The following is a 144179-nucleotide window of genomic DNA, read 5'->3' as shown; positions in this document are numbered from 1 at the left end:
GAGGCACTATATGGCAGACCATGCAGATCACCGAGTTGTTGGACCGAGGTTGGAGAGCGTCGTCTCCTAGGTCCCGAGCTTGTGCAGGAGACGTCAGAGGCTATTGATATCATCAGGCAGAGGATGCGCACAGCTCAGAGCCGGCAGAAGAGTTTTGCTGATCGTCGGCGTCGTCCCTTGGAGTTTGATGTAGGGGACCATGTGTATCTCAAGGTCTCGCCTATGAAGGGCGTGGTTCGATTTGGAGCAAAGGGCAAGCTTGCCCCGAGATTCATAGGGCCTTTTGAGATCACTGGGCGCGTTGGCGCCGTGGCCTATCGGCTTGCCTTGCCATCTCAGTTGTCTGGCGTCCACAACGTTTTTCATGTCTCCATGTTGAGGAAGTGTGGGTCAGACATCGTTCCTGTTATCGATTGGCAGCCGTTAGAGGTTCGTGAGGACGCTTCCTATATTGAGCAGCCAGTCCGTATCCTTGATCGGAAGGAACAGGTCCTCCGGACTAAGGTCATTCCGTTGGTGAAGGTTCAGTGGGGTCACCATTCTGTTGAGGAGGCTTCTTGGGAGCGTGAGGCTGAGATTCGAGAGCGTTATCCCCATCTTTTTGATGATTGATTGTGTTGCATGTTGTATGTTATCTCTGATTTTATATAGTGATGTGATGTTTCTTCTCCCTCTTGAGTTCTGCCTAGTTGCGGTGATTGTGTAAATTTCGAGGACGAAATTTCTATTAGGAGGGGAGAGCTGTAAGACCCGTGTCCTAATCCGTACTGTTCCGTTAGCTTCCGCGGTCCTTCCGGTCAAATTCCGGCAACCTTCGCACCGTATTCGGTATTTGCGCACGATCCTAAGCCAGGTCCCGCGCACCGACGTCGGCTTAGTCTGAAAGTTATATCAGAGCGACCGCGTCGTCGCCGCGGTTCCAACGCCGTGACTTGCGCATTGAACCGATACCCAGGCAAGAAGATGCCGATCAGCGTCTATTCCGAAGAAACACCGCGCGTTGCGGATTTCGAGGGAATCTCTACTATTAGTCCCATCAATCAACCATCAAAGCACCCCATACCTCAAGTACATCAACCCATCACCACCTTTTACAAAAGTCCACCATTCTTTCCACCTCACCACTCCTCTTTTCCAAATTTCAACAACAACCATACCTCTTTTTACCATTTTCAACCCAAACCATCCCCCATCACTCCATCACCCATCTCCTTCTCTCTCTCTCTCTCTCCCTTACAAGTCTCTCTCTCATTCAAACTCTCCCATAGCAAGTCCCATACGTATGGTCTTCCCATGGTGAGAAATTTTATTTGTGAGGTCCACCTTTCCCACCCCTTCATCTCTCATCTCAACCATCCATTTCCCATCTTCCACCATCAAAGGGTAGTTCAAGGAGCCAAGGAAGCCTAGGGAGCAAGAAGATCAAGTGGTGGGTGCCTAGATAGGGTAGATTTTCATACTTATAAGATGGGCCAAGTGAGGCCAACCGATCAATGGTTTGGATCTCCCATTGGACCCTAAGGTGTGGCCGATGGCCCACTTGGATCATCATGATCATTCCATGATGGGGCCATTCTCCATGGACCCCATCATGATGTTTATTTCTTTGCATGCTTAGGGTCATCTAGACCATTTAATTTGGTGGAGAAGGGATCTCCACCGTTAGATCTAATTGTATAGACCCATGTGTAATGGGACCCACTTGATGTATGATTTAGTGCAAGGGAGGGCCCATAGTGCCGGGGTCCCTCCATCACACGGTCTCACTCTCTATCTCTCTCCCTTTTCTTTTATTTACCTTTTTTTTTATTATTTATTCTTTTTTTTTTCTTTGTGGTCATGATGGTGAAGCTGTGTGGCCCATCAGGTTGGACCCCACCATGAAGTAGGTATTTATTCGGCCCGTTTATAAGTGGGGCCCACCTTATATGTGTAGCACTCGTGCCATCCATCAGCATCACTTGGTGGCCCACCTAAGCAGGGCCCACCTCTAATGTATTTACAAAGTCCAGCGTCCACTGACGCTGGACGTTTCTGTTGGAAGTGCAAATGGTTCCTTGGTTTCAAGCCAATGAGGTGGTGCACTTGTGTAGACCCCACCTTGATGCATGTATTAAATCCACACCATCCATTCCCTTCCCTAGCTCTTTTTAGCCGTTGACCTGGAAGATGGGATCCATCAGACTTTCAGGCGGGCCATACCATAACAAAAGGTGGTTTTCACCATTGAAACCTCCCCTGATGGGTTGTACACTGGAATATGTCCAATATTGGACTTGTTTTGCTCGTAGTGAGCCATAGAAGAACAATGGACGGAGTGGATTCACTTGATGCGGACCCCACCTGCAAATTTCTTAAGAACCCAAAAAATTAAAAAAAAAAATATAAGGGACGCAGCAGCTGCTGCTGCTGCGTCAGAGCCGCAGCAGGCGCTGCCTGCGCTCGACGGGCGGGCGGACTGGCCGCCGTACAGCCACCCACGGCTGCAGCCGTGGGCCCCACGTTGGCGTTTACATGTCATCTAATCCGTTCAGCAGGTGGCCCACTCTCTGAAGAGGGCCCATCTCAAAAATCAGCCTGCTCCAAGACTCAGGTGGCCCACACCGCGTGAAACAGTAGAATTGAACATTTACCTTTGACATCCTTTTTGGGCCCACAGAAGTTTTGGATCGGGATGAAATTTGTTTTCACCGTTCATCTTGGCTCATGTGACCTTATCAACGGGTTGGATGAAATATAAACCTTACGGTGGGCCCCACACGGAGCCCACATTGATGTATGTGTTTCAATCCCACCGTCCGCCTGGACGGTGGATGTTGACCCACTGTGATGAGTGTGTGGGCCCACTGTGATGAGTGTGTGGGTCCACTGTGATGTGTGTGTGTGTATATATATATATATACATATATATATATATATATATATAAAATATTATATTTCATATAATATTATATGTATATATATATGTTATATACTATATATATATTATATACTATATTATATATATATATATATAAATATTGTACTTATTTAGGTGAGGCCCATTTCAATTACTTAGGGCCCATGGTTTAAGGCCCATTAAGACATATTGGGGCCTATGTGTTAAGGTCCATTTGATGTGCATTTGGGGCCCATTAGTGTGGCCCATTTGATACACATAAGGCCCATAAGATTAGGCCCATTTGATACGTTCTAAAGCCCACAGTTTATAGTCCATTGCAATGCACATAAGGCCCATTGGTGCGGCCCAGTGATGTGACCCACTTGATGAATACAAGGCCCATATGATATGGCCCATTTGACGTATTTAAGGCCCGATGGGACGTGCCTAAGGTCCATTGCAATGTACGATCCCAGCATGATTTATGTAATGATGTTTACGTCGGGGCTATGCCTTGGAAGCAATGGTGGTTTGACGTCCACATTGCAAGTATAGTGTGGTTAAATGTCCGCATTCTGACATTCCCTAAGGCCCATTGTTAGGCTCGTGCGTAGGCCGTCTAGGCCCACCTTCGTTATGTATATCATCCATCCTATATAGCATGTTCAATTTCATAATTCATGATCATATGCATCATACGTATGCTTGATATGAGAAATGACTGATCATAGCATAGCCTTCGGGCAGATTGATTAGGGGCTCCCGTACAGGGGGTGTTGCCCTACATGAGCGCACGATACGCGCAGGATTGCTGTATGACTGGGTAGTGTGATTCATGCATTTGCATTGTGTGATATTGTCACTATACGCCCTAGCGACATCAGGGCCATAGCCTCCACAGACGCATCGTGGTTGGCAGGATTGGATACCGGAAATACTGTTCTACATGGGGTGCGATAGATATCCCTGGGTGAAAGTCCCTAAACCCTTATGGTACCAGGAGGTTGCTCCAACGTCTAGACCGAGTGGATGCATGAGCGCTGATTGCCGATTACCAGACGGTTGCGTTTTCCACTGTGTCGTGGTCGGTTGGAAGGGGGTGCGGCCTTACCCGCCCGAGAGTAGGGGGCAATGCTAGGCTGAGTCTGACCAGCTCGAGGAATGGGTCCGCTATTGACGAGCCGAGCCCGATATTGGCAGGCGGATAGTGAGGTCTTTTCCACTCACCTTATTGCGCGCGATGGGGCGGCAATCTGGCTTGGAGTGTACTAGACCCCGGTGATATTCCAGATTTGAGCCGTATTGACATGTGGACTTAGATGAGGATTTGTATGCTTGACTTGCATTTCACATTGCATGGCCTTGGTATGGCCGACATCATTCTTTGCACCGCATGGCCTTTGAACGGCTAATGGGATTCTTAGCATTCATCAGCATGTTCCGCATTACTCTAATACCGCATGACTACATTATCACCTTGAGCATACACTTTCACCACCCTCTAAGCTTTATAAGCTTATGCACCGTGCGTGCGTGACGTTGGATCGCAGTGAGGCTTGGACGCGTGGTGATCTTCTTTTGGAGTTTTGGTCTATATTCATTGTATTTCCCTTATGCCCATTGTACTTGTAAAGTTTTTGATTATAGTGGAAATGTGATGGAGTTTTGGTTGTTGTTTGTGGGTTATGCCTTTGGTTATGCTTATTACGAATCAAACGGATGTTAAAAAAATCCTCCTTGTAGCATCCCAGGATCGGAACCTGGCGAATGGGCGCTGGGATCAAGATATTCAAGAAGATGGTAAGACATACAAAGATTGGTTAGAGATACTCCCATACGCAGTCTAAGCCTATCGAACGTCTGTATGGTCTACTACTTGAGATACTAATGGAAATGAAAATACCATCTGTTCGAGTGCTACTTAAGAGTGAAGTTGAGGAAGGGGAGTGGCTTAAAGCTAGATAACATCAGTTGCACCTTGCAGATAAAAAGTGCATGGGTGCGCTAAATCATTCCCAATGCTATCAGAAAAGGATTACTTGGGCCTACAACAAGAGAGTCCGAAAGATAAGCTTCAAGCCAGGCGACATGGTTATAAAGCACATTCAACCGTCACATCTCCTAGATCCCAAGAAAAGTTCAAACCCTTATGGGAAGGACCGCTGATCATTAGAGAAATACTTACAAAAGGCACCCTTCAACTTACCAATATAAAGGGAGAGGAACTTCTACCAATCAATGCCGACAATGTGAAAATCCTTCATGGATAAGTCTAATCTCATCTATAGTTACATTCGTAAAGCTAAAATTAACTTACCAAAGCTGGTCAACCTAAAAATTTCTCCTCCTATCCACCAAAAAGTGCTTCGAACAAAGGGTCAAAAAATAGAAAAGAGAAAAAGAAGAATGAAAATATAGAAAAAAAAAAAGTAAGTAAGGGCAAAATAAAGAGCATGCAGTCCAAGATAAAAATAGAAAATTGACCCCAAAGCACAAACAACCACCCATTCACCTTAGGATGAGCCTGGTTAAGGTCAACAACTTTACCATTATAACTCAAGATAAGGTTCGAATAGCTATCAATCAGCTGGCAACGATGGAATTCTAACCCCTTAGCCTCTACGAAAAAGAAAAAGAAAAGAAAAAGAAGAAAAAGAAATGTGTCTAAATAAAAAGGGGGAAGTGAAAATCCAAAAGGGTGCTCCAAGTAAAAACAGTGGGCACAAATCGAACTTAGTGAAAACCCAAAAGGGTGCCAAGGGTAAAAATAACATAACTGTTAAGGGGCAAGTAAGATCAAATACCCGAGATGTGGTGAAAACCCCAAAGGGCGGCATGGACAAAAATGATGGGAAAAGCGGCCTATAGTGAAAACACGAAAGGGCGCTACAGGAAAAAATGGCTCAAGAAAAGATAAGAAAAATAAAACTATGCTCTAGAAGACATGTCCAAGACAACTCGGCAAGTAGCCCCAGTCAAGAACAAGAAGAAATAAAATTGAAGAAGAGGGTTCTACAGCATCTGAAAGATTCTAGAAGGCAAAGGTTTCAATCGAAGAATAGGGTATGTAGTCAAAGGTACCCTAGTCATCTTTTCTTCACCTGATAGGACTTTGTTTGATCCAGGCGTTATGCATTCTTTTATATCTAATGCTTTCATATGTTTGTTGGGATTAATACATGAGACCATAGGGGAAAGGTTAGTAGTAGTTACACCCTTGGGGAAATCTGCCACCTAGACCTAGTGTGTAGGTCCTATCCCATTACCATGGGAGATTTTGTGTTGCATGATGATTTTTTTTATGTTAAAGATGTATGAGTTTGAGGTGATCTTAGAGATGAACTAGATGGTTGCTTAGCATGCCAAGCTTAACTGCTTCGAGAAGATGGTTACCCTCTCCATTCTCGAGTGGCCGCAGTTTCAATATTTAGGGATGTTAAGAGAGGGACCGCTGAAGAGTCTTATAACATGTATGCATGAGGAGAAGTAGGAGTTGAGCATTAACCAATTATCAATCATTTGTGAATTTTTGGACGTATTCCAAGACATTCCTAGTTTACCGCCCAAAAGGGCCATTGAGTTCCATATTGACCTCATGCCAGGAACCACAATAATTTTGATACCCCCATATTGTATGATATCGGCAGAGTTGAGAGAGTAAGACTAGATAAAGGAGCTATGAAAGCAAGGCTTTCATCTGGCCGAGTGTTTCTCCATGGAGAGTGTCAATACTGTTCGTAAAGAAGAAGGATGCATCGTTAAGGTTGTGCATAGATTATCGCTAGCTCAATAAAGTCACTATCAAGAACAAATACCCATTGCCAAGGATAAATTACATGCTCGATCAGCTAAAGGAGGCGTAATTTTTCTCCAAGATTGATCTCAGGATATCACTAACTTCAAGTTAGGGAGGAAGATGTTTTGAAGACATCATTTCAGACTTGCTATATGGGCATTTTGAGTTACTGGTGAAGCCATTTGGTTTGACCAACACACCAGACATGTTTTTGTAGCTAATGAATGAGATTTTTCATGCCTATCTAAACCGATTTGTCGTAGTCTTCATCGATGACATCTTGATCTATTCCAAGATCCAAGAAGAACATGAGCAACACCTCATAATTACATTACAGACTTTGAGAGACCACTAAATGTATATCAAGATAGAGAAGTGTGAATCTTGGAAGGAAGAGTTGAAATTCATTAACCATATGATAACTTGGGAAGGAGTGACAATGGACCCCTTAAAGATAAAAGAAGTGTTGAAGTGGGTACAACCCATGAATGCGACTGAGGTCTAGAGTTTCTTAGGTGTAGTGGGATATACCAGTGATTCATTGAAGGTTTCTCATGGATTGCCACCCCGATAGCCAAGTTGACTCGAAAAGAGGTGAAGTTTACCTAGAATGATGCACATGAGCTAGCGTTTAGTGAGCGGAAGACCCATTTAATGATGGCACCAGTTTTCACCATCCCATATGGGGGCAAAGATTCGTGATTTATAGTAATGCTTCGTTAAAGGGCCTAGGTTGTGTGTTAATGAAGAATGTGAAAGTGCCCTTGTTTGTCAATTAGTATGACGGTTGAGTCGGTAAGTCAAGTGAGCCCCATGTGAAGAAAATACAAGATGCTGCCTTAACCGGATGGGTGATTCAGGAATGTCAAAGGTAAATTAAACCTTACATCCCATATCTAAAACACCTAGGTATATAATTCCCTTTAAAAATCATAGAACAACAAAGGAATTTAATGCTTGAAAACTTGATTCAAATAGGTAATTTTTCTAATTTTTCTACATGTCACTTCGAGTCATCGAACTTGGGTCGATGACACCGAACACACCTGTTCGATGACATCAAACACTTTTTGATGACATCAAAAAGTGACTCTCATATGTCCAACAACTATAAAAATATATAGACAGAAAATTCGATTCATCGAACGTACCTTTGATAACATCAAACATGTATATTTGATGACATTGATGGTGATTCGATGACATTGAAGAACTTAGAGCTTTTGTCTAGCGAACTTCTTAAAAAATCTTTTGAAAAATTCGAGGAATCAAACCAGACTCGATGACATCGAGATTCAAACTTCGATGACATCGAACTAGGTTCGATGACATTGAAAAAGGATAAAAAATGTCCAGTGAGCTTTCAAGGAAAATCTTCTAGAAAGTTCAAGGAATCGAACTAGATTCAATGACATCGAGATTCAAACCTCGAAGACATCGAATAAAGACATGAAATCGTTGAGCAAGCTTTGAAGAAAAATTACGCATAAATTCAAGGAATCAAACTAGATTCGATGACATCGAAATTCAAATTTCGATGACATCGAATCAAATTTGATGACATCGAACGCAGTCAGATTCTGACAATTATATTACCGTTGGACATTTTGCCTTTATAAATAAAAGCTCGGTTCTAGTGCTTGCATTGAGAAAAAGAGAGAGTTCCAAGGGGGTAACTTCTTACCTACCATCATTAATCCTTCTTCTCATGGAAGTTCATTCCCCAACCCTTTCTTATTCATTAAATACTCAATAGATTAGATTGGAGAATGAACTTCACCAATCAAGGATCTTCCAACAACTACTTAATAGCAAATCATTATGCTAGAATCTCTTGAATGCACAAACCCTGGAATCATTGTCTCTTAATGATTCACATTTAATAGAGTAGATTCCACCAAAAACCTTGACCCAAACCCGACTACTTATATTGGAGCATCTTCGTCTTCAAGGGAGATCTTCTTCATCATGTGCTAAACAGGGCTCACCTACTTACAGGTAAGTGTTTAAGAGTCCACAAAATTTAGAAATCCTTTCTTATGTAGGATTGATCTTCAGGTTGTGTTTCGCAAACCTACCAAGACCTTTTACAGGCCTCCGATGGGAGAATACGTAAGGAGTCCTTGTGTAGGACCTATTATGCCTTGTGTAGGCATTAATTATTTTCCTTGTGTAGGCATGTCTGATTGCCTTGTGTAGACATGATTAGTTGTCTTGTGTAGACACATTTAATTGCCTTGTGTAGGCACCAATTACCTTGCGTAGGCATGCGTGGTTGCCTTGTGTAGGCATCCTTAGGAACCTTATGCAGGTCCTAGTGTTAACCTTATGTAGGTTGTAATGGTTTGTGGTAAACCTGATTTAAAACCTCCATTAGTGAAATCTGGTACACTCAAGGGTTAAGTGCGTCCGCCGGGAGTGGAGTAAGCACATAGTTGAACCACTACATATGATTGTGTTTGAGATTGCTATTTGCGTACTCATTTGATCATGCTTATCTTGAATGCTTAAAGTGATGCATGTGAATGGTTAGAACTAATAGAAATCACATCCCACACACTCATACATTCTACATAGACTAATTGCTTAAATTGTTCAACCTAAGTAGTCTATTGTTTGGATCCTCTACTTGGCTTGGAAGCCTATAGAGTTAAGGTTGCTACATCTTGATTAATTGCATATTAGTTCAAGATTAAGGAATTAGGATTTTAAATTTCCATAAATTTTATAAAAGTCCTATTCACCCCCCTTCTAGGACACTTTGACCTATTCCATACTTCTACTATTCAGTATAAACCACAATTTCATAATGGAAAAGTAGTAACCTATGCATCTAGGTTGCTCAAGGTCCACTAGCATAAATACCTCACGCATGATCTAAAGTTAGCAGTAGTCATCTTTACATTAAAAGTGTGAAGCCACTACCTATATGCAGAGAAGTTGGAGTACTTCTCGAACCATAAGAGCCTTAAATATTTGTCTTCCCATAGTGAGTTAAATATGCCACAGCAGAGATGGATGGAATTCCTGAAAGATTATGACTTCACTCTATAGTATCATCTGGGTAAAAATGAACGTAGTGGCAGATGCATTGAGCTACCAGCCATGAGGCATAATTAGCCAGCTTATGATTCAGGAGTGGGGGATGCTTGATACCGTGAAGGATTTTGACATCCTGTTGAGCATACAGTCTTCGATAGAGCACCTCTCAAAATTATTGACTCAATCCACTCTAGTTAGTATGGTGATTGAGGCCCAAAAGGTGGACTAGTGGGCTCGCAAAGTAGAAGCAGTAGAGGTAGGCCTGATTGGCAAATTAGAGCCGACGTTAATTTGTGCTTTTAAGGGAGATTATGTGTTCTAGACGTGCGTGATCTAAAGAGAAAGATCCTAAATGAATCTCACCATCCACCAAGGCAAAACCAAGATGCATCACGATATGCAGAGGTAATACTAGTGGAATAAGATGAAGAGGGAGATCACCAATTACATGTCTAAATGTCTCACATGCCAGCAAATGAAGGCATAGTAATGGAGACCATCAGGACCATTACAGCTACTGCAAATTCCTAAGTGGAAGTGGAAGCACTTCATAATGGAATTTTATCATGGGATTGTCAAGGACCCATTGTAGTCATGATGCCATCTGGGTTGTCATTGATCAACTGACCAAGTCCGTGTGCTTCCTCCCAATGCGAGCTATCTCGCTTCCTCCCAATGCGAGCTATCTCCTCTATGGATGAGTTAGTGAGACTTTATATCGATGAGATAGTGAGACTTTATGGGGTTTCGGTATCCATTATATTCAAGTAAGACTCAAGATTCACATCACAATTCTAGAGAAGCTTTAAGAAGGCTATGGGAGTTTTCTTAAACTTTAGCACTACCTATCACTCGCAGACTATTGAGCAAACTGAGAAAGTCAATCAATTTCTTGAAGATATGCTCCGAGCACGATTTCAAGGACGCAATGACCTAGGATTTTATACGCCTTCATATGCACACATACACGTATACTTGATTTTTTTCAATCATACATGCATAGATGTAACGTCTCGAAAAAATTCATATAAAGACCCAAGTACCACCTCAGGAAGAAATTGCTAAGGACCGAATCCTTTAAAAATTGGACGAGAATTAATTAAGTACTAAACTGAATTAATCGCCGAATTAGCTTGAATCACTTTCTATATGAACTGCAAGACCCAAAACCATTAGAATCGTTAACCCAACATTTCCTAAAAACCTAGGATCAATCCCAAAACCCAGTTGCTCTCGGGAGCATCTTGAAACTCCGTATCAGACCTAGACCGCACGTCGAAAGCCCGATTACCACGAAACTATATGGTTATGATCGCCTTATTAGGCTTGACAACATCTCTGAAATCAAGTCCCAATAGTATCTAGAAACGCACAACTTAAGCCCGAAACGAAGTGTGTGAGAAACGTGAATATCTTTAAAAAACAGACTCAAACTTAAGTGAATTGGGCCATTCGCTTGTAGGCCAAATTTAAGCTTTCAGACCGTCAGATTCTGACCCAACTACACCTTCGAATCAGGAAAATTTCCTAACACAGGTCGGTGCACTTGTGGCCCTGATCGAGTGGCGATGACCGTTGAACTAAAACTGGTCCTTCACAGTCGATCTGTAAATCTGATCAGATCGAAAACTTAACCTGACATAGATCCATTGTCAGGAAACTTTCTCTGGACCGTATGTAGGAAATGGACCTCCAGATGAGCTCTGTTGGCCCGAAACAGCCATCCTTTGGTTATATCCTAAGTATACTATGGCTATAGGGCCATTGACATCAATTCTGGGCCTATATAAGGGCCTTAACCCACCCCTCTCTCATTCTAGACGAATTTACAAAACCCTAGGAGAGAGAAGAGAGAAAAGAGAAGGAGAAAGTGAGGAGAAGTGAGAGAGAGTTGGGGTTTGCTACCGGGATTCGATCCCATCACTCCACGTGCCGAATCATCCCTCCTGTATCGCTACACCGGCGATTTTGATTCCATTTTTAGGTAAGAAATCCAAACCCTAATCTGTTTTAGGTATCTAAGTAGATGAAGCGACGAAATAGCTAACCTATTTCGTGATTCAGGTAGTCGTTGTGCCATAAACGAAGGCATAGTGTTTGAACTGAGTTCGATACGAGTTTACCAATGAAAGGTGTGGACTATAAATGTTTAGGTTATGGTTTTCAAGGCTTTCAATGTCAGTTAATGATTTATGACTGACTTGATTGCTATCACACATGCTTAGATGCGATGTTTTCTACGTATTACGTATATATGTGAACTATGTTGAAGTTAATGCATTCCATGTGTTTGTTGAAATGTTTGCATGAATATGGAATTATGATTTGTACTTGCCATGATTGTTGTTTATGATTACATGATTGTTGTGCATGTGGCAACTCCCTTGTGAAAGGATTTTCTATAATATATGTTATAACTAATCTATTACATGTATGTTGATATGTGTAGTCTAAGTGTTTGATAAAATGCCTAAACGAGAAAATGCTTGTTGAAATGTATTTAATGAGGGTGTTGAGATAGGATTCTTAACCACCTTATCTATAGTTACAGTTTCCTTCATGTAACTTATCTTACTACTACGTGATTTATGGATGAAATGCCTATATATAATAATCTGTGCACTATGTGTCTGTTGAAATGCTCAAATGAGATTTATATTTAGATTTGTTATCACATACTATCTTGGACTATCACATGTGAATGCTATTGTTTTGGAGTGTGATTAGGGCTACGATGTAGTCCAGCCAATCGATAATGATTTTCGAATCAATGGCCGAGGTCGTTTCGCCACACAAGACAAGTTCAATGAATCTGAGTCGTACACTGTTTGTCGATAGTGGTTAGGCCACGCGGAATGCTCACACGCTCCATGTCGATTAAGTCAATGTGCGCTCATACCAGTCGAGCATGTCAGGTAACTCGATTGGCCTAATGTATGTTCACCATGTATGGACGCTACTGCTTGAATCTAAGGTACCAACTTACCAGTGAAAAGCCCGTTTAACCTTGGTACCATGATCTGCCAAGACTCATGAGCCGAGCATGGTGGTATGGGACACTGTGGTCGAGCTATCGGCCTACGCTAGGGTGAAGAGCCTCCCCGTAGTGATCAGTGGGCAACCCAAACTCGTGAGCCGAATACGGTGGTATGGGACACTGTATTCGAGCTGTCGGCCTATGATCAGGTGATGAGCCTCTCATAGTGATCTCGAGTATACACTAAGACTATGCTAAGGTGATGTGCCTTTCCGTAGTAACCTCGAGTATAAAATAGGTCTGCGCTGAGGTGACAAGCCTCTTCGTAGCGACCTGGAACTGCCTATTATATGAGATTAACTAGGATTGACGACCCAGATGGATCATTGTTTGGCTTAATGATATAAAGGGAGGTACCTTAGCTTCCCAAAACTGTTGTATGAATAGGTCTAATTAAGAACTTGGCTAATCACGTACATGCACTACATTGCATGTGCCTTTAACGTTGGAGTTGAGCACAGCGGGAGTGTTACATGCGCGACCGTGAGATGATGTCATAGAGGGAGTGCAGGCGAGGGCATACATCATTAATACATATCATCCTTGCATAAACCAGAGTATTTAGAAATGCTTGATGTATTGCTTTATCATTACTGCTTGACTGAATTGATAACATGTTAACCTTTGCCTTATAGCTCCATTGAGTTGATCACTCACTCCCACTCTGGGACGGTGTTTTAAAATACCAACTAGACTCTGTTGTAGTTTCAGATAATGTCGAGGCTTACGAGGTGAAGCCTGACTTCTATGATGATGAGGAGGAGTTCTCCTACTTGCAACTCTCTAGTGGATCTATATAGACCTAGAGTTGCATCACCGGGGCTACAGGGATATGGATTAAATGACATTACACTTCGTCATTTTGTATATTTTGGAACTAAACATGTAATTATTTAACCTGTTATCATGTTCATACTCTGGGGACCAACAACCACTTATATGCTTTATATACTTATCACAGTCTTCCGCTTGCGTAATCCAATTCTCTAGAGTATAATATACTGATTTGCTATAATCTCATTCATGTTTAATGCACTAATACAGACAACATTTAATCATCATTATCTATATTGCATAAGTGATGCGTTGGAACTCGAAAGTTGGGCATCTGCTCGACCCTCGATTTTTAGGGCGTTACAATAGATCTACCCATTCATCCATAAATTCATACATTTATATATGATTGACTATGCATCCATCAATTTATGCAAGGTGTGACCATTGATATGTGTGATTGGCCTGTTTAGCGTTAATTGCTGATTTATATAATTGGTAGTTTTATAATTTCACATTTATAAATATGTATGAATATTCACAGGTTCACTCTCACCACCCATGTACACAAGATCACTCGTTCATCCTTAGTATAGCCTAAATCTAACCATTGAACTTGCCCTAAACCTACACGATTGTGACCCACAACCTATGTTTCCAAATCACTCGATCATGACCCCTTATTTACACTAAAAACTGGCCCTAGTTAGATTTCCCACTTAAACATCAAATCAGTCCCTTCTAAACCATACAATCTCAAGCTATAATGATCTATAGCCAGCCCGTAAAGTTCGACATCAATTTACCTTCATTTGACCCATGATCACCATTGTAGATTTAGATCACTAATGATCATTAAAGCTATAAGATATATCATCCCATTGAAACATGTGATAATGGACATAAATCATTCGAATTAATTCATTTAATATGGTGGACCAATCTCTTGATTTTTACCCTAAATAAATGCATAAAAATCCTCAAACTCAATTGATTTTAGGTCATTCATTCATCAATCTCTATATATGACCTTACACTTGTCTAATCATCAAACTGGCCATAGAAATATCTAATTGTCCTTAGATTTAGCTATCTAACTGTTCATGTCCTCATCAGACCACTCCATCATTGCGATCTCACCTTAGGATCCTTAGATCCACATGTATCCTTGTCCATTTAAGGATGTGAGCTAGCCACCTTGTTTCCTAGAGGTATATGAACATTTCCCACAATTGCTTTTTTTTTTTTGCAAGATACCCTTAGGTGTAAATTAGAAACCTATAGAATCTAAGGACTTACACACCTACACACTTGGACCATGCTCAAAAGCATATTTATAGGTGTCCAATCATGACAAAAACTTAACCAAGAGTCACTTGATTTATTTAAACTATATACCTTTAATCTTTACACTTATATATTGAAATCCGACCGTTCATCGCAATTTTTCACCATATCTCTCAAATGGCCCACCCGATCATTGAACAAAAGTTACTAGTGTGATCCTCTCACCTATCGAATAAATCATACCGGTTTACTTCTTGAAATAGATCTTGTTTGGACATGTTTACAGGACCATCAAACCTTTGAAAATTTTTAAGAAAAACCCATGAGTTCCGTAAATTTCTAAATGTGTTAATTTTTTGGTACATTCATCCGCATGCTCATCCTATCTTTGTCACGCAACATCATCCAATGTGGTAATTCATCCTCAGAACAAACTCCACACTTTTATACCTACCCAACAAGGCATCATGTGGACCATTCATTTTTCATTTTCAAGATCATCCAATCACACATAAATGCACCCAATTCACACAAGCCATTTGTTTAGAAATAACCGCATATAATTACTCTTTTCATGATCTAAACTGCTCATTGGCGAGGCCCTAGACCACATGTAATGTGTATGTTGGGGGACCGCAGAAGCACACAAAGATGAATCAAGCAAAGTATTCCAATCGCATAATCAAGTCACAAACACTCTGAATTTAACGTGGAAAATCCCTTTCAGGAAAAAACCATAGCACAAAGCAACATATATGCACTATGAAAGCAAAAAATTACAAGAGATAGAGATTACCCGATTCGAACAATCGTCAAATCATCCAAGCTTCACCATTAAAACCATATGAAAGAATTAGAATATATATAACCTCTAGGTGAATCACAATCGAAATAGGAAACAAATCCCGCGCTTATGCAACTCTGCATAATTTCTGTACGATTGTTCGAGTGGCATTGAACAGCCTTCGATGGCATCGAAGAGCTGCGATATCATCGAACAAAATACCATAATGTTTTAGGGACTAAACATGTATTTTCTGAATTTTCTCAATGGGACTTCGATAACATCGACGACTTGTCGATGGCATCAAGCAGGACGCCAAAAGTGTCTAGCAACCAATTGTGAATTCCTGGATTTTTCTAATGGCATTGAGTAGCCTTCGATGGCATTAAAGTCTGCTTGATGGCATCAAACTATCATTGACAAGCCTATTGATTTATAGATTTAAGACATCAATCAGCAATCTCCACCATATCTTCAATCACCATTCTTCATAGCTCATTTTCCTTCATATCTAATTTCGACTAGCATCATAGCTCACCATTACTTCTTGTGCATCCTCTGTCTTCCTTTTATGCCTTCGCCAAGCCCAGAGAAGTTGCACATAACTTGAACTTCTTTGAGGAAACTGAAATTACGGTTTACACTGTTGATACTGAAGAATGAGTATGAGACAATGTCCTAGAGGGGGGTAAATAGGACTTTTTAAATATTTTGCCTATTTAGAAACTCCTAATTGCCTACTTAAACAATCATTCAGTTTAAATTAAGGCAATATAACTTTAAAAGCTTCCAAGCCAATAGAGGATCCAATTAAAAAGGCTACTTAAGATATACAAATAAAGCAACTAGCCTATAGTATTGTGGGCTTGTATGTGGAATGTACTACCTATCAATCTTTAGCATTTATTTAATCATGCATAAACAATTAAGCATTCAAACTTAAATAATTATGATTAACTAGATGCACAAATGACTTCAAACACAAGTATGTGTAGTGGTTCAGCTACTTGCCTACTCCACTCCCGACAACCGCACTCTCTTCTAGAGTGTGTCGGATTTCACTATGAATGGTTTTAAATTAGGTTTACCATTAACCTTTACAGCCCTACACAAAGGACTCAACAATTTATACTCTTCACATGAGCAAATGTCTTACACTAAGAACCTACGTTTAGGCCCCACAGTTAAGGTCCCACATTAGGCACCTACGTTTAGGCCCACCGGCCAAGGTCCCACACAAGGCACATCTGTTTAGGCCCACCGGCCAAGGTCCCATACAAGGCACCTACATTTAGGCCCACCGGCCAAGGTCTCACACAAGGCACCTACACGAGTTTGTTGAGAACAAACTCTTAGCTTCAATCCTACACGAGGATAGAGACTAAACTTTTGGACTCTTAATAATGACACTTACTTGTCAGAATAAGTCCTCTCTTGTAACTTGTCTTAGGTTGCTTGATCTTCGCTCTTCCGTGATTGAATCAGCTCCCCGATGCTCCCCCAATCGTTATGTTGTGGTTTACCTGTTGTTTCAGCTTCACGATTAAGAACCTTACATATGATGTTCCTATAAAGGTAACCAAGGTAATGAGAGTTGGTTGAATCTCTAACAAAGGTTATGAATGGATTTCCTAAGAGATTCAATTAATGGGTGCTTTAGAGTATCATAGAGACTAAGGTTTTACCTATAGGTTCGGTCTCTATACTCTAAAGGAGACTTGAGATCATGTTCTTCATTAATAGGAGCTTTGAATGCTCATGAGTGAAGAATCACAATGAAGAGAACATGAATCTCATGTGGATAGAGTCTAAGATGAGTGATTTAAGCTTATGACAACCTAGGGACTCTGAAATGCCTAAATCCACACATTTTACAAAGTTCTAGGTCCTATATTTATAGAGAAAAGGGCCCAGCGGATCTATAACGGCTAGTTACTGGTGCTACCGAGTGAACCTTCGATAGTACCGAAACATAGTCGGTGGTACCGAAATATAACTAGGTGGTACCAAATTAGATTCTGAAGTTGCTGGATGAATTTTGACACTTTCGGTGGTCCCGAAAGTTATTCATCGGTAGGAGTCGGTGGTACCGAAATTTTAGTCGGTGGTATTGAATTTTCTTTGAAAGCTACTAGAACATTTTGGGCACTTTTGGTAATACCGAAGGTACCGTTCGGTAGTAATTTTACCTACCGATTGTGGACAGATTTTCCTGTTTTAACTTATTGTTCATTACATCATTCAACAACTTGGAACTTCCTAAAGTCAAGACTAAAATGATAGAAAATATGAACTTGGAATTGGCTTAAATAGATGACCTAGGAGGATTTTCCTATTTGGGTTAGAGTCATCTATAGACAAGATCCTGATCGTAGAAGCTTCTTTGGATTCTGACTTTGTAGCTCGGGCTTCTGCTCCAGTTGCATCATCGGTCTTCATTTGCAAAGGACCCATCCGACTACTTGACACAACTAGTCACGTGATTGATAAACATGTGTGCAAATAAGTGTATTAAAAGAAACCACCTTAGTGAGCATGTTCGACGGATTCCCGCTCGCGTGAATCTTTTCCAGAGTTATGCCTCCTTCCTCAAGCACATGTCAGATAAAATGGTGACGAACATCAATGTGTTTAGTACGTGGGTGATAAACAAAATTTTTAGCTAAATTGATTATGCTTTCTCTATCACAATTAACCAGCACGGTCTCCTGTTGAAGTCCCAACTGATTTATCTTCCCCCTCAACTTAACGCCTTCCTTGAATGCCTCTGTCACTGCCATATACTCAGCTTCGGTCGTGGAAAAAGCTACCATAGATTAAAGCTTCGACATCCAACCAATCTCTCCACTCACTAGCACAAATGAGTAACTGAAAGTCGACCTTCTATTGTCCGCACTCCTATGTAATTAAAATCCACTTACCCTATTAACTTGGTCCCTGATTTCTCAAAAGATAAGATGCAGTCTTGTGTACCTCATATGTATTGAAGTATCCATTTCACTGCTTCCCAGTGTTGGTTTCGGGGGTTAGACATATATTTACTAACGACACCAACCGCATGTGAAATATCTAGTCTCATATAAACTATGATATACATCAAACTGTCAACTGCATTCGAATAAGGCATACGAGACATAACATGCTTTTCTTCATCTATTTAGGACATTGTTTTGAGAAAAATTTGAAGTGAGCCACGTGGAGAACGCTGACCCGCTTTGCCTTATCTATCCCATACTTCACTAATACCTTCTCAAGTTATTCCTTCTGAGATAACCAAAGCTTACTCATCTTCCTGTCTCTGTGTATATCAATGTCAAAAACACTCCTTGCAGCTCCCAGATCTTTCATCTCAAATGTCCCTGATTAATGAGTCTTCAGTAAGTTGATCTCAGACATGCTATGATTGGCGATCAACATGTCATTAATATATAATACCAGAATGATGAATTTTTCATCACTCAGTGTCTTGTAATAAACACAATGATCATATTCACTCCTGGTAAACCACTGACTCATCATGAAAGAATCAAACTTTTATACAATTGCCTAGATGGCTATTTCAAGCCATACAATGACCTCTTCAAACGACAAACCTTTTTCTCTGCTCCTTTTATTTTGAAGTGTTCTGGTTGCTTCATGTAGGTCTACTCTTCTAATTCCTCATGCAGGAAGGCAGTCTTCACATCCATCTGCACCAGCTTGAGATTGTATTGGGCAACTAGTGCCACCATGAATCTGATAGATACTTACTTCATCACAGGTGCAAATATCTCGGTGAAGTCGACACCTTCTCTCTAAGCATATCCCTTCGCTACCAACATTACCTTGTACCTATCCTATTTCCTCTTGAATATCTACTTGCACCCAATCACTTTTTAGCTAACGAGAAGCTCAACCAGCACCCACGTCTCATTCTTATATAATGAGTCCATCGCTGCTTTCCACTTTTCTACATCGGGCTTATCAAGAGCCTCCTGAATAGTAAACGGATCGTCAATCATCTATAATGAGGGCATATGCGATATTAGAGTCATCCCTGTATCTCGCTAATAACCTATGATCCCACTACGGATTCTTTCTTTCAGGTAACTACTCCACCTGCTCATATACCTTTGTTTGCATATCAGTATCAGCTTGAGTGTCATTTGTTTTTACCTGAACGTCCACAACCAACTTTTCTGGTTCTTTATGCTCATTCTTACAGAACAAAGATCCTTTGTCGAATTTGACGTCATGGCTAATGATGATTTTTCATGTGACCTAGTCATACATCATGTTCCCCTTCACACTACTACTATAACCAACAAAAATGTATTTTTTGGCTCTTTGGTCCAACTTATCTCTCTCAACTGACAGTACATGAGAATAAGCTTCACAATCAAATACATGCAATCCTGAATAGTCTACCTGCTGACCACTTCATAATTCCTCTGAAATTTTACAATCAATGGCCATAGAAGGGGACTGATTCACCAGGCAACAAGTCATATTAATAGCCTCAGTCCACAATTCCTTGCACAACACAGCATTACTAATCATACATCAGGTCCTCTCCAAGAGAGTCTGATTCATCCGCTCAGCCACACCATTTTACTTTGGTGTATGACACAATGTGTTATGCCTCATGATCCCTTCATTCTTACATTATTGATTAAATTCACCCGAAGTAAATTCTCCACTGTTATCTGTCATTAGTACCTTCACTTTTTGTCCTAACTATTTTTCAACATCTTTCATTATTTGAAGTTAATGAAAATATTGGACTTATTTTTCATAAAATAAACTCATACTTTCCTGTAGTAGTCGTCAATGAATGTGACGAACCATGACGGCTCTCCAGTGGAAACCATGAGCGTCGGCTCCCATACATCAGAATGCACATAGTTAAGAACACCCTTATATACATATTTTCCATATTTAAAAGTTAACCTTCATGCCTCGCTCACTCACGTGGCCCAGACGTGCATGTTATATACGTGCAGATGTGAAATCCACTATAGACGCTGCAGATCCACCTGATGAAGTGCTCCTGATCAACCTGTAAAGGTTCCCGCTCATTTGTGCCTTTATGATAATGAGTGCCCCCTTTAAGACTCCAATGACACGATCAAAACTGGTGAATTTGCACCCAAGCGCCTCGAGTACTCCAAGAGATATCAAGCTCTTCCTCATATCAGGAATGTGTCTCACCTCAGTCAAGGTACGCTCCATGCCATCAAGCATCTTAATGCACACCGATCGAATACTCACCACATTATAGGCATTATCATTGCTCATAAATACCTGACCACCATCGCACTCTCTGTAACTGGTGAGCTAACTCCGATGAGGAGTCATGTGATTTGATGCCCCAGTATCCAAAATTTACCACTCATTCCGATCATCGTATAAGTGTCTGACCATGGATATTGATAACACATCACTTCCACTCGTACCTTCATCAAACTTGACAGTATTGGCTTCCCTAAAAGAAGCCTCTCAGTTCTTTTTTCTTATCTTAGAATTTGTACAATCCTTTTTCATGTGCCCGAACATCCCATAGTTCTAGCACTTCAACTTTCCTTTAGCCTTGCCCTTGGAATTAGATCTCGATTGAGAAGATCCATTGTCCCACTCAGAATTTTATCCCCTCGTAACTAATGCATCAGCAGAGGCACCCATGTCATCGTTTTTCTTTCTCATCGTCTTTCCATGAAGGGCTGACATAACGGTATCGACACTAAGGGTCGATCTACCAGTGCACAATGAGTCCTTGAATGACTCATATGAAGCTGGGAGAGAATTCAACAAGATGCAAGATTGATCTTCATCTTTCATCGTTTCCTCCACATCCAGCATTTTGTAGATCATCTTGTTAAAGTTACTTATGTGGGGCTCAACATCACCTCCATCTGTCATCTTCATATTGAACAACTAAAGCTTCAAGTACAGGTGATTCTCAAGAGATTTCTTCGCATAGATGTCCTTTAATTTCACCCATGTATTTGCTGTAATTTTTTCTCTCATGACATTGTAGAGGACTCATCCGTTAGCCATAATTGGATATAGGTTCTCACTTTCTTATTCATCTTGTTCCATTCATCATCTGTCATATATTCCGATCATTTCTCAAGGAGTGCATCATCCAATCATTGTTGAACTAAGAGACCGGTCATCTTGACCTTCCATAATTTAAAGTTAGTTTTAACGAAATATTTCTCAATATCGAACTTAAGATTAGAAGCCATTGATATTGTGCCTTCATATTCAATATACGCCCTAATGTTAAGCTCTAATACCACTTATTGAGAGACCGTGGAAGTACACATAATGAATCAAGAAAAGTATTCCAATTGCACAATCAAGTCCAATCACAAACATTCCGAATTTAATATGCAAAAACTCTTTCGGAAAAAAAAAAAACCATGTTACAAAGTGACAGATGTGCACTGTGAAAGCAGAAAATTACAAAAGATAAAGATTACCCGATTCGAACAAACCTCAAATCACGTAAGCTTCACCCTTGAAGCCTTAGGAACGAATTAGAAAGATCTTAAATACCCCATATTCCCAATTACACCCATATATATATATAACCTCTAGGTGAATCACAATCGAAATAGGAAACAAATCTTGCACTTACGCAACTCTTCATAATTTTTATGCAATCGTTCGATGATACCTTCGATGTCACTTCGATGGCATCGAACAGCTTCAATGTCATCGAACAAAATACCAAAACATTCCAGCAACTTAATATGTATTTTCAAATTTTCTCGATGGCACTTCGATGAGGCTTCGATATCATCAATGGCTCATTGATGGCATCGAACCCATTTCGATGGTATCAAACAGGACACCAAAAGTGTCTGACAACCAATTGTGAAATTTCTGAATTTTTTCGATGGCATCGAGCAGCCTTCAATAACATCAAAGTTTGCTCGATGGCATCAAGCTGTCATCGACAAGACTGTTGATTTACATATTTAAGACATCAATCAACAGTGTATGTCCCGTGCAACCCTGACCCACCTTAAATGTGTGGGGCTCAACCCACACCGCCCGTACAGAAATTTGTTCCTGTCCTCTTTCCAGGCGTGAACAGTCTTCTTGTCTCTGAATTGCAAGGGTAGTTGCTGTTTTTATTTTTACTTTTACTTCTTTTTCAGCATGTGCGTGTGTGCGTATCCCCTGTGGATCCCTTTCCCTCATAGGTGTGCGCACCCACATGTGAGAGAAATGGCAGTGTTCTCGGCCGATGTTAGAAGAAAAAAAAAAAAAAGGAAGCGGAAGGAAAAGATAGAACAGAAAGATGGATACATGGTTGATCACAAACCGTTCATCATCAACCCAACTACCTCTTCAAGTACAGCCTTTCAAACCAGTAAATCCAAACAGCCCAACCGTTAGGATCGTCCATCCAGCCAGCCATGCATCAAACTAAACCGTCCAGCAAGCGTGTACCATCTAACCACCCAGATCAACGCTTTTTCAGTCGTCTAGCCATTCATTTTTACTCCGTTTCACTTAAATCGTTCGTTCAAAACATTCCATCAAGACTAACCCAATCATCAATCTAAATTGTCCATCAACAAGACCTCTTTGGCATGCACTATATGTACATTGTACTAGTTCAGAACCAAAATCCTCGCACATGTGCTAAGGGTCTAATGGTATAGTTATTAACGTTATAGCTACCAGTGGTACATTTTTTAAAAACCCAATAAGCATCGTGTAGCATAGGAAGGGCAGCAACGTTGGTTGTTGATTCTCTTCTTTTAGAAAGTGGGAAGATACTATGCTTCACATGTGTGCTACACACATTTGAACAAGGGAGAGACCGGTGGGACCCATGTTAATATATGGGTGATTGTTCAGTGCTAACTTGTACTCTGGTGTGAGTAGATGATTACTTTAGATTTTTATTTTTTTAATTAGAAGGTGACGCGATTATATATATATATATATATATATATAGAGAGAGAGAGAGAGAGAGAGAGAGAGAGAGAGAGAGAGAGAGAGAGAGAGGAGAATACTAATACTCGTGTGTCTTTGTCAAAATAGAAATGGAAATTGTCTCTCACAAGCGTGCACGCACACATGTTTGAAGAGTCGGTGGAGGCCTTGCATTATATGAATATGGGATGTGAGTGCTACCAAGGGTATCAACGTAACGTGAGGTGCTTGGAGTAGCGTGTGGAAAAGTGAGTGGTTGTGAGGGTGCAATGTGAGTTCATGTGAAGGGGGTGTAACGTGAGGATGCTTTGGGTATGGGCGTGACGAGGGTTTTGGGTTTGCAACGTGTGCTGTGAGTTGGGTTTTAGCGTAAGGGAGAGAGAAGGGGGAGTACAAGAAGAAGAGTAAATAAAATAAGATTAAAAAGAGGAAATATTATTTTCGGAACTTATTTTCAAGGTGAGGGTTCTTGCCAGCTTTCAAATATTTGCTTATATATTTTATTTTACTTTATGTTGTGCAAATGTCTTACATTCTATAGGGCACAGTCGACCGTGTGAGAATCCATGGTCGACTGTGACTCACTGTGATGTTCACGGTCGATCGTAGAATTCGACGGTCGACTGTGACTCGTTGTGATGTTCGCGATTAATCGTGAATCAACCGTGGTGCGACCATCAAATTTCGCGATTTGCACAAAACAGGGTATTTGAGTCCTTTTTTTTTTCATTAAGGGTTAAGAAAATACAAGTATTTTCTCTCGAGGGTCTAGGTTTTTTCAGGGGAGATGATTTTCTACACTTATAAAGGACTTGGGAAGGATTTCTTAAGATATTTAGGGGTTTCTTATAAATGCAAATCGCAAGGGGAGATTGGATACATCTGTAAGTGAAGAAGGTGAGTATGTAAAACTTTAAGGTTTTTATTATAGTGGATCTTGGTTGCTTTGTGCCATGGTTTTTTCCCACGAGGATTTTTCCATGTAAAATATCATGTGTTTATGAATTCTTTGTTTTGATTTGTTATCCTACATTATTATATTGTTCTATCTTCGTTTATCGCACTTCCACAAAATGCACGGATCGACAATAGTGTTGGATCCGAATTTCTAGCACCTAGGGTTGATCCGGGTTTATTGTTAGCTCGAGTTTACATCATTATGATATGATATAGAGTGGGTTCACTCACAACAAATTGGTATCAGAGCATCAAGTTAGACATTTGGGTTTGAACGAAGATGTCATGATCAAAATTCAAAATACAGAAGTTTGATGGGAAGAACAATGTCAGTTATGGCAGTGGAAGGTCAAGGGTATTCTACTTTCACAAGGGTTGAGTAAGACATTATTGGAAACAAAACTAGAAAAGATGTCGGATGATGACTGGAGCAATCTCGGGGAGAAATCTATGAGCACTATCTGTTTGTGACTGTCAGATGTGGTTATGTACAACGTCCTAAATGAGGAATCTTCCATGAAAATGCGGAAGAAGCTAGAAGACCTATACATGTCGAAGTCCTCCACAAATAAGTTGTTTGTGAAGAAACAACTTTTTCAGGTTGAAATTTAAGGAATGATCGAATCTCCTGAAACACATGAACTTTTTTACAAAGCTATTTAGCGAGTTGGTAAGGCTCGGAGAGAATGTCAAGAAAGTAGACAAAGCGGTGCTACTTCTAGCATCGCTTCCCTCGTCATACGACCACCTTATCACTACTCTATTATATGGGAATAATATAGTGAAGCTTAAAGAAATCACTGCTGTGCTCATTTCCAACGAGATGAGGAAGAAGTTAAGTGATGAGGACTCTTACGTGGAAGGGCTAGTCACGAAAGAGGGTCAAGGACGTGGGCGATCCATAGAGCGATATTGATCTGATAAGAAGAAAAGGTCCAAATCAAAGTTGAAGGTAAAGGACAAATGCTTCTATTATAGCATTAATGGGCACTTCAAGAGAGACTATCAGAAATGAAATGATGACATAGAAAGCAAAAGAAAAGGAAAAGGGAACACCGATAAATCAATGAATGTAGCAGAAGAGAACTCAGAATGAGACATCCTCTTGTTCTCTTCAGGTACGAGTCATCTCTCAGACACTTAGATTATAGATTTAGGATGTCCATATCACATGTGCCCTGAATAGGACTTAGTTCAATTCGTATAGGTCCTATGATGGTGGAACTGTTCTGATGGGAAATGCTGCAGTATGCGAGGCTAGTGGAATAGGGACCATCAAGGTAAGGATGTTTGACGGAGTCATTCAGGCTCTTTATGATGTCAGGCATATCCTAGAGCTAAAGAAAAATTAATATCCTTGGTGGTTTTAAATACTAACAGTTGCACATTCACCATATTTAACAGTGTATTAAAAGTCATTAGAAGTGCAATAGTGTTGATGAAGAGACACAAGGTTGGAAATTTGTACAAGTTGGTCGGAGCATAGTTATTGGTGAGGCCGCTATCACTTCACATGCAAAATCTATCACAGATGATGCAAATTTGTGGCATATACAGTTAGGGCATATGAGCAAGATAATCATGACTGAACTCTACAAACGGAAACTGTTGAAGGGAATTAAGACATGCAAGGTAGATTTCTGCGAGCATTGCGTTTTAGACAAGTAGTATAGGGTAGTTGAAGAGAGTTAAAGTATGCAATGTAGATTTATGTAAGCATTGCATTCTATGCAAGCAGTGTAGGGTAAGGTTTAAGACTGTTACACACACTAGAAGTGGGTGGCTCAATTATATTCATTCTAAGGACTAGTGACGGTATCGTTTAAGGGAGTGGCACAATACTTCGTGACCTTTTATAGATGACTACTTAAGGAAGGTTTGGGTTTACTTCATGAAGCATAAGTCTGAAGTGTTCACTAGATTCAAGGAATGGAAGACGGAAGTAGAGATGCAAACCGGGAGACAGGTCTAGTGTCTCAGGTCAGACAATGGTACGGAGTACAGAGAAGTAATGATTAAGAATCACAAGGCACTTCTCAACTCTAGGGACCCCATAACAGAATGGGGCGGCAAAGAGGATGAATAGAACTCTATTAGAGAGCATGAGAAGTATGCAGTTGCATATGGAGCTACTTAAAATCTTTTGGACTGAGGTGGTGAATATGGCATATTACATAGTAAATTGATCAGCATCTATAGCAATAGACCCTAAGGTTAAAGAGGAAGTCTTGACAGGTAAGGATGTCAATTACTCAAGATTGAAAATCTTTGGGTGTCTAACATATGTTCACATGCAAAGTGGACAAAGGTCAAAATTTGATCTAAAGTTTAGGTAGTATATCTTTGTCAAATATGCGAAAGGTGTCAAGGGATACAAACTTTGAGATCCAGTTGCTCATAAAGTGATTATTAATAGAAATATTGTACAAGAAAGCTCCAATAGAGAAGTCAAAAAATCATGGTAAGACAGAGAAATTTTCGGTGCAGATGGAGCAAATTGTGTAGGTTAGTGAATGTGAAAATCAATAAAAGTAAGGCACTATGCAAAATAATCAGTAGGATAGTCAAGAAAGTATGACCAGAAATAGGGAGAAAAGAACCATTAGAGTCTTTTGCATTATCTATAGGGAGTGGAGATCCCTCCACCTTTTAAGAAGTAAAATCTGTAAAGGATGAAGATGAGTAATTGTTAGCCATGGCAGAGGAAATGGAATCGCTTCACAGGAATCAAGCATGGGAGTTGGTAAAACTTCCTAAATGTCAAGGGGCTATAGGGTGCAAGAAAGAAGCATTAATAGAAAAGGAAGACAAAAAGTACAAGGCAAGGCTTGTAGTGAAGGGGTACTCGCAGAGGAAAGAAATAGACTATAATGAAGTTTTCTCTTCGATCATGAAACATACCTTAATCAGGGTGTTACTAGCGATGGTAATAGAATCCAATTTGGAATTAGAGCAGCTCGATGTGAAGACGACATTCCTTCATAGAAACTTAGAGAAAGTTATTTACATGAGGTATCCTAAAGGTTTCGAAGAGCTTGGCAAGGAAGGCCACATGTGTAGGCTAAAAAAGTCATTGTATACGCTTAAGAAGTCTCCTATGCAGTGGTACAAGTGGTTCGATTCCTACATGGTTGAGATTAGGTATAACAGCTGCGAGTAAGATTATTGCGTGGACTACAGGGTACTTGAGGATGAGTCATATATTCTACTGATGCTTTATATAGATGATATGTTGATTGTTGCAAAGGACAAGACGGAGATACACTTGCTTAAGTCTCTCTTAAGCAAAGAGTTTGACATAAAGGATCTGGGTGTCACGAAAAAGATCTTAGGCATGAGATAACAAAGAGAGTCTGGGGAAACTATGGCTTTCTTAGAAGGGTTATGTGCAAAAGGTGCCAGAGAGGTTCCACATGGAAAGTACTGACCTTCCAAAGACCTCCATTTAAGCCTACCACCTGTCCCGATAACTACTCTAAGCTTCCTTATTAACTCAATCAGATTCTGCTCGCCTAGCCTTGCTTTATGGATGACGTGGTATCCTTCGATAGACACCAACTGTATTACCGCAAAATCTTTTTTGAATATCTCCGCAGATCTTGTATACACCATACAATTCCTGTAAAATTACACGTGTCTCTTTCCGATTGGATTTCGAAGGAACATGTAAAAATAATGTAGAACAACATTTAGGCACATAAGAAATAGAATGCACATTTGTATTGATTCTTTTTATTTGTTGATTAATGAGATGTTTCCTTTTGCTTACTTATACTTGTAATGTTGTTGTTCGTGTATTTCTTCCAGTGATATTATGCTTACGCATTTTAGAGTGTTCAACGGAAGCTTGATTGAGGTTGTGTTCAAATCTCAAGGGATGAGATTCTTGAGAACTTAGGAGCCCCATGGGTGAGATTTTTTAAACCTTGTTGGTACCAGTGAGTGCTTCATTGTTAGGCCAAATGGAACACGTGAGTCATCGTTGATTTGACTCCCACTGTCGATGTCAGATGGGGAGGAGCTTTGACCATCATAACATGGTTGATTTGTAAAATGGATTCAGGTCTGACCAACCTAATATGGTTGATTTGCAAAAAGATGGGTTCAAGTCCTGCCTGACATGTCAAGATTGCAAAAGGATCTGCTACTGTCAAGCCAAGTGGAGTAAATGTATGTGTCATTGTTGATTCGGCTACCATTGCTGAGGTTAAGCATGCAAGGTCGTGCGCCATGGTTGATTTGGGTATTGGTTGTAATTATTTCTATATGATAATTGCATTGAGATATGTTAGATATGCCTAGATAGTATAACATTCATGATTGCATTGCATTTTGTGTTGGAAATTATACAGATTAATATAATTTTTGTATAATATGGAAATCGAAAAATAAAATTAGCTTGAATAAGGACAGGCTGAAGCATATTTGAAACGCTGTCCTTAAAGCGTTATTTGCCCCTACTCAATTGAATTGAGTATGCTGATAGGTTACAGGCAAACCGCTTCTAGGATACGATGAGTCTGGTGTGGGTCTGCGTTCAGCAAACACGAAGGCCCACCTATTGGAACTTTGTTACACTTAGTCTGGCAGAAATACAATAAAAGGAAAAATCCTAGAAGAAAGAAAGAGAAGAAAAATTATGTGATTTAGACCACTGCACTGGTTAAATCTTCAGCCACTAGTTCAGTCGAACTGTTCTAGACCACATCGTTGGTCTGTCTTCAAGCAAAGGGTTGAACCCTTTCTGTCTTGCTGGAATTACTAGAGTATATGAGAGGAGTGGAGGACTGTCTCAGTTCGTATGGGTCTACTGGAGTGGGTTGAGAGATGGTTTGGAAACCCATCCAGGCCCTCCTTTTATAAGATATGGTGGCTGGGGGTTATGGTCAAGGGAATTAAATCCCATGACCATTTTCTAACTGTTGGAGAAAACTAGCCGTTTTAAGGCCATTTTCTGACTGTTGTGCATGGGCCATTAAGCTGCTGCATGCTGACTGTTGTGAGACAGCAGCTAGCCGTTTTCTAGCTGTCGGGCTAGCCATGCAGCAGTTACTACTGGACCCTGTACTAATGGCACAGCTGTTACAGATCTACTGCAATAGCTCTTTTTCTAGCTCTCTATATATACTGGAGGACTCTCATTCAGTCCTCTAGTCTCCCCTTCATCCAGTCATCCACCTCAGCCACTTAGTCGCACCATGTCTCGCTTCAGTTCGCTCAAGGTAGCGAAGGAGCGACCCTTTGCGACACGATGCGGACATGCGAAGTACAAAGTGCGCCACTAGCACCTCTACAGCCACACTGCCTCACATGCCCACGCCCTCGCACCGAGCCCGTGACCGATACTGATACCGAGACCGAGACCGAGCCCGAGCGCGAGCGCAAGTGCGTACTGGAACACGCAAGGTCCATAGTTCTTGGACTAGGTGAGTAAATATTATAATATTCCACTGTTTTCATTTAAACCATAAAAAGTTCTTATCTTTTTCCAATGTGGGACTATTCCCAAAACCCACAAAAGGTACTTTTTCAAACACTTTTATATATTATATATTATTTTTATTTTATTAAAATATATTTTAAAATCAATATTTTGTAACAATCCCCCACTTGATTTTTAAAAATATTTTTTCTCGATTAAACATTTCTGCCAGAATAATCAGCTTATATATATAAAGAAAGATATCTTTCGATTTTAATATTTCCTTAGTGTAAGTATCTCAAAACTCTCTCAAAATGACTGGTCGCCATAACGTTGAACCAGTTATTCCTAGATAACAGAGTCGGAGAAACCACACACAGATTTGCTATGTGTTTGTTTAGAGTTCCCATAATCTTGCTCAACATAATTAATGGCCATGTGCTTATCCTAATTCGTGAACGATCCTGAGAGAAAACTCCTAACTCTCATGAAAGACGGTACCATCTTTACGTTCATATAGGTGAAATCCTTCCAGTGTCTCCATTATTATAAGACACTTGTCCTATAGACTGGATTTCATTAAGAGTTCTAAGACTCAACCCTCTTTCGTAACGCTCAACACTTTATCTATTATGGATGAAGTTTTATAATTTAGTGCTGAAAACTTTCCACATATCAGTGACTTGTTCTTACCCATTATACCCAAAATTAGAGATTTTCTGACTTTAAGTTGGGTTACCATCACTGGTGGAACTTTGGTTGAAGAGTTTTAACCCCATCCCTCTAGATATAGCCTTTACTACCTCTCTCAGTAGAGGTTTAGTAAAATGGTCTGTAAAGTTATTGCTTGATTTCATATATGAAATAGTAATGATTCCATCTCGAATCAATTGTCTGACATAATCATGTCTAAGACTAATATGTATAGACTTACCATTATAAGTGCCGCTATAAGCTCTAGCTAATGTGGCTTCACTATCACAATGTAGTGACATAGCTGATATAGGTTTTACACAGAAAGAGATTTTTAATAGAAGATCCCTTAGCCACTCAGCCTCTTTACCTATTGCAGCCAGAGCTATGAATTCAGACTCCATAGTCGAGTGCGTTATGCAAGTTTGTTTCTTAGATCCCCAAGATACAGCTGCACCTCCTAGGGTGAATACCCACCCTATAGTAGAATTGTTGTCCCCTGCACTCGATATCTAACTCGCATCGTATGTCCTTCCAATACGGTAGGAAACTCTGAATAAAATAGTCCTAAGTCTTTGGTTGCTTTTAAGTAACCAAGGACTCTACTGATTGCATTCCAATGTTCAGTACTGCGGTTACTAGTAAACCTACTAAGTTTACTCACAGCATATGCGATATCAGGTCTAGTGCATTACAAATCATACATAAAACTCCCTATAGCACTCACATATTCTAATTGTGCAACTGTTTTTCCAGTATTTTCTTTTATTTTGATTCTTGGATCAAATGAGGTTTTTGCTTCCTTTATATCCAGATGGTTAAATTTGTTTAGTATCTTCTCAATATAATGAGATTGACACAAAGCATAACTCCCACAATATTTTTTAACTTTAATACCTAGGATGGTATCAACTTGTCCAAGATCCTTCATTTTAAATACGGAAGATAGAAACCTCTTTGTTTCAGTCACACCTTTCATTTTATTACTTATTATTAACATGTCATTAACATACAGACAAATAATAACGATATCATTTACATCTACTTTAAAATATATGCATTTGTCAGATACATCATGCATGAAACCATGAGATAGTATTTTGGAATCAAACTTCTCATACCATTATTTTGGTGCTTGTTTTAATCTATACAAAGATTTAACTAATCTACATACTTTATTTTCATTTCCTGGTAGAATAAAACCTTCAGGTTGTTTTATGTATACTTCCTCATTGAGGTCACCATTCAGGAATGCAGTCTTTACATCTATTTGGTGAATGTGAAGATGATGAATGGAAGCTAGTGCAAATAATATCCTAATGGATGTTATCCTAGTTATAAGAGAGTATGTGTTAAAATAATTTATCCTTTCTTTTTTGTCTAAAATCCTTAGCTACTAGTCGAGCTTTGAAGGTTTGGATAGTCCTATCAGTGTGATATTTCTTCTTAAATACCCACTTACAACCTACGGGTCTAGAACCTGGAGGTAAGTTTACTAGTTCCAATGTTTGATTTGACTGTATGGATTTCATTTCATCATTTATAGCTTCTTTCCAGAAAGCTGAGTCTCTAGAGGATACAACCTCTTTATATGTTTTAGGATAATCTTTTATAGTCATCACAATAGGTATTTTTCTTATAACATTTTCTCTATCTCCTTCTAAAATATGAAAAATGATATATTGTGAGTCTACGCAGTCATCTCCTAGACTTTTCTCTATTCTTGTCATTTGATTCCTATGAGTTTCAACAGGAGCTTCCACTATCTGTGGAGCTGTGTTATTTGGTTCTCTATTACGAGTTTGGATTTCATTATCCTTTGACTCCAAGGATAGTGAGTTTTCAAAGAACTTAACGTCTCTTGATTCTATTATTGTATTAAACTCTATGTCTAGTAGTCTATAAGCTTTACGATTTTATGCATACCCTACGAAAGCGCACTTAATAGCTCTTAGTCCTAACTTAGTTCTTTTTAGATCAGGGATTCTTCAATATGTAAGACACCCCCACACTTTTAGATATTCTAGGTTAGGTTTTCTACCTCTCCATATTTCATATGAAGATATTTTATATTTTTTAGACAGAATTCTGTTTAGAATATGACATGCTGCAAACAGTGCCCCACCCCATAGACTTAGTGGCAACTTTGCTCTTATCAGCTTGAGTTGACCATTTCTACTAATGTTCTATTCTTCCTTTCAGCTATTCCGTTTTGTTGAGGTGTGTATGGCATTGTACATTGATGTATTAGTCTATGTTCTTCACAGAAGTTATCAAATTCATTTGAGAAGTATTCTCCTCCTCTATCGCTATGGAGAATTTTTATCTTCTTATTTAGTTGATTCTCTACTTCTGCTTTATATATTTTAAACATATTCAATGCTTCATCTTTCCTCTTTAACAGATAAACATACATATATTTAGAGCAATCATCTATAAAGGTTATGAAGTAACGTTTAGCTCCACGAGTAAGAATGCCGTTTAACTCACAGATATCACTGTGCACAAGATGCAATACTGAGACAATCTTTTAACACTTGAAAAAGGTTTCTTTATCATTTTGGATTATATGCACATTTCACATTTATCATTTTTATTATTTGTGTATGAGATTAAGTCATTCTTAGCCATGAACTTCAATGTATTATACTCTATATGGGCTAGTCTATCATGCCACAGTCTAACGGATTCAACCATATATGTAGAAGTGCTACTTTCATTTAGAGAAAATTTGACCATTCTATTATAAGCATATCCCTTTCCGACATAATTTTCATTCTTTGACAGAATCAGTTTACCTGACTCGTACACCACCCTTATACCTGGTTTGCAGAAGATCCCTAGAAACTAAGTTTCACCTCATGTCTGGGACATGTAGTACATTAGTCACAATTACTTTCCTCCCAGAGGTGAATATTAGTTTGACAATTTCTTTGCCGACGACCTTTGATTAGACTTCATTACCCATTTGGACTTGTTGACCATCGGTCAATTCCTCATAGGTTTTGAAGGCTGATTTATCCTAGCACACATATACTGTAGCAACAGTATCATACCACTAACCTGAAACTTTGCCTTGGATGTTATTTCCCTTAGTGATCATAACCACAATATCGCCTTCTTCTACTGCACTTGCCTCTTTTTTAGATTTGCGATATCGGCATACTCGAGCATAGTGCCCAGTTTTCCCACAGATATGGCATGGGCCTTTAAACTTTTCGTTCTTCTTTTGGACGTTTTTCTTGAATTTTCCTTTATTGGGTTTCAGGGAATTGTCCTTCTCGGGATTCTTGTTACTAGTATTCTCTATTGCATGTACCTTGGACGAGGCATTCCCGTTATCATTCTTTCTGTCGTGGTTATGGGATTCTTCCTCAATTCTGAGGTGTTTCTAGATTTGTTCCAGTGTGTAGTCCTCAGTTTTATGCAGCAACTTCTTTCTATAATCTTTCCACATCGGTGACAATTTAGCGATTATAGCCCGACTTGAAATGATTCAGGAAGATCAATTTTGATTGCTTTAATTTTGTTTACTATTAGCTGCAGTTCTTGGATTTGGAGCAGCAACGGTTTGTTATCTACCATGTTGAAGTCAAAATACCTGGCGATGAGGAATTTGTTGGTACCTTCTTCTTTGGCCTTGCATTTGAACTCCAGATCGGCCTAGATCTCCTTTGCTGATGATGTCTTTTAGTACATATCGTACAGTCGGTCGGAGAGCGCGTTCAGAATGTGTCCTCGACACAAGAGTTCATCTTCAGCTCGTTTGGTGCAGGCAGCCACCTGTTCATGTGTGTCTGTGTCGGATGCTTCAAGTAGCACTTGCAAATTTGAATATAATATGTAGTATATCTTTAGCGTCGTCAAAAGAAATTTCAGCTTGTCTTGCCATCTCATAAAATTGGTTCCATCGAACCGATCAAGACGTATCAAGTCCTGATTCATCAACTTGATGGATGAAACACTGTCAGCTTCCATTATAAATAACGCTTTAAGATTGTTGGAACTTATACAGATTAATATAATTTCTATATAATATGAAAACCGAAAAATAAAATTAGCTTGAATAAGAACAGGCTGAAGAACGTTTGAAACGCTGTCCTTAAAGCGTTATTTGCCCCTACTCAATTGAATTGAGTATGCTGATAGGTTACAGGCAAACCGCTTCTAGGATAGGACGAGACTGTGTGGGTCTGCGTTCAGCAAACACGAAGACCCACCTATTGGAACTCTGTTACACTCAGTCTGGTAGAAATACAATAAAAGGAAAAATCCCAGAAGAAAAAAAGAGAAGAAAAATTATGTGATTTAAACCACTGCACTGGTCAAATCTTCAGCCATTAGTTCAGTCAAACTGTTTTAGACCACACCGTTGGTCTGTTCTTCAAGCAAAGGGTTGAACCCTTACTGTCTTGCTGGAATTACTGGAGTATAGGAGAGGAGTGGAGGACTATCTCAGTTTGTATAAGTTTGCTGGAGTGGGTTGAGAGATGGTTTGGAAACCCATCCAGGGCCTCCTTTTATAGGCTATCGTGGCTGGGCGTTATTGTCAAGGGAATTAAATCTCATGACCATTTTCTAGCTGTTGGAAAAAACTAGCCGTTTTATGGCCGTTTTCTGACTGTTGTGCATGAGCCATTAAGCTGCTACATGCTGACTATTGTGAGACAGTATCTAGTCATTTTCTATCTGTTGGGCTAGCCATGCAGCAGTTATTGCTGGACCCTACACTAATGGCACAGTTGTTATAGATCTGCTGCAACAACTCTTTTTCCAGTTCTCTATATATACTGGAGGACTCTCATTCAGTCCTCTAGTCTCCCCACCGTGACTCGCACACGTCTCGCTCCGATTCGCTCAAGGTCGCGAAGGAGCGACCCTCTGTGACACGATGCGGACGTGTGAAGTGCGCCACTAGCGCCTCTATAGCAACACTGCCTCACATGCCCACGCCCTCGCACCGAGCCCGTGCCCAAGCGCGCAGGTATTCCAATGCCACGCACTAGAACACGTAAGGTCTATAGTCCTTGGAATAGGTGAGTAAATATTATAATACTCCACTGTTTTCATTTAAACCACAAAAAGTTCTTCTCTTTTTTCTAATGTGGGACTATTCCCAAAACCCACAAAAAGGTACTTTTTCAAACACTTTTATATATTATATATTATTTTTATTTTATTAAAATATATTTTAAAATCAATATTTTGTAACATTTTGTTGCATTGCGTCCTGTTATATGGCATTATGTTGCATTGTATACAAGTCCCTACGTACTAATATCCGTGTAGATTATAGTATCATATAAGAACATTGTACTTACTGAGCTTTTTCTAAGCTAGTACGTTCTTTTATTATATTATTTTTCAAGTCATGCCAGACGGCATAAGTAGCATGTTATAGACTATATAAGGTGTACTTTAATGTTGTGTTCTTTTGAAATCCTGTGGTGTATTCATGTAATTGCAACTTTTGCATTCAGTATATATGTAATATGATACATACTATATTGCGACTTTTGGTTTACCTTGTGCGGAGATTATAACTTTATTTCTTAAATATAATGGTTTTAAAAAAAAAATCACCCAAAATTTTCCATCGCACGCTTAACCATGAAACCGGAGCAGGTGACTGCGACACATTTGCCGAACGTGGATACAAGGTGTGACACGGACGTCCTATAATGGCAGGGCCACCTTCATCACAAAGCCATGGATATCCCCGGTGGCACCACATGGCCAAATCTCTATGGAGCTGCCATTGTGTATGTGTTTATTCCACACCATCTATCTTTGTTTGTGTTTTATCCGCACCGTCCATATTTTTTGTTTTTCGAGCTCAATTTAAAGCATGAGCTTAGAAAATGAAGCAAATCCATAGTTCAAGTAGATCACACCATTAATCACCCCTCTAGAAAACTACTTGAACGGCACATAAGTTTTAGATCAAGCTTACATTTTTAGTACATGTCACCTTATGAAGAGGCTCGATGGAAATTAAGGGCCGTGAGAAGGTCTCAACGGTGTGCATAGTAATCCCCATTGTTTCCTCCGGTGTGGTTAACTTAGACCTTTGGATATGATTCAGTTTGGGGCTCATGACTTAAAATAAGCGGGCAAAATGCATGGACGGCGTGGATAAAACACGTACATCATGGTGGTCCCCACATAGTACTGCCATCATGAAGGTCAGTGGTGGAAGGGTCACCACGCGTCCATCCGCTTCGCCGCGTCCGGGATAGGTCAAATTGCGCATATATAACCTTTCTTTTATATATATATATATACACGTGTACATTTTCTGCTGCATGATTATGGCACATTACACTCCGCCAGAGTATTTAAAAAAAATGCGAAATGTAGTGTTCCAGACTTCCAGTGCAGTTCGGAAATGCATTTAGACGGGAACAAGTAACTCGTGTAAAATACAGGAACCGCTCATCAGGCGCTAGTTATTTACATAATGTTGTATATCAAAAAGCAGATCGATACGATCATAAAGTGGGTCAGTTTCTATTAACCGTTCGTTTTATTCTGTAACTATTTTTGCAACGGTAATGATCTTATCAGCGTTTAAAAGTTTCTTTCATCTTCTGATGACCGACTGCGATCTTACTCTGGAATTCCTTGGATGCATGCACACGGGGCGATTGCGACTTTCAAAGTTCACTTGAGCGAGTGCACCGAGATTTCTCCTTCCCCATTCCCACGTTAACGGTATCACCGATCTCTGCTTTAAATGCAGGGCACCCTCAAAATCCTCCTCTCTCTTTCCCACCGACGCTCTCTCTCATCTCTCATTCCCACAGATTCTCTCTCTCTCTCTCTCTCTCTCTCTCTCTCCAAACGAACGGACAGAGATCATCTCTCCAATGGCGTCCTCGAGGGTAGATCTGGACGGCCGTACGATCAAGCCAATCACCATCTGCATGATTGGAGCGGGTGGCTTCATAGGCTCGCATCTCTGCGAGAAGCTGCTGGCAGAGACGCCCCACAAGATCCTGGCCGTCGACGTCTACAACGACAAGATCAAGCACCTTCTCGAGCCTAGCCCATCCAATCCGACCCTACCTTGGGCCGATCGCATCCAGTTCCACCGCATCAACATCAAGCACGATTCTCGCCTCGAAGGCCTCATCAAGATGGCAGATCTGGTATGTTTCAATTCCCTCGCATTTTCCTTCTTTGTGATAATTTGGAGATCTTCAGATGCTTGGGCTAGAATCTTTTTCCCTGTTATTAGGGTAATGTAGATCTGTAGATTCTTGCTAATGAGCGGCGCCTGCTCCCTTTTCTTCTTTTCAGACTATCAATCTCGCGGCGATCTGTACTCCGGCCGATTACAACACCCGCCCGCTGGATACTATATACAGCAATTTCATTGATGCGATTCCAGTCGTACGTTTTTTTTCTGTTTTTCTTTCTATGCTTGGTGGTATTCACCTTGGCAGAATGATCTTTCGAAGAGTGGATGTCGGTATTGATGGGCAGATTGGTTGTAATTCAGGTCAAGTATTGCTCAGAAAACAGCAAGCGTCTAATCCATTTCTCTACTTGTGAAATTTATGGGAAGACAATCGGAAGCTTTCTCCCCAAGGATCACCCTCTGCGTCAGGTCTCTCTCTCTCTCACTCTCCTTGATCTATTCTGCACTCTGGAATCTTAGTTTTGTTTCTTCCATAATTCTTGATTTGCGTACTGTTTGGATGTGCAAACCACGCAGCCATTGGATCTGATATCCTCCATGGTGATTGTGATTCTGATAAATATCCTAGTGTTGGCATCTTGAATGAAGGTGTTCCTTCTGACAAGGCCATATTTCTTTCCCCAAATCGACATCTAGATCAACTTCAATTAAGATTTTGTAGTTGTGGATGAAGATTTGCCCGTCTGCTTTTGGTGAATGGGTGGTGGGTTCTCTTTTCTGCTTTGGTACATATGAGTTTCTGTATGCATCCATCCAAGAAGGAATCTCAGATCTTTTGGTTCAATAGGGCTTCCAAAATGCCCCTATATGTTTTTTGCAACCTTATATTGAATTGCCTAAAGTATCACTTGCAATCTGCGAAAGATTGTTGTGATACGTTAACAGCTATTGGGAGTGACGATATTTGTTTTGTTCGTTGCCATTTGAAATTTTTGATATCATTTTCATCATTGTTTATCTTAGGGCCTGTTTGCGTTGCTTCAAGGAAGTGCATAATTAATTAACAGTACATAATTTTCTTAAATTGTTTATTGAGAATTTACTTATGCAAACTCTCTCTCTCTCTCTCTCTCTCTCTCTCTCTCTCTCTATCTATCTATCTATTTCTGCATTTTGGAATCTTAGTTTTGTTTCTTCCATAATTCTTGATTTGCGTACTGTTTGGATGTGCAAACCAAGTGGCCATTGGATCTGATATCTTTCATGGTGATTATGATTCTAATAAATATCCTAGTGGTGGCATCTTGGAGGAAGGTGTTCCTTCTGATAAGGCCATATTTCTTCCCCCAAATCAACATCTGGATCAACTTCAATTGAGATTTTGTAGTCGTGGATGAAGATTTGACCAGATCTTAGTGAACTTACACACCTGCTTTTGATGAATGGGTGGCGGGTTCTCTTTTTTGCTTTGGTACATATGAGTTTCACTATGCATCCATCAAAGAAGGAATCTTGGATCTTTTGTTTCAATAGGGCTTCTAAAATGCCCCTATTTGTTTTTTGCAACATTGTATTGAATTGCCTAAGTATCACTTGCAATCTGTGAAAGATTGTTGTGATATGTCGGCTACTGGGAGTGACGATATATTAATGGTTACTGGGAGTGACGATATTTGTTTTGTTCTTGGCCATTTAAAATTTGTGATTTCATTGTCACCATCGTTTATCTTAAGGCCTGTTTGTGTTGCTTCTAGGAAGTGCATAATTCATTACTAGTACACAATTTTCTTAAATAGTTTATTGAGAATTTACTAATGCAAAATAAACATGGTTGGAAAACATAAATGAAAAAAAAAAAAACCCTTGCCCCATTTTAAAAAGGGTGTCCACAAATCAGCTGTTGGGATTGTTCAACCAATCTTATTTTGGGCTGTGGCTTAGTGACAGTGGGTTCTACAGTTTTGTCAGTTTAATTTCATTTAATATGTACAATGTGTGCAACCTCGTAGATCTAGGCCATTAATTAGGTAGGGTATACCATGAACGCACCATGGACCAAAAATAATGTTTCTGCTGATTAGGCAGGTCAAACTTGTGTAAGAAAAACTAGATATTAGGAAAAATCCAACAATCCATATTCAACATACATGTGTCGCGCTCATTCGATGAGTTTGCTACCCTGATTTTTGGTATGTGGCATGTTCAAAGTGCACCCTCCTCCCTAATGAATGGCTGGATTTCTGATACTCGTGTTGTATGCTCATAGATCTGAGATGTGTTCTGCCCCCTCAAATTATATCTGCCTGTTTAGCACAAAAGCGCTCATGCAAACATCTCCAAGTCACTTCTGAAAATAGTAATTTTTATTAATTGCTTTTTCATAAGCAATTAACGCCGGTCACTAGCCAAGCACACTTAACAATTAATTAAGTGGCATTGGTCATTAGAATCACTCAAAATTGTTTTTTTTTTTTTTTTTTTTTTTTAAACCAATGTCAAACAGGAACTTATTCACTAACAATATTTGTTTTTGTTTTCTTCTTCTTCTTCTTTTTCTTCTTTTTAATCTTTTGATCAAATGATGACTCTCCATGCATTGCATCAATTTAAACCATTGGATGACCAGTGAGCATCAGGCTAGTGAAGAATTTATCCTATTGAACATGTAGGCTGGAGGGTTTTCTTTTTTCATCCACTAGATGCATTCTTCTAACCAAAATTGCAAGGGTAACTATAGAAGCCACAAACTTACAAGGTAAACTGCATAAGGTACAATATGCACATCGCAGCTTCAAATCATAGGAGCTCCAAATCATAGGAACACAAATCTTTTATTTGTACCTCACAATTTCTCCTCCTTGCATCTTTTTATAAGGAAAGGCTTCCATATAGCCACAAAAACATACACCACGAGGGCATAAGGTTCATATCATAGGAATTTCATTCATAAAACCACAAAGCTGGTTTCCTTGTTATCCTCAAATCTTCCTACAAGCAAAGTCCAAGAAACCTTAGCTTCTAATCTCAACCACTATCCATGAGTAAATGTTTTATTTTTTACTTTATCATGGCTATGAGGAGTTCCAACTTACTTTAGTTGGGGCTTATGGTGGTTGACCTTCCTCAAAAGTTATTCTTAGTTGTGGGATTTGTTTTTGAGGGGATCCCTTGCATTCTAATGCATCCTTGGGTTATTGGTTTCTTGTTTTTCACACTTCTTCTGGTAAATGGTAGTTCAATAGTAGTTGTTGGATTCACACGTTTCAGTTGGTTCTTATATTCAAGATTTCTCAGGGTTAGTGTCATGTTATTCTGTTCAAAGTATTACAAAAAGGTTCTTGGCGCAATGGTCTGCTGTATCTTTTGTCCAATATTCTTTGTATGTTTTGTAATGTCTTGTGGGAGAATGCATGGCCTTCTTCTTGATCTCATGGAGTATGTTACCAATCAAATTTCTCCCACTTGTTCATTTTATGGCATTGAGGCCACTGGGTCTACTTTTAGGTGCTCGTTGAGGGTGTGACTTACATGGGGAAATTGTGTTCGATTTTGGTTGGGTTGCTTTCATTCTAAAATACACTTGGAATATTTTCTTTTATGTAAATGTTGGGGCTCCCACAGCCTTTATCACACCATGAGCTCACATCAGCAGTGCTCATTAATCTATCTTCAGAGTTCATAGAAGTCATCACCTGCTGTATCATGGAGGATTTCTAATCGCTACAGACACTTGGGGGATTATTCAGAACTTGTTGTGTAGATGGCTGGAAATAAGAGAGCTATATTCATTTTTATGGGATGTTAGGAGCCTCTCCAGTGTTTTAGAGGGAACTAGAAATATGATTAGACTTTTATGTCGGAATGGGCCTCTTATGTCAAAGCAGCAAAGTCTGCTTATTTTTTTTCCTAGTTCTTGCTTAGCTTGGGTTGTATTCTTTTCCTGTCCTTTGGTGGGCTCTCTAATAACAGTTGAGTTCTCTCTCTCTCTCTCTCTCTCTCTCTCTCTCTCTTTATATATATATATATATATATATATATATATATATATATATATATATATATATAAAAGCCGAGTCATTATACTCTCTCTCTCTCTCTCTCTCTCTCTCTCTCTCTCTCTTTTAAATTTCTTTAAAGAGTTCCTGTTAAATTTTGCACAAACTCTAGAAGTGTCAAATGGAGTTGCTGGCCCTATGATTCCTTAATCAGATAGATTTAGAAGGCAGCATCTGTAGAGTGGTTGAGGCTAAATTTAGTTGGGGGTACAAAAAATATGTATTGGAAGCTGATTTGGTTTTTAGGGTGTTTGTGCTGATGAATAGGGTTAAGCTGTACTGTCCATGCTAGCCATTCATCATTAATGCAATCAAAGCTGAGGTTTCTACATGCAAGTCTCATCAATCTAAGAGGGTTTAGACTTGAGTTTGTTGAGGAGGTCACCACTAGCTTCCTCTAGATTGTGGGAAATTCTCTCAGCACAGTTTTGATTGTGGAAGTCTCTCGTGGTTCCCTATGAAGAGATCTAGCAGATTGTTTGTCATTGTGATCTGTTTTGGTTGCATGATCACTCTGATAAGTTTTTGCCAATTTTGGAGTGGAGTGCCAGTCGGATGAATGATTTGCATTTAAGTCCTAGATTTAAAATGCTATTCGTTGCATATCCAAGGGTACTTTGTAATTTATCCTTATTTTTATTAACATAAACAATGGCGATTAGAAATATACAGGTAGAAATTATGCTAATTTCTGATTGTTGATCAGTTATGTTTTTGTTTATTGTCATAATTGTTATAAGAGATTTACCTGATCCAGCTTGCTGAACCATCTGATATTAGTTCTGATCTTCATGTCATTGGTCTTCTTTCTTTCTTTCTTTCTTTTTTTTTTTTTCTGATGGAATAGGACCCTTCTTTCTATGTCCTCAAAGAAGATGCCTCTCCCTGCATATTTGGTCCTATTGAGAAACAGAGATGGTCTTATGCATGTGCGAAGCAACTAATTGAAAGGCTAATTTATGGTAAAGGTCTTTTACTGACCTGGCTCTGGTTTTGACATGCATTTATGGGCATCCTGCCCTAACTTTTTTTTGGTTTAATGATTGTAGCTGAGGGTGCGGAAAATGGTCTTGAATTCTCCATTGTGAGACCTTTCAACTGGATTGGACCAAGAATGGATTTCATACCTGGCGTTGATGGTCCAAGCGAGGGTGTTCCAAGGGTTCTGGCATGTTTCAGTAACGTAAGTTGTGTTTCTTGTAGAGGTGGCATCCTAAGTTGTCATGCTATTCTTTCCCGAAGATTCTAACTTCTTTCCACTGCAGAATCTCCTGCGTGGTGAGCCACTTAAGCTTGTAGATGGTGGCCAATCACAAAGAACCTTTGTTTATATCAAAGATGCTATTGAAGCTGTTTTATTGATGATTGTATGTGAAACCTCTTCTTCTTCCTCTGCTGCACCACTTCCTGCAACCAATTAATGAAGCCACATGACTAATGCAACCGATTTCCTCAGGAAAATCCAGAAAGAGCCAATGGTCATATTTTCAATGTGGGCAATCCTAACAATGAAGTCACGGTGAAGCAACTTGCAGAAATGATGACAGAGGTATGTGAGCAAGCAGCAGCAAGATTTAGGTGTCGTTTGGTAAACTGAAAAATAATGTCTGAAAATTAATTTAAGTTCTGAAAACTTAAAATGCTGAATTTTAGTTAAGTACTGAAAATTTCATTTGGTAATTTGTCTAAAAAAGTACTGATATCTGAAAATAAGCACTTGTTTCATTAAAAAAAAAAAATTGGTAAAAATAGGTAAAAAAAAGTCTGAAAATTAACAATTTATCATATTTGCCCTTATTATCTCAATTTTTATATTTTGTAGAGTATAAAACGAAGCTGTTATTGTCATGCTACCAAATTTAGCATACCTATGCACCATTTGATCAAAATTTTAATAATCTTCACACCAAATAAAGCTAGTGAATGAATGGTATGGATCTTTTATGCTTGCAACGTCCAGTAACATGAATTATTGTGTAAGGAGGCAAGTAGATATACTCATCCTAGGGATATGCACTATACGTTTAGGTCTCCAGTTTCTACACTGTTTGTTGCCTTTAATTCTATGATCAAAGCGCTTGGTGAAACAGGTCTCAGACCATTGATGGACCATGAACTATTTTCTTCTCGATAGAATAATCATAACCATTTAATTGGTGTCACTATGAGACAAGCACAACAAGTGAGTGATATGAACTATGTGATATTGCCTGTTGAATATGAACCACTCTATAAGTGCGACAAAGATAAAGACCATTACTTATAAATCTCCTTAGATTAGAAGATTGGTGCCCACTGTGATGTTTTTTTTTTTGCCATCCAACCTGTTCATAAGGTCACATGGACTTGGATGAAGGGAAAACACAAATATCGGCTTGATCCAAAACTTCTATGGCCCCCAAGAAGTTTTCCATGGTAGGCATTTGATTCCACTGCTTTCTGTAGTGTGGTCCACTTGAGCTTTAGATTTGCCTCATTTTTTGGCTCATGCCCTAAAATGATGTGGCAAAATGGACGAACTATGTGGATATAACACATACATCATGGTGGGCCTACAGAACCTTGCCACATGATCACACTACTGAACTTGGTGGTGTGTTATACACTATGCAATGTATGCCCAATGCCTTATAAAGTCCTCGTAGGAACTTTGTGCGACGGGAAGCTAGCTAAGGCCAACCATGAAATCTATCCGTTTTGCCACATCATTTTAGGATATGGGCCCAAAAAATGAGGCAGATCCAAAACTCAAGGGTGCCGCATGACAAGAAAAGGTGAGTAGTGAAATGCCTACCATTGAAACTTCCCTAGGGTCCATCATGATGTTTATATGCCATCCATACCATTCATAAGGTCATTCTTATTAGGATGAACTGAAAACACAAAAATATTAGCCTAATCCAAAACTTTTGTGGTCCTAGGAATGTTTCAACAGTGGACTTTCAATCCTCACGTTTTCCTATGGTGTGGTCTACTTGAGATTTGGATATGCTTTAATTTTGGGACCATGCACTAAAATGAGCTAGAAAAACTGATGGAAGGCGTGGATATAAAATATTTATCAAGGTGGGCCCCACGGTCATGACAATACCCACTAATGTGTAACCTGCATAACAGCTAATTGGCTCCTGGCTATTGCAAAAGATGCGGATTGCTTTCCCAGGAAGTTCCTGTGCGGGAATGCTATATGGAGCCTATCGTGATGTTTTGGATAAATCCACCCCCGTCCATCCGTTTTGTGAGTTCATTTTAGGTCACGCGACAAAAAATGAGAGGGATCCAAAACTCAGGTGGGCTACATGAGAGGTAAAATTAGGGAAAGAAATGCCTATCATTGAAACCTTCCTGGACTCCACCTTGATGTTTATGTGCCATCCAAACCATTTATAAGGTTATTCCCACTGGGATGAAGTGAAAAAACTAAAAACTTAGCCTGATACAAAACTTGTGGCCGTACAAATGTTTCAACTGTGATCATTGAATTTCCTCTCGTGTTGCCAACTTGAGTTTGGGGTCGACCTCATTTTTGGACACGTCCTAAAATGAGCTCACAATACGGATTGACGAGGTGGGTTTTCTCACAAACATTACGGTGGGTCCCACCTAACATCCCATCATAGGACTTCCTACAATAGGCTTTTGCATGAAATTTGCATCCGATTGCGGAAGCTATGACATAGCACCTTTTTAGAGCAAGTGGTTAATTGTCCTGCATCAAATTAGTATCAGAGTGGGAGGTCTCGTGTTTGAGACTCCTCACCGGAGGTAATTAATGCGGGGGCATTTTCACACCAGGCTCGAGTGATGTGGCTTGTGGGATGCAGGGGCACACTCGGGGTGGGTGGCCCGCATACCCCATGGATTTGGGGCCCGTGTAGGCGGAGCCCATCGATTTGGGGCCCATGAGGGGGTGGAACCCATAAATTTGGGGTTCACGAGGAGGGTTCGGCCGAGTACCTAACCCATGGATTTGGGGCCTGGGCTATGAGATAAAGGGATTAATTTGCTATGCTCTAACAGTTCGAGCTTTTAGAGCAAGTGGTTAATTGTCCTGCATCACACCTCCTTTGGCAACATGTTGACATGGCAAAGTTCTATGGGCTCACCATGATGCATGTGTTTAGATCCACACTGTTCATCCATTTTGTCATATTATTTTTTGTCATGAGCCTAAAAATGAGACAGATCCAAAGCTCAAATGGACCACCACAGAAACTAGTGGAGATTAAATGCCTACCTACAGTTGAAAACTTCTTGGGGGCCATAGAAGTTTTGGATCAAGCTGATATTTGTGGTTTTCCTTCATCCAGGTCTGTGTGACCTTATGAACGGATTGGATTGCAAATAAACATCATGGTGGGCCTTAGGAAGGTTTCAACGGGAGGTATCATTATCCCCACAACTTTCTGTGGTGTGGTCCACTTGAGCTTTGGGTCTACCTCCCTCAATTTTTAGCTTATGCCCTAAAATGATGTGGCAAAATGGATGGACAGAGTGGAAATAACACATAAATCATGATGGGCCCAATGAACTTTACCACGTTAACAGAGCCTCCACACAATCACTCCTGAAAGCTTTCACCCAAATTAAAATAAGGGTAGTGTTGTCATTAAAAAAAGATATTTTAACTCAAAACGATTTACTGCATTTCATGTTAAGCATTAAGTCAAGAGAAGAAATCTTAAAATTAAACCCACGTTTTTAGTGAAAATTCAAAATAAGCACTTAAACTTTTAGGTTTACCAAACGATCTGAATTTGGAAAAATCACTGAAAAAAACCTTTTTCATGCAGGAATTAAGTTTTACCAAACTGGCCCTTAATCGTGAGCAGTTTGCTTCTAGCCCTTTTTAACCAGTAAGTTCTTATCTCTGGTCAGGTGTACTCGAAGGTAAGTGGAGAACCTGCATTGGAGGTGCCAACTATTGATGTGAGCTCCAAAGAGTTTTATGGTGAAGGATATGATGACAGTGACAAACGAATTCCAGACATGACTATCATCAACAGGCAGCTCGGTAATACTGTGTTCGCCTCTAGCTTGGTTATTTATTTGTTGGATAAAAGAAGCATTGATATTTGGGGGTATGCTGCAACTATGCACGTGCTTCTTGGAGTTCCACGAAGTGCACCAAAATGTCTCTATTGCATACATGGCACGTGGGCAAGGGGATCAGGACTGTCGATTTGATGAGTCATCGCCTTGATGTTCTATATGCAGAAGACTAGTTGATTGGACGTGTAGCCATTATCAATGGTGTGGAAAATGGATATAGTTAATTTGATAAATGAGCTTGCTCACGGCCCTCAGATTTTTTAGCGATGTCCAATTGCTATGATTCTTGCACTGTAGCCCATCTACATGGTGGCCTTCCAGAGATGCATGGTCTTGATCAACATGCATGTTTGCCACGTGCACACTAGGGATGACACGCCATATAACTTTCATGAGAAGCGCATGTCATAACAGCATATCTCAATGCTTATAAACTCGGGTGTTACTCGAGTTAAATTAGTATGGCAGGGAACTGGCACCTGAATTTGATATAATGTAATAACACTGCTTTAAGGGGGGATTTGGAGATCCATTGATTTACTCAGGCTGTTTTTTCTTTAACTTCCCCAAGTTTTAAAAGAGGGAAAAACAGTCTTATCTTTCTGTCACTCCTTGCTGTCTCCCTTTTCTCTCTGCCTCTCTTTTCTCCTCTTTGATTGGGGTGTGTATCAATTTTTAGGAGACAAGGCTGACTAGCATATACTTCCTCCCTGCGCATCCCCTTGACAAACATCCTTTTACGTTTCAAATACTCTAGTCGTTGCTTTATTCTTCTCCTACTCATTTGGTTTCCCTTGCCAGGTTGCCCCACCTTTGTTGGATCTGAATACTAATCATTCTCATCACCATCTTTAATAAAAATTAGTGAACCTGCAAGGTGAATCAGTATTTTGCTTTTTAAGGTCCTTTTATCCAAAACCCTAGAAATTGTTCTTTCAAATCTTAATAAAATTTCCCTTCTAAGAAAACAAACGCCAGTCCGAGATCATGAATGCTGCTACTTTGGACTGTGAATTTCCTGTGAATTCTCTTGGCAATTTGTTTTAACTTCTGTTTTTTCTTCTTCTTTTTTTTATTCCATCTTTTCACGATTTTCTCCATTTCTCAGTGCTTTTTACTTTCACCACCAACATGTCAAAAAGATAAACAAACCCACACCATGGTGGCCCCCATGCACAATCTGGAAGGTTTTTGTTAATGGCAGCATCCCCTCCCAACTGTTCCCTATGGTGTGGCTCACTTGAGTTTTGGATTGACATGATTTTTGGGCTTCAGGACTAATGTGGGAGGGTGTTCATGATGGGTGGGATTTTGGCACCTCATTTTAATTCCTTGTGGATCGAATCTCCCATTTGAGAGAGAAATCGTGGATCAAAAGCTCAATGAGCTTGAACTAATAAGTAAAAAATTATTGCCTTATAATGGTTGTTTTTCTTTAATTTTTTCATGGATTTCACTTTAAATCCATGTCTATGCGTGATTCTTATGCATTGACATGGATTTGAGTTGAAAATCCGAAGATTTTGGATTCAAAACTCGGAAAATTGGGTAAATTTCACATTTTTCCCATTTTTCGCCTTAAGTAATTGATGACCCAAAATTTTTATCTGTTGATGAGAGTTGGCAGATCTATCATCTCATGTAGTTTTTTAGATTTTTCACATTTTTAATTATTTAAAATTTGAAAAATAATTAAAAATAAATGTATAATATCTAAAAAATAATTTCAAGTTATATTTTTAGATATCGGTTTTCTTTAATTTTTTTTCCCCTGTGATTACATGTTCATGATTGATTGGTTCCAATGCATGGATGTATTTTTCCATTTAAAAAGTAAATAAATATTTTAAAATAAATCAATTATAAAAAATTAATTTTCCATTTTCAAAAAATATTTCCATGAATGTGTAAGTATGCATGCATGGATTGATGGATGGATGGATCCTATGTGTGCGCGCATGCGTGTGTGTGTGTGGTGGATTGATGGATGGATGGATCCTATGTGTGCGCACGCGCGTGTGCGTGTGGATTGATGGATGGATGCTGTGCGTGTGTGCTTGCATGGATGGATGTATGTGCTAGTGTATGTATGCATGGATGGACACATGTATGTATGGATGGATGGTTGGATGAATGGATGGATCATGCATGTGTGTATGTATGAACTCATTTTGGTTACGATTGTACTGATTTTGTATGTATGTATGCACTCATTTTGGTTATGATTGTACTGATTTTTTTTTCTAAAGCCAACACATGCTTTTTAGGTTCTTATTTAATGGAAACTTATCATGTGTGATCCTTTTCTGCAATTTTCATTCCTAAATATCCAACTATGTCTTTTAGCGACTCTTGAAGTTTCATTGAAAACTCCATTGTTTTTCCCAATGTTTCCTTGAGTCACCGATACATTTCCTGGTTTCGGCAGATATCTATACATGTTTCTGTATCCCCAGTCAGCAGTATACGTAATGATACCGATACACCAAACACTGGTTACAGTAGTGCCAGCACTATATGATCATTCCTCACACACACAAAAAATGCTCTCATGTAACAAGTTCTCATGGGAACTTTGTGAGAACTTTGACATGTGATGTGGGCACAAAATTCGGACAGCAAACTAGACAAGTCACCTCTTGAAACCCGCTGGGCTAACTTTTAGGCCTCATCGAACAATTTGTTAGGCCATAGTAAAGTGGAAATCCCCAGGCCCTTGATTACCTCTCATTTTGCTATGGCCCACTAGATTTTTGAATCAGGCCAAAAGTTCTCATAAAGTTTCTCTCTCTCTCTCTCTCTCTCTCTCTCTCTCTCTAGAGAGAGGCCAATTACTGAGTTGGTTTAATAATTTGGACAATGAAAATTACAGCAACAAATATTACTTTGCCTTGTGATGATGCAGGTTGGAATCCCAAGACGTCGCTGTGGGACCTGCTGGAATCAACACTGACTTACCAACACAGGACATACGCCGAGGCCATCAAGCAGCTGACTTCGAAGCCGGTTGCATCCAGCTAGAAGCTAAAATGCAGTAGTTTTAAGTAAATGTTGGGAGGCCCGATTTTTTGAAGAAACCATGTGATACTGCTTGCTTATTCATATATGTTTCTGGCATCGGTGGCCATTTGCCAATCACCGCTGATGGCCCAGGTAATGTCTGTATTGCTATAATTTATAAGTATCGAGAAAGCAGGACCTTGGGGATATATCCAATTCTAATGTCGTTTTGTAGTAGCAGCAACGAGGGGCTGGCTGGTTTGGGGCATTAGAAAGAAGCCTCTTGTTATTTGCTGTTTTGCTTTTTCTCTCGTCTTTCATCTGTAGTGAACTCTCGACCAGCCTGTAATTTTTGTTTCATCCATTAAAGGGCACACCTTTATTTATTTACTTCCATTCTAAATTCTGTGCAAAATCCGTAGTCTTGCTGGGAAGCTGACTCTTTTATTTTCTCTATTATTCACAAAATTTCTAGAATGGTTTTGCTCTGAGTTTCTTGGTGAGGAATATAGAAATGATCATGCTATGCTGAGATCCATTTGTTTTTGCTTTGGAATCCTTGTACAGAAATGCAACTTACTCGTAATTGTATGTTGTGCTGAGAGGAGCTCGAGGACTTGAAATGAAAACTTTTTCCTGATTTTGTAGTTATACAGGACAGATGCCTACCTCTATCGGAGGGGATGAAACAATTTTACCTGCATTACATCGATCTGACCCTGTCTATCAGGTACACAACACCCTTTGTTTTGGCCTTGATCTGAAAAAGCAGGCTGATTCAACATTCAGGTGGGCCACCCCACAGGGAACAATATAAAATTATATACATATAGCCTCTAAATACAGCCCGCTTTAGTTTTGGAATAGCGTGATTTTTTAGGAATCCCACGGCAGGCTGTACACAATTCTAATGGATGATGTCCCCGACCCAACTGTTTTTATGGTGTGGCCTGCCCCTTGTTAGCATAATTCCATTTTAAACTCTATAGTTTTTTAAAAGAAACTTGTATTAATTTATCATACTTAAAAAGATTAGAAAAATGGGGGTTTTTACCTCAGGATTCCTCTAAGATTTTGGATTTTGATTTTACCAAATGGTGCCCAAGGATCTGATATTCCTTCTTTGGAGAAGTTATACTAGTGTCTTCCTTTAATTTTTCTTTACAAAGTGGGGAATCAAGAATTGTGGGGCCATGTGGTATGTGTCTATTATCCAATCGGCCGATAGATATGTGCTGATGTGATTATTAGACAAACAAAATATATGACAGATTCAATCTTGGGCCAATTCATAAAAAATATATATACATTACTCAAAATATTCGAATTCATGTAGCCAATTTGATGATTTGATTGGCCTGATTTTATTTTATTTTTTGTTCTTGTTATTAGCATAGTGGGATGCATACGTTGTATACATACCACATAGCCACACAAGTCTCGAGTTTCACTACTTTTTAAAGGAAAAAAGTTGGATGAGTGCATTTTTGTAATTTCATCCATCATAAAGACTTCCAATATAATTTCTAATCATCAAGGCATTACATGGTAAAATATATGTGCATTATTCATGGTAACTATAATTATTTTAGTTATTTTAATTAAAGTTTTGTTTTTTTAAACTTTATTTATATTTAATACACACACACACACACACACACACACACACACACACACACATATATATATATATATATATATGAATGTAGCAGGCTTTTTTTTTTTTTTTTTTTTTTTTTAAATTCCGTTTATAGTCCAAACAATATTAAATCCGAATTTTTGGCATTTATGTTTTTTACGATATTTTTTTACTCTATTTTTATAGTCGAAATTGAATTAACACAAACATTTCCCGTGCCCTTTTTGGCCGTTTGCTGTTTTGCCATGTTTTTTGGGTTGAAAGGTGCACAATGCAGCCTACCTGATCTTATGAAACATCCACGACCAAGTGTGCCAGTGCAAGTTACTGTTGCGTGTCCATCTTTTCCCATTATCCCAATTCCGTCCTTGTTTGGAGATAGCTTTGAGCCTCATCTTCCTAAAATTTTAATCTCAAGATATTTCCAAGAATTAGTAATTTCTCATTATAGCCAACCAAGCGTTAGGTGTTGCGTTGCAAAAAAAGTGTTATTTGGTTTTATCATCTGGCAAATATGAAAATGGAAAAATTAAAGCCACTTCCTTCTTTTAGCCCCTTTGCATGTCATGGTGCAATCTCCGGGGCCTTTGGTCCCTCAGTTGGTAATTAAAATAAATAAATAAATAAAGATTTTTTCTTGACAGTTGACACATCACCACATGGTTATAGGAGTCGGGATGAGTCTGTGTGAATCGACTAAGGACTCAACTGGACCTGAGCGACTTCATTCTAGACTGGCCGAGCCAGTCCGAGTGAGTTGCAGTCCCCTAACCATGGAGGATTCCCCAACTTTGGCTTTGCTTAGGAAATAGGAATAAATAAGAACAGTTCATGGTTGGACCTGGCCGAAAAATCATTGTCATTTTGGAAACTGTCGTAATTCATCTGCATGTTGCACTCATGTATGACTATGCAGCCCAAACATCCAGACTGTGGATGCATTTGAATGGACTATATCTTTCTCTATTATAATGAAATTCTGTGAGCCGAATTGATGAGATGGACCTTACAATGAAAGGCTATATGGAGCCCACCATAATATTTGTTGTGGCACACCTGTTTTATCCATTATATGCCCGTTCATGTTAGGACACTACTTCAAAAACAGGGTAGATTGAAAACTCAGCGGACCACAACGCTGAAAATCGTAGGATTGCACCCTTGGTTGAATTTTGGACATTTCTCCAGTTTCCAATGAGTTGCAACTTTGGGTTCCAATGGGACTCTCTCTCCCTCTCGAGCTTTCTTTCTTTCTTTTATTTTATTTATTTTCTTTCGTTTTTCTGATGCTTCGGGCTAAGTTATGAGTCTCCTCCTCTTCTTCATTTCTTATAATTTTTGGCCTATTGGCTTTTTGGGATTAATAAAATTTATTAAAAAAAAAAAAAAACTTTTACGTTCTACGAGGGATGTGGAAGGAAAATTAGGTGCATTTTTTGAACTTGAGAATATTGCCCCTATTCCTTAAGTCCAACCCTTTTACAATCTGTCCATTAGTTTGTGGAAAGTCTCGTGGACCCACTTGGTACGCTAATTAGCAAGCTTTGCTTTAACCATACTTTTAACCATAAATTCCTTCCTAAGGAATGCATCATCAGATTCATTTAGGAGAACATTAGAGTTAGAATTATCTTTCTCCTGGGTCATAATGTTGCGCTTTGTGCTTCAAGGCCAATTTCATCTGCTTGAGATCTCCCAACCTCTTACTTTCCAGTCCACTAGCCACCTTTCGACTAGACAAGCTTGCTAACTCTCAAGATGGGTGGATACATACTTGCGCTGAAATTAATCCCAGCATAGTTGGATTATTTTACCTCTCTCCCTATAGAGTTATCAAGTGTGCGATTTTTGTGGCAGATGCCCAGGGGCCTAGAGACAAACGCTTGCATCTTTTTTGTTTTGGTCTTGGTTAAGTTCTGCAACTTTGCTATGGGAGAATTTTATGTTCAGGTCCAAGATGAAGAGTCTTTGACTACGGTTATTTGCCCAAATTCATCTTCTTAGCCCATGTGTTTCTTTGTGCGCTCTAGCACCCACTACCTAAGTTTCTATGGTGGGTGGGCGAGCTCGCATTATTACTATACGATGTAAATCCCTTTTTGCTAGGTATAGTTGCCCCACTTGAATTGAGACCAAACTACTCTTCAAACCTTTGGCTATGCTTCGATAAAATTGTCCCTAGGCAATCTCACAACCTTCAGAGACTTGATCGGATGGGAAGGTAGGACCTGTCATGCCTCAAACTTAAGAACCAGGCTCACTAAATTTTCGGCTGCCAATTTTAGTGCCAACAGCTTCTGTAGTACCCCATTCTTGGCTCCCAGCTTTCATAAGTTAGGTTGCATTCATGGAATCCTACAAAGAGGATTTTAAGGGTTTTTTTTTTTTCGGGCTCACTAAATTTCCAGCTGTCAATTTCAGTGCCAACAGCTTTCATAGTATCCCATTCTTAGCTCCCAGCTTTCATACGTCAGGTTACATTCATGGAATCCTACAAAGAGGATTTTAAGGGTGATTTTTTTTTTTTTTTTGTAAAGGAGCATAACCACAAGTGTACCCAAGTTACAAAACAACATCATCAACACATATCCACTAATATAATCTTTGAGTATAGTGCTGAAAAGAAAATACAAGATATAATCAAAACTCAAAAGAATAGACTCATGCTCCAGACCCAATGTTGCTGATACGTCCTAGCATCACTTACAATGTAAACAAACGCGCATAAGCCTCCTGCGAAGCTTTGTAGAGTGTTTGTTTACATGCACAATGCATAAGACAATAATACAGATATCAAAGTATGCGGAAGATGATGGAGGGCTAAGCTGACAAGTCCATGAATGATGTTAGCCATACCAAGGCTATGCAATGTAAGGCCTACATGACCAAATGTCATATGCTAGAGATGCAATGCAAACATGTCAATCCTCAGTTAGTCCACATATCATAACAGTTCATCACTGAAAACGTCAACGGTGTCTAGTGCACTACAACACTGGTTGCCTCCCCATCACGTGCATGACCAAGTGAGTGGAAAAGACCTGATCACTATTACCTCGTCAGTGGTATGCAAATGCTCACTCGGCTCATCGATAGTTGACCCATTTACGAGATGGTCAAACTCAACCTAGCTTACAGTGCCCTACTCCCAGGTGGATAAGGTCACACCCCTTTTCAAACGACCTTGACATAGTAAGAGACACAACCTATTGGTATTTGACACTCGAGCGCTCATGTTATTCACTCGGTCTCGACGTTGAAGCATCCTACTGATACCACAGAGGTTTTGGGACTTCACCTAAGGACATCCATAGCGGAACAAATATTTTTAGTATCGAATCCAACCATCCACAATATGTCTGTAGAGGCTACAACCCTGATGTCGCTAGGGTGTAAAAGTGATCGTGAAATACAGAATGCATGAGTCATATTGTCCAAGTCATGCACCAAACCTATCTCATACTGCGTGATCATGTGGGGTAACCCTATCTCATATGGGGTCCTCTAAGTATCACGAGCGGAAAGGCGTATGCTATGATCAATTGTCCTTCATAACAGGCATACAAATGATGCGTATGGCCATATAAATGGGAATGATATCTATTATACTAGACATGTTATCATTGTGTCTTATTAGGCTAAATACACCAACATGTTATTAGACATATCATGAGATAATCAATCTAATTGGCACATCATATACAGAGAGTGAGAAGCAAACGACCGGCTCCACTAGAAATATAGAAGTCTATGTGGTGTGGCCCACATTAGACTAATATCGACTCCTCATATAGCCTATATATAAAAAATGTAGTAACTGGATGTAAGGCATGGATAAAATACATATGCCAAAGCGGAGTACATTGGGAATGGCCCAAATGGACACCCATATGTGCAATATGTGTGCTACTAGGCTATCAATCTATTGGGCACATAGCCCACTGATGATATCCCAAAATGATCACATTATCATCAACATCACTATAATTAATACAATAGGATGATTTGCACTGTTTGAACATTGCCGATGTAATCGACGGTTATAAACCGTTGGTTAGTCACTAGGATGTGATCCTATGATTATGATCCATCTGAGTCTTGAGATTTCATCATTTTAGGCAAAGTATATGCCTCAGCGGATTTAATACAACCATAGTGTCAACATTACATACACGCATTAATTAGGGATTTTAAATTGATTTAATAATTAATTCAAAATCCTACAAATACACCTCGCTTTTAACTTAGGATTATAGGTATTCCGAATCCAGGGTACCAAACATAACCAAGGGATTCCAGAAATCCAGGAATCGCAAGTCCAAGAGAGCCCCAAATCCAAAGGATCCCACATTCAGGGATTCCCAAGGCCAAGGGATTCCAAATCCAAGGGATTCCCAAATCCAGGGGTTTCCATATCCAGGGGGTTCCACAAAAATTAGGTTTCCACCTCCCGACCATTCCATGTGGTGCAACCCACCTAAGATTTGGATTAGCTTGAACCCTGGGCCCATGGCCTAACATAGCCTTAAAGAAAGGATGGACGGTGTGGATGGCACAAAAACATCAAGGTGGGTCCCATGAGTGAGCCCCATTTGCTGTAAAAAAAAAAAAGGGCAGCACCACCCTGCCATTGTTTCCCTTGGTGTAGTCTGCCTGAGATTTAGTTCGACTTGATTTTTTTGAGCCCATGGCCTAACATGATCTGGCAAAACAGATGAATAGAATAGATAAGACACATACATCATGGGGGTCCCACGAGTGGGCCCTACTCCACGCCTATGTTAGGTGTCAGCCCGCCCAAGGCGTTGGCAGCATTGGTGGGCAAAGTTTCTTTTATATATATATATATATATATATTATATTTGATTTGGTTATGCCATCTAAGCGGGCCTCATAAGGATGATCTATTCTGTCTACCACGTAGGCTAGATCGAACGGGGTCTAATAGGCCTGAGTTGGACTGGTTGGATGAACAGGGACCCCACGGTGGACCTTGGAAGATTTCAAAAGCAGTGGACTATTTCCCTCCGTGCGACCTACTCACAAATCGGATCTGCCTCATTTTGGCCAATGGCCTAAAATTATCTGAAGAATCACGTGGACGGCGTGGATTTAAGGAACACATTAATTTGGGTCTCACGAGTGGAAACCCACCCCAACCTGCATGCGCCTGGTGTCCTTGACACCGTGGCTTTCCAGCCCCCTTGCATCTCACGGTGTGGCCCACTTGGGATATGGATTTCTAAATTTCAGGGCCCAACGACTGAAATGAGTTGGAGATTCAGATGGACAACATGGATGAAACACATACACAGCCCACGAGTGGAGGCCCCATTCTTCCCTGCGTTCCTTGGGCATCTGGACACTGGACAGTTCTAGCATCACTAACGCTATGAACGTCTGACATCTAGAATCTCATTCCTATTTTTTTAAGGCATGTAGGTGGGGGCCACGTGGAAAATCCGATCCATCCATCAAGTCGACCAACTCATGGTGAGCCAAGGAGCTTTGGATCAACTTGATTTTGGTGTCCTTTCCACCATCCAAATCTTCATAAACCTATCAGCATGTAGGATTGGAAATAAACATTAGGGTGGGCCATACAAGATGGTCTGTGCTATGATAGCGTGCAGGGCATGCTCTCCAACAGCGTGACCCACTTATGGTCCCCATAACACCATAACTAAAAGAAAAGGAGGAAAGAAAATAAAGAAAAGATAAGCAAGGAAAGGATTTGGTCATCGGGGTGGGCCCTCACCACCATGGGGTCCACCATACACTCCATACATGATCAAGGTGGGTCCCACCCCTGTGGGCCCACCAAAATGGAAAAATCACAAAGAAAGTGGGGGTTTTGATCCTCACATGCACTCACAACGACAGATGAATGGTTGGATCAACTTAGATCGAAGATCGGATGGTCTGTCACGCCCCGAACTCGGAAACCGGGCTCACAAAATTCCCGATCGCCGAATCCGGCGCCGACAGCCTCCGTAGAACCCCATTTTCGGATCCCAGCACCCATTCACCAGGTTCCGATCCTGGGATACTACAAGGAGGATTTCAAGTCATCAGTCTGATTCATAATGAGCATAACAAAAGCATAACCCACAATCAATAACCACAAGAACACCACCACAAAATCCACTATGATCAAAAACTTTTTTAGTACAATGCGACTGAAAGGGGAAAATACAATGTAATAAAAGAAACAAAACTCCAGAAGCTCGGCTGCACGCTCCAACTACAGCGAGACTATGGCTGCGACTGCGTCCTGGCGTCACCTGCACGCATCAATCGTGCATAAGCTTATGGAAAGCTTAGAGGGTGGTGTAAGTGTGTGCGCAATATAAACGTGCTCAAAATGCAAGGTCAGAGTGATGCGGAATCATGGTGATGAGCACATGAATGCAATCAGCCGTACCAAGGCTATGCGGTGCAAGATATGAATGCTATCGGCCATAACACAGCCATGTGATGCGAGATGCAACTCAAGCATGCCAATCCTCATCATGTATCAGTACAGTTCTCATTCTGGATAATCACCGGGGTTCAATACACTCCAAATGGCACTGTCGCTCTCCTAGCCGCACAGTCCAAGTGAGCATAAGAAACCTCACTATCCGCCTGACCAATAGTCTGCCAATACCTATCCGGCACGTCGATAGCGGACCCATTCGCGAGCTGGTCAAACTCAGCCTAGTATTGCCCCCTACCCTTGGGCGAGTAAGGCCACACTCCTTTCCAACCGACCACGACACAGTGGGAGACGCGGCCTCCTGGTATTCGGCCCTCATGCGCTCGTATATCCACTCGGTCTCGACGTTGGAGTCATCCTCTGGTACCATCGGGTTTAGGAATTTTCACCCAGGGACGTCTATGGCGCCCGTATGCTAGAACCAAATATTTCCGGTATCCAACCCAGCCATCCACGATGTGTCTGTGGAGGCTATGGCCCTGATGTCGCTAGGGCATACAGTAACTACAGTCACACAAATGCAAGTGCATGAGTCACACTATCAGTCATGCAACAGTCCTGTATATACCATGCACTTATATGAGGCAACTCCGCCTATCAGGGAGCCCATAAACAGTCTATCCAAAGGTATATGCTATGATCGGTCACCCTCACATCAGGCATACATATGGTGCGAATGATCATGAATCATGGATCTATACTAAACATGTATAAAGAGATGAGCTCTGTGTATAATGGAGATGGCCCTAGACGGCCTACTTACCATAATTATGGGCCTATCAGTGGGCCTTAGGGAGAGTTATAATGCGGACATTTAACCAACATTATCCATTCAATGTGGACATCAAACCAACATTGCTCTTAAGGAATGGCCTTCCATGAATCACACATTGTAATGGGCCTTTTGTACCTAATTGGGCCTTGACCCAAGGACCCAAATACATCAAATGGGCTACATAACATGAGCCCCATATCTATATCAAGGTGGACCTCAATGGGCCTCATAATATGGGCCTAATACAAATCAAGGTGGGCCTCAACCAGGACCACTAATGCATGAAGATGGGCCTCCATAATGGGCCTTAAGTATCTCCAAAACAGTTGGACAGTGGGATGAAACACATACATTATGATGGAGCCCACACTAATAGAGGGTGTGGTTTACAATACTTACATAAGTGGGGCCCACCAAAATGCTCATTTTTCACCCAGCTTAAGGCCCAATATAATGTTTATTCTCCACCTAACTTAGGGCCCATTATAATGTTTATTTTCCGCCCAACTGTTCATAGGGTTATGTGGACCAAGGTAGAGCCCACGGTAGTTTTTATTTGTCATCCAATCTATTCATAAGGTCACGTGGGCCTGGATAGGGCCCACTGTAATATTTATTTTTCATACAACCTGTTGATGGGGTCGTGTGGAACAAGGGCCCACTGAAATGTTTATTTTTCATACAACCTATCCACAGGGCCACGTGGTGGAGGGGCCCACCGTAATGTTTATTTTCATCTAACCTGTTGAGCAGGTTACGTGGGCAGGGAGCCCACTGCAATGTTTATATAACGTCCAACCCTTTTTTTTAAAAAAAAGGTCATGTGGACGGTGGATGTGGGGCCCACCGAAGTGTGGTTCACGAATCCAGCCCATCCATTATATGGGTCCCATCTAAATGACGGTACAGACCAAGTTTCAGCAATATCCAAAGCTCAGGTAGGCCCCACCAACAATTTTATATGTTTTAGGCAGGTCTTTACATGGTTTTAGATGGTATGGCCCACATGAGTTCCGTATAAGGCCGATTTTTGGAATGGACGGTCAGTCCATGGGGACCCATCAAATGCACGGTTTGGATGGTCGACACCCATCAAAGTGGGGCCTACAGCTGGGGCCGTGACCCCCAGCCTACCCGTCCGTCCGTCAGTGGCAGCGCAGGCACTGCCTGCGCCTGTTGTCAGTGGCAGCGGCTGCTGCTGCTGCTGGCCCTTTTTTTTTTTTTGAAAATTGATTTTTCTATGGTTTTTCCTAGGCGGGGCCCGCTTCAGTAAGATCCACACCAGCCATTAGTCCCTGTGGCTCGATACAAACCCATAGAGTCCAATATTGGGCTGTTTCAAATATAAAGGAGCATCAGGGAGTAAATCAAAGGTAAGAAACTTGTTTCCTGTGGCATGGCCCGCCAAGGAAGGGGATTAACTTCATTTTTTGGCTCAACGCCTAAAATGAGATGGGGAACAAAATGGACGGCTTGGATTTGACTTATGCATCAAGGTGGGGCTTGCATGAGAGGCCCACCACTTCTTTCTCTCTCTCTCTCCCTTTTTTTTTTAAATAAAATAATCACACATGCCAGTTACTCCTCTGTTGCAACGTCCAGCGTCCAGGGACGCTGGACGATTTACAATCTCTCATCATTGTGGTGGGTCCCACGTAGACATGGCCCACCACTATATATGCATATACTTATGATATATCTTATATTATATATATATAAAAATACATATTATATTATATATATTATATATATATTATATAAAATATACTTATATAAATATATACATATACATATATAAAGATGCATTGGGCCCATCCAAACAGTGGATGGTGTGGATCATCACCTGTAATAGAGTGGGCCACACCGTCTGATGTAGATGGACGGGGTAGATATAACACATATTGGTGGGATCCACACCATTACAAAGAAAGAGAGAGAGCTAGAGAGAGAGATATACGGTGAGATAGAGGAACCCCGCCACTATGGGCCCTCTTGATTAAATCACATACATCCAAATGGGTCCCACCAACAAGTGGGCCCTAAAGTTTAAAATAAAGGCAAATCACCCACCTTGTCTTCCTTCTTCTTGGTCCCTTGGACTCCTTAGCTCCTTAGCTTCAACTTTGATGGAGGTTGATGGACTCTTGATGGTGGGGATGAGAGATGGGAGGGTGTAGATGGATGATGGAAGGTGGACCACACTTGAGAGGGAGAGAAAGCTTGGACGTGTGGGGGGTTGAGTTGCTTGGGAGAGATATGAGAAATGAGAGAGAGAGGGGTGATAAGGATGGGTGAGGTGTGATGGGGGATGGTTTAGGTTGAAAAATTTTAAAAGGGGTATGGTTAATGTTGAAAATGGGAAAAGAGGAGTGGTGAGGTGGAAAGATGGTAGACTTTTGAAAAAGGTGGAGATGGGTTGATGTACTTGATGTATGTGATACATTAAAGGTTGATTGATGGGACTACTTGTAGAGATTCTCTCGAAATCCGCAACGCGCGGTGTTTCTTCGGAATAAACGCAGATCGGCATCTTCTTGCCTGGGTATTGGTTTGATGCGCAAGTCACGGCGTTGGAACCGCGGCGACGACGCGGTAGCTATGATACAACTTTCGGATCAAGCCGACGTCGGTGCGCGGAACCTGGCTTAGGATCGTATGCAGACACCGAATACGGTGCAAAGGTTGCCAGAATTTGACCGGAAGGACCGCGGAAGACAACGGAACAGAACGGATTAGGACACGGGTCTTACATGGTCCACCAAGATCCTCTCCACCCCTGGTCTCTTCTAATCTCTCTTTTCTCTTTAGCCACTTGATCTCTCATAATTCTCTCTCAAGCTCTCTCTTCTCCCTTAAACCATCTCTCTAATATTTCTTTCTTAATCTCTCCCTAATTCTCTCTAATCTCTCTCTTTCTCTTGATCTCTCTACTCTTGCTACAACATGTGGTAGAAATGAGAGAGGGTTAGGAAATTTATGGTAGAACTTTTAAGATATAGAGGGAATAAGAAGACGATGGAGGGGTAAAATGGAGAGAGAGAGAAGGAGAGAGGGATGGCTAGGCATGGGTTGCATGATGGGAGACATGTGTTGCTTTGACTAATGAGAAAAGAGAGACATGAGTGATTGATGGATTGATTGGACAAACTTGAGATTTGTGCAAGTGGGGCCTGCATCTGCTGCGTGGTCTACCTTGGATTGTGCTAAAACTGCAACTTCTAATATAGGGATCGCAATGGGGTGTGCCGTGCGACGTTGGAATTGTAATACCCGTGCAGTTGCTAGGGTACAAGTCTCGAAATGTTGCAATATTAAAATAGGGTCGCGATCAAAATTCATCGATCTAGTCTGCTAAGAACACGTTAGTGCCGAAGTTGAAGCATACGAAAGGTCCCACGAGGTTATAGGTCCCACAGGACCCTTGGCATGTCACGAAGATAATGAAATTGCGGTGAACATCGCCAAGCTTAGAAGCTTAGAATTATGGTTAAGTCCTGATAAGAGGTGAATATGACCACTTAAGATTATTTACCAATTAATTCAATTAAGTTATAGATCATAGAATATAAAGATACAACTATATATGCAAAGAGTCCATGATGTGAGATAAGAATTTCAAGTGTGTGTGTACTAAATTAAATACCTACCATACAATCTATTCATGCATCCATAATAAACAAATCGAATACCAGCATAAATAGATTTGCATACACAAACAATCGCAAACGTAATGATGCATAGTGGTTCGGTTAAATCCCTACTCCACTCCCGGATGACGAACTCAAACTCGAGTTTTTCAGATTTCATTATCTCAATTTTTTTTTTCTATAAGTTCACTATTAACCTTTATAATGATTTTTTATATGTTCACCACAAACCTTTACAGTCCTGCACAAGGACCTACATACACTCATGCTAGAGGCTCACATAGAGATTTTTACAAGGTTTTTATAGGCTCACCAATAACCTTTATGTACACACCCGTTGATGGCTCACACAAAGACTTAATCAAGTTTGAATTACAAAATCTATGCTCAAATCTACACAAGACTTGAGTATACAATGGACTCTAAATTATAACTCTTATAAGTTTGGATGAGCCCCATTGATAGCGCATTTCTTAAGATGCTAGATCAATTTTGATGTAGCTTCTCTTCAGCTCCCCCGATCTTTGATGTGAGTTTTCTTCAACTCTAATGGTCGGCTACTCTGCAATGATCTTCCTATTGAGGATACCAAGGTAATGAGAGAAAGGGATATGTGGTAGAATCTCCTATAACTAAGGTATAATTGGTTCTAAATGAGGATTTACTTGAATGGGCATTCTAGAGGGTAATAGATGAAGGATTTACCTATAAGATTAGTGTTTAACGTATAGAGAATGCAAGAGAACACGTACAGTTTCAAATGAAACTTGAGGTGCTCATTAAAGTTATGAATCACAAAAAAGATGAAATAAATATCTTTGGATTAAAGCCTGAAAAAATCGGAAAGAAGTATACATAAAGCCTTTAAAACCATAAAAACCCTCTTTATTTGCCAAGGTCCGAGTGCCAAATTTATATGAAAAAGGCATTAATTAGGAGATGTCCTCTTCTTCGAATACCTCGGAGACTTTTGTTCAACACCAAGGCCCCGACCCAAAACTAGAAGTTAGCCCAGAGAAGGAAACAATCTACTAAAGAAGTTAACAAGGTCAAAGAATAGGGTTAGAATTGGAGATATCTGGCGACTCTTTTTGGACAAAACTGGCAATTATCTCTTCTTTTCTTTCTCACATGAACTCAAATTGCACTCCAACTTCACACGTTTCCCAACCTACCTATAACATTTAACCTACATGTTATTTTCTTTTTCCTATGTTTCTTTACTTTATTGCATTTGCATGCTCGGGTCCTAAACTCGTGAAGTAATGATAGGTTTGCATTTTATTCTTATTTACTAAGCTTTTATTTTATTTTACATAATATGTGCCTACTCGAGGCCATTTGCCTCTGCAAAGTAAGGCTAAGCTTCTTTTTTTTTTTTTTTTTTTGCACCTCCTCCCGTGTGTTATGCAAAGCATGGCAGCCATTGTTAAATCCTTCTAAAAGTCAAAAATCCCGTGGAGTAGAGATGACACACCATAAGGGTAAAAGAACATGCCTAACATTTTCCTCTTCTATCACCGAGACCCGTACCTAAAACTTATCGTCGCAAACAAACTGTAGGAATCACTCGAGTTAGAGAATATCGCAGTTCCCCTACTTGCAAGTAATTTTACGGTTTCTAGTTGACCATAGATTTTTAAGTTTTGTTTAACTCGTAACTACTCTTAAAATTAATTATACTTTTTATATTTGAGATACTTTTACACCCCATTTGTGCAATAAAAAGTAGAAGTGAAAGCGATCGCTCGTCCGGAGGCGCGCGCTCACACTAGGCTAATTGGTCTTCCTTGTAATTGGCTCTCGCGCCTCGTTTCTTTTGTAGAGCTCGCTTCTTCCCTGCCTACAAGCGCCCTTTGCTAGCGCGGGTGAGCTTTGCTCCCTAGTACAAGCTGTTACCTGATACAGGATACAGGATCTTATTCTGCTTGGATTGCAGGTTATTTCCTAACTTGTAAATTTAGGTTTATTATTATTATTATTATTATTATTTCTGTTTATTTTATTCTGTATTTGAGGCTCCTTGTTATTTTGGGAAAATATTTTTGGATTGCTAAAATTGCTATTATCTTTCAAAAATTAAAAACAAGTCCTTGATCTATCTCCCTGCCTCTACTCACGTGCCATATGTCTGTGCTTAAAATAAATCTGTAAAGAAATTCTGACCGCACAGTAATCGTTTGATTAAAATTGTTAGTGGCCCTTTTTCAATTTTTTTTTAAAATTTTAAAAATGAGGGAGGGGATTAGCTACTGACATGTTGAGTAGCTAATCTTGCTAACACCGCCCATTCATTTGGAGAGATCATTTTAAAGCATGAGCCAAAGAATAAATTAGATCTAAAAGCTTGGGTGGACCTACCACAGAAAATAGTGGAGAGAGTAATGCACACCATAAAAAACTTTTGACGGCCACAAGAGTTTCCGATCAGGGTGATATTTATGTGTTCCCTTCTTTAAGGTTCCTGTTAACTTATGAACAAGTTAGATCTCATATAAAGCTTAGGAAGGCCTCAAAGGTGGGTGTTACTCTCCCCGCTGCTTTCTGTGGTGGGGTCCACTCCAGCTTTGAATCTGTCTCATTTTTTTTTATCATGTCTTAAAATGATCTACCTAATTGGATGGGCAGTGTGGATATAACACATACATCATGATGGGCTCCACAGAACTTGGTGACATCACTTCATTAGCGAGTCTCTGTACTCAACCTGTCAGTAGCTAATCCGCGTCCGAAAATCAGATGATTACCATATGCTCTGCTGGATGATTGGTAATGGATGTCCAGATGGTAGTACAACTATGCCCGCAAGGAGACTATCGTTTTTTAAAATGGTGATTAGCTATCATTAATTGAACCCAGATCTAATACCGTCCACTTGTAAAAAGGTCATTGCATATCTTTGTGGGCCCATCCAAATGTCGCCTATTGATGACAATAGGTCCCACCTCGGCACTGAAAAGTTCGGTAGACTTTTAAAAAAAAAAAAACGTGACCTTAGAAAGGAAGAACAAGTGTCAACGCTTGTACGGTACCGTGGTTTGGTGCGATGCGAATTTCCTACCGCCACTGTTATCCTGAATCCGAGTAACCGAAAGCTTCGTAGGACCGACTGTGCTTTCTGTGTGAAATCTACTCCGTCCATCTGTTTCTCCAGATCATGTTAGAGTTAAGTACCAAAACTGAGGAAGATCTAAATATTAAATGGGCCACACCACGGGAAAAAAAAATGGAATCGGCATGCTCACCATTGAAACTTACTTGGGGCTCGCAGAAGTTTTGGATCAAGATGACATTTAAGTTTTCCTTTGATCCTGATGTGAATCATCTCATGAACTGGTTAGATGGCATGTAAACATCAAGTGGACTCAGGAAGGTTTTGAGTGTGGCCCACTCGAGTTTTGGAATAGCTTCATTTTTTGGCCACGTCCTAACATGAGCTGCTGAAACTGATGGACGGATGGATGTTACACGGATACTGCAGTAGCTCAACAGAACTCTTTTTTTTTTTTTTGTTAAAATTACACGGGCTTTCTGTAACAGGGTTTGCTGGTACTTCGCGTGGAGTTTGGCGAGATCTGTCATGGATGCGGATCAGACATTGCTAACCCTCTCATGGTGGTTTTCAAACACACGACAGAACATCCAACTTCAAGGAGAAAGCGGACGATGATGATTGTCTACTTGGTAGCATGGCTTATCTGGTTGTTCAGGGTGATGGGGTTTTTCTTCCGAGAATGAGTTGCGCCCTGCCTTATAGGCTTTGAGCAACTCAAGGGTGAGTACTCAAATTGTCTTGATTTTTGGATCATTTATGTATCATTGTCTAGTGACCAGTTCTCGAAGAATACAGAGTTCATTCTTATAAAACCCGATCTCGAAGAGTGAGAAGTTCGTTCTTCTAGATGAATATTTTTTTAGAGGGGATAAGCTTTGTATTCTATGCATATCCCTTTGTGATTTTCTACTTTGGGAGCTGCATGCTGGAGGGATGACAGGTCACTTTGGTCGAGATAAAATACTTGCCCTTGTGTCTGATCGTTTCTATTGGCCTAATCTTCAGCGAGATGTAGCTAAGATTGTAGGGCAGTGTTGGACATGTCAACTGGCGAAGCAGAGGAAGCAAAATACATGTTTATATACTCATTTGCCGGTTCCACATGTCCTGTGGTAAGATGTCAGTATAGACTTCGTACTTGGGCTTCCCAAGATTATTCATAAGCACGACTCCATACTCGTGGTTGTTGATCGATTTTCTAAGATGGCTTATTTCCTACCCTGTTATAAGACCTCAAATGCCTCTAACGTTGCTAAGTTATTCTTTTAGGAGGTTGTGCGACTCCATGGAGTACCTAGATCCATCGCGTCTGGCAAAGATACTAGGTTCACTAGTTATTTTTTGGAACACTCTCTAGTATCTTTTAGGAGGCTCCAGTTTTCTTCACTATATCATTCCTAATCGGATGGTCAAACAGAGGTAGTGAACCACAGCCTAGGAAATTTATTAAGATGTCTGGTTGGAGACCACCACAAGACCTATGACACTGTTCTTCCCACAACAGAGTTCGTGTATAATTCTTCAGTGAACAGGTACATAAGAATGAGCCCATTTGAAATTGTTTCAGGTCTTAGACCCCGAGCCCCATAGATTTGATCCCTATGACTACCCCATAACGTCCTTCAGAGTTAGGAGAGTCCTTCACCTAGCATATACATGCATTCCATAGTGAGATCAGGAGGAAGATTAATTCAAGTAATGAACATTATAAACTTTCTGCTGATACTCATAAGAAATTTTGGGACTTTCAACCAGGAGATGACGTCATAGTTCATATTAGGTTTGATTGGTTTCTACTTGGATCCATGAAGAAGTTTCATTCCCGTAGCATAGACCCACATAAAATTGTGAAAAAGTTGGGGTCTAATGCTTATGTTGTTGATATCCCTGCTACCATGCGCATCAGTTCCACATTTAATGTAGAAAATCTAGTTCCTTTTTACGAGTTATTACCTCTATCCACTTGTTCCTTTGTTTCTTCCAAGATCCCCCTATATATGGACCTTAGCCACAGCCTGATCTTCTTATACCCATCTTACCTTCTCTTCCACCTGCACCGAGAAGAGATGAGATAGAGAAAATTTTGGACTCCGAGGCGGTTTCCACTCGCTTTAGAGGTTTCCAGAAATTCCTAGTCAAATGGAGGAATATGCCCATTACAGATAACTCTTGGATTACAGAGGTAGAGCTGCAGCGCATCGACCCCGATTTTCTCGAGAGATACAAGAGTTCACTTTTGCTAGTGACGAATTCTTCTTACCTAGGGAGAATTGATGCAGACATTAGTGGTGCATCCTTTAGAGTGTACCAGAGGAGGAGGCATTGCTGATAGAGTACTGGAGTGGAGGAGTTGATGTAAATGGACGTTGGGTCCATCAAACCTATTTTCTTACGTGCTATGAGTGTAGGAGTGGCATGACTGCACCCTGACTATAGATCCATGGGTTGGATTTTAAACCCTACCACATGAATGTTTTAGTATTAGGCATTTTTGTTCTTTTTTCTTATTTTAGGGGCTTTATTACACTTTCTTTATTTTTTCATCTTTTTCATTATTTTTCTTATTTTCAGGGGCTTTAATGCACTTTACCTTTTCCATAGTTTGTATATACGTTGTGAGAAACCCTATTTTCATTATTATTGAATGAATAAAAATTCATCTCTTTTCTTCCTCTTTATTCGAGAGATTAGGGTTTCAGGATTAACCCTTGGGTGTTGAGGATTCCATCCCTATTTCAGGTTTCCTTCTTTCTAAATCTTTGAGGTACAGGAAAAGGTAAGAATCATCCTCATTTTCTTTTGATGACAAAAGGACCAGTAATTTTTTCATCTCGAACTCTTCATTCTTCACCTATTTCGTTCTTCTCTAGATACCCCTTTCTACTTTGAATGGAAAAGAGAGATGTTTAGTCAGTAGAATCAGATCCAAATTTGACCGTGAACTGACTTATGCTAGATCTGGGATATCCTCATATCCTTAGGTACTCCCTTTTTACTGTTTACACGATTTTATGCTAAGGGGCATGATCCTGACAGAATGACCTCATCTGTATGTTAAAATTTACCTAATCCCTTTAATTGGAAACGGCTAGTTGATTCGTGTATTTACTTGAACATTCTTTAACCTAATTATACATGCATATAGGATTAGGTCATCACATGTCCTTGCATTAGATAGTTCCCACTTTTGTCCTAAGTTGTCTTCTAAAAAAGAATATGAAGGTTGCAATACATCACTTTTTGATGACCTGTGGATAGCTAAGGTGTTTTGCTTTAATAGATTGAGACTCTTAAGAGAAAGGAGGTCTTCGGTACTCTTTCTTTGAGTGATGTGTCTAGAAATGAAGAAGTGGAGAAGCTTCTCAGCGGAACTCTTTGGAGAGAAGAAACACATTTGAGACAAAAATCTCGAAACAAATGGATCAAAGATGACAGTAACACGACGTATTTTATAAGATCCCCACTCTTAGAAGGGAAAAATACATTTATGTGATTAGAGACGGTTAGGCAATGCTATTGAATAAAGAGGAAATTTGTAACTGCATTGTAAATTGCTTTTGGTTGGCTTTCTCAGAAGATATCTCCTCTAGAACTCTACTTGGGGGAGTCTGATTTGATGAAATTTCTGTGGAGCAGTCGATGGAGCTTGAAGCTGAATTTTTAGAGGTGAAAGCAGAAGCTGTTATTTTCAACTCTAAGGGAGATTGTGCCCTTGTGCCAGATGGTTTCCCTATGGTATTTTCGTTGAAAGTTCTAGAAGGTTGTTGGGGCTAATCAATGGCGATGTTCAGAGAATTTCACAGCATGGCGGTACTCTGCATCTCGATGGGGGGCTTCTTTCATACCCCTTGGTGATGCAGTTTTCTGGCAAACCCTTTGTAGTTGACCCTCTTGTACCTGCACATGTGTAAAAGAGAAACAAAGGAGACCCTGGCTAGTGCAGGGGACTCTCTGATGCTTAAGTCAGGAACGAGGTCTTTTTTTGTAGGGTAGGGTCTCCAGAAAAGATACACCAGTCGAGTGCTAGGGTTAGAATGTGCGTACCTTTGAAGGTTGAGGATGCCTCTCTCTCTCTCTCTCTCTCTATATATATATATATATATATATATATATATATATATATATATACGAGGATTCGTCTCGATATCTTGAAGATCTGTCCGAATCTGGGATTTGTATAAGATTACTGATTCTCGAGATTACTGATTCTCGAGATTACTGAGATCCGATCTTATCCCTCAAAGATCTAGGGAGAGATCTTCAGGATGATAGGAGATCCATCGAATCTCCAACTCAGATTTGAGTCGGCTCCCATAGGCAGGTGTTGGCTTGGGAATAAGTGACTCAGATCTTCCTGACAGATCAACATTCACCATCTTCAACCAATGGTTGGGTCGTAGGATTCGTGTTCCTTTTAGCTGGGCACTAATGGTCTTTGACCTTGTCATGGGACGTTGCTGACATATAACTGGACTTTGGCCGATCTTCGGCCCTCCAATGGCCGAGCTATGATTGATCTATAATCGGTTAATAGGTGATCTGGGGTTGATTTATGGTCAGCTTTATCCGACCTATGACCATTCTATGGTCGATCTGTAATCGACCTATTAGGTCGAAACATGGCTTCTCCGAATGGGCTCGTAGACATGTTCTTAGAGTGTCCTTATAGTTGCATTGACCTCCTTGAAGGTCAGCCTATTTCTGGACGTAGATGCCTGATAAAGTTTGGGTTTTGCTGGGGTCGTGCTAGTTAAGTAGAGTTGGTCCATTCCATAAGCCGACTTATGGACTTGTCAATTTTTCCCCCAATAGTGAGCCCCCCTTACTTTTTGAGCCGATCTATAGAGGTTTGGAAAGTAAGTTTGGCCGTAGTTAGGTCGGGTTATGCATGGACTAAGTTGACTCAAGTGGTCATTAACACCAACTATGGCAGCTAGCACGACAGTCGAGGCGCTGTCATTCTATAATCATGACATGTCGTTTCGTGGCTCGAGGTCACATGGGGCGTTAACGCGTCTATTCGATGACGGACTAATGAGACCGTGACGCATGGTGTTGTACTCGATATTGGGGTCGAGCAGCGCATGGGGTCGCACCACGTGTCGAGTCGGGGTAGCCGAGGGGACGTCATACGAATGCGCATTGATGGGCATCTTCAACGTATACCACGTGGCACGACTATATAGGGGAAGCCCTAACCCTTTAGGTCTTTCCTCCTGCATTTTTGTTTCCTTCCTCTGGACGATTTTTGACGTCCATTCCTTCTGCAATCAGGCCAGCGACTTACCCATTTCTTCTCTGGTGAGCTCCATCTCTCCCTTCTCTTATCTTTTCTTTTTTTTCAATTTCCGATTAGCTTTACTCACAAACACCATGTCCAACTCATTGAGCTCGTGGGAGGGGGCCTCTAGCGGCGACGGTGGGGCAAGTTCACGCCTTAGGGTAATGTCAAACCCACCATTGCCGCTGGTGATGATGGTTAAGGCCGACTTCCAGTCATTGGCGTCGTGGGTGTTAGAGTAGTCCCCTACCCAGAGGTCGGCACCCGTGGCCAGGGCATTGAATTTGTAGAAGACAGCGCCCGCGCCTAAACCCAGGGACGGACAGCTTCCGTGATGTCCCGAATTCGGCACTCGACTTCCATACACCAAGTCCCGAGTTCGGCGTACCACAAGGAAGATTTTTGACCGAAATTTTTTTTTTATACATAGTAATACCTGAGCATGAAGACCCATGATCAAACTACCAAGCAACTCTCTTCATCATAAGTCCCGATGGTTATAAGTATAATGCTTTACAAAATATACGCAACGTCAACATTGCCAAATCGAAGAATAAATGCAATGCATCGAGAAAGCTAAGTCTTCCAAGCTACTCCAACCCTGAAAAAAATGAGAAATAGGAGGCTTAGGCCAAAAGCCTAGTGAGTACACACGTGTGTGCAGTGTGTCCTACAAGCAAGCAAGATAAATGTACTACAAGGAAATCATACCATAGCCATAACCATATTACATGCATCCGTAATCACGTCATCATCATCATATTGTCATGCCGTAATTATACAATATCGAAAATACTGACAAGTCCATGAGTCATACAATATCAGAGTACGCAATATAAATCAGCATGTAAATGAGGAGTTATAAAGAGTCAAATATCGGATGTCGAGGATGCAACACAATATGTGGTGCGAATGAAATGACTATGCTGGAGTGAAGTCGGGATGGTGGTACGTAGTATCGCAGACTATGGGGTCTGTCACAAGGGACCTCTATCCAAAATAGTCCCATACCTAATTTGGATAGTCAGACTCAATGTGGTAAACTCCTGATCTCAGGTTAGTCGCGCGCCCCAACCGAAATCCTGGCCATTGCGAAGGTACACACAACAAATAGTTGCGCACCACCAGCCCAAGTGGATAGTGAATGAATGAATGAATGAGTATGCAACTCCTGCTCAATAAGTCCACATATCAGTACAGTTCATCTCTGGGATCATCACCGGGGTTTAGTACACTCCAAATGACACTGTCTCTCTCCTAGCAGCACAGTCCAAGTGAGCGTAAGAAACCTCACTATCCGCCTGGCCAATAGTCTGCCAATACCTATCCGGCACGTCGATAGCGGACCCATTCATGAGCTGGTCAAACTCAGCCTAGTAATGCCCCCTACCCTCGGGCGGGTAAGGCCACACCCCCTCCCAACCGACCACGACACAGTGGGAGACGCGGCCTCCTGGTATTCGGCACTCGGGCGCTCATGTATCCACTCGGTCTCGACGTTGGGGCGTCTCCTGGCCTCGGAGGTTTAGGGATTTTCACCCAGGGACATCTATGGCGCCCGTATGCTAGAACCAAACATTTTCGGTGTCCCATCTGGCCATCCACGATATGCCTGTGGAGGCTACGGCCCTGATGTTGCTAGGGCACACAATGCAAGATGCATGAGTCATACAATACAGTCATGCATCAATCCTGCGCATACCGTGCACTCATGTGAGATAACCTCCACCTATCAGGGAGTCTCATAACAATCTGCCCAACGACATATGCAATGGTCAACCACATCTCATAACAAACATGCAGATGATGCGTATGGGCATGTATGATGATGCTATGTTGTCACATACTCATAATCAGTATCAATAACCGGCCTCAACAAACGGCTTCGACAATGTGGACATTTAACCAACATTGCCCCCAAGGAATGACCCATATAAACATCAATACATACATCATGGTGAAATCACACCACATCGGTCCTCAGATACATCACTTCGGGTCTCACACAAGGGCCGCACATTCATCGCATTGGGCCTCACTCATGGGCCATGAATACACCACATCAGGCTGTACGACCCATGGGCTTCAAATACTCAAGAGGTGAGCCCTACACATGGGCCTCAAATACATCACAATGAGCCACAACCCATGGGCCTAAAATATATCTCAATTAGCCACGCCCATGAGTCTCAATTACATCACATTGGGCTTCGCTCATGGGCCTCGAATACATTGCAAGTGGCCTCAAATCTATTTCACAGGTAGACCACATACCTGGGCCTAATACACATCACTATGGGCCGCATCACATGGGCCGAAAATACCTCACAATGAGCTTCATCATATGGACCGGAAATATATCTCAATGGGCCTTACCCATAGGCCACGAATACATGGCTACACCAATTATGATAAGTCCTATACTACAACCACTTCGCACGTCACATAGATAATGATTCATATTCGGTGTCACCTGGTTAAGGGCCGAGAGCCACATTTCATCATACCATTTATAGTTTAAAGATCACATTGTATAAAAATCCAGGATCTTGATAGCATTAGCTTGGGTAATATAACCCTAAATCATATTCGGTTTAATGTACAACTTGGTCATGTGTGATTCAAGTGGTGGTATCTATGTCGATAAGTACAAATCTACATTGTTGAATGGTCATCAATGCCACTTGATTTCATACGGTTAGGTGGCCTTGTACTTATTTCACATTCATACAATTAGATGACTACGTATACTACATGTACTCCACCATTGCCTATGATTAGGTGGCTATACATACATCAAATACCCACATGATCAATGGGCCAAACAGTAATATCACACCCTCACACCACTAGAGTTTATATATTTGTTATAATTAAACATGTTTTTAAGAGTTTAAACACAAGTATCATGATCTTATTACTTGGGGCCGCACTCTAACAAAAGTGCCAAGTGATCAAGGGATGTCCACAATCAGCCCATTTAAAGGATTAATCATCATTACTTCAAAAATTACCATACCAGTTCATCATACATTCCACACATGAAAATTACAAACTCTTATCGAAGAGGCCCAATGGTTAGCCCAAACAAGGCTATCACTGATGGGTCCACATGGCGTTCACTCAAAATGGGCCTTAACATTCTTGGGCTCACATATCAATGAAATTCATAATGGATCCTATGGAGAGTCCATGGGGATTTCCCATGAGGTTGAGTTGTGTGTGACCCACCTACGACTTAGGTCTGCTTTGATTATTTTAGTCCAAATCCTAAAATGATATGAGGAAGTGGATAGTCTGCATGGATTAAATAAATACACCATGGTGGCCTTAGGTTGGATTCAATAGTTAAGTCCTTATTCTCACAACCTTGTATTGTGTGGTCCAATTCAGGTTGGATTGACTGATCTTTGGGACAATGCCCTAAAGGAGACCCGGTACATGGGTCGATATCTAATACATCGTCAGGATGGCTCATAATGAATTTTCAATGATGAGAGTTTAATTTGCATTATTTCAGAACGTACGACTATCTAATCATTGGATGGGCCTAAGTCTTGGTAACATATCTTCAAAAGAGTTGATAAAATAGATAAACGATGAGGATCTTAAACATAAATCATGCCATAACCATGGTGGATTAAGTGGCATAACACCTACATCAAAGTGGGTCATACCACACACAAGTTGAGAGGGTTACCCTCCATTAAATATTCATAATTATTTGTTGGGCCCACAGAGATGTGGTTCATAAATCCAGCCCATCCATTATGTGTGTCCCACTTGGTTGAGGGGTCAGACCAAGTTTCAGATACATCCAAATTTCAGGTGGACCTAACACATGATTTTACATGCTCGAGCTTCGAGTTGTACGAATGGTTCAAGGAGATCAAAGTTACATGTGTGCTACAGGGAGGTATTTATTACATATACACAGTTCATCTATTTTTATTTTTTTTTTTATTTTTTTATTTTTTTTTTTTGAGATCATTTTATAGCCCATCCAAAAATGAATCATATCCGAATATTATCTGGACCTCACCACAAACAGTAGTGGAGATAATGATTTCACCATTAAACAATTTACAGGGCCCACCATACCGCTTATTTTCCATCCAATCTGTTCATAAGGTTACAAAGACCTGAATTAAGGGGAAAAACAAATTTCATACTGCTCCAAAATTTCTGACCCGAAAAGGGTTCCAATGGTTTACGTTCAATCCCTACCACTTTTGTAGTGTGGCCCACTTGATAGTTAGATCTATCTTATTTTTTTCTTCTCAAGCCTTAAGACAAACTTGCCAAATGGATGGACGGTTTGGATATAACACATACCTCATGATCAGATTGATCCAAATCTCTTTTTTTTGTAAGTATTATTATTATATATATATATTTTTATGGTGTGGGCTTCTGTGTACGGTTGAAATTTGGGGGTGACCCATTTATAAATGGGACCCATCAAATGCAGGGTGCTGATGCTCGACATACATCAAGGTGGGGCCTATGGTGGGGCTCACTTCTTTCCAGCGTCAACTGAGACGCTGATTGTTTTTTTTTTTTTTTTTTTTTTTTTTTTTTTTTTTTTGAATTTCATATTTAGGGCCCATAACAAGACGATCTAGCCCGTCTATTACGTGTGTCCCACTAAGTTAAGGGGTCATTCCAAGTTTCGATTACATCAAAATTTCAGGTGGGGCCCAGCAAGTGCTTTTATATGTTTTAGCCATGATTACACATTATTTTAGATGGTGTGGGCCACCTAGGTTCTTTGTATGGTTAATTTTTGGCGTGACCCATTTTCAAGAGGGGACCCATCAAATTCACGGCGCTGATGTTTGACATACATCAAGCTAAGGCCTGTGGTGGGGCCACCTCTTTCCAACGTCAAAAGAGACGCTGCATGCTGCAGCGTCAACGTTGTTTTTTTTTTTTTTTTTTTTGTTTCTCATATATGGGGCCCACAACAGGACGAACTAATCCAACTATTGTGTGTGTCCCCCATGGGGGAGCGTCCAAACCAAGTTTAAAATGCATCCAACTTCCATGTGGGGCCCAGCAAGTGCTTTTATATGCTTTAGCCATGTCTACACATTAGTTTAGATGGTGTGGGCCACCTAAGATTTGGATTGTCTTCATTTTTCAGCTCCATGGCTAAAATGAGCTAAGAAATTAAATGGACAACGTGGATTAAATACATACATCACGTGTGGGGCCCGTTGGGGACCCACAACCCCTGCCCCTTTAAATCAAATGGCTGGAAGTGTCTCTCTCTTCTTTTTTTTTTTATACGTGTAAGTGTGTGTGAGTTTGGCCAGCCCAATGGGCCAATGGATGGGTGATTTGGATGCCATACAAACATTTTGGTGGGGCTCACTATCAATGGGTCCCACATGAACTCTATAATAAATTAATTTTATATGTTTTCTCCTATGCATCCCCACCATTAATAGCATCATCATCATTATTGCAATTATCTTCACCATCAATCATACTATCTTCATCATCCACACCATTAATCACATCATCATTAACATCATCTCTACCATACATAAACACAACAAAATAAAATAAGAATGAGTAGGGTGGGTGTACTCACCTTGATGAATTAGATGGATGGTTGAGATGAAATTAATGGTTGAGATGGATGGAAGGGATGTGATTGATGGCCCACCAAGATCAATCCTCTCTCTCTCTCTCTCTCTAATTGTAGAAAAATGGTGAAAGGCTAAGGGGTGGAAGTGTATTTATAGAGAAATGGATAAACTTTTGGTTAAGTTAGGCTAATGTGATTAATATTAGCTTAGGCTATAATTTTGATAATTAACTCATGATTTGTAATTAATGGTGGATTAAAGAAGCATGGGATGGCATGGTTTGATGATGTCATACATGAGGTGTGGCATGGAGAGATGTTGACTTTGGGGAGCATATGAGAGATGGGAGGTATGGGTATGTGACATCACACACATGGGTAGAGATTCTCTCACCCATGTGTGGCATGTACATGTGTGCTTGACATGTGTTGTGCACATGTGTGGAATAAAATACATGGTGCCATGCGCACATGATACACTTATTATTCTTCACGGCGTATCTCACTAACGGAGTATCATACCGACGCACGGGTGGTACCTCCACGATCGCGGCGATGGGGCGGTCGATATGAGATAGGTTTCAAGGTCTTGGGATTCTGGTCAGTTAGGTGCGTACTTATGAATGATCAATCCATGTCTAGCTTAAGGGCTTCAATCATCATAAGCATGGAAAATAGTACCGAATAGACCAGGTGTTACAATCTACCCCCCTAATAAAAATTTCGTCCTCGAAATTTCTAGTTCTAAGCACAGTATCAAACTCACAACATAGAATACAAACATACATCACCAAATTTATCAAACAATCATCCATCAAACACTAGAGGTATTGCTCACAGCTATTCCCTCATGCCTGGGTGATAGGTATAGCCTCTACATTCTCAAATAGAGGATCCTGTTTTAACTAGGTTCTCAAACCGGGAATCTTAAATTCATGTCTCTAGATTCACACAAATTAGGGGTACTAACAGCATCTAGGTTTTCGATCAACGACACTAGGAGACCTAGTTTAAGTTCCTCTAAGTTTTTCACTTGCAGACCTTGCTTGTAATTGATCCCAAATCTTATGCTCTGATACCATCTTCTGTCACGCTCCAAACCCGGGGACGGACAGCTTCCGTGATGCCCCGAATTCGGCACTCGACTTCCATACACCAAGTCCCGAGTTCGGCGCACCACAAGGAAGATTTTTGACCGAAATTTTTTTTTTTATACATAGTAATACCTGAGCATGAAGACCCATGATCAAACTACCAAGCAACTCTCTTCATCATAAGTCCCGATGGTTATAAGTATAATGCTTTACAAAATATACGCAACGTCAACATTGCCAAATCGAAGAATAAATGCAATGCATCGAGAAAGCTAAGTCTTCCAAGCTACTCCAACCCTGAAAAAAAATGAGAAATAGGAGGCTTAGGCCAAAAAGCCTAGTGAGTACACACGTGTGTGCAGTGTGTCCTACAAGCAGGCAAGATAAATGTACTACAAGGAAATCATACCATAGCCATAACCATATTACATGCATCCGTAATCACGTCATCATCATCCTATTGTCATGCCGTAATTATACAATATCGAAAATACTGACAAGTCCATGAGTCATACAATATCAGAGTACGCAATATAAATCAGCATGTAAATGAGGAGTTACAAAGAGTCAAATATCAGATGTCGAGGATACAACACAATATGTGGTGCGAATGAAATGACTATGCTGGAGTGAAGTCGGGATGGTGGTACGTAGTATCGCAGACTATGGGGTCTGTCACAAGGGACCTCTATCCAAAATAGTCCCATACCTAATTTGGATAGTCAGACTCAATGTGGTAAACTCCTGATCTCAGGTTAGTCGCGCGCCCCAACCGAAATCCTGGCCATTGCGAAGGTACACACAATAATAGTTGCGCACCACCAGCCCGAGTGAATAGTAAATGAATGAATGAATGAGTATGCAACTCCTGCTCAATAAGTCCACATATCAGTACAGTTCATCTCTGGGATCATCACCGGGGTTTAGTACACTCCAAATGACACTGTCTCTCTCCTAGCAGCACAGTCCAAGTGAGCGTAAGAAACCTCACTATCCGCCTGGCCAATAGTCTGCCAATACCTATCCGGCACGTCGATAGCGGACCCATTCACGAGCTAGTCAAACTCAGCCTAGTAATGCCCCCTACCCTCGGGCGGGTAAGGCCACACCCCCTCCCAACCGACCACGACACAGTGGGAGACGCGGCCTCCTGGTATTCGGCACTCGGGCGCTCATGTATCCACTCGGTCTCGACGTTGGGGCGTCTCCTGGCCTCGGAGGTTTAGGGATTTTCACCCAGGGACATCTATGATAGCCTGATGCTAGAACCAAATATTTCGGTATCCCATCTGGCCATCCACGATATGCCTGTGGAGGCTACAACCCCGATGTTGCTAGGGCACACAATTCAAGATGCATAAGTCATACAATCCAGTTATGTATCAATCCTGCGCATACCGTGCACTCATGTAAGATAACCTCCACCTATCATGGAGTCTCATAACAATCTGCCTAATGACATATGCAATGGTCAACCACATCTCATAACAAACATGCAGATGATGCGTATGGGCATGTATCATGATGCTATGCTGTCACATACTCATAATTGGTATCAACAATCGGCCTCGACAATGTGGACATTTAACCAACATTGCCCCCAAGGAATGGCCCACATAAATATCAATACCTACCTCATGGTGACCTCACACCACATCGGTCCTCAAGATACATCACTTCGGGTCTCACACAAGGGCCGCACATTCATCGCATTGGGCCTCACTCATGGGCCATGAATACACCACATCAGGCTGTACGACCCATGGGCTTCAAATACTCAAGAGGTGAGCCCTACACATGGGCCTCAAATACATCACAATGAGCCACAACCCATGGGCCTAAAATATATCTCAATTAGCCACGCCCATGAGTCTCAATTACATCACATTGGGCTTCGCTCATGGGCCTCGAATACATTGCAAGTGGCCTCAAATCTATTTCACAGGTAGACCACATACCTGGGCCTAATACACATCACTATGGGCCGCATCACATGGGCCGAAAATACCTCACAATGAGCTTCATCATATGGACCGGAAATATATCTCAATGGGCCTTACCCATAGGCCACGAATACATGGCTACACCAATTATGATAAGTCCTATACTACAACCACTTCGCACGTCACATAGATAATGATTCATATTCGGTGTCACCTGGTTAAGGGCCGAGAGCCACATTTCATCATACCATTTATAGTTTAAAGATCACATTGTATAAAAATCCAGGATCTTGATAGCATTAGCTTGGGTAATATAACCCTAAATCATATTCGGTTTAATGTACAACTTGGTCATGTGTGATTCAAGTGGTGGTATCTATGTCGATAAGTACAAATCTACATTGTTGAATGGTCATCAATGCCACTTGATTTCATACGGTTAGGTGGCCTTGTACTTATTTCACATTCATACAATTAGATGACTACGTATACTACATGTACTCCACCATTGCCTATGATTAGGTGGCTATACATACATCAAATACCCACATGATCAATGGGCCAAACAGTAATATCACACCCTCACACCACTAGAGTTTATATATTTGTTATAATTAAACATGTTTTTAAGAGTTTAAACACAAGTATCATGATCTTATTACTTGGGGCCGCACTCTAACAAAAGTGCCAAGTGATCAAGGGATGTCCACAATCAGCCCATTTAAAGGATTAATCATCATTACTTCAAAAATTACCATACCAAGTTCATCATACATTCCACACATGAAAATTACAAACTCTTATCGAAGAGGCCCAATGGTTAGCCCAAACAAGGCTATCACTGATGGGTCCACATGGCGTTCACTCAAAATGGGCCTTAACATTCTTGGGCTCACATATCAATGAAATTCATAATGGGTCCTATGCAGTAGAGTCCATGGGGATTTCCCATGAAGTTGAGTTGTGTGTGACCCACCTACGACTTAGGTCTGCTTTGATTATTTTAGTCCAAGTCCTAAAATGATATGAGGAAGTGGATGGTGCATGGATTAAATAGATACACCATGGTGGCCTTAGGTTGGATTCAATAGTTAAGTCCTTATTCTCACAACCTTGTATTGTGTGTCCAATTCAGGTTGGATTGACTGTTCTGTGGGATAATGGCTTAAAGGAAACCCGGTATATGGGTCGATATCTAATACATCGTCAGGATGGCTCATAATGAATTTTCAATGATGAGAGTTTAATTTGCATTATTTCAGAACGTACGACTATCTAATCATTGGATGGGCCTAAGTCTTGGTAACATATCTTCAAAAGAGTTGATAAAATAGATAAACGATGAGGATCTTAAACATAAATCATGCCATAACCATGGTGGATTAAGTGGCATAACACCTACATCAAAGTGGGTCATACCACACACAAGTTGAGAGGGTTACCCTCCATTAAATATTCATAATTATTTGTTGGGCCCACAGAGATGTGGTTCATAAATCCAGCCCATCCATTATGTGTGTCCCACTTGGTTGAGGGGTCAGACCAAGTTTCAGATACATCCAAATTTCAGGTGGACCTAACACGTGATTTTACATGCTCGAGCTTCGAGTTGTACGAATGGTTCAAGGAGATCAAAGTTACATGTGTGCTACAGGGAGGTATTTATTACATATGCACAGTTCATCTATTTTTATTTTTTTGTATTATTTTTATTTCTTTTTTTTTTTTTTTTGAGATCATTTTATAGCCCATCCAAAAATGAATCATATCCGAATATTATCTGGACCTCACCACAAACAGTAGTAGTGGAGATAATGATTTCACCATTAAACAATTTACAGGGCCCACCATACCGCTTATTTTCCATCCAATCTGTTCATAAGGTTACAAAGACCTGAATTAAGGGGAAAAACAAATTTCATACTGCTCCAAAATTTCTGACCCGAAAAGGGTTCCAATGGTTTACGTTCAATCCCTACCACTTTTGTAGTGTGGCCCACTTGATAGTTAGATCTATCTTATTTTTTTCTTCTCAAGCCTTAAGACAAACTTGCCAAATGGATGGACGGTTTGGATATAACACATACCTCATGATCAGATTGATCCAAATCTCTTTTTTTTGTAAGTATTATTATATATATATATATATTTTTATGGTGTGGGCCGCCTGAGTTCTGTGTACGGCTGAAATTTGGGGGTGACCCATTTTTAAATGGGACCCATCAAATGCAGGGTGCTGATGTTCGACATACATCAAGGTGGGGCCTATGGTGGGGCTCACTTCTTTCCAGCGTCAACTGAGACGCTGATTGCTGCAGCAACAGCGTCATTGCTGTTGCAATTTTTTTTTTTTTTTTTTTTTTGAATTTCATATTTAGGGCCCATAACAAGACGATCTAGCCCGTCTATTACGTGTGTCCCACTAAGTTAAGGGGTCATTCCAAGTTTCGATTACATCAAAATTTCAGGTGGGGCCCAGCAAGTGCTTTTATATGTTTTAGCCATGATTACACATTATTTTAGATGGTGTGGGCCACCTAGGTTCTTTGTATGGTTAATTTTTGGCGTGACCCATTTTCAAGAGGGGACCCATCAAATTCACGGCGCTGATGTTTGACATACATCAAGCTAAGGCCTGTGGTGGGGCCACCTCTTTCCAACGTCAAAAGAGACGCTGCATGCTGCAGCGTCAACGTTGTTTTGTTTTGTTTTTTTTTTTTGTTTCTCATATATGGGGCCCACAACAAGACGATCTAGTCCATCTGTTATGTGTGTCCCACATGGTGGAGCGTCCAATCCAAGTTTCAAATGCATCCAAATTTCAGGTGGGGCCCAGCAAGTGCTTTTATATGCTTTAGCCATGTCTACACATTAGTTTAGATGGTGTGGGCCACCTAAGATTTGGATTGTCTTCATTTTTCAGCTCCATGGCTAAAATGAGCTAAGAAATTAAATGGACAACGTGGATTAAATACATACATCACGTGTGGGGCCCGTTGGGGACCCACAACCCCTGCCCCTTTAAATCAAATGGTTGGAAGTGTCTCTCTCTTCTTTTTTTTTTTATACGTGTAAGTGTGTGTGAGTTTGGCCAGCCCAATGGGCCAATGGATGGGTGATTTGGATGCCATACAAACATTTTGGTGGGGCTCACTATCAATGGGTCCCACATGAACTCTATAATAAATTAATTTTATATGTTTTCTCCTATGCATCCCCACCATTAATAGCATCATCATCATTATTGCAATTATCTTCACCATCAATCATACTATCTTCATCATCCACACCATTAATCACATCATCATTAACATCATCTCTACCATACATAAACACAACAAAATAAAATAAGAATGAGTAGGGTGGGTGTACTCACCTTGATGAATTAGATGGATGGTTGAGATGAAATTAATGGTTGAGATGGATGGAAGGGATGTGATTGATGGCCCACCAAGATCAATCCTCTCTCTCTCTCTCTCTAATTGTAGAAAAATGGTGAAAGGCTAAGGGGTGGAAGTGTATTTATAGAGAAATGGATAAACTTTTGGTTAAGTTAGGCTAATGTGATTAATATTAGCTTAGGCTATAATTTTGATAATTAACTCATGATTTGTAATTAATGGTGGATTAAAGAAGCATGGGATGGCATGGTTTGATGATGTCATACATGAGGTGTGGCATGGAGAGATGTTGACTTTGGGGAGCATATGAGAGATGGGAGGTATGGGTATGTGACATCACACACATGGGTAGAGATTCTCTCACCCATGTGTGGCATGTACATGTGTGCTTGACATGTGTTGTGCACATGTGTGGAATGAAATACATGGTGCCATGCGCACATGATACGGTTATTATTCTTCAGGGCGTATCTCACTAACGGAGTATCATACCGACGCACGGGTGGTACCTCCACGATCGCGGCGATGGGGCGGTCGATATGAGATAGGTTTCAAGGTCTTGGGATTCTGGTCAGTTAGGTGCGTACTTATGAATGATCAATCCATGTCTAGCTTAAGGGCTTCAATCATCATAAGCATGGAAAATAGTACCGAATAGACCAGGTGTTACACGCGCCTAGGGTGTCAAGCACATATCTGGCTAAGGGCCCAGTGGGTGTGGCCCGCAAACCTTCAACAGGGGTTGACTCGGAAGAACTCGATGATGAGGAGGGCCCGAGGGGGCCGGTGCCCTTGACCTTGCCAGAGGAAGAGTTGGCCCGGATCAGGCTTGGATATCATGTCCCCGAGTCTGTGATCCTCTAGCTTCCTTTGCCTGACGATCTTCTAGGTTGCACTTCAGTGTGACTTATGGCTTCCTCTGCAGGGAATAGTCAGGCGTCTGCTAGCTCACCTTGGCATAGCCCCGGGACAGATGATCCCGAACGGGTGGAGGTCATTGTTCAGCTGTGTAGTCCTATGGTCCGAGCTAGACTAGCCCGAGTTATCTGTGGACGAGTTTCTCCACCTGTATGAGTTGAAGCCGAACAATCTTCAACCTGACTGGTACTACTTCTTAGCCTGGTGGAACCCTAGTGGGGCCCTTATAATTGACCCTCTGTCCTCCAACAAAAATTGGAGAGACAAATGGTTCTAGGCCTATGGGTGCTGGGAGATAGCCGGGCCAGAATCGATTCCCATTGTCCCTCGAGCTTTCTCCAACCCAGATCAGTATTTCTGCTGTAGTAACTGTTCCTTAGTTAATCGCTTTTTACTGACATCTGAACTTCATTGCATATATTTTTTGTTACAGTCGTACCCAAGCATCCTCCTCTGCTTAACAGCGGATCATTGGCTCGGATCGGTGATTTGCGGGTGATCGAGGAAGGGAAGAGGTCTTGGAGAGTACTCCTTCAGCTCGAGCTACTCCTCAAAACAGGCTTGAACTCCGCTCTTACTAGTAAGAGCTTTGGTAAGATCTTCAGCCGAACTTCATGACTTAGAAATCTTCAAGAATTTTCTTACACGTTGCTCATATGTTGTCACAGAGATGACTGAAGCTTAGCCCTTCATTTGTCCTCCTTCCAAAGTTCGTGCGCCCCCTCGAGATGAAGCGACAACATCGAAGAAGAAGAGGCAAAAGACCTCCTCCAAGGCCAAGGGGAAGGTCGGCCCCTCTTGCCCGGTCGTTTACGAGGTTAAGGGAGAGGGCATGGAGGTGGAGTCCCCTTCTGGAGCCATGAGAACAGTCATTCCTGAAGGCGTAGCCCCCACTAGGATCTAGGGGGCTTCCGAGCTTCCTTTTGAGGCTCGACCTTCGGGAGGGGGGAGGAGGTAGAGAGGCAAGGGACCCTTCACCGGACTGTGGAGGAGATCCTTCCATGGGTAGATTGTCATATGGTTGAAAATGAGTACGCTGGTTTGTTTGGCTCCCCCATGGATACGCTTCTCAGGAACGTGTTGACGACCCTCCTTGGAGTAAGAACCTCTTCCTAAGCTGATTCGAATTCCATTTTTCCTTTTTGTGATTACTCATCTTCCCTCGTTTTCCTTTTCTCTATAGTTCACCTCGTCCGTGTTAAGGGCGGGTGCCAAGTTTGCTCAGATGCAGACTCGGGCGGAGGTGGCTAAGCAATAGTGGCTCACTCTAAAGCCGAACTGCAGGCTGCGAAGACGGTTCTTAAGGCGTCATTTGTTGAGAAGGTCGAGGTGGTCGCATGCCTGGAGGAAGAAAGGGCTTGCATGACGAGTGTCATGCTCGGCTTGTTAAGACCAAGGAGAAGCTGAGGAAGGAGACCAAGGTTGCGATCACCGGCTCAGAAGGAGGCTGTCCAGGAGTTTGAAACGTCTCAGGTATTCCTAGACAAGAGGGATAACCTCTTCCGCTAAGGTTACGCTGAGTGCACGAGGGCAATGAGGCAGACCTTCCCAGAGTTTGATTTCTTTGCTTTTGATGAGGTGGAGTCGAGTTCCGATGGGTCAGCTGACGAAGCGACTCCTGAGGTGGCTTTTAAGGTGACTCCCGAGCAACCTTCAGAGGCCTGATGCTCGGCTTTTATAAAGCAGTATTTCCTTCATCCTGCTCTACCTCTTTATTTTTCAGCTTCAAGCATACCTCGTCCATGCCTTTTTTTAAGCTTCGAGCACTTCAAGCAGTGCTCGTTTGTGCCTTTTTTGGTTTTCAATACTTAGCCATTTGTAGATTGGTGTACATGTATCTTTCTGGGACATTTCTAATGTAATTACGCCCTTTGTGCCTTTATCAATGAAAATACTTCCTTGTCTTGAATTCCAGATTTCTAAGCTAAGTAGGTCGTTTTTTACTTCACATGAGTGTGTCAGACTGAGCTTAAGTTATAACTTGGGCTTCAGTCGGATATTGTGTGGGGAATTTCTTAAGCTTATCTAAACCAGTTAGTTCGGACGTAGTTCAGTCATTGATCGGATCAAGATCGCTTGTTCGTTAAACCTTGGTCGGCTATTGATCAGATAGAGATCGCCCAGTCATTAGATCTTAGTCAGGAATTGATCAGATAATGTGCTGGCGTTTTATTAATGTAACTTAGAATTGAATAATACATAACGAACGTCATACTGACCCAATTTATGGGTAATAGATCTTTAAATACTTGGCGTTCCAAGGGTGCAGGAGCATTTGTCCAGTTAAGTCCTCTAGTCAATATGAACTAGGTTGGCTTGTGCTTGAAACTACATAGGACCCTTCCCAGTTCAGACCTAAGGTTCCTGTGTCACGCCCCAAACCCGGAAATCAGATTCATAGAAATCCCGATTGCCGAATCTGGTGCTGACAGCCTCCGTAGTACCCCATTCTCGGATCCTAGCGTTCACACGCCAGATTCCGATCCTGGGATCCTACAAGGAGGATTTTTTTTTGCCAATGTACATTTATCTCGTAATAAGCATAACCACAAGTATACCCAAATCATAAAGGCAACATCATCATCACATATCCACTAATATAATCATTTGAATACAATGCTGAAAGGGAAATACATAAATCGAAATCAAAGCTCCAGAATACAACTGCACACTCCAAGCTCAACGCTGCTGCAACCTAAAAACACCTGCACGCATCTATCATGCATAAGCTTATAGAAAGCTTAGAGGGTGGTGTAAGTGTGTGCACAAGGTAAGTGCCAAGTATTCGATACAATGCCATTATCATACAAACTGGAAGTACTGGTAATCCATAAACCGTACAATATCGGAATAAGCAAAGATACTAGCAAGATCATGAATTATCTGAGTAAACAGAAATGCTCACAAGATCATAGATCATACGATAACAGAGTAAGCGGAAATATGAACAAGTCCATGAGCCAATCGATATATACGCAATATATAACAGCTACGCAAACGAGGAGTCATAAAGAGCCAAATATCAAATGTAGAGGATGCAATACAATATACATTTCTGATGAGTAACACAAATAGCATCAGTCGTACCTAGACCATATAACCATATAAATGCAATTGGGTATATAATTCCTTATGTGTTCACAAACACGTCAGCCATATCTAAACCATATAAATGTAGAAACACAGTAACCCAAGATGTCGTATGCCGCGGATGTAATGCAATATGCGGTGCGGATGGAATGACCATACTGGAGTGTGAAGTCAGGATGATAGCATGTAGTATCGCAGCTATGGGGTCCATCACAAGAGACTTCTATCCAAACCAGTCCCATACCTAAATTTGGATAGTGAGACTCAATGTGGTAGACTCCTGATCTCAGGTTAGTCGCGCGCCCCAACCGAAATCCTGGCCATTGCGAAGGCACACGTATCAACTAGTTGCTTACCACCAACCCGAGTAGATAGTGAATGAATGAATGCATGAATGAGTATGCAACTCCTGCTCACTAAATCCACATATCAGTACGGTTCATCTCTGGGATCATCACCGGGGTTTAGTACACTCCAAATGGCACCGCCGCTCTCCCAGCCGCACAGTCCAAGTGAGCATAAGAAACCTCACTATCCGCCTTGCCAATAGTCTGCCAATACCTATCCGGCACGTCGATAGCGGACCCATTCACGAGCTGGTCAAACTCAGCCTAGTATTGCCCCCTACCCTCGGGCGAGTAAGGCCACACCCCCTCCCAACCGACCACGACACAGTGGGAGACGCGGCCTCCTGGTATTTGGCACTCGGGCGCTCATGTATCCACTCGGTCTCGACGTTGGGGCGTCTCCTGGCCACGGAGGTTTAGGGATTTTCACCCAGGGACATCTATGGCGCCCGTATGCTAGAACCAAACATTTCCGGTGTCCTATTTGGCCATCCACGATATGCCTGTGGAGGCTACGACCCTGATGTCGCTAGGGCGTATAGTAATCATAATGCGAGATGCATGAGTCATACAATCCAGTCATGCATCAGTCCTGCACATACCATGTGCTCATGTGAGATAACCTCCACCTATCAGGGAGTCTCATAACAACATGCTCAATGACATATGCAATGATCAACCACCTCTCATAACAAACATGCAGATGATGCGTATGGGCATGTATCATGATGCTATGCTGTCACATACTCATAACCGGTATCCACAACCAGCATCGATAATCGACCTCGACCATGTGGACACTTAACCAACATTGCCCCCAAGGAATGGCCTACATAGAGTCAAACATATAATGGGCCCACGGCCTCACACAAGGGCCTAATATACAACACAATGGGTCTTACTCAAAGGCCACATATACACAACAGGTGGACCCTGCTCATGGGTCTAATACATATCACAATGGGCCTTGCCCATAGGCCATGAATACATCACAATGGGCCTTGCCCATAGGCCTCAAACACAGGACATGTGGGCCCTACACATGGGTCTTGAATTCATTAAATGGACCATGCATCATAGGCTTAATACATATCACAATGGCCCTCAACTACGGGTCACATATACATCATGCAGGTCTCGACAATCGGCCATGGCAATCGAATTCGATACTCAGAATCGGCCTCGACAATCGGAACCGGCCAATACAATCGACCTCGACAAATCGACACCGATAATCTACATCGATAATTAGCACCGACCATCTGCTTCGATAATCAACACCGACGACCGGTCACATAGACAAGACTGGGTCCATAGATGAACATCTGATCAATCATAATATAAAGATCAGCCCTCGACCATGGTTATATCAAATCTGGTAGCATGGAGCCATCCGTCCATGGTAAATGGGGCCCACTTATTTGGGTTAACCCACTAAGAGAATGATGAGAATGGGCCTGATAAGGCTTAAGGAAGGGTCACAATGTGGACATCCAACCATCACTGCCCAGCAATGTGGACATTTAACCAACATTGCTCCCAAGAAGTGGTCCACATAGAGTCAAGCATAAGATGGGCCCAAATATCCAACAAGTGGGCCTCAAATAGTCATCACAGGTGGGCCTTACACATACAGCACGTGGACCTACACATCACGGTGGGTCGATACATTGGGCCGCACGCCACACCAATGGGCCTCAATTCAACAAGTGGGCCGCATCAATGAGCCAAAAATACATCTCAATGGGCCTCATCACAAGAGTAGGAATATTTCACAATGGCCTCACTAAATGGGTCGGAAACACATCTCAATGGGCCACGACGTATGGGCCGAGTATATATCACAATGGGCCACGACCCATGGGCCGCAACCCGTGGGCCTCAAATACAAGTGGGCCACATTAATGGGGCCCATATATAAACCTCAGGTGGGCTCTGCTCATGGGCTTCAAATACATAATATGTGGGCCCTACCCATGGGTCTTATACACATCAAATGGGTCACGCGTCATGGGCCTAATACATGTCACAATAGGCCTTGCATCAATGGGCCGCCCTAATGGGCCTCGTACACTTCAAGTTGGTTGTTTCATAGTTTCTGCAACAATGGGCCTCGACCCATGGGCCCTGATATATATATCATAATGGGGTGCCTGCCCTGGATGGCATGGATAAAGATACATCAAAGTGGGCCTGACAAATGGGCCACAACATACATCAAAGTAGGCCTCATAACATGGTCATACATACATCAAATTGGCCACATCAATGGGCCCCATGTATGTTAAATGGGCCACACTCAATATAAGTGGTGATAATGATTTCCACTACTAAAATTTTCAAGGTCCGCCATAACATTTATTTCCCATCTAATCTAATCATAGGGTCTCAAGATTTCAAAGATAGCCGTTCAATCCTCACCGTGCACTATGGTCCACTTAATAAGTAAATCTGACTTATTTTCGTCCCAAACCTAAAAAAAAAGGATCATTTTCCAAAAATGGTTGGACGGTTGGATGAAACACATGCATCATAGTGGGTCCCATAGGGATGGAAGGAATAGATAAGTCACATGTTCCATGATGGAGGTCCACAGTTGTGGACACAACACATACATAAATAAGTCTTAAGTAAGACCCACCAAAATGTTTATTTTCCACCCAACCTAGGGCCCAACATACTGTCCATCCAAAATGAGGCCAACATGATGTTTATCTTCCATCCAAACTAGTCATAGGGTCACATGGGCCTAGGGCCCACTGTAATATTTATTTATCATCCAACTTGGGCCACTATAACATCTATTTGCATCCAACCTATTGATAAGGTCTTACAGACCTGGGGCCCACCAAAATGTTTATTTCCATTCAAACCTGTTGATAAGGTCATACAGACCTGGGGCCCACTACAGTATTTATTTATTTATTTATTTATTTTTATTATTATTATTATTATTATTTTTTTCAACCTTGTGATAGGGTCACATGATCATGGGACCCACTGAAATGTTTACTTGCATCCAATCTGTTGATAAAGTCGCATGGGCCAGGGGCCCACTGCAATGTTTACTTACCATACAACCAGTTCATAAGGTCACGTGCGCCTTTGGCCCACTGTAATATTTATTTGTCCACCAAATTTTTTTTTTTTTTTTTTTTGGGTATGGTTATGTGGTCCTGGGGGTCCACCATGATGTAGTTCACAAATCCAACCCATTCATTATGTGTGTCCCACCAATTTAAGGGTCCAAACCGAGTTTCAGGTGGATCCAAGCTGCATGTGGACCCCAGCAGTTGATTCCATGTGGCTTGGCATACCACCGCATGAAAGGTGATGGTGTGGGCCATTCGAGAACTTTTTGTGACTGATTTTTGGAACCAACGCATCATAAAAGGGGACCTATTAAATGAACGGCATGGATGTAGAACATACATCATGGTAGTGTCCACAACTGGGGCCAAGGGGGGCCTCCCTGTTTAACGTTAGACGTCCAGACTCCTCTGGACGTCAAGTAGCAAATGCATGCCACATACATATATTTATTTATTTATCCTAGGTGGGACCCACATTAATCAGATCTACTCCGTCCATTGTATGTGTCACACAAAATTAGGGGTCCAAAACAAGTTTCATCTGCATCCAAATTTCAGGTAGGCCTCACCAAGTGATTTTATATGTTTTAGGCATATCTTCACATGATTTTATATGGTGTGGCCCACCTGAGTTCCGTATACGGCTGATTTTTGGGGAGACCACCTGGTCCGAGGGGACCCATCAAATGCATGGCGTTGATGTTCGAAAAGCATCACAGTGGGGCCCACAACTAAGGCCGTGAGGCCAGCCCGTTTGTCCGCCAGAAGCACCCACGCACGCTGCTGCTGACAGCAGCGTGTCCTTGTGGTTTTTTTTTTTTTTTTTAATTTATTGTTCTCGAGGTTTTTCATATGTGGGGCCCGTGTCTTGAGAATCCACTCCGTCCATTAGATTCCATGGCCTAAGACGGATCAAACGAGTCCGCTATGCAGTATGTTTTTGGCGGGTAGGGACATCAAGGTGGGTCCTAATGGATCTTAAAGGTAAAAAAAAAGTTGTTTCCCCCGCCAGGGCCCGCCAGAAAATCGGATTGGATTCATTCTTTGGCTCAACGCCTAAAATTGGCTTGGAAATGAAATGGATGGTGTGGATTCGATTTTTTACATCAAGGTGGGGCCTACATAAGTAGCCTGCCCCAAAAGTTCTCCCCCCTCTCCTTTTTTTTTTTTTTTTTGGCAGACGGTGCATTGCTCCTACTTGTGAAAAACGTCCAGCGTCCAGGGACGCTGGACGGACCGTGTGCACGTATTGTTGAAGGTGGGTCCCACGTGTGGGGTCCACATGGACATGGCCCACTTGATTTGGGTCAATCTTATATTTATGTTTTCCAATTGCCGTTAAGTGGGGCCCACATGGCTTGGACGGCCGTAGGGTCCATTTGGTGGACGGCTTGGACATCACATACATCAAGGTGGGGTACATCCAGATGGGCCACACGGCCACATTATCATACCAAATTAATGAGAGAAAAAGAGAGAGAAAGAAGCACCCACCTCGAGATCTCTTCTTCCTTCTTCCGCCAATGCATGATAGAGCCCCAAAGAAACAATTTCAATGGTGGAGATGATCATTGGATGGTGGAGATGGGAGATAGGGAGGTGGGCCACACTAGCTCTCTCATGGGAGCCATGGACGTGGGTTGCTCCATGGAGGGATTGCTTGGAATGGAGAGAAGTGAAAGAGAGAAATGATGTAAGGGAGTGATGGGAGAGAGGGATGGTGAGGTAATGGGAATTAATGAGTTTGACTTATGGGGAAAAGGGAAGGTAAGGTGGTATGGTAGGGTGATGTCACCCCTAGGGTGACATCATAGTAATTAATGTTTCTAGGGAAGTACAGCAATAGGAATAGGTGGGTCCCACAATCAAGCGATCAACGGCCTAGATAATGCACGGGCCGGATCTTATAATCTGAGCATCGTATTGACGCACAAGACGCATCGTCGGAACCGCGGCGACGGCACGGTCAAAATGACATAGGTCTCATTTTGAGTCGGCTCGGGTTTACAGGATGTGACTCAAGAGCATGCGCCAATGCTATCTACTCGTCCCGGGTCGCCGAAACTCGACTAGAGGGAACCGTAGAAGTTTATGGAATGGTACAGGCTAGGTTACGGGTCTTACATCCTGACCCTACCTCCTTAGTATTTTGGAATGTCCTCCAAAGAACTAAGTGTCTGACTCAAAATCTTTTGACCTTCACCCCTGCATTATAAAAGCGTGATACCTGCTGTTGGCAAACGACAATCCAAGTCCGAGCTAATTCCCTTTGCTCTTCGAGGAGGTCGATATTGAGGGCCATAAGCTTGGTATTAGCTTGTTCGTGGAATGAATTTGTTTGGGCTGTATGCAGTTCGATCTCTACGGGAGTGACTGCCTCTGCTCCATATGCTAAGGCAAAAGGGGTCTCTCTGGTAGCTGTTCGGGCAGTATTTCGATATGCCCAAAGGACTTTTGGGAGTTCGTCGGCCCACGCTCCCTTAGCATCATTGAGATTGGTATGGAGATGATGCTTGATGATCTTATTGACTGCTTCGACCTATCCATTCGCTTGTGGATGTCGTGGTGAAGAGTAGACATTGTGAATTCTGTGGTTCTTACACATATCCTGGTATTGTTTGTTATCGAACTGTTTCCCGTTGTCAGAGATGATAGTCTGAGGGATCCCAAACTTGCATATGATATTCTTCCCAATGAAGTTAATGATCTTTTTCTTAGTTATCTTCGCTAACGGTTCTGCTTCTTCCCATTTGGTGAAATAGTCAATGGCCAGGATAATGAACTTGGTCTGACCTTTACCCATGGGGAGTGGACCGATAATATTGATTCCCCACTGAGCAAATGGTCATGGCCCAGTCATTGGGGTGAGATCTTCCGGGGGTTGTCGAGGTATACTAGCAAATCTTTGACATTTGTCGCATCTCTGGACGAGCTTCCGTGCATCATGATGTATGGTCGGCCAGTAGTAACCCTATAGAATGACCTTGTATGCCAACACTCGTCCCCCAGAGTGATTCCCACAGATTCCTTCGTGGATTTCCCTTAGGACTTATTCTGCTTCCTTTGGCCAGACTTATCTCAGGTAAGGAAGGTAGAATCCTTTCTTATAGAGTATACTATTGATTATGGTATATCGGGTGGCTTTTATCTTCATTCATTGTGCTTCTATTCGATCTTCAGCTAGCTCTCCATTCTCGAGGTATCTGGTGATCGGATCCATCCAGGTTAATTTTGAGCTGACTGGAAGCATAGTCGCTAGCTTGGCTTCATTGATGCTAGGTCTAACTAGGAATTCGATCGGGATGGACATCGGGATTTGATCTTCATCTGTCGTAGAGAGCTTTGCCAAATGTTAGCTTTAGTTCTCGGCCCGTGGAATCAGGAGACACTACATTTTCGAAACTTACCGATCAATTCTTTGGCTCTTTGGAAATAAGCTTTCATGCATTCTTTCTTAGCTTGATAAGCGTCTACTATTTGGTTAACGACCAATTGTGAGTCACTAAAAACTTTAAGGTGTTAAGCCCCCATGTTTACTACCAATTTGAGTCCGACGAGCATGGCCTCGTATTCCGCACTATTTTCGGAGGCTTGAAATCCAAATCTCAAGACATAATGTATGCATGTATGGTCAGGAGTCTCCAGGACTATCTCGACCCCACTTGCCTTAGAGTTGATGAGCCATCAATGTACTGTGTCCACTTGTGTGGGTCGCATATCGCTGGGGATTCGGATGGTCCAATGATATTTGGGGCGAGTCCCGGCGTAGGTAGGTTAGTTGTAGCGCGGTCAGTGATCAGATCTTGCTCAGGAGTACAAGTTAACTCGACAATGAAGTTGGCCACTACTTGACCCTTGATCGTGGCCTGTGGCTGGTATTTTATGTCGAACTCGCTTAATTCAATCGCCCACTTAGTCGGCCAACCCGAGGTTTCAGGTTTATGGAGGACTTAACATAGTGGTTGGTCGGTTAGAACGACAATTGTGTGAGCTTGGAAGTACGGCCGTAAGCATCGGGATGAGATCACCAACGCTAGAGCTAGCTTTTCCAATGTGGGGTATCTTATCTCCGCAGAGACCAAGGCTTTGTTGACGTAGTATACTGGGAATTGTTTTCCCTCATGTTCTTTAATCAATGCCGAGCTAACTGCTACATCGGATACGGCTAAGTATAGTAATAGAGTCTCTCCTAGGTCAGGTTTAGAGAGCAAGGGTGACAATCTTAGGTATTGCTTGAGCTACTGGAAGGTCACCTCACCTTCTTCGGTGCAGTTTACCATCTGTCTCCCCTTCAACTGTTTGAAGAAGAGGAGACACTTGTCCGTAGCTCGGGACACGAAGAGGTTGAGGGCCGCCACTCTTCCAGTGAGCCTCTATATGTCATTGATCGTCTTTGGTGACTACATGTCGAGTAGGGCCTTAATTTTCTCTGGATTTTCCTCAATTCCTCGCTGGCTAATAAAAAAATGGAGGAATTTCCCCTAGCTGACGCTAAAAGCGCTCTTGCTCGGATTTAATTTCATTCGGTATTTTCAAAGGATGAGTAACATTTCCTCTAAGTCGCTACATGGTCAGTAGCTACGAAGCTTTTAACAAGCATGTCATCGATATAGACTTCCATAGTTCGCCTTATTTGGCGGGCAAACATCTTGTTGACCAACCGCTGATATGTCACTTCTGCATTTTGTAAACCGAAGGGCATCACATGGTAACAATAAAGACTTTTGTCAGTGACAAAGGTAGTCTTAGATTTATTGTTAGAATACATTATAATTTGATTGTATCCTGAATATGCATCTATAAAACTAAGCAATTCATGACCCTCTGTACTGTCGACCAACTGATCGATTCTAGGAAGGGGGAAGCTATCCTTAAGGTAGGCTTTGTTCAGATCTGTGTAGTCTATACAAACCTGCCAGTTCCCATTAGCTTTCTTGACTAGTACGATGTTGGCCACCCAGTCCGGGTAGTAGAATTCTTTGATGAAATTGGCTCTGAGGAGCTTGCCAACCTCTTCTTCAATCACGTTATACATTCAGGACCAAGGGCACGTCGCTTCTGTCGAATTGGTCAGGAGGACGGATCAGTGTTTAGACGATGCGTGATGATGGCATGATCGATTCTAGGCATATCTTCATGGGACCAGGCGAAAACGTCGGTGTAGTGTCGGAGGAGGGAGACCATCTTATCACGTAGTGGCGATGTCAAGGATGACCCTATTTAGACAGTCTTAGATGGATCAGACTCATCTAATGGGATCAAAATGAGGTCTTCCATGGGTCGGCCTCTCTCTTGAGATTCTTCACGTGGATCCAGAGATTCAATGGTCATTGCTTCACGTGGGGCTTTCAATGGCATCGTGTAGCATTATCGAGCATCATGTTAATTGCCTTTAACGATCCCAACTCCATGCTCGGTTAGGAATTTCATCGCTAAGTGGTAAGTTGATCCCATAGCTCACACGAGGTACAACGATGGTCGTCTGAGGATGGCGTTGTATACAGATGGTTGGTCAACCACGAGCAAATCGACCATCATAGAGGTTTGATTCTATCCCTCCCTGGTCGAGAGGGGGAGCTGGATGGCTCCTTCAGGCACGACCTGTCCACACGAAAAATTGACTAATGGAGTTTTGATAGGTCGGAGTAGAGACTGACTAACTCCCATTTTGTCGAAGGCTTGAATAAAGGGCACATCCGCTGATGATCCTATGTCGACAAGAATCTGAAAAACTTTTCAGTTGGTGATGGTTAAAGTGATTACCAGTGCATCGTCATGGGGGAGGTGGATACCTCGGGTGTCCTCTTCAGTGAAGACTGCTGTATTTCTCCATCTTTTGCTCTTTTAAAGGTTGTCTGAGGAGCAGAACTTCTTCTTCAGGACGCCTAATGCTTCTAACGTGTGCCTTCTGAGCATTATTTGAGTCGCCTCCTCCTCCATTGCCTGCAAAGATAGTGTGGATTTTCCTAGTTGGCTGATTGTTAATCGGCTGTTCCTCAGTGGCCTTGATCCGGTCTTCTCTGTTGTCAATGTAGTCCTCGAGATGACCATTGTGAATGAGTGCCTCAATTTCTTGCTTGAGGTCAAAGAAGTCGCTCGTGTTATGCCCATGATCTCGGTGGAAGAGGCAGTATCTATTTTTGCTTCTTCTATCGGGGTTAGATTTTATCTTATTTGGCCAACGGAGAGGATGCTTATCCTTGATCTCCATCAGGACTTGTTTTGGCGTCTTGATTAGAGGAGTGTAAGTCTTGAACTTATGGTCGGGTCGTTTGTTCAATTTTCGATCGTCCTTTCTTTTCTTATTGGTTGAACTGGGCTCAGCCTTCGTCTGTTTTTTAGCTGGAGGATTTTTGCTTTGGGCAGTATCCTGTAATATCTAGGATTCCTTAGCGTTAACATACTTCTGTGATCTGTTCAGAAATTCAGGTAGAGTGGCAGGAGGGTTCTTATCCAGAGAGAAGAGGAAAGGCTTATCTCTTAGCTTGCTCATGATAGCGTTCAGGGCGGTTTCATCCGAATGTTTTCGAACTTGTAGTGCTTCTAGGTTGAAGCACTTGATGTAGTCCTTTAGGAGTTCGCCTTCTTTCTGGATTATTCGAAGAAGATGAGCAGGTGCTTTAAGTCTCTTCTTTCCTCTGATGAAGTTCATGATAAAAGCTTGACTAAGCTTTGAGAATGAACTAATGGACCTCAGTTTTAATTGTGTAAACCATAGTTGAGTAGTGTTGGCTAGAGTCAAAGAGAATGCTCGGCACATGACCGCATCAGAAGCGTCATGGAGTTCCATGTAGATTCAGAAGGACTCCATGTGCTCTGATGGGTCGGTATTCCTTGTGAAGGGTGTGATCTGAGGCAGTTAAAACCTGTCCGGCAGTCATGCTTGCAGAATCTCAGCAGTGAACGGGGATTCAGTTTCCTCCATTATGATCATCGCTGCATTAACTCGGTATGTTTGCTGCATGTTGCCAATTTGACATTAACTCGGTATTTTGTTGCATGTTGCCAATTTGATCCCTTAGGCTCTTTAGCTCGATTTTCACGGTTCCCCACTCTCAGCAGTGGCCTCGACTGGGGCTCTACTGCTCCTTCTCTGATCTATCTCATGACGTAGCTTGGAGGCAGGCAAAGGCATGATTTCGGACACGTGAAATGGGACAGGTTGAGCCGGAGTATACTACTGGCTCAGCTGAGGGGCGGCTTGCATACTAGTAGGCTGGGAGGGACAATGATCCTGCTACTTTCAGCATGCATGCAGGAAGGCCGGGGAGGACCGTCAGCCCTCGATGTAGGTTGAGGGTGGATTTGTTCCAATAATCGCAACATGCGGCCCAAATCTGATCTTATATCCCCGACCTCTCTTTAGAGATTGTTCATTCGACCATTCCTCACACTAGTCCGTGGACCATGTCTGCTTGATCCAGAGGAGGAACCTTACTCGCCTGTGGCTCAGGCTTCCTGGGTTGCTCTAGCGGTTCCGGGGTGCAACTAGTCGTAGGTAAGGTTGCGATTGGAATTGCCACCGGAGGGGATTGTGCTTTCTTCTTTCCCTTAGCCACTGTAGATGTTGCTAGTAGATCTAAGAATGACTTAGAACATCGTTTCCCATAGACGGCGCCAAACTGTTGATGTAATTTTTCGGTAGACCCTCCGGAGTTGACCTTCTTGTACCTGCATAGGTATAAAAGAGAAACAAAGAAGACCCTGGCCAGTGCAGGGGACTCTCTGATGCCTAAGTCAGGAATGGGGTCTTTTTTTTGTAGGGTAGGGTATTTAAAAAAGAGACACTAGTTGAGTGCTAGGGTTAGAATGTGCATACCTCTGAAGGTTGAGGATACCTATATATATATATATATATAGATAGAGAGAGAGAGAGAGAGAGAGAGAGAGAGAGAAAGAGAGGGAAGAGAGTCCAATTGTATGAGGATTCGTCTCGATATCTTTGAGATCCATTCGGATCTGGGATCTTTATAAGATTACTGATTCTCGATATTACTGGGATATGATTTTATCCCCCGAAGATCTAGGGAGAGATCTTCGAGATGATAGGAGTTCCATCGAATCTCAAGCTCGGATTTTGGTCGGCACCCATAAGCAGGTGTTGGCTCAAGAATAAGCAACTTTGATCTTCCTGACAGATCAACATTCACCATCTTCGACCAATGGTTGGGTCGTAGGATTCGTGTTCCTTTTAGTTGGGCGCTAATGGTCTTTGACCTTGTCATGGGACGTCATCGACTTATAACCAGAATTTGGCCGATCTTCAGCTGTCCAATGGCTGAGCTATGACTGATCTATAACCGAGTAGTAGGCGATTTGGGGTTGATCTATGGTCAAGCTTTATCTGACCTATGACAGTTCTATGGTCGATTTGTAATCAACCTATTAGGTCGGAACATGGCTTCTCCGAATGGGCTCGTAGCCATGTTCTTAAAGTGTCCTTACAGTTGCATCGACCTCCTTGAAGGTCGGCTTGTTTCCGGACATAGGCACCTTATCAAGTTTGGGTTTTACTAAGCCGGTACTGGTTAAGTAGAGTTGGTCCATTGCATAAGCCGACTTATAGACTTGTCAAATTTTCCCCCAACACCCCTCATCCCAAAGAAGGATATTGTTGAAATTGTATTGGACTATAGACCTAATAGCTTAATTAGTAGTGTTTATAAAATCATGGCTAAGTTTTGGTTAGGAAGTTGAGAAGGTGGCAAGTTGTGTTAACTTGCAGTATTAAAGTACTTTTGGGCTGTGCTAAATAGTGCTTGATGGGTCTTTTATTGCGAATGAACTTGTCAATGAATAAACCAAGAAAGCCATATGACTACATCAATTGGAACTTTGTTATTTATCTTGGGTCGCATTGGTTTTGGTAATAAGTGATAGCATTGGATTAAGCCATGCACATTGACTTCTTGCTTTTCTATTCTCATTAATGGGACCCTTGAAGGTTTTTCAAAAGAAATTGTAGCATCAAGCAGTGTGATCCCTCAACCCCCCTCACTTCCATTATTGGCGAATTCTTATTGAAATTACTTCGGAATGTGGTGAATGCCAATCACATTAGAGGATTGTGGGTACGGGGCAGTGTGGTGAGTGCTACACATGTGAAATATGATGACACAATATTGTTCGGGGACTAGTCGATTGACGATGCATGGATGCTCAAGGATATCCTTCTTATGTTTTATTTCGTTTTGTTTTTAAGTTGTTTATGCTGAAGGTGAATATCTCTACGAGTAGTGTATACTGTATCAATATCTACAGTACATCTCTTTGCTTTATCGCAAGGGAAATAAGTGTGGAGTGGTTGAAATCTCTGTTTATCACCTTGGCACCCCTTTGGTGCTAGGAAGATTTGGCATTTAGTGACGTGGACAAGAAACCTGTCATTGTAACACCTCGACTTTTCTGGACCCGAGTATGCGACCCGTTTCCCGAAAACCCGAGTGTTAACTTATAAAGAGTCAAATCCAATATATAATTTTTTTTTTCATCAGAGTTAACAGATAAGCGTAGAATGGATAAGTCAGCATAAAGTAAAATTTGTATTTCATTTAGAATGTACAAGAGGTTACCCATAATGACTTATACAAACAAATGTCCCAAACTTACAATTACAAGTGAAATGATGTTACATGTAATCAAAGCAAAATATAACAAATTTGGAACTGTAAACCATGTAGCAACTCTTGAAAATACAATCATGCATCTTTAACAGTGGTACTCTGCTCCTCATCAATCTAAACCTGATACTCAATTAAGCCACCTGTGCTACCTGTACGGTTATATATTTAATGGATGAGTGGCCAACTCAGTGTGAATTCCCCTCAAGATTACACACTGCCACATTAGGTAAGAAATAGTATAAAACATCCAGGCAATCAAAAAAGAGTAAATGCAATCTTATTATATACATGGATACATGAATGCAATCATTGCCCTGGGGATGCTCATCCGTGTAGAAATTGGGCTCATCACCCAGGCAATCATTGTCCCAGGAAAAACATCCAGTTGGATAAATATGTATATCACGTACGATAACAATAGATGCTGGTCTGTGCCATGTATGCATGATTAGCTAACCTGTTATTAGTCCAATCACAACCAGCCAATTTAAATACTCAAAGGTCAATATGGGGGCTCATCACCAGCGTAGGCGGATAGCTTGGGCATAGGTCCTATACTACCATCCCCGGCTCATGAGACTACCATGTTAGGATGTTTAATGGAACCTCGTCAACTAGTGGCCAATCATATTGCAACATATGGGGGCTTACCATCGCATGGTTGCATAGTATAAAACATCGAACTTATATAGAAAAATACCAAAATAAAGCAACGTAGGGCCAATATCAAAACAAGCCACATAGGGCAAATAGTAAAATAAGCCACATAAGGCGAATATTAAAATCATGCGATAAAAGACCATCCTTGAAAACCACTTAGACACAACAACCCTGGATGGAGGCCCACATCATTGATCAATTTAAACTACTGCTCAATAATAACCACTAAGCCGAAGGTCCATTACAATCACAACCAGTCAAGTTACATCCCAAGTATGGGTGTACATTTATAGGTGGGGGTTTCCCACTGATGTACCAGTTTAAGTTCTATAAGCAATCCACAAATAATCCACAAGCATGAGATAATATGCAGGATAAATATCAGGCATATAATCTAGTAATTCAATTCCAACACTTAGCACATGTGACTATAAGATAAAGATATCAATTATTAACTGAAATGTAAATAAAAACTATCACTTAAGCTAATGGAAAATGGAAAGCTCAAGGGGAAGAAATCATCACTTGACTAGTCGAATTGCCAATGCCAACTAAGGATGCTAGGAAGCGCGCGCACCCTTAGAATCGGATCCTATTATGAATTGTGAAGTTGTGCATGAGATCAATGTCCTACAAAGTGTCCATGGTCAAGATTAAAATAACCTAGGGCTTGGATTATCTAGGTTTCAGGTTCTTATCTTAAAGTTTAATTTGGTGCTTAGATTCTAGGATTTGATTCCGAAGTTATTATTATTATTATTATTATTATTATTGTATAATGGATCCATTAATGTTCATAATAGGAGTGTTAATCCATCAATGTTAATAATGATAGTTCACAGGTGGGTACTTAAATATACCAAACATGTTGATGATCTTATAATAATTAATAATCTATTAGCTAATAAATGTGCTAGAGATAGAATATTTACTAACAATAATGTGATGATGACTAATAATAATAATTATACTAACCCCATAATGAAAGTGATAACGTTTTCTATTAGTACTAATAGTAACTATTAATGCTAAGTCCTTTTCATGATAATACTTAAGGAAAGTAAATGCAATGTAAGCGCCTAATGATCCTAGTTTTGTTTATAATGTTTAATGTTTAATGCTAATGTGAAGAATCAGTTAATGGTTAATCCTGCTTAGTACACTGTTTATGGTCAAAGTCCTAACCTAGGGTTTGAATTACCAAAGTTTAGGGTTTCACCCTAGAGTCTAGGTCTAGGCTTAGACCTTAGGGTTTGGACTCTAGTTGGTGTACAATTAATTAGAATGTTGATTTAATAGTTACAAGGTAATTGTTAACATTGATGATACAATTAATATTAGCTAATATGGTGGTCATAATCATTATGATGGTGATAATTAGTACAGTCTACTATTAATGATAATTATTCAAGGATATCAAATAAAATACTAATGTCTAAGGCCAATTTGAGTTATTAGCTTACGGTTAATCATGCTTAGTAGTCGCAATTCTCATGGTAATACAAATGATAAGAAACCAAAATAATCTACTTTGAGGAGGGAAGTTAACTTACATTAGTTGACTCGGTTTGGCCCATAAGCTAGTTGGTTTGAGTTGAATCAACTCAGTTTGGCACCCGAGTTGGCTCGGCTCAACACATCCACCAACACCTCTCCCTCTCTCTTTCTTTTCCTCTTCTCCTCCTTTTCTTTCTCTCTTCTTTCTACCTTGCTGGAATGTCCAGCAATGAGCCTGGACAAACCAACCCAACTCAAATCGGCTGGACTCGGATCCAGCCGAGTCAACTCAGCCACCAACCTGATCTCCCCCTCCTTCTTCACCCTCTCTTTCTCTTCCCTTCTTCCTATAGGAGGATGTTCAACAAAGGACTCAGAAGAACCCAGTCTGACTCGAGTTTGCGACTCGACAGTGAGTCGAGCTCGACTCGGTTCAGGCCAGTGCAATAGTGCACCTTTTTCCTTCTATTGGATTTTCTTCTCTCTCAAACTTTCTTCCTCTAACTCTCGACTCTCCTTGAAGGCCAGCAACTCTACTAGACTCAACGAGCTCACCCAACCTGTTCGAACTCACCTCAACTCGATGTGATGCAGCTCCTCGTCAATGAGGAAGATAATGGCAGATTTTTAATCTGCATTTATTTCTTTGAAACGAGAGCATGTGACGACTCAGAATGATGTCATGAAGCTTAAGGAAGAAGGAAAATGAAGCTTCTATGGGGTTTTGGTGGTGGGTTCGGAAGGAGAAGCTAGCGGTGGGTTTTCTCCTGCAGCCATAAGGAAACAACAATGCAGCATTTCTTTACCTGCCTTTTAGGATTTTCTGCACTCAAGAGTGCTGGGTGGATGGTTTGGATTTGTTTGGAGGGGTCTTTGGATGCTAATGGACGTTTGAGATCGAGCCAGCGCACCAACGGTTCCTCCCACAGTTGTTCTCTCTCTCTCTCTCTCTCTTTGTAGCAAAAACCTAGCTTTAGGGGGCTAGGATCGGTTTTGGTCGAGCCCATCATATGAATCTGATGGATGGTTCAGATCTTGAAGATGGGACCACATGGTGGGCCGTGATCAAACATTTTTGGATGTCTTTCCATCCGCTGTTGAAAGGCAAAAACAGAGAGAAATCTCTCTATTTTGAGGAATTTCGGGTCAGCGCTAGCTGACCGAGTTCATCAGCTCTGTGCTCATCATGTGCACACGTTAGTGTACACATAAGTGGCTAGGTGGGTTCCACAGGAATTGTTTTGCCTGATCCACACCATCCATTCGCTCCTAGGAGTTCACTTAGGGCCTTTGACTAAATACCAAGTAGATCTAAAGTTTCAGGTGGGCCCCACAGATGGATTCGGGTCCTATTTGCTGATTCCCATCAATCTGATGGCCGGATGATTCCAAAACTAAATGCCAATGGTTAAAAAGGTTCAAGGGATCCTTTGTAAGACCTTTATAATAGATTACTAACCAAATACTAATATTAATATTAATTTTTATACTATTATTCTATCATGAACTATTTATTATTATAATTCCATTTTATTATTATTATTATTATTTTTACTTTGTCATGTTGTGAGTCTCACTATATAGGTTATTAGGATTACCCATCTTATGATTTTATAATACTTAAGTATTAAAATTTATTATTATTGTTGTTGTTATTCATTATATATGTTTTAAGATGTTCTATGCACCATTTGGTTTCATTACCTTAAGATTAGGATTGCCCAGTATACCAGTGGGTCACTCCATGTGATCATCTTATAACCCAGTGGTTGGATTGGGAGAATTAAGTGTCGATCGGGATGCTTCTGTGGTCCACCATGGATGGTCAAATGGCCAAGCGTGCGATTAAATAGGCTTATGATCTAAACCGTTAGATGATCTTGAGATTCAATGGACGGTTTTAAGGTCCTACGGCTAACTTGTTTTAAATCATTGATCAATGGCCTTGGATCAGTTCACGCAACTAATTACTTGATGATATCGGGTGCTAAAAGTAATTACACAAAGTCTAATACTAAACCATTGAGTTGAATGGCCAATCTAACACATTTGAGTGGGGGCTTTGCCTGACCAGTCATCATGGACTACTAGACATTGGATTAGGTGATCCGGATTAGCCTTCAAACATGCTGAAATGTTAGTGGGTGTTCGCTAACGATCACATGATTAACGATCATGACATTCCATGGTCTACAAAGGATGACTAGATGGTTGATCTTCCAGTTGCGTAGGTGTGTAATCTAAACCTCATGTGATTGCTGTTATAATCGTATGGTTGGATTGTTAATGATCATGGCATAAGTCGAACAATTAGTGAGTCGTGTGGTCTAAGGCCTGCGATAACTAATGTAAGATTCAAGTGTCTAGCAAGGTTATTAAAATCCTAATTTGGCTTCCATCCTAACACCCGAGTACTAAAAGTACGGGGTGTTACAATCGTCCCTTGTGGAAGCATAACTCTTATGAAGTTTTTTCTTGTTTACCTTGTATATATGCTATCTATTAGGGCTGAAAGTTGGGCGGGTTCAACCTGACTGACCCATGACCAACCCGACATTCGGTTGGGCTTGGGTAGGATGTATTGGCTTTAGTCTCGGGCTTGGGCCATACAAACACCAACTTGATAAAACTTGGGTTGGGCTCGGGTTGAGGTCTCGGGTTGCCTGACCCAACCCGAACCTGATCAATATATAAGTTCCTTGTAAATTAATTATAATTGAGTGTAGATTGTCTATGTTGAAGGCACATGAAATTCCAATGCCGTCAGGTTTCCTTAATCCACGTCATTTTCGATGACTCAAGATAACAAGATACACCAGATTTCTCTCTCCTAAATAGATTGCTTGGTACACACTATGACTTTTAAATGAGTAGTTGTCTTATATATTAGCTTGTTAATTTAGAAAAAAAATGAACTTTTTTTTATGATAAATAACTACACATATAATTAATAAAATTATAGGTACAAAAAAATAAGATGTGTATTGAAAATATAATAGATTAATGTAATAATGAAAATATTAGCATATATCTACCTGACCAACCTGGCCAACCTGACCGAGCCCGCTTGGGTTGGGCTTGGATTGAGAATTCCCAACCTGGGTTAGGGTTGAGGTATATGAACCTTGGGTTGGGCTAAGGTTGAGCACCAACCCGACCCAACCCGCCCAACTTTCAGCCCTATTATCTATCCTTAGATCTCTCATGAAATGTGCTGTTAATTAGTTTAAATCTATTCGGCGGATTTTTTTGTGGAATGGCTTAGAAGATGTGCACAAGTTCCACCTTGTTGCATGGGTTGATGTATGTGAGACTATTAATATAGAAGGTTTAGGCATTAAAGATGTCCATATATAATATTGTTCTATTGGGAAAATGGCGGCAATGGACGGGTTTAGGTGAACCTATAAAAAAGGGGGATGAATTTTGGTGCACCTTCGCTTTTGAGGTCGATTTTAGTCGAGAAATATGGTGATGCTTGGAATGCTTGGGATGTGGCAGTTGCTTCGAGAACAGCTGGTTCTTAAATTTGGAGAGAAGTGTTGTGGACTCAATCTTTTTGTGATGAATAGTCCAAGATTAGAGTTGGGAAAGGGTCAATGGTTCTATAAAGGTATCTTGTGCATAGATGTTCCTTTGTGTCATGAATTTAAAGAGTTGTACTTATTGTTAATAGATGTCTTAAATTTGGAAAACTCGACTAGCCCTGAGAAAGTTCGGCTCGAAGTCTAGCAACAATGTATTTGGAATCCCTGAGATCTTTGACCAGTCGAAGGACAGGCTCGACTAGTCAAAGGGTCCCTTGACCAGTCGAAGCTCTAGCTCGACTAGTCGAGGGTTATGCAGATTGTAAGGCCCGTATCCTAGCCGTACCATTCCGCAGGCTTCCGCGGTCCTCCCAGTCAATTTTCGGTGATCTGCGATCTGTTATTGGCATTTGCGCATGATCCTAAGCCGAGTCCTGCAAATCAGAGTTGGCTCGACCCGAGACTTATACCCTAGTGACCGTGCCGTCGTCGCGGTTCCGATGCCGCGACTCACGCGCCGGTCCGATACCCAGGCCAGGAGATGTGGGCCCGCATTCAGTTCGAGGAAAACATCGGGCATGCAAATTCTGAGAGAATCTCTACAACATGTCACCTTAATCAATCAATCAATCAATCCCATTAAGGGTCAAGTACACATCACCTCACACCCCATCCCCAAGCAACCCCTTAAATTAACAATTCCTTACACAACCCATACCCTTCTTACACAAACTACCCCAAAAGTCAACAAAGCTCTTACACACCCATCACTCACCTCACCCATCACTCCATCACCCATCCCTCTCTCTCTCCTTACAACCCTCTCACTCTCTCATTTCTCAAACTCAATTCTAAGCAACCAAAAGCTCCAACGTATGAGCTTTCCAAACTCTCATGGAGAAGCTCTAATGTGGCCCACTTCCTACCCTCTCATCTCCCATCTCAACCATCAAAACCTCATCACCTTCCGTTGAAATCAAAGCTAAGGCGATTACCTTTCTAAGGAGCTAAGAAGAAGTGGACGGTGGGATCTTAGACCCACATTCTTCCTTTTTTGTATTTTCCTTTTTGTGATTTAAGGGCGCACATATGGTGGGACCCACCTTAATGAATGCTTATATCCAAGAGGGGCCCATAGTGGTGGGGCCCCTCCGTCATCACCGATCTCTCCCCTTTTCTCTCTCTCTCTCTCTATGATTAATGGCCCACCTATGATGTGTGTATTTTACCCATGATGTCCCAACAAGTAGGCCACCTTGATCCCGGTTGGGGCCTACATGACCGGACGGTCACATAGGCCCAGATGAAAGGGATAAATAAATATCAGCTTGATCCAAATCTCGTGGCCCATTACATGGGACCACCATGATGAATGGGCATCATCCAACACCGTCCAGCTTGTTGGACAGTGGCTGGATGTTGGATGGGTGTTATATATATATATGTTGTACGTTATATATACAGGAGCAGAACTATACGTGTGAGCGCCATGTGGGACCCACCTCTTTGAACAGGAGATTGGCTAGTGTACGTCACCCAGCAATGAGGGACCCGCCTTGATTAATGTGTTGCATATCCCCATCGTCCATATTCAAATGATTATAATAGTGGATATGTGATGATGATGTTGCCTTTGTGATTTGGGTAAACTCATGGTTATGCTTCTTACGAGATAAATGTATGTTAGAAAATCCTCCTTGTAGGATCCCAGGATCGGAATCTGACGTATAAGCGCTGGGAGCCGAGAATGGGGTACTATGGAGGCTGTCGGCACTGGATTTCGGTGATCGGGATTCCTACGAGTCCGATCTCCGAGTTTGGGGCATGACAGTTCTCGGTATAAATATTCATAGAGACAGGAAGATAAGCAGGCTTTGGTTATCACAGACATAATACCTTGAAAGTGTGTTGATCAAGTATGAGATGGATTGCAAAGCCAGTGAGCGTTCCCCACGTGGCTCACTTCAAACTTTTCTCAAAACAATGTCCTAAATCAATTGAGGAAAAACAGGTCATGTCTCATGTGCCTTATTCGAATGTGGTGGCAGTTTAATGTATTACATGGTCTGTACAAGACCAAATATTTCACATGCATTCGGTATTATGAGCAGATACATGTCAAACCCCGACAAGCAATATTGGGAAGCGGTGAAATGACTACTTTGATATATTCGAAGTACAAAAGACTTCGTCTTAACTTTTGGAAAGACAAATAAAGTTAGTAGGCTATGTGGATTCAGATTACGCAGGCAGTGTGGATTCCAGAAAGTCGACTTCATGTTACTCCTTTGTACTAGCGGGTGGAGCAATTAGTTGGATGTCGAAGCTTCAGTCCGTGGTGGCTCTCTTTCCATGATCGAAGCAGAATATATAATAGTGATGAAAGCATTTAAGGAATCTATTTAGTTAAGAGGCATGATAAATCAGTTGAAACTTTAGCGGGAGGCCGTGACAATTAATTGTGATAGTGAGAGCGTTATCAATTTGGCTAAAAATTATGTTTATTACTCGTGTACTAAACACATTAATGTTTGTCACCATTTTATCCAACAGGTGCTTGTGGAAGGAAATGTAACACTAGAGAAGATTCACACCAGTGTGAATTTGACAGAAATGCTCACCAAGGTCGTTCCTATAGAGAAATTCAAGTTCTGTGCAACTTCTTTGGGCTTGACGATGGCGTAAAAGAAGGACGAAGTATGCACGAGAAGCATTGATTGAAGATATGATGTGATGCAGATATAAGAGAAGAGGGTAAGAAGCTACACTTTTGAAGATTGAAGACATGGTGGAGATTGTTGTTAACAGATGTCTTAAATTTGGAAAACTCAACTAGCCCTTAGAAAATTCGGCTCAAAGTCCAACAATAATATATTTAAAATCCCCGATATCTACGACCAGTTGAAGGATAGGCTCTACCATTCAAAGGGTCCTTTAACCAGTCGAAGCTTTAGCTCGACGAGTCGAGGGTTACACAGATTGTACGTGGATTATGCGCGGATTGCGTAAATTTGAGGCGGATTCCAGGGAGGTGCATAAGTGGGAGTTTCCCAACTATAAATAGGAGTCCCTAGGGCCATTATAAGGTATTTTAAGGCTTTCTAAAGTATTCCAAATGATTTCTAAAAGGGTTCTAGGGTTTGCGAAGGGTATAGCAAGGGTGAGATTCAAGGTTGTTTGAATCGGATAAGTCCTCTTTCTTTGTAATTTCTATTTTCATAGTGAAGATCTGTCGCTTTGTGTCGTGGTTTTTTCCGAAAGGATTTTCCACGTTAAATCTTTGTGTTCTTTTGTGTTTGCTTGGCGCTCTTGGATTGCTATCCTAAATCCATCTCTATGTGATTCCGCAGAACAATCCCCAACAGTACTTAGGTGTCATTTGGTAAACTGAAAAATAATGTCTAAAAATTAATTTAGCCACTAAAAGCTTAAACTACTGAACTTATGTACTTATGAGTATTGAAAAATCCGTTTGGTAATTTGTTTGAAAAAAGCCGTGATATCTGAAAATAAGTATTTTATTTTTCACAGAAACCTTTTTGGTAAAAACAAACTACAAATGTATGAAAATTGGCAATTTATCATATTTCCCCCCATTGTCTCAATTTCTATCCTTTTGAGAATATGAGACAAAACATGCTATTGCCTTGCCACCAAATTTGGCACATGTATTCCCCATCCACATACATCTGTCAAACATGACCCCTTAAGTAATGGACCATGTGTTGTACTCTTCTTGATAGAATAATCAGCATTGGGTACTGTTGAATTAAATAAATAAATGAAATAAACAAACATATTCCACTATCTTATAGTAAGCTTTCAATTCCCACTACTTCCTATGGCATGGTCCAATTGAGCATTCAATCGACCTCATTTTGTCACTCATGCCATAAAATTATTTGTCAAAATGGATGGACACCATGGATAAAACATATACTTCACAGTAGGCCTCATGGATCCCTTGACAAAATCGTCTGACTTTAGCTACCCAATCTGCTGATTGCCTGTGAACTAGGCGCAGATATTCTGGTGGTCGGGGCTGTGTGGAGCCCATAGGATTCCCCAAACGTTGGCTAAGCCCTGTTTTATTGTAGTGAGGATTGCTTATGTAAATTTCTTCATTTAGAAAAATATTTTTTTATATCTAATTTGTATAACAGTAAATATCTATAAACTACAACCGTAAGACAATGTGTAAGAATTTACATTTGCCACAGAAATAAAAGATTGTTATAACTTATGAAAAAGTTGTCTACCCGTTCTAGACTTATTTGTCTTGACCCGACCAAGCAAGTACATGTTCCCAACAATGGTTCATGAAACAAATGGACAGGTACAAAAGAATATTTATCTTAGCCAAGATGTTGGTTAGTAAATATTATCCACCTTGGGATTTGATTAATCTGATTTTCTGCCAAGGAATCTTCTTAACGGACAGTCATAAAGCAGGTGGGATTAGGAACCGGCAATTAAAATAATTAATAAGGGTAGGCACATATTATTTTTCCATTAGTTGAAAACATTGATGTGATGTACAAACTGTTCGTGAGGCTGTACAATCCCTTTATTATTATTTTTCCCGAGGGTGACGGGCCAACTGCAGGGCAGCGCCAACTGCCTTAACAAACGCACGTGGTAAGAAGACTTCAGTATCAACACGTTACATCAAAATTTTAACTTGAAAACTCTTGGAAGATGGTTGTATTTCTGTAAGGTTTTAGGGCAGCCTCTCCTTGTACGACCTGGATTCAGGCCGCTGATATATGACCCGCTACAGCATAAACTTGCCGTCTAGAAAGAAAAACACTCCAAGATCCGTATAATGGGTCAACCGAAGTTATTTGACACTATCGAAAGTACGAATCTTGAAACTTAGGCTCTCCGAAATTGAATGCATGCTAGAGAATATCTTAAATTAGGCTACACAATAACTTAACTTGGACAGGTTTCACTAAGTCACTATACTGAAATCAGATTGATTGGACAATCCTAATCTCAAATCCAGGGCACTTGTTGAATTAAGGACAATTGGATGTTTTTCTTCATTTATTTATTTAATCTTTAATGGATGAAATTAATTCTCTATCATCCCCATAATCACACTATCAAATAAGCTTAATCACAGGTCCTTGCTCTTGCTCCCGTGGTAGACTCTCAGGAATTTCAACACCTGGTCAAGGGTTTGATTACCCATAGATGGTGAGATCCCACTATGGCGTGAGTGTGAGGCGGTGTGTGTGCATGTGTTAAATAAAAAAAATAAAATAAAATTGATAGCTTAATTTTTTGTCAGATATGTAACCAATGTAATTTCTATAATTTCTAAGGACATTTGGTCAATTTCTATGTAAATTTTAAGGGCATGTTGAATTTTGTAAGGCATTGTGGGTAACATTCCAGAGTAATTAAGTCAATTATTTAGGATGTGCAACATATTAACAAAAATCCCACAATTATTTAGCAATTTAATTTAATTTAAATGGTCTCCTGAGTTACCTGATAATGGATCTAAAATAAGTTATCCTTTAATATCAAAATTGTAATGGTCCTTAATTAATGGATGAGAATCAATGCGGGACACACCAAATTAATCAGAGGACTGAATGCACGACTTGGACAACCAGAGGACAGAATCAAATTCTACGCATTAACGGTGAAGCGTAATATGCTACAAGAATTCACCATGTCTAGATCAAAGCCACTCACCATGTGTGGCTTCGTGGATATGCCCTAGTCAATAAATCAGGCATGTCTTCACATAAGTGCACCACATTTACTTGAGAAAACGGACAAAGGAAAAAGACTGGTATGGTTTAAATTCCCTATACAAGTTTTGTTAGGAAAAATGGTGGAATTACATAAAAATGAATCTAGGATATATCCAAAAGTATTAAGCAAATACAAAGGAGAACATCGCGATTTAACGTGGAAAACCTTTTTGGGAAAAAACCATAGCACAAAGCGACATAAATTCACTATGAAAGTAGAAATTACAAAGAGAGAAGGCTTACCCGATTTGAACAACCTCAAATCTCACCCTTGCTCTACCCCTTTGAAACCCTAGAACTATTTAGAAACCCTTGGAATACCTCTTAATCCCATTTGCACCCATATTTATAGCCTAAGGGAGAATCCCAAACAAAATTGGAAACAAATATCACAAATCTGGCGGATTAGTAAAATTCTGCACAAAATGTTCTATGTCATCAAACGTCCTTCGATGTCATCGAAACTTATCCTTTGATGGCATCGAAGTCAGGTCGATGACATCGAACTAACACCCAAACTGTCCAGAGACAACCCAATTTTTCGTAAAATCTTGATTGCATCGATCCATGTTTAATGTCATCGAAGGTTCAATCGAACATCGATCGATAGCATCAAAAAAAGTGCCCAGTGACCAACTGGAAAAAATCTAAAAATTTTCACCGAATCGAGCACTGTTCGATGTCATCAAAGATGACATTGAACAGATTGTTGATGGAATCGATAGACCCTGTATTTGACCAGATTTAATACATTAAATACAACAATCTACACCATGTCTTCAATCTTCAAACATGTAACATCTTGTCCTCTTTTCTTACTCTGCCTTGCATCATAGCTTCATCAATGCTTCTCTGCACATTCCATCTTCCTTTTACGACATCACCAATCTCAGAGAAGTTACACAGAACTTGAACTTATTTGTAGGAACAACCTTAATGAGCATGTCCGTTGGATTCACGCTGGTGTGAATCTTCTCTAGAGTCACGCCTTCTTCTTCAAGCACCTATCAGATAAAGTGATGACAAACATCAATCTGTTTAGTACGAGAGTTATAAACAGAATTTTTAGTCAAATTTATAGCGCTTTCACTTTCACAATTAACCGACATGGCTTCCCGTAGAAGCCCCAACTGATTTATCATGCTTCTCAACCAAACACCATCCTTAAACGCTTCTATCACTGCCATATACTCTGCTTCGATCGTGAAAAGAGCCACTACAGATGGAAGCTTCCACATCCAACTAATTGCTTCACCCGCTAGTACAAATGAGTATCTTGAAGTTGACTTTTTGGAATTTATACTGCCTGCGTAGTTTGAATTCACATACCCTACCAATTTTGCCCATGTCTTCTCAAAAGTTAAGACGTAGTCTTTTGTACCTCGAATGTATCGAAGTAGCTATTTCATCGCTTCCCAATGTTGTTTGCTGAGGTTTGACATGTATCTACTCACAACATTGACTGCTTGTGAAATATCTGGTCTCATACAGACCATAGCATACATTAAACTGCCAACTGCATTTGAATAATGCACATGAGACAACCTGTTTTTTCTCATTTTATTTAAGACATTGTTCTGAGGAAAGCTTAAAGTGAGCTGCGTGGGGAACACTAACTGGCTTTGCCTGGTCCATCCTATACTTGATCAGCACATTTTCAAGGTATTCTATATATGATAACTAAAGCCCGTTCTTCTTTCTATCTCTATGAATATTTATGCCGAGAACCCTCTTTGCAACCCCCAGATCTTACATATCTAATGTCCTTGATAACCGAGTCTTTAGTATTCAGACATATCATGACTGACGATCAATATATCATCAATATACAATACTAGGATGATAAATTTGCCATCATTCAGTGTCTTGTAATAGACACAGTAATCGTATTCACTCCGAATAAATTTCTGACTCAACATAAAAGAATCAAATTTTTTATACCACTGCCTAGGCGACTGTTTTGGGTTATACAATGACCTCATTAACCTGCAAATCTTTTTTCTCTGCTCCTTTAACTTTATACTCCTCTGGTTGCTTCATGTAGATCTGCTCTTCCAACTTTTCATGCAGGAATGCAGTCTTGACATCCATGTGTTTCAGCTCGAGATCATATTAGGCAACCGATGCCAACACAAATCTAATAGATACTTGCTTAACCACTGGCGTAAATATCTCTGTGAAGTCGATTTCTTATATCTGAGCATACCACTTTGCTACCAGCTTCTCTTTATATCTATCCTGTTTTCTTTTGAATAACCACTTACATCCGATCACTTTTCAGCTCACTGGAAGCTCCACTACCTCCCATGTGTTGTTTTTGTGCAACGAGTCCATCTTATCATCCATAGCCGCCTTCCACTTTTTTACATTAGGTTCATTAAGAGCCTCCTAAATAGTAAACAGGTCCCCCTCATCTGTAATGAGGGCATATATAATATTAGAGTCGTCCTTGTATCTTGCTGGTGACCTGCGATCACGCGGTGAGTTTCTTCTCACAGGTGGCTCCTCCACCTGCTCCTGTACCTCTGTCTCCGCATCCGTTTCTGCCTGAGTATCATTTATCTTAATCTAGACGTCTACGATCAACATTTCTAGTTCCTCTTGCTCCTCTTGATCATTCTTGTGGAATAAGGAGCTTTCATCAAATTTAACGTCACGGCTAGTGATGACCTTGCGTGTGACCTTGTCATATAACCTGTAACTTTTCACACCAACACCATAACCAACAAATATGTACTTTTTGGCTCTATGGTCTAGCTTATTTCTTTCAACTGATAGTACATGAGAATCAATCTCACAACCAAACATGCGCAAATCTGAGTAGTCCATCTTATGACTACTCCATACTTCCTCTAGGATTTTACATTCACTTACCGTAGAAGGAAACCGGTTCACCCAGTAGCAAGTCATGTTAACGGCCTTAGTTCATGAGTCTCTGCCCAACGCAGCATTACTTAACATGCATCGGGCCCTCCAAGAGAGTCCGATTCATTCGCTTAGCCACACCATTTTGTTTGGGCGTGTGGCACACTATGTTGTGCCTAATGATCACTTCATCCATGCAATATTTATTAAACTCAGTAGAAGTAAATTTTCCACCTTTGTTAGTCCTTAAAATCTTTATTTTTCGCCCTGACTATTTTTCCACCATTGTTTGAATATGGTGAAAACTTTATATTTATATTTTATGAAGTAAATCCAAACTTTTCGGGAGTAGTTGTCAATGAATGAAACAAACCATGACGACCCCCCAACAGAATACGTCAGAATGCACCTAATCAAGCACTTCCTTACATACATATTTTCCATATTTAAAAGATAATCTAGATTGTTTACCATATATACAGTGCTAGTATATATCTAAATTAAAATTCTTAAAAGCTAGAATCAAACAACGATCATATAGTACCTTCATGCCCCGCTCACTCATGTGGTCCAAACGAGCATGCCACATACGTGCAGATGTGGAATCTGCAATAGTCATTGTCGCTCCACCTGCTGAAGTGCTCCCGACCAACCTGTAAAGGTTTTTATACATTTGTGCTCTCATAAGCACGAGTACCCCTTTTGAAACTTTAATGACACCATTAAGATCAGTGAACTTGCACCCTATAGCCTCGAGTGCACCGAGAGAAATCAAACATTTCTTCATATCAGGAACGTGCCTGACATCAGTCAAGGTATGCTCCATCCTATCAAACATCTTGATACTCAACGTACTAATAGCCACAATATTACAGGCATTGTCATTTCCCATAAAGTCCTATCCACGATCGCATTCTCTATAACTGGCGAACCAACTCCGATGAGGAGTTATGTGATATGCCGTTCCTGTGTCAAGGATCCACTCATCTCTATGAGTATCATGCAAGTGCTCGATTATGGACACAGATAAAACATCACCTCCACTTATCTCTTCATCAGATATGACAACATTAGCCTCCCTAGAAGAAGCTTTTGTGTTTTCTTTCTTCGCTTTAAGATTTGTACAATCCTTCTTCACATGTTTAGTCATCTTATAGTTCCAACACTTTAATTTTCCTTTGCCCTTGCCCTTTGATTTGGATCTAAGTCTTGAAGACCCTGTAGGTCGCTCAGTATTCATGCCTCTCGTAAACATTACATTAGAAGATGTCCCTATGCCACCATTTATCTTTCTCATGGCCTTCCCTTGAAGGGCTAAGATAACAGTGTCCACACTCAGGGTTTTATTTTCGGTGCACAATGAGCCTGAATGACTCATACGGTACTGGAAGAGAATTCAATAACATACATGCCTGATCTTCATCTTTGACCACTTCCTCCATATCCAGCAACTTGCAAATTAATTTATTAAAGTTACTGATGTGGGCCTCCACATCTCCGCACTCTGCTGTCTTGAAGGTGTACAACTATAGCTTCAAGTGTAGGCGATTCTTAGTGAATTTTTTACATAAATATCTTCTAACTTTTCCCATAAATCGGCTGCAGTTTTCTCCCTCAAAACATTATAGAGAATCTCATCCGTGAGACACAAACGGATCGAGGATAAGGCCTTCTTATCAAAAGTATTCCAATCATCATCACTCATAGTCGGATTTCGCTCCTCAAGAGCACCATCTTCACCTTGCTTGGTTAAGGAACTGATCATCTTGATTTTTAATAACTCAAAGTTATTTTTTCCTGAATACTTCTCAATGTCATACCTAGTGTTTCCCATTAATGCTAATCCTTCAGATTCAAGCTTGCACCCCAACGATTGCTTTGATACTACTTATTAGGAAAAACGGTAGAATCACACAGAGATAAATCTAGGTTAGCAATCCAAAAGTACCAAGCAAACACAAAGGAGAACACAACGATTTAACGTGGAAAACCCTTTTGGGGAAAAAAACCACGGTATGAAGCGACAGAAATTCACTATGAAAGTAGAAATTACAAAGAGAGAAGGCCTACTCGATTTGAACAACCTTGATTCTCACCCTTACTCCACCCCTTTAAAGCCCTAGAACTATTTAGAAACCCTTGGAATACCTCCCAATCCCGTTTACACCTATATTTATAGCCTATGGGAGAGTCCCAAACAAAATTGGAAACAAATTTCGCAGATCTGGCGCATCCACAAAATTCTGCGCAAAACGTTCGATATCATCGAAGTCGGGTTGATGGCATCGAACTAACACCCAAACTATCCAGAGATGACCCGATATTTTCTGTAAAATCTCGATTGCATCGATCCATGTTCGAGGTCATCGAAGGTTCAATCGAACATCCATCGATGGCATCGAAAAAAGTGCCTGAATAGGTCAGCGACCAACTGGAATAAATCCGAAAATCTCGATGGGATTGAGAACTGTTCGATGTCATCGAAGGTAACATCGAACATACTGTCAATAGAATCAACAGACCCTGTATCTGACTAGATTTAAGACATCAAATACAACAAGCTTCATGCACTTGACGTTATAAGCCTGGTTTTTGGGCCAGGTCCTGTTCAGAGTGGGACCTACTTGATGAATGAACTGAAACTTACACAAATTCCAGGTTAGCACGTGTTCGTTGCAGATGGCTTATTCAATCTTATCGTCGGGGAAATGGACTTACGATTACTCTAAGTTAACTAAAAATGTAGAAGGGACCGCATCTTTCTAGATTGGCACTCGAAGACGAGGAACAGAAAATGGGTATTGGTTGTGGTTGTTGGAGAATGACAGTGGCTTAATCCATAAACTGACTTTTGTGGTCCTCTCTTTTTGAGATCGACATTACAACAAGACCATTTCAAATGTCGTACATTATATGTGGGTAAGAGAGAAGACCATTTCAATGAATTCCCACTATATATATGCATGGCTTGTGTCCTTGTTTCTCACCCTCGAAAGCACTTTGAATCCCATTAGCTCCTATAGCTTTCTTTTTTCCTCGGATTTTATAAGAATGAGGATGGCTGCTCACATCCTTGTACTCGCCCTTCTCGCATTCACTTGTTCTCTCACACATGCCTCTGACCCCAGTCCCTTACAGGACTTCTGTGTTGCGATACTAAAACCACAACCACCAGGTTCATATTCTCTTCTTTGCATTTGGTTTTGACACTTTGTAATGCACTCACTATGTCGTCTCTTGATTTTATACATGCGAGATGCACCCACCAGTGTATTTGAAATCACATGTGACCACATATGAGATCCAACTCACCGATCAGGTGGGCCCAACTTCGTTGATTCCCTGGGCTCAGAAACAGACCAGATCATGCATCTGGTGGGCCGAATTTGCAAAATGTAAATGCTCAATTAACATCTTCCTACCTCAGATGATGTTGTCGTGTCACTTGCCATATGAACTGAGCTAGATGATGTAATAGAGCCCACCTGATAAGTGGCATGGAGCTTTCATGTAAGGCCGGGACTACACTAGTGAGCTCAATTGGCATTTCTCTTTAGAACTCCTTCAATATTTGAAGACGAGTGTTCTGCTTCTATCTTATGGTATCATTTATTTTGCAGTATTTATAAATGGGTTCGTGTGCAAGGACCCAAAGATGGTGCAAGCTGGTGATTTCTTCTTCAGTGGGCTAGACATGCCGGGCAACACTGCAAATAAGGTTGGGTCCAATGTTACAGCAGTCAATGTGAATCAGATACCCGGACTCAACACTCTCGGTGTATCCCTTGTCCGCATCGACTATGCACCTAACGGTCTCAATCCTCCTCACACGCATCCACGGGCTACAGAGATCTTGACTGTCATAGAGGGCACACTCTATGTTGGGTTCGTCACCTCCAACCCTGACCATCGCCTAATAACAAAGATCCTAAATAAGGGTGATGTGTTTGTCTTCCCAATAGGCCTCATTCACTTCCAATTCAACACTGGCAAAACCAATGCGGTTGCCATCGCTGGTCTGAGCAGCCAGAACCCTGGTGTCATCACCATAGCTGATGCTGTCTTCGGTTCGAAACCACCCATATCTGATGATGTTCTCGCAAAGGCCTTCCAAGTGGACAACAAAGTGATTGATTTACTCAAGGCACAGTTCTAGATAATTAAACAGTTAAATATGTTATCCCCAAATAAGAAATGTTTTCTTAACCTATTATAATAAAAACTTCTGCTTGAATAAGTCAGGTTAATAATAAAAGGTTTCATTTGATTGGTTTGACAAATTGTTCTTTTTCTAGTTTTTTTTTTTGTCAATGAAGGCAGACGAATTTGATCACTAGGATCGGCATTGAGCAAAGGTAGAAGAAATTGAAGTTGAGCATCCGCATGGGTGGCAGAGCTAGGCCAATCATTAGCCAAGAGAAACCAGATCACGAGCCCTGGCCCAAAATTCAGATGAATCCAATCATTTGTTGCACGAAAATTTGTACAAAATAGATGGACAGTTTAAAAAATGGCCAGTTAAAAGCAAAACCACCAACAGACTATATACAAAATACAAGTCTGGCCTACCAGATGAGTGAACACGCTTGCCTATGCCCGACCATTTTACTGCAGATATCTGGACACATTTCCGCTAATTCTAACCCATCTAAGTTATGTTTATGAAACCTGTCCAATCCCACTAAACAAGTACCCAGCTCTGTGATTTAATGAAGTTGGTTCCTTGGGAAAAGAGGGAATGAATGGCCAACCAAATCCAGCCTAAAGCATGACTTGGTGAATACTGTCCTGCGAGTTTTGTAATGTTTGTTTTCACCAGATGGTTCTTACACATGCATCGCACGAGCTGTGTATCACTAGATCCTATTATGTAGTTGACTTGTACCATAAAAATGGGTTGGTCATCGTTTCAAGTGCGCCAAAAGTATATTTCGAAGACATTCACAGTAGTTCCAGTGGGAAATTCACTTTGATCGTGTGATCAAACCATACATTCAATGGCATGAAGAGGTATGGGTGGACAAGACTAGTTATAGATGGTAGGATTAGTAATGGTTATTTCAGACCATCAGTTAGTATCCTTTTTGTCTAATAGTGGACAAAGGGTGAGCAGTTAGTATCCTTTTTGTCCAATAGTGAACAAAGGGTGAGCAGAACACAATTATGAATATAGGGGATCACATTTGCCAATGAGTCCAAATGCAACTAGGTTCATGGAAAAGTTTTGATTTGGACCAGGTAGCATAGGATTTTATGGACAGTCTATGACACAGGGAGGGACATGACGAGGTCGATCACCATCTTCCTCAAGGGATATCTACTCCAAATCCATGAGCTTTCTAGACCCCTCGCAAAGCTTCCTCAAATCTACTAGGGATTAAAAATAATAATAATATATAATAATATTAATATTAATAAAAAGAAGAAGAAAGAAAGAATGTCTAATAAATTGATTGATAATAAAAAATGAAATTACAATCCTTTAAATAATGAGCTCAAACCTAGGACGAAGTTTTAGACTCAAACACCCTAAAAAATCGTGACTTACTATAAATAGTATACTTACTATTTATAGACGACGTCCATTCCTGCTAGACTTCATGGTTTTCGGCCAAAATGTGTAAGTATCCAATTTGGCCTAACCACGTTATTCTCCTAATCTTTCTAAGCCGCTTTCATGTTTGGCACAACTCCTACAACTCAAAGGATCAAAAGTTATACTTGAACTAGAATTTACTATTTATAGTGAAAACATAAATAAAATGGGTTTTTGACCATTGATCCGGTGGAATCAAGCCGATATGGGCATGCCAGCATAGCAGGGTTGGTTGGCTTAAGTAGATCCTCCTACCCCAAAATCGTATATGATATATTGAAAAAATCATCCCGGTTTGCAAGATACGACTGTTTTAAGATTCCGACGATCTAGATCATTTTCACCTCTGATCGGGTCTTCTTGGTCCATCTTTTACATAAAAATGTCTGTGACCCGCTCTCCATCAGTCTAGGTCAAGAGGAGGGTCAAAATGTTTGATCGGATGTAAAACAGGTTAGAGCACTCTATTGGTTCTAATAAGTGTAAATCTTCACAGCAATCTCTAATTTTTTATAATAATATATATTTTGGAGGGTATCGATGTGCTCTCCAAACAATTTTTATGAAGAAAAAGGGTCATTTTTCAGAAAGGGAGATCACACTACTGGTTACTTTGTCAATCTGAAAAATGACTAGCTTTACAGAAATTTAGGTTGGCCAACAAAAAGTACAGTCCACCCCTATGATATGAACACAACCAAATTCAGCCCCATAACTGTACATAAGGGGCAAAAGGGCTGAAAAATCAAGGCAAGCATCTCAATTACCTACTTGCCAACAACCAAAACTTGCCCTCACCGGATTAATCTTCTCCCCATCGGGCCTCATATAGGAACAAACTTTATTTTTCTCAACATCCCTATGCTCGTGTTGTCTAAAGCAACCAAACTCTGAATTTTTTGTGGAAGCTCCATCCTATTCCAAAAAAAGCGATCATGGTCACAAATACTACCATGTTCTGCAAGGCCGTCTGCCACCGAGTCCCCCTCTTTCAGGGTGTGTGAGATCCTAGAGATGATGGACAACCCGAAATGATCATTGCCCTCACATAGAACCAAATTTGTGTCTGAACTTAGAATTTATTATTTTTAGTTATCATTTTTTAACACATTTTAGGGTCTTTAGCATCATTATTGATGTTATTATATAGATTTTTTGATATTTTAGGATCCATACAATTTGTAGCAAATTTTTTATTTTTGGAAAAATTAAGTGGTCTACTTGAGTTAAGGTTTTGGGCATGTGTCGCCTATTTAAGGGCGTCATATGTTCTTTGCAAGGACATTCGATACAATAAAATTATCTTCTTCCCGTTCTCTTTTTAGAAAAGTCAGCCCTTTGGCTTCAAGGATACTTGTTAAGCAAGAGGAAATGATCACTTCCCTTATCTTTGTGCCCTACTTCACTATGTGGTATCTTAGTGAGGTTTAACCTTGGGTTAATGGCATTCAATACTGGAATGGTTGGCAATAACCTTGCAGATGATACTTCGAAGGAATGATTATTTAGGGATGAATTCAGAGACAGCCAACGAAACCACCAGTAAGAAATATATGAGATTCAAACAATAATTGGTCATATATATCGTTTAGTCTTAATCGTACATATAAATTTTGAATTAAACCAATTAATTAAGGCCTAAATTTGATTGAAAATAATCATTTAACTCTGAATCATGTCATATTATCCCCATTCAAAATGAAGAAAATAGCCACCATGTGCCTTAATTGATTATTGATTCAAAATTGACCGTTGGCGATGTGTTAAGTTGAATCAATTAGATCTCCCAATCTGCACGTTCATTTGCAATCAAATAAAGAACGGATATTCCTTACTAAGGTTTACACCATCTAATTGGTCAAAACGAAAAACGGACTGATGATAAAAAATAAAAAATAACTAGTATTTAATAACATGAGTTCTTTAATACTACTTTTATTAGAGTTTTAGAAATAGAGGGGAAAGATTAAAGTCATGGGTCACAATGGAGTTCCCACGCAAAGGTCGATATCTAAACATGTTCATCCATCCCTAATATGATTCCCGTGCAAATCAAGTGACAGACCCCAATATCTCAACTATTTAAATTACCAATAAGAACGGTTAAAACAAAATATCAATGGTAAAAAATACTTGTAAAATCATTACATTAGAAACTTGAACTCTCAATGGATCCCTAAGAGATCAATGGATCCCTTGCTAAATCATATGAACCTCAACTGTATCATGATACCTGAACCAACAACAACCATATATAAGCCATTGCAATTGACTTCATGAGATGAGTCAAAGCACATTATATTTGTAACATCTCAGAAAAATTCGTACAAAGACCCGAGTACCACCTCAGGCAGAAATCTCTAAAGACCGTATACCGTGGAAATTAGACGAAAATCAATTAAGTACTAAACTAAATTAATCAGTGGATTAGCTTGAACCACTATCTATACAAACTGTAAGACCCAAAATCATTAAAATCGATAACTCAACATTACTAGAAAACCTAGGAGAAATCCCAAAATCTAGTTGCTCTCGGGAGCACATTAAAACTCCGTATCAGACTTGGACCGCGTGTCGAAAGTCCGATTACCGCGAAACTATAAGGTTATGACCGCCTTATTGGGCTTGAAAATCATCACGGGAATCGAGCCCAAATAGTATCCAGAAATGCACAACTTGAGCCTTGAGCGAAGTGCGTGAGAAACGCGAATATCTTTAGAAAATGAACCAGAACTTAAGTGAATTGAACCGTTCGCTTGCGGGTAAAATTGAAGACTTCAGACCATCAGATTCTGACCTAATTATACCCATGGATCAGGGAAATTTCCTTGTACCTATTGGTATACTTGTGAACCTGATCGAGTGACAACGACCGTTGATTTGATATGGATCTTCCATGGTCGATCCACTGATCCGATCGTACCAAAATCATAACCTGGCCTAGATCCATTGTCAGGGAACTTACTCTGTGACATAAACAGGTAATGGACCTCCAGATGAGCCCCATTCGTCAGAAATAGTCACCCTTTGGCTATAACCTAAGTATACCATGGCCCTGGGGCCATTTACATCACTTCTGAGCTTATTTAAAGACCTTAAACCACCCCTCTAATTCCATATGAATTTCTCTAACCCTAGGAGAGAGAAGAGAGAAAAGAAGAGAAAAGGGTGAGGAGAAGAGAGAGAGATAGAGAGATCATTGCTACGATTCACTCCCACGAGTCCACACGCCGTTTCGCCTCCCCACCATCGCTACATGAACCTTTCTAAGTATAATTTGAGTAAGAAATCCTAACCCTAATCTTGCTTTAGAAATCCAGATAAAGTAATCAGTGAAATAGCTAACCTATTTCGTGATTTAGGTACCCGTTGTTCCGTTTACGGTAACATAGGATTCGAACCGCATCCAAATCAAGTATTCTGACGAAAGGTGCAGACTATAAACATTTAAGTTATAGTTTTTAAGGCTTTCAATGTCAGCAATGATTTATATCTGACTTGATTGCTGCCATATAATCTTAGTCACGATGTATTCGATAAACTATACATGTGTGCGAACTATGTGAATATATAATGCATTCCATATGTTTGTTGAAATGTTTGAATGAAAGTGAAATTTTGATTTATACTTGCCATGACTATTAATCTAGAATACATGTTTATTGTATGTATGACAACTCCTTTGCAAAAGGATTTGCCATAATATATGTTAAAACTCATTTAGTTCACGTATGTAGTAATGTATAGCCTAAGTGTTTGATAAAATGACTAAATGAGAAATTGTTTGATGAATCGTTTTTAGTAAGGGTGTTGAGATAGGATTCTCAACCACCTTATCCATATCTATAACTTCCTTCATGTAATATAAATTACCACTATGTAATTTATAGATGAAATGCATATGTATTTTAACATGTTTAATGTGTTTGATAAAATGCTCAAATGAGAATTATGTTTGAACTGTTCGTTAAATGCTGTTATGCATAACATGTGCGACTACCTATTGCATTTGGGTATGTTTGGGACTACTACGTAGTCCAGGCAATCAGTAACGGTCCTCAATTGAGTGACAGAACTAGTTTCGCCACATTAGATATGTTCGATGAAGCTGAGCCGTACGATGATTGTCGACAGTGGTTACGTAATGTGGAGTGCTTATGCGCTTCATATCGATTAATTCAACTTGCACTCGTACTAATCGCACTTGTCAAATAAACCGATTGGCCTATTGTGTGTTTACCATGTATGGACGCTACTACTTGAATCTAAGGTACCGCTTACTAATGTAAAGTCCGTTTCAATCATGGTACCAAGATCTACTAAGACTCATGAGTCGGGCATGGTGGTGTATGGGACGTCGTGGTCGAGCTGTCGGCCTATGCTGGGGTAACGAACTCCCCGTAGTGACTAGTGAGCAACCAAAACTCGTGAGCCGAATATGGTGGTATATGGGACACCGTATTCGAGCTGTCGGCCTACACTAAGGTGACAAGCCTTCCAGTAGTGACCTTAAGTATAAACTAAGCCTACACTGAGGTGACGAACCTCCCTGTAGTGACCTCGAGTGTAAACTCATGAACTTGCCTATCTACTATTTTCATCAGGGGTGATGCCCTACAACTTTCCTATCGTATGTGACTAACTAGGATTGACAACCTTAGATGGATCCTTGTTTGAGTAAATGATAAAAAGGGTGGTACCTTAGCTTCCCAAATCTGCTGTATGAATAAGCCTAATAAACTACTTGGCTAACACGACCATGTACCGCATTGCATGTGCTTTGGCGAGGAAGTGCACGTCTAAGAAGTTTGCCATGTGTGATTATTAGATGAAGTCGCTGAGGGAGTGTAGGAGAGGGCATGCATCATTACTACATATCATTCTTGCATTAACAAGAGTAATTAGGAAGTGATTTTTTATTGCTTTATCATTACTGCTTGACTAAATTGATAACATGTTAACCTTTGCCTTATAGTACCACTGAGTTGATGACTCATTCCCACTCTGGAACGGTGTTTTAAAACACCAACCAGACTCTGATTTAGATGCAGGTTATGATGAGACTTTCGCGATGGAGCCAGATTTCATTGACGAGGAGGAGTTCTCCTACGTACAGCTCTCAGGCAGGTCTGTGTAGACCTAGAGCTGCGTCGTCGGGATTACAGGGACATTGGATTAGTCGAACATTTACTTTTTGATATTTTGTGTATTTTGAAACAAATTATGTATATATTCAGCCCAGTAGCACATTCATACTCTGGAGGTTATGAAACACGTATATACTTCATATAATTAGTTCAGTCTTCCACTTGCTTATTTACGTTAACTCTGGAGTATGATATACTATTTTAGTGTAATCCCACTCATGTTTAATACACTAGTATGGACAACATTTAAACATCATTATCTATGTTGCATAAGTGATGCGTTGTAACTCGGGAGTTGAGCTTTGCTCGACCCTCGATTTTCGGGGTGTTAAAATATTAGAAACTTGAACTCTCAATGCATCCTCAAGTCTGAGGATTAATCAAAGATAAAAGAAATACAGGTCAATTGTAGTCCAGGCACGATCGTCTCCTTGTCTTGAGACTTGAATTGATCCTTCAATGCAAGTGTCCAATAGGTGCAATAATAGGAGCCACTTTTCATAGAAAATTTATATTCGTATGTAGAGTCGGGCATAGGCACACTAACTCATCGTCAAACTCAATGGTAAAGACTTTCTATCCCGATTCGTGATCAGCTCCCTTAGATGTTATAATCCCTTAGGAATGATAACAACCACAGGTTTATCCTACAACTTGCTAAGTGATCGTATAATATTACAGTATTAAGATCCATGGAATGCATCTCTCTTGACCAGTGACTGTTCTACCCAAATTTAAGTTCCCACAAAAAATTAGAGGAATTCTTCTCTTTTAACTCATATTGAAAGTACGAGTTATAAATGTCATAAAGGGGGGCGAATAGGACAATACAAAATATTTTGATATAATGTGGAATAATAAAACAAATACTCTCAATTGCTTTGAGTATTGAAATCTTGATTCCAAATAGTTCGTAGGACAACCTTATTTCACGATGTCTTTGATATCAAAATATCAAACTTAGAAAGAGATTATCAATCACAAGGAAAGCGTATAAAGAATTAACAATCACCACAATACACAAGGAGTTATAGTGGTTCGGTGCTTAACTCCACACCTACTCCACTCTCAAAATTACTACCCTCATAATTTTGGCTTTCACCGTTTCAAGGTTTTCACAGGATCACCTTAACAATCTTATACAGTTATTGTGATTTTTATGGGTTATCACAACAAAACTCTCTTTGTGATTTTCACAAGCTCACCACAAAACAACCTGCTGAGATTTCTGGGCCTATCTAAAAAAAAATAAAAATGAAATAAAGTAAATATAGTACTTATCTTCAATTGACAAGTTGATGACGTAGTTGTAGCTTGATTGCGGTGATCTTCTTTCTTGGGATATATATGAATCCGTATATGTATTCAACCCAAAAAGAAAATAGGGATCTAATATATTTTCGAAGTTATAAACAATGCCCTAGCGCTACAAATTCAATTCTCTAATTCTCAAGTAGAGTATGGATTACTCTATTAAAAAAAGATTAAACTAACTTGAGAAAGAGAATAGAATAAGCTAAATCAAATATAAGATTTACCGCACAAATAGCTTAAGGTGTCTTGGACTTTCACTATTTACTTGAGAAGATAGATCTCTAATTTTGGTATTTTAAATGAGTAAGAGAAAGCCTCCATTTATAGCCAAAGGATTTGGAAATTTATCTGGCCCGATTTTAGGTTCGGCTAGTCGAATTCCAACGATTTCTTTACAATGGATCTTCGGATTTCGCAGAATGAAATCTTTCAAAAATTCGGCTAGTCCAAGCCAAAATTTGGTTGGCCGAACCTCCAGTTCGGCTAGCCGAATCTCCATGAGATTGAAATCTTATCTTGTTGGAAACTTGATCGAACATACTTCGGGATGAATCATGCATGTGTGTATGTATGAACTCATTTTGGTTACAATTGTACTGATTTTGTATGTATGTATGAACTCATTTTGGTTATGATTGTACTGATTTTTTTTTTTTCTAAAGCCAACACATGCTTTTTAGGTTCTTATTTAATGGAAACTTATCATGTGTGATCCTTTTCTGCAATTTTCATTCCTAAATATCCAATTATGTCTTTTAGCGACTCTTGAAGTTTCATTGAAAACTCCATTGTTTTTCCCAATGTTTCCTTGAGTCACCGATACATTTCCTGGTTTCGGCAGATATCTATACATGTTTCTGTATCCCCAGTCAGCAGTATACGTAATGATACCGATACACCAAACACTGGTTACAGTAGTGCCAGCACTATATGATCATTCCTCACACACACAAAAAATGCTCTCATGCAACAAGTTCTCATGGGAACTTTGTGAGAACTTTGACATGTGATGTGGGCACAAAATTCGGACAGCACACTAGACAAGTCACCTCTTGAAACCCGCTGGGCTAACTTTTAGGCCTCATCGAACAATTTGTTAGGCCATAGTAAAGTGGAAATCCCCAGGCCCTTGATTACCTCTCATTTTGCTATGCCCCACTAGATTTTTGGATCAGGCCAAAAGTTCTCACGAAGTCTCTCTCTCTCTCTCTCTCTCTCTCTCTCTCTCTCTCTCTCTCTCTAGAGAGAGGCCAATTACTGAGTTGGTTTAATAATTTGGACAATGAAAATTACAGCAACAAATATTACTTTGCCTTGTGATGATGCAGGTTGGAATCCCAAGACGTCACTGTGGGACCTGCTGGAATCAACACTGACTTACCAACACAGGACATACGCCGAGGCCATCAAGCAGCTGACTTCGAAGCCGGTTGCATCCAGCTAGAAGCTAAAATGCAGTAGTTTTAAGTAAATGTTGGGAGGCCCGATTTTTTGAAGAAACCATGTGATACTGCTTGCTTATTCATATATGTTTCTGGCATCGGTGGCCATTTGCCAATCGCTGCTGATGGCCCAGGTAATGTCTGTATTGCTATAATTTATAAGTATCGAGAAAGCAGGACCTTGGGGATATATCCAATTCTAATGTCGTTTTGTAGTAGCAGCAACGAGGGGCTGGCTGGTTTGGGGCATTAGAAAGAAGCCTCTTGTTATTTGCTGTTTTGCTTTTTCTCTCTTCTTTCATCTGTAGTGAACTCTCGACCAGCCTGTAATTTTTGTTTCATCCATTAAAGGGCACACCTTTATTTATTTACTTCCATTCTAAATTCTGTGCAAAATCCGTAGTCTTGCTGGGAAGCTGACTCTTTTATTTTCTCTATTATTCACAAAATTTCTAGAATGGTTTTGCTCTGAGTTTCTTGGTGAGGAATATAGAAATGATCATGCTATGCTGAGATCCATTTGTTTTTGCTTTGGAATCCTTGTACGGAAATGCAACTTACTCGTAATTGTATGTTGTGCTGAGAGGAGCTCGAGGACTTGAAATGAAAACTTTTTCCTGATTTTGTAGTTATACAGGACAGATGCCTACCTCTATCGGAGGGGATGAAACAATTTTACCTGCATTACATCGAACTGACCCTGTCTATCAGGTACCCAACACCCTTTATTTTGGCCTTGATCTGAAAAGGCAAGCTGATTCAACATTCGGGTGGGCCACCCCACAGGGAACAATATAAAATTATATACATATAGCCTCTAAATTCTTGTGATACGGCCCGCTTTAGTTTTGGAATAGCGTGATTTTTTAGGAATCCAACAGCAGGCTGTACACAATTCTAATGGATGGTGTCCCCGACCCAACTGTTTTTATGGTGTGGCCTGCCCCTTGTTAGCATAATTCCATTTTAAACTCTATAGTTTTTTAAAAGACACTTGTGTTAATTTATCATACTTCAAAAGATTAGAAAAATGGGGGTTTTTACCCCAGGATTCCTCTAAGATTTTGGATTTTGATTTTACCAAATGGTGCCTAAGGATCTGATATTCCTTCTTTGGAGAAGTTATACTAGTGTCTTCCTTTAATTTTTCTTTACAAAGTGGGGAATCAAGAATTGTGGGGCCATGTGGTACGTGTCTATTATCCAATCGGCCAATAGATATGTGCTGATGTGATTATTAGACAAACAAAATATATGACAGATTCAATCTTGGGCCAATTCATAAAAAATATATACATACATTACTCAAAATATTCGAATTCATGTAGCCAATTTGATGATTTGATTGGCCTGATTTTATTTTATTTTTTGTTCTTGTTATTAGCATAGTGGGATGCATACGTTATATACATACCACACATAGCCACACTAGTCTCGAGTTTCACTACTTTTTAAAGAAAAAAAGTTGGATGAGTGCATTTTTGTAATTTCATCCATCACAAAGCACTTCCAATATAATTTCTAATCATCAAGGCATTACATGGTAAAATATATGTGCATTATTCATGGTACCTATAATTATTTTAGTTATTTTAATTAAAGTTTTGTTTTTTTAACTTTATTTATATTTAATACACACACACATATATATGCATGTAGCAGTTTTTTTTTTTTTCAATTCCGTTTATAGTCCAAACAATATTAAATCCGAATTTTTGGCATTTATGTTTTTTACGATATTTTTTTACTCTATTTTTATAGTCGAAATTGAATTAACACAAACATTTCCTGTGCCCTTTTTGGCCGTTTGCTGTTTTGCCATGTTTTTTGGGTTGAAAGGTGCACAATGCAGCCTACCTGATCTTATGAAACATCCACGACCAAGTGTGCCAGTGCAAGTTACTGTTGCGTGTCCATCTTTTCCCACTATCCCAATTCCGTCCTTGTTTGGAGATTAGCTTTGAGCCTCATCTTCCTAAAATTTTAATCTCAAGATATTTCCAAGAACTAGTAATTTCTCATTATAGCCAACCAAGCGTTAGGTGTTGCGTTGCAAAAAAAGTGTTATTTGGTTTTATCACCTGGCAAATATGAAAATGGTAAAATTAAAGCCACTTCCTTCTTTTAGCCCCTTTGCATGTCATGGTGCAATCTCCGGGGCCTTTGGTCCCTCAGTTGGTAATTAAAATAAATAAATAAATAAAGATTTTTTTCTTGACAGTTGACACATCACCACATGGTTATAGGAGTTGGGATGAGACTGTGAATCGACCAAGGACTCAACTGGACCTGCGCGACTTCATTCTAGACTGGCCGAACCAGTCCGAGTGAGTCAAAGAGTCCCCTAACCATGGAGGATTCCCCAACTTTGGCTTTGCTTAGGAAATAGGAATAAATAAGAACAGTTGATGGTTGGACTAGGCCGATAAATCATTGTCATTTTGGAAACGGTCGTAATTCATTTGCATGTTGCACTCACGCATGACTATGCAGCCCAAACATCCGGACTGTGGATGCATTTGAATGGACTATATCTTTCTCTATTATAATGAAATTCTGTGAGCCGAATTGATGAGATGGACCTTACAATGGAAGGCTATATGGAGCCCACCATAATATTCGTTGTGTCACACCTGTTTTATCCATTATATGCCCGTTCATGTTAGGACACTACTTCAAAAACAGGGTAGATCGAAAACTCAGCGGACCACAATGCTGAAAATTGTAGGATTGCACCCTTGGTTGAATTTTGGACATTTCTCCAGTTTCCAGTGAGCTGCAACTTTGGGTTCCAATGGGACTCTCTCTCCCTCTCGAGCTTTCTTTCTTCCTTTTATTTGATTTATTTTCTTTCGTTTTTCTGATGCTTCGGGCTAAGTTATGAGTCTCCTCCTCTTCTTCATTTCTTATAATTTTTGGCCTATTGGCTTTTTGGGATTAATAAATTTTATTTAAAAAAAAAAAAAAAACTTTTACGTTCTACAAGGGATGTGGAAGGAAAATTAGGGGCATTGTTTGAACTTGAGAATATTGCCCCTATTCCTTAAGTCCAACCCTTTTACAATCTGTCCATTAGTTTGTGGAAAGTCTCGTGGACCCACTTGGTACGCTAATTAGCAAGCTTTGCTTTAACTATACTTTTAACCATAAATTCCTTCCTAATGAATGCATCATCAGATTCGGAGAACGTTAGAGTTAGAATTATCTTTCTCCTGGGTCATAATGTTGCGCTTTGTGTTTCAAGGCCAATATCATCTGCTTGAGATCTCCCAACCTCTTACTTTCCAGTCCACTAGCCACCTTTCGACTAGATAAGCTTGCTGACTCTCAAGATGGGTGGATACATACTTGCGCTGAAATTAATCCCAGCATAGTTGGATTATTTTACTTCTCTCCCTATAGAGTTATCAGGTGTGCGATTTTTGTGGCAGATGCCCAGGGGCCTAGAGACAAACGCTTGCATCTTTTTTGTTTTGGTCTTGGTAAGTTCTGCAACTTTGCAATGGGAGAATTTTATGTTCAGGTCCAAGATGAAGAGTCTTTCACCACGCTTATTTGCCCAAATTCATCTTCTTAGCCCATGTGTTTCTTTGTGCGCTCTAGCACCCACTACCTAAGTTTCTATGGTGGGTGGGCGAGCTCGCATTATTACTATACGATGTAAATCCCTTTTTGCTAGGTATAGTTGCCCCACTTGAATTGAGATGAAACTACTCTTCAAACCTCTGGCTATGCTTCGATAAAATTGTCCCTAGGCAATCTCACAACCTTCAGAGACTTGATCAGATGGGAAGGTAGGACCTGTCATGCCCCAAACTTAAGAACCAGGCTCACAAAATTTCCGGCTACCAATTTCAGTGCCAACAGCTTCTGTAGTACCCCATTCTTGGCTCCCAGCTTTCATACGTTAGGTTGCATTCATGGAATCCTACAAAGAGGATTTTAAGGGTGATTTTTTTTTTCGGGCTCACTAAATTTCCGGCTGTCAATTTCTGTGCCAACAGCTTCCGTAGTATCCCATTATTAGCTCCCAGCTTTCATACGTCAGGTTGCATTCATGGAATCCTACAAAGAAGATTTTAAGGGTGATTTTTTTTTTTTTTTTTTTAAAGGAGCATAACCACAAATGTACCCAAGTTACAAAACAACATCATCAACACATATCCACCAATATAATTTTTGAGTATAGTGCTGAAAAGAAAATACAAGATATAATCAAAACTCAAAAGAACAGACTCATGCTCCAGGCCCAATGTTGCTGATACGTCTTAGCATCACTTACAACGTAAACAAACGCGCATAAGCCTCCTACGAAGCTTTGTTGAGTGTTTGTGTACATGCACAATGCATAAGACAATAATATAGATATTAAAGTATGCGGAAGATGATGGAGGGCTAAGCTGACAAGTCCATGAATGATGTTAGCCATACCAAGGCTATGCAATGTAAGGCCTACATGACCAAATGTCATATGCTAGAGATGCAATGCAAACATGTCAATCCTCAGTTAGTCCACATATCATAACAGTTCATCACTGAAAACGTCAACGGTGTCTAGTGCACTACAACACTGGTTGCCGCCCCATCACGTGCATGACCAAGTGAGTGGAAAAGACCCCACTATCTACCTCGTCAGTGGTATGCAAAATGCTCACTCGGCTCATCGATAGTGGACCCATTTACGAGATGGTCAAACACAACATAGCTTACAGTGCCCTACTCTCGGGTGGATAAGGTCACACCCCTTTTCAAACGACCTTGACACAGTGAGAGACACAACCTATTGGTATTTGGCACTCAAGCACTCATGTCATTCACTCGGTCTCGACGTTGAAGCATCTTACTGGTACCACAAAGGTTTAGGGACTTCATCCAAGGACATCCATAGCGAAACAAATATTTTTGGTATCAAATCCGACCATCCACAATATGTCTGTGGAGGCCACAACCCTGATGTCGCTAGGGTGTAAAAGTGATCGTGAACTACAGAATGCATGAGTCATATTGTCCAAATCATGCACCAAACCTATCTCATACTGCGTGATCATGTGGGGTAACCCTATCTCATATGGGGTCCTCTAAGTATCACGAGCCGAAAGGCGTATGCTATGATCAATTGTCCTTCATAATAGGCATAAAAATGATGCGTATGGGCATATAAATGGGAATGATATCTATTATACTAGACATGTTATCATTGTGTCTTATTAGGCTAAATACACCAACATGTTATTAGACATATCATGAGATAATCAATCTAATTGTCACATCATATACAGAGAGTGAGAAGCAAACGACTGGCTCCACTAGAAATATAGAAGTCTATGTGGTGTGGCCCACATTAGACTAATATCGGCTCCTCATATAGCCTATATATAAAAAATTTAGTAACTGGATGTAAGGCATGGATAAAATACAAATGCCAATGTGGGGTACATTGGGAATGGCCCAGATGGACACCCAAATGTGCAATATGTGTGCCACTAGGCTATCAATCTATTGGGCACATAGCCCACTGATGATATCCCAAAATGATCAGATTATCATCATCATCACTATAATTAATACAATAGGATGATTTGCACTATTTGAACATTGCCGATGTAATCGACGGTTATAAACTGTTGGTTAGTCACTAGGATGTGGTCCTATGATTATGACCCATCTGAGTCTTGAGATTTCATTATTTTAGGCAAAGTATATGCCTCAGCGGATTTAATACAACCATAGTGTCAACATTACATACACACATTAATTAGGGATTTTAAATTGATTTAATAATTAATTCAAAATCCTACAAATACACCTCGCTTTTAACTTAGGATTATAGGTATTCCGAATCCAGGGTACCAAACATAACCGAGGGATTCCAGAAATCCAGGAATCGTAAGTCCAAGAGAGCCCCAAATCCAAAGGATCCCACATTCAGGGATTCCCAAGGCCAAGGGATCCCAAATCCAAGGGATTCCCAAATCCAGGGGTTTCCATATCCAGGGGGTTCCACAAAAATTAGGTTTTCACCTCCTGACCATTCCATGTGGTGCGGCCCACCTAAGATTTGGATTAGCTTGAACCCTGGGCCCATGGCCTAACATAGCCTAAAAGAAAGGATGGACGGTGTGGATGGCATAAAAACATCAAGGTGGGTCCCATGAGTGAGCCCCATTTGCTGTAAAAAAATGGGCAGCACCACCCTACCATTGTTTCCCTTGGTGTAGTCTGCCTGAGATTTAGATCGCCTTGATTTTTTTGAGACCATGGCCTAACATGATCTGGCAAAACAGATGAATGGAATAGATAAGACACATACATCATTGGGGTCCCACAAGTGGGCCCTACTCCACGCCTACGTTAGGCGTCCGCCCTCCTAAGGCGTTGACAGCATTGGTGGGCAAAGTTTCTTATATATATATATATATATATATATATATATATATATATATATTATTTGATTTGGTTATGCCATCTAAGCGGGCCTCATAAGGATGATCTATTCCGTCTACCACGTAGGCTAGATCGAACAGGGTCTAATAGGCCCGAGTTGGACTGGTTGGATGAACAGGGACCCCACGGTGGACCTTGGAAGATTTCAAAAGCAGTGGACTGTTTCCCTCCGTGTGGCCTACTCACAAATCGGATCTGCCTCATTTTGGCCAATGGCCTAAAATTATCTGAAGAATCAGGTGGATGGCATGGATTTAAGGAACACATTAATTTGGGTCTCACGAGTGGAAACCCACCCCAACCTGCATGCGCCTGGTGTCCTTGACACCGTGGCTTTCTAGCCCCCTTGCATCTCACGGTGTGGCCCACTTGGGATATGGATTTCTAAATTTCAGGGCCCAATGGCTGAAATGAGTTGGAGATTCAGATGGACAACATGGATGAAACACATACACAGCCCACGAGTGGAGGCCCCATTCTTCCCTGCGTTCCTTAGGCATCTAGACACTGGACAGTTCTAGCATCACTAATGCTGTGAACGTCCAACATCTAGAATCTCATTCCTATTTTTTTAAGGCATGTAGGTGGGGGCCACGTGGAAAATCCGATCCATCCATCAAGTCGACCAACTCATGGTGAGCTAAGGAGCTTTGGATCAACTTGATTTTGGTGTCCTTTCCACCATCCAAATCTTCATAAACCTATCAGCATGTAGGATTGGAAATAAACATTAGGGTGGGCCATACAAGATGGTCTGTGCTATGATAGTGTGCGGGGCATGCTCTCCAACAACGTGACCCACTTATGGTCCCCATAACACCATAACTAAAAGAAAAGGAGGAAAGAAAATAAAGAAAAGAAAGCAAGGAAAGGATCTGGCCATTGGGGTGGGCCCCCACCACTATGGGGTCCACCATACACTCCATACATGATCAAGGTGGGTCCCACCCCTGTGGGCCCACCAAAATGGAAAAATCACAAAGAAAGTGGGGGTTTTGATCCTCACATGCACTCACAACGACAGATGAACGGTTGGATCAACTCAAATCGAAGATCGGATGGTCCACCAAGATCCTCTCCACCCCTGATCTCTTCTAATCTCTCTTTTCTCTTTAGCCACTTGATCTCTCATAATTCTCTCTCAAGCTCTCTCTTTTCCCTTAAACCATCTCTCTAATATTTCTTTCTTAATCTCTCCCTAATTCTCTCTAATCTCTCTCTTTCTCTTAATCTCTCTACTCTTGCTACAAAATGAGGTAGAAATGAGAGAGGGTTAGGAAATTTATGGTAGAACTTTTAGGATATGGAGGGAATAAGAAGACGATGGAGGGGTAAAATGGGGAGAGAGAGAAGGAGAGAGGGATGGCTAGGCATGGGTTGCATGATGGGAGGCATGTGTTGCTTTGACTAATGAGGAAAGAGAGACATGAGTAATTGATCGATTGATTGGATAAACTTGAGATTTGTGCAAGTGGGGCCTGCATCTACTACGTGGTCTACCTTGGATTGTGCTAAAACTGCAACTTCTAATATAGGGATCGCAATGGGGTGTGCAGTGCGACATTGGAATTGTAACACCCGTGCAGTTGCTAGGGTACAAGTCTCGGAATGTTGCAATATTAAAATAGGGTCGTGATCAAAATTCAACGATCTGGTCCGCCAAGAACACGTCGGTGCCAAAGTTAAAGCATACGAAAGGTCCCACGAGGTTATAGGTCCCATAGGACCGTTGGCATGTCACGAAGATAATGAAATTGCGGTGAACATCGCTAAGCTTAGAAGCTTAAAATTATGGTTAAGTCCTGATAAGAGGTGAATATGACCACTTAAAATTATTTACCAATTAATTCAATTAAGTCATAGATCATAGAATATAAAGATGCAACTATATATGTAAAGAGTCCATGATGTGAGATAAGAATTTCAAGTGTGTGTATACTAAATTAAACACCTACCATACAATCTATTCATGCATCCATAATAAACAAATCGAATACCAGCATAAATAGATTTGCATACACAAACAATCGCAAACGTAATGATGCATAGTGGTTCGGTTAAATCCCTACTCCACTCCCAGATGTCGAACTCAAACTCGAGTTTTTCAGATTTCATTATCTCAATTTTTTTTCTATAAGTTCACTATTAACCTTTATAATGATTTTCTATATGTTCACCACAAACCTTTACGGTCCTACACAAGGACCTACATACACTCATGCTAGAGGCTCACATAGAGATTTTTATAAGGTTTTTATAGGCTCACCAATAACCTTTATGTACACACCCGTTGATGGCTCACACAAAGACTTAATCAAGTTTGAATTACAAAATCTATGCTCAAATTTACACAAGACTTGGGTATACAATGGACTCTAAATTATAACTCTTACAAGTTTGGATGAGCCTCATTAATAGCGCATTTCTTAAGATGCTAGATCAATCTTGATGTAGCTTCTCTTCAGCTCCCCCGATCTTTGATGCGGGTTTTCTTCAACTCTAATGGTCGGCTACTTTGCAATGATCTTCCTATTGAGGATACCAAGGTAATGAGAGAAAGGGATATGTGGTAGAATCTCCTATAACTAAGGTATAATTGGTTCTAAATGAGGATTTACCTAAATAGGCATTCTAGAGGGTAATAGATGAATGATTTACCTATAAGATTAGTGCTTAATGTATAGAGAATGCAAGAGAACATGTACAGTTTCAAATGAAACTTGAGGTGCTCATTAAAGTTATGAATCACAAAAAAGATAAAATAAATATCTTTGGATTAGAGCCTGAAAAAATCGGAAAGAAGCATACATAAAGCCTTTAAAACCATAAAAACCCTCTTTATTTGCCAAGGTCCGAGTGCCAAATTTATAAGAAAGAGGCATCAATTAGGAGATGTCCTCTTCTTCGAATGCCTCAGAGACTTTTGTTCAACACCAAGGCCCCGACCCAAAACTCGAAGTTAGCCCAGAGAAGGAAACAATCTACTAAAGAAGTTAACGAGGTCAAAGAATAGGGTTAGAATCGGAGATATCTGGTGACTCTTTTTGGACAAAACTGGCAATTATCTCTTCTTTTCTTTCTCACATGAACTCAAATTGCACTCCAACTTCACACATTTCCCAACCTACCTATAACATTTAACCTAAGTGTTATTTTCTTTTTCCTATGTTTCTTTACTTTATTGCATTTGCATGCTCGGGTCCTAAACTCGTTTAGTAATGATAGGTTTGCATTTTATTCTTATTTACTAAGCTTTTATTTTATTTTACATAATATGTGCCTACTCGAGGTCATTTGCCTCTGTAAAGTAAGGCTAAGCTTCTTTTATTTATTTTTATTTATTTATTTATTTATTTTATTACACCTCCTCCCGTGTGTTATGCAAAGCATGACAGCCATTGTTAGATCCTTCTAAAAGTCGAAAATCCCGTGGAGTAGAGATGACACACCATAAGGGTAAAAGAACATGCCTAACATTTTCCTCTTCTATCACCGAGACCCATGCCTAAAACTTATCATCGCTAACAAACCGTAGGAATCACTTGAGTTAGAGAATATCGCAGTTCCCCTACTTGTAAGCAATTTTACGGTTTCTAGTTGACCATAGATTTTTAAGCTTTGTTTAACTCGTAACTACTCTAAAAATTAATTATACCCTCTATATTTGAGATACTTTTACACCCCATTTGTGCAATAAAAAGTAGAAGTGAAAGCGATCGCTCGTCCGGAGGCGCGCGCTCACACTAGGCTAATTGGTCTTCCTTGTAATTGGCTCTCGCGCCTGGTGTCTTTTGTAGAGCTCGCTTCTTCCCTGCCTACAAGCGCCCTTTGCCAGCGCGGGTGAGCTTTGCTCCCTAGTACAAGCTGTTACCTAATCCAGGATACGGGATCTTATTCTGCTTGGATTGCAGGTTATTTCCTAATTTGGAAATTTAGGTTTATTATTATTATTATTATTATTATTATTATTATTTCTGTTTCTTTTATTCTGTATTTGAGGCTCCTTGTTGTTTTGGAAAATATTTTTGGATTGCTAAAATTGCTAGTCTTTCAAAAATTAAAAACAAGTCCTTGATCTCTCTCCCTGCCTCTACTCACGTGCCATATGTCTGTGCTTAAAATAAATCTATAAAGAAATTCTGACCGCACAGTAATTGTTTGATTAAAATTGTTAGTGGCCCTTTTTCAAATTTTTTTTTTTTTAAAAAATGAGGGACGGGATTAGCTACTGACATGTTGAGTAGCTAATCTTGCTAACACCGCCCATTCATTAGGAGAGATCATTTTAAAGCATGAGCCAAAGAATAAATTAGATCTAAAAGCTTGGGTGGACCCACCACAGAAAATAGTGGAGAGAGTTATGCACACCATAAAAAACTTCTAAGGGCCACAAAAGTTTTCGATCAAGATGATACTTATGTGTTCCTTTCTTAAGGTTCTTATTAACTTATGAACAAGTTAGATCTCATATAAACCTTAGGAACGTTTCAAAGGTAGGTGTTTCTCTCCCCACTGTTTTCTGTGGTGGGGTCCATTCCAGCTTTGAATTTGCCTCATTTTTTTTTTTTATCATGTCTTAAAATGATCAACCTAAATGGATGGACAGTGTGGATATAACACATACATCATGGTAGGCTCCACAGAACTTGGTGACATCGCTTCATTAGCGAGTATCTGTACTCAACCTGGCAGTAGCTAATCCGCGTCCGAAAATAAGATGATTACCATATGCTCTGCTGGATGATTGGTAATGGATGGTCCAGATGGTAGTACAACTATGCCCGCGAGGAGACTATCGTTTTTTAAAATGGTGATTAGCTATCATTAGTTGAACCCAGATCTAATACCGTCCACTTGTAAAAAGGTCATTGCATATCTTTGTGGGCCCATCCAAATGTCGCCTATTGATGACAATAGGTCCCACCTCGGCACTGAAAAGTTCGGTAGACTTTAAAAAAAAAAAAAAACGTGACCTTAGAAAGGAAGAACGAAGAGAAAATGACCACTGTAGACAAAACCTTTTATCCAGCGGTTTTTATGAAGGAATACAAACCTTAGTTACCAACTTAGACTAGCACGTGCGGACAGCGACTTTGAGGACGAAACTACCCCTCCTTCTCACTGCGAAGACGAGCGCTGACGCTCCTCCAACTGAGAGTTGTACGAACGGCTTAAAAGAGATCAAAGTTACATGGCCCCACAGCTATATATTTATTATATCCACAACGTTCATCCGTATTTCGAGATCATTTCGGAGCATTATCCCCAAAAAAAATCATATCCAAAGATCAACTGGACCACACCACAAAGAGCAGCGGGGAAATTGATTTTCACCGTTAAAACTTTTGTAGGGTCCACCATAACATTTATTTTCCATCCAATCTATTCATAAGGTCACAAAGGCCTGGATGAAGAGGAAAAACAAATTTCATAATGATCCAATACTTCTGTAACCCCTTAAAGGGTTTCAATGGTAGACGTTCAATTTCTCACTGCCTTTTACAGTGTGGTCCACTTGATAGTTAGATCTATCTTATTTTTCGTCTCAAGCCTTAATATGAGCTCGCCAAATAGATGGACGGTTTGGATATAACACAAACCTCATGGTGGGGCCCACAGAAGCAACGAAAATTCATAAAAATAAAAAAAAAAATCCTGGATGAATCGCGGATTCCGCGATTCCATCGCAGCTTGCTGTACGATTTGGGGATGGATCGCAGAATCCGCGATTGATCCCAGATTCAAACAAAAAGCTATGGCTACGGATTATAACCGTAGCTATAGCCGTATCAATTTCTAGTATACCTTTCTAGTATACCTTTCTTTTTTAATTTTTTTAATTTTTTTTTACATTTAGAATTTTATTCTACCTACATTTTTCTCTAACACATATTTATATAAATATGTATATATAAGCATATAAAAAAATTTTCTCACCTTTTTTCATTTCTTTCTTTATTCATATAACAAGAATATCTTCTAAACCAAAATTAGTTACTTGACGTACCATATATGATTTTAGGGCTGAAAGTTAGGCGGGTTCAACCCGACCAACCTGTGACCCACACGACATTGGGTTGGGCTTGGGTAGGATGTATCGAGTTTGGTCTTGGGGTTGGGCCATACAAATACCAACCTGATAAAACTTGGAAACGGAATCACCGGGATTGACCGTCAAATGCATGGAAATGACCGTGAAGTGAAGGGAATTGACCATAAAGTGTATCAAAATGACCTTGAATCTAAACAGAATCGTCGAAATTGACTGTGAAATGCATGGAAATGACCGTGAAGTTAAGTAAATTGACTGTGAAATGCGTGGAAATGATCGTGAAGTGTATCGAAATGACCACGAATCTAAACGGAATCGTTGGAAATGACAGTGAAATGAAGCGAATTGACCATGGAATGCATGGAAATGACTGTGAAGTGAAGGGAATTGATCGTAAAGTGCATGGAAATGATCGTGAATCTAAACGGAATCGTTGGAATTGACTGTGAAATGCATGAAAATGACCGTGAAGTGAAGCGAATTGAATGTGAAATGCGTGAAAATGAACGTGAAGTGAAGGGAATTGACCGTGAAGTGCATCGAAATGACCGTGAATCTAAACGAAATCGCTAGAAATGACCGTGAAATGCATGGAAATGACCGTGAAGTTAAGTGAATTGACCGTGAAATGCATGAAAATGACCATGAAATGAAGGAAATTTACTAGAAATTGAGCGGGACAAACTGAAAATTGAGCAGACCAAACTGGAAATTGAGCGGGCCAAACTGGAAATTGAGCGGGCAAAACTGAAAATTGAGCTGGATAAACTGGAAATTGAGCGGGACAAACTGAAAATTAAGTGGGATAAATTAGAAATTGAGCGGGCCAAACTCAAAATTGAGCGAGACAAACTGGAAATTGGGCGGGCCAAATTGGAAAATGAGCGGGTCCTACATGGTTTTCCCATGGAATATCTCTGAGTAGATATCCTTTCAGCTATGTGCATGCCTCTCTCTCAAATTGAGATCTAATTGAAAGGGGATAGAGATGAGGTTGGATACAAAGACCTTATCCCTATTGTAAACCAACTCTTCCCTATCCTCTCAGATTCTCTTTATAAAAAGAGGAACTCTCTCAGTGTAGAGGCATCCCGAAACTACAGAGAGGAAAAACCAAGAGGAATACGAGAAAATATCCTATTGTCCATTAGGCTTCCATATGTTCTAAACCCTCGATATGCCATCATACAAACACCAACCCGATAAAACTTGGAAATAGAATCGGCAGGATTGACTGTCAAATGCATGGAAATGACCTCGAAGTGAAGGGAATTGACCGTGAAGTGCATCGAAATGACCGTGAATCTAAACGGAATCGTCGGAATTAACCGTGAAATGCATGAAAATGACCGTGAAGTGAAGCAAATTGAACGTGAAATGCGTGGAAATGACCGTGAAGTGAAGGGAATTGACCGTGAAGTGCATTGAAATGACCATGAATCTAAACCCTGGCTAATTAAGCTTTCATATGTTCTAAACTCTGGCTAATCAGGCTCATCTATCGAAAGCAGTCCATCGAAACTAGAATAGGACTGCTGATTACTGACGCACGATCAAGGATGTAATTAGGCTATTGATCGCAGCACCAGCTAATTAACTGATCTGTGAGCTCCATGATGATGTATCTCTTTTATCCTCTCAGTTCAATCATTTAGCCGGCTCATTTTATGGCATAAGACAAAAATGAGACGTACAAATCTAAGGTGAACCATACTACAAGAACATAGTGTTGACTGAATATCCACCATTAAAAACTAGTAGGTGACCCAACATGAGCCAGCTATCTAGTGCAAAAGCTGTGGGCCCCACTATGAAGTATGTGTTTAATCCATGCTGTTCATCCATTCTTTCAGCTCATTTTAAGGCATGAGTCCAAAAATGAAGCGATCCAAAGCTCAGGTGGATCAAACCACAAGATACAATAGTGAGAATGATGTCCACATTTGAAACCTTCCCAGGGCCTAAAGTGATGGTTATTTGCCATCTAACCTGCTCATGAGGTCACACGATGTACGATGGGTAAACATAAATATCAACTTGATCCAAAGCTTTTGTGTGCGTTAAAGAAGTTTCCAACAGTAAGCATTCAATCCCCACAGTTTTCTGTGGGGTAGTTCACTTGAGCTTTAGATCTGCCTCATTTTTTGGCTCATAGCCTAAAATGAGCTGAAATAACTTGGACAGATTGTTGATAAAACACATACATAATGGTGTGGCTCACATAGCTTTGACACCAACTATCCGGCTGGTGCTGGGGTCACCGACCAAATCGCGTCCTTGTGGGATCATGGGCGCTCATAAAGGTGGTTCTGATGGTGAATTTTCTGTTTCTTAAAAATTTCGTTGGTTGGGTGGGTCAGGCATGTATAAAGAAACGGACGGTTGAAACAATGATAACCGACGGTATACATTCAACATGAGTGTGTCGGTTGGCCGATGGGTGGGCTTGCTTCAGTGCGTTCGGCGCATCTACGTATTCCAGTTGAACTTGTAGTGGGCATATCCAAAGGGCGATGACATAAGAGGAGAGGAAAAAATCGGAGTATGGTAAAGCCATCTATACCCAGCACACTTGTCAGTGTGAGGTGCAAATCTGTCCGTCCATATTTACTAATCAGCATGGATCGTTTACGCCTCAAAAATTACAGCTACTTAACAATCCTTGGGCCTATTTGGCAGCGTGGATTTGTAAAACCCTGGATTTGGAACCCCCAAGATTAGAAACCCCTGGATTTGCAATCCTTCCAGTGTGCTTGGTGAGGGAACCTAGGAATTTAGCGAGGGAACCTAGAAATTCAACGAGGGAACTGAAGAATTGAGCGACGCCCGCTCAATTTCTAGTTTATCCCGCTCAATTTTCAATTTGGCCTACTCAATTTTCAGTTTGTCCCACTCAATTTCCAATTTGACCCAAACTGGAAATTGAGCAGGCCAAACTCGAAATTGAGGCTAGACGAGTTCATCATCTTGGATCTAGTTAAAATTGGTTGGGTTCAATTAAGTATAGTCTAGGTTGAGCCTAATCTAGTTTTATATATATATATATATATATATATATATATATATATATATATATATATATATATATATATATATATATATATATATATATATATACAATCCTATGGAAAAAACAAATGAAAAGAGAGAGAACATATGAGAGGTGATCCTTATCTCCTTTGATGGTTCAAGCTGCATGTGCCCTACCCAACTTATAAGGAGAAGTTATATGGGTCTTGGAATAATGTTGGTGACAAATCCACCTTGTCTATTAATATTATCATATTGTGTTAGGACATGACTCTAAAAATGAGATAAATCCAAAATCTCAAATAATCTATGCTATAAGAGATAGTGGAGATGGAAATTGATGCATTGTGATGATTGAGTTCGAGTATGCTTGCCAACAAAGCAAGATTTTCTTGTTTGTTGCCATGTGATTGGGCTACATTATTACATCAATCAAGTTCGGGTTTGGGATCGGGTTTAGGTTTGGGTTTTCAAGTTTAGGTTTAGGTTTAAGTTAGGGAGTTGAGATTAGGATTAGGTGTAGGTTTACGTTTAGGGATTTAAGAATACATTTAGGTTTTAGATTTAGGTTTAGGTTTTAGGTTATATGTTTAGGTTATAGGTTTAGGGAATTGAGAATACGTTAAGGTTTAGGTTTAGAAAATCAGGTTCAATGTGTTTAACCTCCACTAAAACCATATGCTTATTTGCGTAAAAATAGACTTGTTGATGCTTTATGCCATGAGAGTTTCACCTTCTCTATTAATTGCATCGTACCACAACAACATAATCACTAAATCATGTGGATGATGAACAAAATCATGAAATCCAGTAAAAATAAATAAAAATGAACCTCTTTGTTGCTAGCACTGATAGCTCAACCAAACAAAGAAGAGACTATCTTCTAGCCAGCAAGATTAGAAAAGAGTGACCTAACGTAACCAAATCAAGAGAAATAGAAGATGCAAAATAGGCAAAAAACAGCCCACACCACCAAGACCATCCTATGTCAGTATG

General features: G+C 40.6%; 2 protein-coding genes across 4 annotated transcripts; both read left to right on the top strand.

Moving 5' to 3' along the window:
- Window positions 1-37269: 37269 nt before the first annotated feature.
- LOC131251969 (UDP-D-apiose/UDP-D-xylose synthase 2) lies at window positions 37270-128028 on the top strand. 3 transcript variants are annotated; one of them, XM_058252948.1, is made up of 9 exons: window positions 37274-37759; window positions 37911-38003; window positions 38113-38220; window positions 42655-42769; window positions 42857-42990; window positions 43073-43174; window positions 43264-43356; window positions 46686-46821; window positions 127544-128028. In XM_058252948.1, exons 1-9 carry the CDS (start codon window positions 37478-37480, stop codon window positions 127657-127659), a joined length of 1179 nt encoding a protein of 392 aa, XP_058108931.1. In that variant the 5' UTR covers window positions 37274-37477; the 3' UTR covers window positions 127660-128028. The 3 variants fall into 3 exon arrangements, with proteins under 3 accessions (XP_058108934.1, XP_058108931.1, XP_058108930.1); XM_058252947.1 differs by lacking the exon at window positions 127544-128028 and adding an exon at window positions 49765-50350 and having other exon boundaries at window positions 37286-37759; XM_058252951.1 differs by lacking the exons at window positions 46686-46821; window positions 127544-128028 and adding an exon at window positions 49765-50350 and having other exon boundaries at window positions 37270-37759.
- Window positions 117129-118438, top strand: LOC131251991 (putative germin-like protein 2-1). The gene is made up of 2 exons (XM_058252957.1): window positions 117129-117333; window positions 117779-118438. The coding sequence occupies exons 1-2, from the start codon at window positions 117210-117212 to the stop codon at window positions 118312-118314; spliced, it is 660 nt and encodes a 219-aa protein (XP_058108940.1). The 5' UTR covers window positions 117129-117209; the 3' UTR covers window positions 118315-118438.
- Window positions 128029-144179: the final 16151 nt, after the last annotated feature.

Source organism: Magnolia sinica, chromosome 1 (genome assembly GCF_029962835.1).
Source record: "Magnolia sinica isolate HGM2019 chromosome 1, MsV1, whole genome shotgun sequence".
NCBI classification, from domain to species: domain Eukaryota; kingdom Viridiplantae; phylum Streptophyta; class Magnoliopsida; order Magnoliales; family Magnoliaceae; genus Magnolia; species Magnolia sinica.
The sequence above is the reverse complement of the archived record's forward strand: the minus strand, read 5'-3'. Positions and strand labels throughout refer to the sequence as shown.

Excerpts from the sequence above, each read along its gene's own strand:
- LOC131251991 (XM_058252957.1), top strand. The coding sequence starts at position 117,210 with ATGAGGATGGCTGCTCACATCCTTGTACTCGCCCTTCTCGCATTCACT. Across the intron at positions 117,334-117,778 it reads ACTAAAACCACAACCACCAG|TATTTATAAATGGGTTCGTG; the intron begins GTTCATATTCTC and ends TTTATTTTGCAG.
- LOC131251969 (XM_058252948.1), top strand. The coding sequence starts at position 37,478 with ATGGCGTCCTCGAGGGTAGATCTGGACGGCCGTACGATCAAGCCAATC. Across the intron at positions 38,221-42,654 it reads AGGATCACCCTCTGCGTCAG|GACCCTTCTTTCTATGTCCT; the intron begins GTCTCTCTCTCT and ends CTGATGGAATAG. Across the intron at positions 43,175-43,263 it reads AAGCTGTTTTATTGATGATT|GAAAATCCAGAAAGAGCCAA; the intron begins GTATGTGAAACC and ends CGATTTCCTCAG.